Source organism: Amblyraja radiata, chromosome 1, assembly GCF_010909765.2.
Source record: "Amblyraja radiata isolate CabotCenter1 chromosome 1, sAmbRad1.1.pri, whole genome shotgun sequence".
Classification (NCBI taxonomy): domain Eukaryota; kingdom Metazoa; phylum Chordata; class Chondrichthyes; order Rajiformes; family Rajidae; genus Amblyraja; species Amblyraja radiata.
In genome coordinates this window covers 16,492,950-16,614,845 of record NC_045956.1, presented here as the reverse complement: position 1 = coordinate 16,614,845, position 121,896 = coordinate 16,492,950, and the positions used below count along the sequence as shown (strand labels likewise).

Here is a 121,896-nt window from a genome sequence, read left to right as displayed (position 1 = left end):
GAATGAAGCGAAAAATAAGGAAGAAGATGAAAATAGAATGGCACCTGGAGGAACTCCATGTGGGCACAGGGAGAATGTGCAAGGACCACATTCAACATCCGAGATCAGGATCAAACCCACGTCTCTGGTGCTATGAGGCAGCAGTTCTACCAGCTGGTCTGTAAATAGTTAGTGGTAATTATGAGGTTGAGTAAAATCTACTTAGAGCAAAGAAGATGATGTATGCTGAAAAGTAAATGCAGGGTTAGAAAACTCAATGAGTATGTATTATTGGTGTCTACCGAAGAACACAATGGTGATAAAAGTCAGTAGAGATAATAGATGGGCTACACAAGTTACTTACTGTTTGTGCTGACTATGGCAGAGTGGATAAATCAGCTGGTCCAGAAGACTTTCAGTCCTAGGTTGCCAAGTTAAATGTGATGGAGTTGATGATGGATTACCATAATGTAGCAAGAGTCAGTGGATTGGAAATAGCAACTTGACACTTGTTCAAGTAACATTTCTAATGTCTCTGTTTGAAACCTGGGGCTTTTTATGACTCTGGTCTGTACTCGATCAAATCTAGATGGATGAGGGGAGATCTCATTAAAATATACCGGATAATGGAATTCTAGATAGAGTAGAAGTGGAGAGGATGTTTCCAGTATTGTGAAAGTCTGGGACCAGAGGGCACAACATCAGAATAAAACAACATACCTATAGAAAGGAAATGAGGAGGAAATTCTTCAGCCAGAATGTTGTGAATCTTGTGAAATTCATTGCCACAGGTGCCAAGTCATTAAATATTTTTATTAATATCTTGATTGGAAAGGGAGACAAATGTTATAGGGAGAAGGCAGGAGAATAGGGTTGGGAGGGGAAAATAGATCCGCCATGATTGAATGGCAGAGCAGACTCGATGGGCCGAATGGCCCAATTCTTCTCCTATATCTTAAGATCTTATGAAATGCCAGACACAGAAAGGCAAGCTGAATTAATAAACATTGGCAGTTAGGGAAATGCCTGCTGAGGGTTCATCTGCATGGATCTCTGAGGATGGCAGGACATCTTGAGAAAGTACTTAGAAAATCAAATGCTATTCTGAGCTTTATCTGTACAGATATTGAGGACATACACTGAGAAAATGCTGAGCTTTGATAAAGTTTTGAGTTGGCTGCAATTAGAATACCATATCCAGTTTTGGTTTCCTCACATTCGGAAAGATACAAAAGTCCTTGAGATGGTGCCGAGAAGATTTATCAGAATGATTTCAAGGATGAGGAAGATTAGGTTAAGATGTGAGAGGGAAGGAAATTGAGCCGTGATAAGGTATAGAGGCGTAGAAGGGGGATTATGATAGTTGAGACAAGGTAGATGGAGACTTTTTCTTTATCTGATGATAAGGCAATGAGTGGAAAGATGGATTTAAAGTTCAGGGGAAACATGCAGGGCAGACGTGAGGAGGAGTTTTCTTATATAATGAATGGTAACTGACTACCTATGAAAGTGATGTGAAGCCAAGTTATGATTTCAAATAAAAATTGGAAAATGATTTGCGGGAAATAAATTCACAGCACTACTAGAATAGTTGGGCTTATCGTGCTGACTTGAATACTATATGTAATTTATTGGTTGAGTGGGCTCCACGGACATTATCTGCCTGTAATAAAATATACACAGAGATGTGTACGTGTGTCAGACGTTTTCTGCCTCTCATAATTATTACATGCCACTGTGCCATGGTCGAGCTGTGTATATATATATATGGATAGATATATGTATATCTATCCATGGCGCAGTGACGCAGTTAGATCTGCTGCTTCACAGTGCCAGTGACCTGGTTTCGATCCTGACTACGGATGCTGTCTGTGCAGAATTTACACGTTCTCCCTGTGACCATGTACGTTTTCTCCAGTTGCTCCAATTTCCTCCCACTTTCCAAAGACATGTAGGTTTGTAGGTTAATTGGTTTATTTAAATTGGCCCTCGTGTGTAGGAGGCGAAAGTGGGATGATATAAAATTATTGTATGGGTGACCGATGGTCGGTGTGGACTCGGTGAGCCGAAGGGCCTGTCAATTTGTGCTCCTCTATTTGTCTCTCCTTCCCTTGGCTTTGTTGTCCTTTGTTCCCCCATTATAAAGGTAATCTTTCATTCAGTTGTTGAATAGTTTCAACCTAATATGAAATGTTCTGAACATTTTTAGAACACTGATGCATTATGTGCATGTTAAGTGACAACATATCCTTTAAGGCTGTTAGAGCTGGTGCCTCACAACGCCAGGCCGTGTTCGATCCTGACTGGATGCTGTCTGTGTGGAGTTTGCATGTTCTCTCACTGACCATGTGGGTTTACTCTGGGTGCTCCGGCGTTCTCCCACATCCCAAACATGTGCAGGTTTATAGGTTAATTGCCCTCCGTAAATTGCCCCGAATATGTCAGGAATGGATGAGAAAGTGTGATAACATAGAACGAGTGTGAATGGGTGGCATGGACTTGGTTGGTAAAAGGGTCTGTTTCCATGATTTATCTTGAGACTAAACTTTCCCAGCAATTTTTAAAGGGGTTATTCAAGTCATATATTCTTCCATTAGGGCACCATATTTATCACTCTCCCTCTTTAGTATTGCAACCAAATCAGATAATCAACCTTTGGATTAAAAGCACCAAACTGTATCCATCGTATTTACTGAAATGGACAAAGTAATATTGTTACAACTCTCACCAAAGTATTGATATTCATCAAATATCATCAAAGACATCAGGCGAAGTGTTGTTGTGGATTATTATTATCAACAAAGTACAAAAGCAACGTGTGCAGTTTTGCTTCCCGAATAATTTTGGCACTCAGCAGAGATAATTACTTTTGCCTGCTTCAAGGTAATCACATTGTGAAACTCACTGAATTTTGTCTGTAAATTGAATTTTGTCTGTCCTCTTAATATTTATTTGTGCAACTATGTGCAAATTGTTTCCTTTGATAAATTGCAATAGAAATTGATTTTTGTTTTGCATGGACATCAATTGCAAAATTCATCTTTGTAAAACCTTCTGCATATACAACTCAGTTTATGTACAGACACAGAAAACATAATTTCATTTATTTTATTTGTATGATGACATGTGAAGGTCAACACTTCATCTTTCTTGTAAATAATGAACATCCCATTAATAACAAATATTTTGATACAAACTGCACAAATATATCCTTTTACCGAACAGTTGGACATTCAATGGTGATTTTGTACCAATCTTGAAGTTTTTGTTTTGCACTGCACCTTTTCAAATCTTTTGAATTCATGAGTTCAAAAATATATGATGCTGGTAAAGGTATACATTCCACAAAATACATCAGCTTACATAGCTCATAAATACACATTTCTTTGCAGATTAATATCTTGCTCAAGCGCAAAAATACCACAATGTACAATTGTTTTAATTCTGAAATAAAATAATTGAACAACTGTTGAAAGAATGACAAGAGAAAATAAAATCCTTTCAAGCTTGTTGATTATTTAAGAAAGATATTTAAATTCAGATTATTCATTTCAACGTGACTCTTCCGTCGATCAAAAAGAAAGCCAAGAAATACGTGTAGGTAATTTGGTTTCTCAAACCTGCTCCATCATTCAATATTTCAATTTAATAATTGAGAACTGGTGTTGCCAACGTGTCTCTAAACAACTGGGGATATAACTCCAATTATGTCACCTGCGAATGTGGCATTGGACCACAAGCAATGGAACACCTGCTGAGATGCCCTCAACTGGAAATCCAATGCACAGCTGCCGATTTCGCCGCCTACAATGAAGATGCCGAGAAGTGTGTTCAGCTCTGGCTGAACAATATCTAATCTTCTGATGTGGACTTGATAAGATAAGATAAGATTCAATAAGATCATGACTCATCTGAAATTGTTCTCCAATTTCCTGTCCCATAGTCCCTGACTTAAAATCGAAGACTTAAAATCTGTCTTGGCATTAAAATATATTTAACGACAGCCTTCAAAGCTAAAGATTCCCAGATATTCACCGCCATCTGAAAAAAGTAATACTTCAACCCTATTTTGACTAGGCAGTGTCATCATCTGAAACTGTGCAATTTGTTCGAGGTTTCTCCATCATTGGAAACATCCTCTCAGTAGCTACCTTGTCTAGCCACCTCGTACCTAACAAGAAACCCTCTTTCTGAATGCCATGCGGTGTAGGTGTGACCTATTCAGTCTTGCATCTTTAATCAACTCGTTCAACCCAGGAATCAACCTTGCATTCCCCTGCTTACTGTAAGTAAGGAGACCCGAATCATGCACAAAATGCCAGGTGTGCTCTCACCAATGTTCAGTACAGTTGTTGCAAAATTGTTTCACGTTCATGCTCAGTCCCCTTTGCCATAAAAGGCAATATTCCATTTGTCCTGTTCATTATTTGATGCATTTGCATAAACTATTATTTTCATAAACAAAGTACCTACAGTAAATCTTCACATGCAGCAGTGTTCAGTTGTCTCTCTCCATTAAAGCAATATTGGTCTTTCTATTCTACTATACCGAAGTGGATAACCTCACAGTTACCCCACAGTTATCCCACATTATACTTCATCTACTATTATTTGAACATTTGCTTAAACCTTTTATATCCCATTGCAGACTCTGCATCCTCCTCCCAACTTGCATTTCCACCTGGTTTGCGTCTTCAGCAAATTTGGCTTTAGCTGGCCCCTTCATCGAATTCATAAGTAAAGATCAATCTCCATGACACTACACCAGTTAAGGGCCTGTCCCACAAGCATGCAGCCTGCATGCGGCAAGCGCGACCAAACCGGAAGCGGGGGCCGCGCGGAGGTCGACTGATCCCCTTACAGGGCTGGTCCCACCAGCATGCAACTGCATGCGGCGAGTTCGACCAAACCGGAAGCGGGGGCCGCGCGGAGGTCGACTGATCCCCTTACAGGGCCTGTCCCACAAGCATGCGGCCTGCATGCGGCAAGCGCGACCAAACCGGAAGCAGGGGCCGCGCGGAGGTCGACTGATCCCCTTACAGGGCCGGTCCCACCAGCATGCAACTGCATGCGGCCAGCGCGACCAAACCGGAAGCAGGGGCCGCGCGGAGGTCGAGTGAGTGACGTGAAGTTCGAGCGAAGTCCGCGCGTGACGTACGGCGTCAAGACGCTGTGTCCGGTGTCGGGACGCTGCGTATGCCCGTCGAGGCGGTGCGTACAGTGTCGAGGCAGCTGCGGACCGGCATGCTGTTGCCGCATGGAATTTTAGAACACTGTCAGTTTTTCGGAGCCCCGCGCGATGTCGGGACCAGCTCCGCACAACTCCATACGGCTCCGGCGATCGAAGTGGGACCAGCCCCGCGAGGCCGTACGGCTCAAGCGACCATGTTAGGTCGCGCTTGCCGCATGGAGTCGCATGCTCGTGGGACAGGCCCTTTACAGCCAAGAAAACTGAAAATGATTCATTGAGTCCAATTCTGTTTTCTGGTGGTCAGTTCTCCAACCATGCTACTAAGTTAACCCCATGGCAACAAACATTTACCTGTGTGATAAACCTATTTCAGCCTCTCTATTTTCTAGTTTCACCTATAGTTTTATAATGCACTGCTACGGTTCCAAAATGTAGGAAATTTTGATAGATCTTAATCTGCGAATAGTATATTTACAGCCACATCTTTTAAAGCCGCAGTGTACAGAGTATCAGGTCCAGCCTTTAGTCCCAGTAATTCACCATGTAACATATTACCAGTCTTACAGTGATTAGTCTAAAATTTCTCCCTTCCTTTTGCTATTGTTTTTTTCTACTATGATTGGGAATGTTGCTGTGTCTTCTATTGTGAATATATTTATTTAAAAACTTTGATTTTTCTCTGATTCCTATTATTAATTCCCCATTACGATCCTCCAAGAAACATAATGTTTGCCTTATTTACCCTTTACCTGCGCATTGGCTTAGAATTGGTTTTATTTCACTAGCTACCTTACCCTCATAAATTCCTTTCATAAATCTTGATTAGTGCTGGTGTCAGGGATTATGGGGAGAAGGCAGGAAAATGGGGTTAGGAGGGAAATATAGATCAGTAATGATTGAATGGTGGGGATTAGACTTGATGGACCGGATCTCTTTGTTTTCTTCTAGTCATCCCTTGCTGATTTCTTCATTATTTTTGGCCAGCCACTAATGTTGCCATATTGTATGCCTTTTCTTGTAATTTGGTGTCATTCGTTAGTTCAGAATAGAATAATATAGTTTATGAAAGTAATTATTTACTATTGAGTATTTATTATGGATGGCTTGTAATCTACACAGTAAATTATCACTTCCAATTCTATAGGATTACTTTTAGAATTTCACATATAGGTAAGATATGAGAATATTAATCAGTATTATGGAAACAGTACAAATCCTTGTTCAGAAGAGAAAGTAAATCGCATAATGTGTTTTTTTTTTTAAACTAGAACTTTAAATTATCATTTTTGCAAAAACAAAGATCATATGTCTGAAAAAAAAGTTTGTTATTTCTTGTAGTGAATTAATGAAAGAGGGCCCAGGGAAAGATAGCTGTTGAGTTGAATGTTCAAATTTAATGACAAAGACATCTATTCTTTATGTTAGGCTGTTATATTGCAAACGGCTCTTAGAAAATCTGTTATTTTGAGCATACTGTACCTTTATTTCCTTTCAATTATTTTGCTTTGCTTTATATGTGTAATAGTTCAGAAGTCATTGGAGGTATCATCTGATGTATTCGTGAATTAACAAAAGTAAAATTCCATTTTGTACATTGTTTCACCTGGAGTATCATTCATGCATCATCTTAAAGGCCACAATTACACATGGCTTGTGGGTATCAAAATGCCACCATACATTGGCATGTTCGGGTATAAGAGGTGTGTTTTGTTCCAATATGTGTCCAATATGTAACTACAAATGTGTATTTGTAGCTTGACAACACAACGAATGAGAAATATGCACAATGCTGTTACCTGCTGGATGTCTGCAGAGCATGTATCAATGAACAAGGCAGATTACAGCCATTACTATAAAGCAGGAGCTCAGCAAAGCAAACAACCTACTATGTTAACATTGGACAGCAGCAGAAAGGATTTCCCCCTTTCACAACCAATGCTAATTGAAGGAATTATCTACTGCCCGGAGTTTATTTGCTGATGAACATCCACTGAATGTCACTTCAATTCAATTAGTGTTGAGTTTTTAGTTTGCTTTGAAATTCCGAATGTGTTCAGGAAGCAGCGGTACTGAAGGACTGTGCTTTGACTTCAAGGTCTCTGGAATGGCCAGTTGCTCCGTGACATGAGTCTTTTGGTATTTATTTTTTGCTGTGACTGCAGGGAGCATGACGAGCGGTGTTACAAATCCAGACGCTATGTTAGAAGAGGGAGGGGAATGAGATGGGCCCTCAACAAGAGGATAGGATAATTCATCCAGTGCTTTCAGGGAGTAGTTCCTATACCAGAAGTTCAGTGAGGAGTAATGCATGAGACCAGGAGGGATGTCTGCGCAGAGATGTTGCACAAACTCAGATGCAGTTCCAACAGCCAGCATCATCAAGGATCCACGCCACCCTGGTGACTCTTTCTTTTTACTCGTGCCATTGGGAAGAAGGTATAGGAGTCTGAAAACTCTAATGTTCAGGTTCAGGAATAGCTTCTTTCGAAAAACCATTGGCCTATTGAACACGATGAACGGCAACTAAACCCAGAACTACGAACTGCCTGAGTCGTAGTAGGGAATTTGAACTTTGTTTTTGCACTATATTTCTTTCTTTAATTGCACATCTTACTGTTTATTATGGTATCTATTGAGTACTGCGCTTACACACCAGTTGTGCTGCTGCAAGTAAGAATTTCATTGTTCCATTTTGGGAAATAAGACAACAAACTATTCTTGGCTCGTGACCTTTTTGACTTCTCTGCCATTATTTTTGATGGTGGGACTAGAAATGGAAAATGATGCATTACTCCTCTTCAGTAGTAAATATCCCATTTTGCCACAAACAGCTATGCCTGGGAAGTCACATTCACACTCTGTTCTGAGACAATTGAACATGTTTCATTCTCTTTATCACAGAACAGTGGATGAACTTAGTAAGCAGTCATGCCCACAGTGCTGGATATTATTGACTGCATATGATGCATTGAAAGCACTACCTGTTAACTCAGTGATGTCTCTAACCTGAATTGAATCCAACCGCTTAATGTCCACTTGTGCCTTGCCACATGCACGATGCATCAAACAGGATCCCAATGCAAAATACTGCAAATGCTGGAAATCTGCAGTGCAATGCAATGCAGTGCAATGACCAGAGATGTTAATTTTCAGCCGATTTCCATCTCAGTTCCTCCAGTTCAACCTAAAGCTCATTTGTTGTTGCAGCATCTGTTTTCATCATTTCCATTCACCTCCACCCACTTGCTGCAGCCACGATGCACCTCTATTTTAAAAATCGCAGTTTGGCTTCAAGTAACATAGGCTAGGCTGCACTGGTGTTTGCTGCCCATCAAATTCAGCCCACTGCTTGTGCAATAGGTGATCAGTGAATTCAGTGAACAGTGCTGAAATCATTACCCTGGGCTGGTAACATGAATTTCAGCCATTGACACCATTGTGTTGAATAGACTGGGCTAATTGCACACGACATTCCCTGCCCTTGCTTTAAGGTGTTACTTTTTTTTCAAATCTGTATTTGTTGATGAGCATCCTCAGCAAGGCATTTAAAAACTCCGCTGTCAGTTACATCACCCCCTTGAAAAGTTAGTGATCAAGATGTTCTGCAAAAACGTGTTCATGCAACAATATAGCTCTGCTTTTCATTCAGCTCTTTTTAAGGCAGGGAAGTACACAGCTTTACCTCAATTCCAATTTGGCATGGCGACCTCAATATTCAAGAGTTGGATCACTAATCCATGTCCAAACACTCATTTTTTGTGAAAATGTGAGTGCAAATATATTTGAACAACGATTCTCAGTGTCTGACAGAGAAGGGAAGAACTCACTCCAACATTTGGCTGTGTATATTGGTATTTACTATTAGATGTGCATGTTTCTTTAAAGAAGGGATTCTTCCTCAGCCAACACCACAGATGATGTGAGGTTCAATTATTCACATTCCCAATTATCTATTAGAAATCTACTGAACAGAGTCTTATGTCAGACATTGGTTAATTGCATAGCTCACTACACTGATCTTCATCGAGCTGAATTAAATCAACCTTACAGTCCAAGTAATTTGTTACTCAATTGATGTTTAGCTGTATTGTCCTTGCCATCCTTCCGTTAATTAAAACAGCTTGTGAAATTGTAATGTAGAGCTCTTGCTAATTAATACTCTTCGTCATTATGATGGATAAAGGAGTTTCTAATGTAAAACGTTACTTCAATCCAATGTGCATTCAATTACTGAAAAATAACATGTAAAACTACTGGTTCCTATTAATTTTACCTGTTTCAGAGATCCCTATTGATATTTTGTTGAATGCCTCGAAGAAAAAATTATTTATTCCTGTTATACATTGTCAGTTCTCGAAAGGGTTTACATTTATTTGATGTTTGATCACATTCTGAAAAGCACTCAAGTATTAAACATCAAGTTTCAAATTATAGTTTACATCACGGTGGCAATCATTTGGCACAGAGCTTGGCTGAGGAAGGATTTTAGGTCTCGATGCTCTCATGACCCTTTGACATTCTTCAATGGTGTTGAAATCTTGGACTAAATGCCCTTGTTTCACATTCAAAGAGCATCTACCTCAATGCAGATTCCCATCAGTATTGCACTGAAGTTGGTTATATCCTCACATCAAGGAGTGAGTATTATTGAGATCACAAAATGTTGCCTCATATTTCCAGCGTTGTCAACTGAGCCAAGTTAACATACCAACAGAGATTTTAGATCAGGCTCGCATCTGTTTTATTTTATTACACCAAGGAAATAGCAAAGCTAGTAGTTTTTTTTTTAAAGCGAAAACTGTTACATTTATTTCTGTTCGGTGTTATTCTGTTCTTCCCCCGTTTAGATTTCTTCCTCACAACTTTGTGGATCTCAACAAGGAAGTCAACAGTTTTGAGGAATCTGTACACATGCACACCCACCCACAAGCATACACACATAGACACACGCACATGTGTGCACAGACACAGACACACATGCATACATAACACCACACAAATCACAAACTGTTATTTACAACTATAACTAAACTATTGCAGAGACAGGCAATATCAAGGCACCACATATAGACTGATTCACTGGAGCATTTCCACTCCGATACCATAATAGCCACTATTCACCATTCAGACACAGCGAGTTTAATTAAGTTACACCACAGTGGATATCAAATATGAATGTGATCCACTTCTTACTGGAATAAAACAGATACAGACTTCCAGCACAGGAAGTGGAAAGACAGAAAGATTTACATTCATATGATGCAGTTTGCAACCCAAGGGTATTTCAAACAAAGTATTCTTTGAAATCTGTATGATTTTCCCATCTTTGACCCAAGGTGTTTTTTACCTGTGCTCTGAATGAGATACGCTAACGCAGTACGGATAGATGGAGACACAAGGAACGGCAGGTGCTGTAAAACTAAAAGAAACACAAAGTGCTCTATAACTCAGCAAGTTAGGCAGCATCTGGGGACGGAGTGGACAGATGATGTTTCGGGTTGGGACCCTTCTTCAGAAACAGTTCAGTACCGTACTTCAATGCAGATAAAGAATTAGATTGAGGCTATCGTGATCTGTTTAGGTCCAATGGCAGTAAATGTTTTCTCTGTGATCTTTTTGAAGATAATTATTCATTTCTTAAACAGAATATTAAATACTCTGTTGTTATTTGCACCCTCAGACAAAGCTAATTCCTGCACAAAGCATGCACAGGCTAAATGCATCAAGTCCTTTTCATCAAGCTGAGATTGTAAAGTAACCCATTCACAAGTCAAGTAAGTACATAAATCTAAATTAATAAACTTAACCTGTGTAATAATTTGGCAACATTTCACTATCAAAAACTGGTATTGGTCATTTTTCTTTTGCTTCAGTTTGAGTGTTAATGACTTGTTTGTTCTGGCGATGGTAGACATTTCTTATTAAGTACCTCATTCTGAAAAATATGCTTGTTAGTGCTGATAAGAGCTATTCGCACCAAACATTGTCATGCATTAAATATACAACAATTGAACAATACTGGTATTATAATTGTACACTTTATCAGGATAACCCAAAGATTGTTATCACACCAATTTTTTTTTGGTTCATGGTATCTGCTGCAGATTTTACTTGGTGCAGAATGGGAGTGAACTTGTAGAATCAAACCTGCGAGAAAAAATACATTTTTTTGTGAAACAAAATGGTTTCTCAAAATCAATGACTTTCTTATTTACACGTCCTTCTATCATTGACCATTGTCTGCCCAAGAAAAACAATACCACTCATCCATTACTGTTGCTGGGAGGTAATGAAGTAGATGGTTCTTTCATTTTCCTTTCAACTTGGGAAAAAAGCCAACACCTTCCACTTCACTTCTCCTTGACAGGAATCACTATAGACAATTATTTTTTGTTAATATGTTCAGAAGATTTTGAAAAAAAAAGTGCATGCTAACAGAATATAATTTGAATATAGTGCAGGTAGCTAATAAAATGCTGTTGCGAAAAAAAACACATGAAGAAAAGATATAAGTTTCATGTTGTAAATTTTCTGATCTCTAGCTATTGTAGCAAAGTGTTCTTCAAAATAAGGTAAGATTTATCCATTATGGAGTACAGGTTGTAAGGAACAAGTTGTAAAAACAAGTTGCAAGGAATCTCCTGTTTAACAGATAAAGTACAAAGTTCATGAAGGTAGATAGAAAGATCCCTTGTGACATTCAGTGGCATAGGTCAAGGGATTAATTACTGTTCATACTGCTCAAACAAGATTTTTAAATCAACAAAACTCAAGCAATTTGTGTTGTCTGTTTCAGAGAGCTCTTGGAGATCTCAGTTTGCATGGTTGACATGGCAATGGCCTCATAGTCCTCCTCTCTGGGGCTGCATTTGCAGTAATGGAGAATTGATCGCAAATCCCTCTGAAAATTCTTATTGAGGAACCCATAAAAAATGGGGTTTGTGCAGGTTGAGAGCATCGCTGCCAGATGGCAAATGGAGAAAACCAGGTTGTGGTGGCAATTATTAATGGCCTCATAGTTCCAATCAAAAACAGCATTGAAGATGTTGAGAGGTAGCCAGCAGACTGCAAACGCAACTACGATAGAGATGAGCATAATGTTGATTCTTCTGTTCTCATCTGCCCTGTATTTATTCTCTCTCATCTTGTCCATCATGTTGTTTCTCCTCCTCAGGCGCACATATATCTTTTAAAGACAAAACAAGATTACTTTTAACAGGTTTGTAGGAAAGAACTGCAGATGCTGGTTTAAATCGATGGTGGACACAACATGCTGGAGTAACTCAGCGGTGTCGGAGGGAAGGAGGAACCACAGAGGGGGTCAGCCTGAAGAAGGGTCTCGACCCGAAACGTCACCCGTTCTTTCTCTCCAGAGATGCAGCCTGTCCCGCTGAATTACTCCAGCATTTTGTGTCTACCCATTATTTTTAACATGTTATATTTAGTCATTCAAGCATTAAATTTATAGGATACTAGACGAAGTGCAGACCCGTTGGGTCTGCTCCCCCAACGCAGCCGTTCCCTACCCGTAGCCCCCACGGGAGACGTGGTCCACCAACTCAGGCGGCTCAGGAATCAGCAGTGCAGCTGTTTTTAAATGGCGTCTTTGAGGCGGGATGCGGGCGGCAGCAGCCGTTATGGTCGCTGGCCAGCAGGAGGCGACAAAATGAGTGAGTGGGGGGAAGGATTTTATTAAAAATGTGTACATAAACACGACGAAATTTAATGAGGAGTGGATACTTGGAATGAAAAGTGAAATCTCTACCGAAATGGAAAAAAACTCGGCATTTCTGGGTCGGGTGTTGGTGTAGCAACGAATCAAAGGCTGGCAGCCACAAGTCAGAAACACACACAGCCACACACAGAGTTTTAAATATAGATAGATATTATTTTCTAGAATTATTATTTCTCTAAGGTGACAGCTCCCTAGTCAGTAAATGGACTAATGAACCACCAGCTACGTCTTACAGTCCAGGAAATGCTCAGTCCTCCAGTAGTTTCTGCTGAGTTGGCTCATCTCTGCCTGCATGATAGAAGGAATGCTCAGTTGGCTACACTATCCTGACTTAAGGAACAAATCCAAGGTTTTGGCACCGAATTCCTAACCAGTGACCCTTGTGGAAGGTTCTTCCTACTAGAAGATTAGAGGGTCAGGCTCGGCAGTGCAACCTTCTCTTTGAATTGCCTGAATAGGGTCAATGCCTATGCCAACGCATCAAGAACCAGGAGCAGAAATAGGCTACTTAGCTCCTCACGCCTGCTCCATCTTTCAATAAGATCGTGGTTGATCAGACTGTAACGTCAAATCTGCATTTCCATGGTAACTTTTCACCCCTTTGCTTTTCAAGTATTTAACTATTTCCACCTTAATAATAGTCAAGAACTCTGCTTCCTTCACCATTTGAAGTAGACAAGTATAAAGATCTACATTGGTACTGGTTCAGCTATAAAATGAGGTCACCATGGACAAGTTGGGCCGAAGGGCCTGTTTTCATCCTCAATGGCTCTGGGAGGAAAAAAAAACCTTATGTTAAGTTTTTTTAATAGTGATCCCTAGTTCCCACAACAGGGAGAACCCCCTACACACCCACACTGTTAAGACCCCTCTTACATTCTTCAAACAAATCACCTCTGACTCTTTGAAAATCCAGCAGATACAAGCCTAGTCTGTCCAAACGTTCCTCATAGGATGAACTGTACATGGTGTATTAATCCACTAAGTACTCGCTGAACTACTTTGAACATACATTAACATTCTTTCTTAATAAGGAAACTGATGTGATACACAGCAGTCCACATAAAATGATGGTGTCACTCAGCGGGACAGGCAGCATCTCTGGATAGAAGGAATGTGAGACATTTCGGATCAAGACCATTCTTCAGATTGAAGAAGGGTCTCGACAAGAAACGTCACCCATTCCTTCTATCCAGAGATGCTGCCTGTCCCGCTGAGTTACTCCAGCATTTTGTGTCTATAACCATATAACCATATAACAATTACAGCACGGAAACAGGCCATCTCGACCCTTCTAGTCCGTGCCGAACACGTATTCTCCCCTAGTCCCATATACCTGCGCTCAGACCATAACCCTCCATTCCTTTCCCGTCCATATAACTATCCAATTTATTTTCAAATGATAAAAACGAACCTGCCTCCACCACCTTCACTGGAAGCTCATTCCACACAGCCACCACTCTCTGAGTAAAGAAGTTCCCCCTCATGTTACCCCTAAACTTCTGTCCCTTAATTCTCGAGTCATGTCCCCTTGTTTGAATCTTCCCTACTCTCAGTGGGAAAAGCTTATCCACATCAACTCTGTCTATCCCTCTCATCATTTTAAAGACCTCTATCAAGTCCCCCCCTTAACCTTCTGCGCTCCAAAGAATAAAGCCCTAACTTGTTCAACCTTTCTCTGTAACTTAGTTGCTGAAACCCAGGCAACATTCTAGTAAATCTCCTCTGTACTCTCTCTATTTTGTTGACATCCTTCCTATAATTAGGCGACCAAAATTGTACCCCATACTCCAGAATTGGCCTCACCAATGCCTTGTACAATTTTAACATTACATCCCAACTTCTATACTCAATGCTCTGATTTATAAAGACCAGCACACCAAAAGCTTTCTTTACCACCCTATCTACATGAGATTCCACTTTCAGGGAACTGTGCACAGTTATTCCCTGATCCCTCTGTTCACCTGTCTATCTTTGGTTTAAAACAGCATCTGCAGTTCTTTCCTACAACAACAGTCCACATGTTGTCTCACCAGTCACCTGACTGAACTGGAATATTTGCCTTCCTTCCTTTGCATTCTGTTCGTTTTCCTAATTATTTGTAACATTGCACACTAGAATACACACTTGGCAAGATGTCAACTATAACTTGATTCCTCTGAGAGCATATTCATAAAGGTATCGTCTTGCACAGGGAATGCAGAGGAAATGCAGAGGAAAATACAAGTAGTTAAAAAGACACAAACTTCTAGTATTAGCTATTCTTTAAGGCAACCAAAGTACACAATGAGTTACTAACAATTATATCCTTAACTGTGTTCTCTAAAATGCATTAACTTAAGAAGGAGTGAGGCTCATGTAAATCATTGCACAACGCCATAGAGAAACTATTAATGCAATATAAAATAGAATATCTTCATACATCATCTCAAAGCTACAATCTACTTGAAATTATAATAATTCTCACTGTTCAATAAATCAGTCTTTGAATTATTAATCGGTAATTGAATTAGTCTATCTTGGAAACATCCCCTAAATCCTGTTAATTGTAATATTTTAAAATATACAGAAAATGTTTTCTGAAAAAAAATCAGTTAAAATTAGTGACCAGTGTGTAAATTGGATAGGTGCCAAGCCGTCCCCTTCCCTGTGTACATTTTAAACTTTTTTTTTTATGGTTCAAATTCAGGCTAATGTGACTATTCCAATATTTCAACTTGGTCGGCATGGACAAGGTCATAAGGTCATAAGTGATAGGAGTAGGATTAGGCCATTCGGCCCATCAAGTCCACTCTGCCGTTCAATCATGGCTGATCTACCTCTCCCTCCTAACCCTATTCTCCTGCCCTCTCCCCATAACCTCTGACACAAAGTGGACAGAAGGATCTGAGTCCGTGCGTACAGCTCAATAACTCTATGTATTCCTATGTGGGATAAGATCCCTGCAAGGAGCAACATTTATATTATTTATTTATTTATTAATTATTTATTTATTTATTCAGTAGTTCTAGTGAAACGCTGAATATAATTCTTAAACCTGCACTTAGTGTATCACCACAAATGACAGGCAAAGAAAAGCTTCAAAAGCACTGTTATGAATTTGCTAACAGTGAGTAGGAGAATTCTTATTCCTTTTTCTCTCTTGCTGTGACTGACTTCAAAATGTTCATCCATTTTTGCTATTCATACTGTATTTGTGTTACCAATGGAAACTCCATTGTTGCTATCAAACAGTCTAGAAAACGGGAACTGGGAACAAAATAAAAGACAAGACTGCACTGCTTAAGGTCTCTGTGGACTCATCGCATCTGAATGGGTTGAATTTGTAACTTGTTTCAAGCCAATGTGCCAAAACGTCACACTGCTGTCACTGTTCATGGCTATCATTTCTCATTCAGTATTCCCCTGTTCCCTTTTTTCTTTCCTCTCCCCCTTCAATGCTGTGAGACTCAAGAACACTAATTGTCAGGAGATTTAATGATTTGAGTTTTCCAATTCTCAACAGTTGTTTTGTTCTGCTTTTCACACTTCCTACACTCATCAATGTCTGAAATATAAACAATGGAATTTATACTTTAACCTATTAAACATGATTTATTTTAATTCAGTGTGATATTTTGGGAAAAATTTCGCAATGAGCGTTTGTCGGCACTGGGCCAGTACTCACTGGAGTTTAGAAGAATGAGGGGGGTCCTCATTGAAACATACAGAATAGTGAAAGGCTTGGATAGAGTGGACAGGAAGAGGATGTTTCCACTCGGGGGAGAGTCTAGGACTAGAGGTCATAGCTTCATAATTGAAGGACGTTATTATAGGAAGGAGATGAGGAGGAATTTCTTTAGTTAAAGGGTAGTGAATCTGTGGAATTCTTTGCTCCAGAAGGCTGCGGAGGCCGTCAATGATATAGTTAAGGCAGAGTTAGATAGATTCTTGATTAGTCCAGGTGTCAGAGGCAGGCGTGAGAATGGGGTTGGGAGGGAGAGAGAGATCAGCCATGATTGAATGGCGTAGACTTGATGGGCCGAATGGCGTAATTCTACTCCTATCACTTATGTCCTTATGATCTTATTGCAAAAATATCATAGCTTAACACTGCTATGTTCCTATCAGAAATAGTTTTCTCATCATTTAGCAATCCAAAATGTTACTCATTACAGAGTTGTAGTGGACTTAACTATTGGGATGGATGTTAAAGCTAATCCAGAAAACAGTAAATATATATTTTGAATATTGATTTCTATCAGTGCAACATATGATGAAAGTGATGGGTTTCACGGCTGCTGTCCATATCGATTTTGTACGTTCTCCCCGTGACCTGCGTGGGTTTTCCACGGGCGCTCCGGTTTCCTCCCACACTCCAAAGACGTACAGATTTGTAGGCCAATTGGCTTTCGTAAAATTATAAATTGTCTCTAGTGTGTGTGTGGGATAGTGTTAGTGTGCGGTGGTCAGCACGGAATCGGTGGCCCAAAGGGCCTATTTCCGCGCTGTATTTCTAAACTAAACTAAAGTAAACTAAACAAAACATGATGTAAAGGTCTTCAGAGAAAGGGGAAAGAAATCCTGCAATCTTGATGGATATCTTTGTACGTGGCTACATGAAGTTGTGCAAGGGCCTGGCAAAGGCGAGCTAACACCAAGTGTCACCAAGGTGCCAAGGTTCTACTGGACCTGGTATTACAGCAGGTGAGCCTGACCAATGTACTATTTAGTTGGACCTTCCTGACCATCTATCCCTTGCACAACAAAAAACACCTTTGACCACAATACCACCTGGCAGTAGTCAGCACGGAATGTTCTTCGAACCACCAGGGTTAACGAGAGGGTTGATTCTGTGGGATTGTTTCCTCCTGCTGACTGTCAAAAGTCATTTGGCAAAATGCTTCACCACTGGAACTCTAAAAAAAACCAGGAAGACCTTGTGTGTAGAAAAGAACTGCAGATGCTGGTTTATTCCGAAGATGGGCACAAAGTGCTGGAGTAACTCAGCAGGTCAGGCAGCATCCCTGGAGGAAAAGGACAGGTGACGTTTCGGGTCGGGTCCTTTCTTCGGACCTTGGTTGGCCGGCGGTGAGAATAGCACTCCTCGACAGATCCTTCATCCCCAGTCGGAATCAAAAAGTCACTGCATGCCGCACATAGGACAATCATCCTTTAGTTTTACTTGCAAAGTAAAACAACCAATTGATTTCTTTATTCTTTTTACTGTTAATTTAGAAGTCATTCTGCTTCTTGAGTAGATTTCCTATTAGGCACTACTAGTGCTGCAGCTAACAGAGCAGCTGCCTCAAAGCTCCAGTGATTTGAGTCCAATTCTGACCCCAAGGCCACTACACGTGTGCCATTCACACATTCTCCCTGTGACCTTGTGGGTTTCCTTGGGATGCTCCAGTTTCCTCCCACATTCCCAAAGGCATGCAGCTTGGTAGGTTAATTGGCTGTTGTAAATTGCCCCAAGTGCGTTGGCGATTGGTAGAGTCTGGAGAGAGTTCATGGGGAAGTGGGGAGAGGAGGGCAGCACGGTTGCACAGTGTTGCTGCCTTACTGCACTTGCAGCGCCAGAGACACGGGTTCGATCCCGACTACAGGTGCTGTCTGTACGGAGTTTGTACGTTCTCCCCATGACCACGTGGGTTTTCTCCGAGATCTTCGGTATCCTCCCACACTCCAAAGACGTACAGGTTTGTAAGTGAATTGGCTTGGCATAAGTGCAAATTTCCCTAATGTGTATGTAAGATAGTGTTAATGTGCGGGGATTGCTGGTCGGTGCGGACTTGGTGGGCCAAAGGGCCTGTTTCCGCGCTGTATCTCTAAACTAAAAAAAGTAAAGTAAAATGAGACTGGAGTGGAATAAAGTAAACGGGTGCTTGATGGTTGACGTGGATTCATTAGGACGAAAGTCCTGTTTCCGTGCTCTATGACTCGGAAAATTTTCCTAAGCAATCGCATCAAACCAATTGAGAAATGCACAGCAATTCATGAAATGAATAGTAATGAAGTTTTGTTAAAAAGAAAGTTGAAGCCTATTTCTGCTAAGTTCAATGGTACCACATTTGTCATTTTGACAATCTGTTGGCTCTACAGCTCTCCATGGTTTCTGAACTTGTGAATTGTAAACACCAGGAATAGGGGGTTTCCTTTGTGAGACTGAAGTCAAATTTTTAACGTGTTTCTCTCCAGTGCTGCTCAGTCAAGTCAAGTCATGAGTCAAGAGTGTTTTATTATCATATGTCTCAGATAGAACAATGACATTCTTACTTGCTGCAGCACAACAGAATATGTAATCATAATAAATAATATAACAAAAACTCAGAAAAAAGAACGATAACAGTGTAATAATAATAATAATAATAATAATAATAATAATAATAGTCTATTGTAGTTCATAGCTTATGAGGTTGTAGTGTTTAATAGCCTGGTGGCTGTAGGGAAGAAGCTGTACGTTACAGTTCTCAGGCTCCTGTACCTTCTTCCCGATGGCAGTGGTGAGATGAGTGTGTGGCCAGGATGGTGTGGGTCTTTGATGATGTTGGCTGCCATTTGAGGTAACAACTGCGATAGATCCCTTCGATGGTGGGGAGGTCAGAGCCGGTGATGGACTGGGCAGTGTTTACAACTTTTACAGTCGTTTGCGCTCCAGGACGTTCAAGTTGCCGAACCAGGCCACGATGCAACCAGTCAGTATGCTCTCTACTGTGCACCTGCAGAAGTTCAAGAGAAACCTCTTTGACATACCGAATCTCTGTAATCTTCTCAGGAAGTAGAGGCACTGATGTGCTTTCTTTATGATTGCATCAGTCCAGGAAAGATCGTCAAAAATGTGCACGCCCAGGAATTTGAAGTTTTTGATTCTCTCCACCATCGTCCCATTGATGTAAACAGAATTGTGGGTTCTCATCCTTCCTCTTCCAAAGTCCACAATCAGTTCATTGGTTTTACTGATATTGAGAGCCAGGTTGTTGTGCTGGCACCATTTGGTCCATTCGATCTTACTTCTATACTCTGACTCATCATCATCTGTAATTCGTCCCACCACGGCGGTGTCGTCAGCGAACTTGAAAATGGTGTTCGCATTATGTCCGGCTACACAGTCATGATTATAGAGTGTAGACAAAAATGCTGGAGAAACTCAACGGGTGAGGCAGCATCTGTGGGATGAAGCAATAGGTGACTTTTCGGATCGAGCCCCTTCTTCAGACTGATGTGGAGGTGGGGGGGAGGAAGAAGAAGGAAAGAGGTGGAGATAGTAGGCTGTGGGAGAGCTGGGGAGGGGAAGGAGGGAGAAAGCAAGGACTACCTGAAATTGGAGAAGTCAATGTTCATGCCGCTGGGGTGTTCCCCCTCCCCCTCCCAGCTCTCCTACAGCCCACTGTCTCTGCCTCTTCTTTTCTTCTTTCCGCCCCTCCACCCCCACATCAATCTGAAGAAGGGTCTCGACCCGAAACGTCACCTATTCCTTCGCTCCATAGTTGCTGCCTCACCCGCTGAGTTTCTCCAGCATTTTTGTCCACATTTGATTTTTCAGGCATCTGCAGTTCTTTCTTAAACATTGAGTATAGAGTGAGTAGAGTAGGGGGTGAAGTGTTTCTGCCAATTCTAACAGACTGTGATCTGTGGATGAGGGAGTCGAGGATCCAATTGCAGAGGGAAGCGCAGAGACCCAGTTCCGTGAGTTTCGTAACCAGCTTGAAGGGGATGGTATTGAACACCGAGCTGTAGTTGATAAACAAGTGCCTGACGTAAGTATTTTTATTTTCCAAGTGGTTCAGTGCGGAGTGGAGAGCCAGTGAGATCGCATCCTCCGTGGACCTATTGTGACGGTGGGCGAACTGTAGTTGGTCGAGGTTCTTGTCGAGGTAGGAGTTGATTTGCCCCATAACCAACCTCTCAAAGCACTTCATCACCACTGACGTTAGTGCCACTGGTCGAGGCACGTCACCTTACTCTTCTTGGGCACCGGTATTATTGATGCCCTCTTAAAGCAGGTGGGAACCTCAGACCTCAGAAGTGAGAGGTTGAAAATGTCCGCAAAAACCCCAGCCAGTTGGTCTGCACAGGTTTTGAGAATCGACCAGTATACACCATCAGGTCCAGGCGCTTTCCGAGGGTTCACCCCCCTGAAGGATCTTCTGACGTCGACCTCTGTGACTGTGACTGAAATACCATTGGGGCGAATGGGGGCTCGGGAAGGCACGTCAATGTTCTCCCTATCAAAGCTTGTGTAGAACGCATTGAACTCATCAGGGAGTGATGCTTTGCTGTCGCTTGAACTGCCTCCTGATTTCGCCTTGTAAGAGGTAATAGCATTCAAGCCCCGCCACAGTTGCCGAACATCGGCCCCATCCTCCAGCTTTGAGCGGAAGGCCCTTTTGGCCTTTTTGATGGCCATGTCAATGTCGTATCTGGATTTCTTATAGACCTCTGCGTCACCAGACCTGAATGCCGGGGATCTGGTCTAGATATTTGTCAGAATGCGATCACTTCGTGTTATTCAATTCCAAAGTCACAATAAATTACAATAAGTTACATTAAACAAATCAATCTAATTGCTCATTCACCACAATATAAAGCGTTGCAGTCAGGGATTGTTGTAAGATTAAAACATAACATTTGATCATATTGTTAAAGAGATTGTAAAGATTGAGGATCTTCAAGAGATAACTCTGAGACCCAAATAATGCATATAATAATCTCTCTGCAGTAATTCTACAATATAATGGTATTAATACAACTGTATGGTTAGATAAGCAGTAGTTCTTTGCTAACCATTTCCACTCCTCAATATCTTCATCATATGGACAGACCTTGACAATTGTTAATCAAATCTTTGACGTGATTATTTCAAAGATGATTGGACCCTATTCATTGGTGAAAGAAATAGCTCCAAAGGTAGCCTTGTCTGACAATAAAACAAAGATTTCATGCTGATTTGTGTGCCCCGTGCAAAGCTGGGAGAATGCTGGGAGATAACATTAAGAATTTGCACAATAAGGCCAACGTATGATGCAAATTTGATTTACTTCTTCACTTCAGCGTCCACCAGGCATCCAAAGCATGGACCCCATGGTTTGTAACAACCTGAAAAATCTACGTTTTGCTGTATGGAATATCACCATTGATTGTATCATTGTTGAAAACGTCTCTAAAAATCTGAAATTATATTGACAGATACTCATATAGCTGACAAAAGTTTAGATCAGATATTTATATATCTTATATAGTCTGTATCATATCGCACGGAAACAGGATCTGTTTCACTTGGGTACACAGACAATTCCAGTATCTGTGGTTTTAAGATATTTGCAGCCTTTTTTCTTTATAATTAATTCGATTTAAATAAATGCATATCTCTGCTATGAAAACAGAAATGTCTATACTTCTGTAATTTCTTGACTGTCATATATTGATAGAATGGAGCGACTGGGCTTGTATACACTGGAATTTAGAAGGATGAGGGGGTATCTTATTGAAACATATAAGATTTTAAAGGATTTGACATGCTAGAGGCAGGAAACATGTTCCCAATGCTGGGGGAATCCAGAACCAGGGGCCACAGTTTAAGAATAAGGGGTAGGCCATTTAGAATGGAGATGAGGAAAAACGTTTTCACCCAGAGAGTTGTGAATCTGTGGAATTCACTGCCTCAGTAGGCAGAGGAGGCCAATTCTCTGGATGCTTTCAAGAGAGTGTTAGATAGAGCTCTTAAAGATAGCGGAGTCAAGGGATATGGGGAGAAGGCAGGAACGGGGTACTGATTGGGGATGATCAGCCATGATCACATTGAATGGCGGTGCTGGCTCGAAGGGTCGAATGGCTTACTCCTGCACCTATTGTCTATTGTCTTTTGTCTATTGTCTAAATTTGATTTTGAGCTCTGTTTAGATCTAATAAAAAGCTGTAATTGCAAGATTGTCTGTGGGCGGTACATAAAAATGCTTTAGTGAAGAGTAATTGCTATCCTGTTAAAAGGTTGAGATAATAGGAGAATATTTATTTTATTTTATGTGATTAAGTGATTTTGTTCATCAAGACAAGATTTATGATTGTGAAAGAAATAGTGACATGTAAACATTTTTTATTACATGTAGTGTACTTGTGGTTAAGCCTTATTGGGAAATTTGAGAGAGTATTTGGAATATCAGTGAAATATAGCAGATAATTATTTAGATACAGTATGTGAATAACTAATTAATGGTCAACTTAATAGCTCACGGTCATTATTTTCTCTGAGAATATGAAGCGTTTTCTTTAAAGTAGCTAGGAAGGTTACAACCATTAATTTAACTTAATGTATTTTTCCATTTCCATTTGCAACCTTCCCCCAATTCTCCAAGCATCTTTATGTTGCTGAACAGAGTAATAATAATAATAATGCATTTTATTTGCTGGCACCTTTCTGGACACCCAAGGACACCTTACAGGACAAAATCACAATACATTTATCAATATTAAAATCAAGTTGATTAAAAACAAAAAACAAAAAAAACACAAAACATTTTAAGTCATTAAAATCAGGGTGAACATGGTGGAAGTTATGTCGGGTATGCTAATCTAAACAGGTGTGTTTTGAGTTGTGATTTGAATTGATCGATAGTGTTCAGGTGACGGATGGGAGGTGGGAGAGTGTTCCAGAGACGTGGGGCAGAGCAGCTGAAGGCTCTGGCACCCATGATGCTGAGTCTAAATGTGGGGACAGTTAAAATTGCAGCTGAGGAGGAACAAAGTGACCGGGAAGGAGTGTATGGTAGCAGCAGGTCAGAGAGGTATTGGGGAGCAAGGTGGTGTAGGGCTTTGAAGGTCAGCAGTAAAATCTTGTAGTTAATCCGGTGGTGCACAGGGAGCCAGTGGAGCTGAGTGAGGATGGGTGTGATGTGGTCCGATGATCTGGTGCGGGTGATGATCCGGGCTGCAGAGTTCTGAATGCATTGGAGGCGATGAAGAAGTTTATTGGAGGTGCAAGTGAGGAGGGCGTTGCAGTAATCGATGGGGGATGTGACCAGAGCGTGGATGAGGACTTTTGTATTGTCTTTGGAGAGGGAGGGGCGGAGTCTGGAGATGTTGCGGAGATGAAAGTATGCAGAGCGTGTGACATTGCTGATGTGGGGGCCAAAGGAAAGTGTACTGTCCAGAATGACGCCGAGACTTTTGACATGGGAGGAGGTGGGTATGGGTGAGTCATCAACTGAAATGGTGAACGGGTGGGTTTTGGAGAGTATGGACTTTGAGCCAATTAGCATGATTTCTGTTTTATTTCCATTGAGTTTTAGAAGGTTGAGTGACATCCAGTTGCTGATAGCTTGAAGACAGGTGGTGAGGGCAGTTGCGGGGAAGGGAGGTGTTTGGTTTTGTGGAGAGGTAAAGTTGTGTATCATCGGCGTAGCAGTGAAAATTGATTCCAAAATGACGGAGAATATTGCGAAGAGGTTGAATATAGATGATAAAAAGCAGTGGCCCCAGCACCGATCCCTGAGGAACACCATGGGTGACTGTGGCAGTTGTGGATGTGACTTTATTTCCCTGGATGAACTGTTTTCTGTAATCTTGTCAGGAAGTCTGTGACAAAGATTGCTTTGATCTCAGCAATTATATTACTCATGTTCCCCAGTCAACCCATCAGAAAGCTTAAATTTGTGAAAAGCAGAACAAACTGCTAATGGTGGAAATCTTAAAGCAAGATATGCAAGAAGCATTCATCAAATCCACAGACAAGTGAACATTTCTTTCAAAGGGACACCATATATTATGTTGTCCCTTCACTGACGCTGATTGTCCTGCATTAGTGAAAAAAAAAAAGAAAAGAAAAAAAACTGTGACATTACAGTCGTATCAATTTGGTCCATTTGGACAATTTTGATGGTTTACTCTGAACTAAAGTAGTCGTTGTTACATTTAACTACTGACAATGTTGCAATCTTATAGCATAATTGGGAAGTAGAGAAATAATCAGCATAATTTTCTCTCACTCTTGTTATCTTTATAGACTTTTAAATGTCTGCTAAAGTTGTGATTTGAATTCAGATTTTGGAAAATGTGATATCATATAGTTAATATCCAGATATCTCTTAAATAAACTACAAATATTGTATTGTTACAATGATTTTAAAATCATATTCATGTGACAAAGATTTCAGGTATCCCAAATAGATTTGTACAGACTTATAACATGCACACTAGGTTTTCCAAATGCATTCGTATTTGTAAGAACCATTTAGACAGGTACATGAATAGGACAGGTTTAGAGGGATATGGGCCAAATGCAGGTAGATGGGACTAGTGTAGATGGGACATGTTGGCCGGTGTGGGCAAGTTGGGCCGAAGGGCCTTTTTCCATGTTGTAAGACTATGACTATGACTCTAATTCATATATAACCTTCATTTTCAGTGTAATCACCTTAATACATTTAAACAATACAGTGCTCACAAAGATGCATATTGCCAAATTTTTGATTGTTTATATTGAGTGCAAGCTAACATTTCTGTCTGGCACCACTCATGACAATTACAAATAGTTCTGCTATAATACAGTAGACAATAGACAATAGGTGCAGGAGTAGGCCATTCAGCCCTTCGAGCCAGCACTGCCATTCACTGTGATCATGGCTGATCATCCACAATCAGTACCCTGTTCCTGCCCTCCCAATATCCTTTCACTCCTCTATCTTTAAGAGTTCTATCTAACTCTCTCTTGACAGCCTCCAGAGAATTGGCCTCCACTGCCTTCTGAGGCAGAGAATTCCACAGATTCACAACTCTCTGTGAGAAAAAGTTTTTCCTCATCTCCGTTCTAAATGGCCTACCCCTTATTCTCAAACTGTGACCTCTGGTTCTGGATTCTCCCAACATCGGGAACATGTTTCCTGACTCTAGCGTGTCCAAACCCATAATAATCTTATGTTTCAATAAGATTCCCTCTCATCCTTCTAAATTCCAGAGTATACAAGTCCAGCCACTTCATTCTATCAACATATGACAGTCCCGCTACCCCGGGAATTAACCTCGTGAACCTACTCTGCACTCTGTCAATAGCATGAATAACCTTCCTCAAATTTGGAGACCAAAACTGCCTACTCCAGGTGTAGTCTCACAAGGGCCCTGTACAACTGTTAAAGGACCTCTTTGCTCATGTACTCAACTCCTCTTGTTATGAAGGCCAACATGCCATTCGCTTTCTTCACTGCCTGCTGTACCTGCAAGCTTATTGAACAAGAATTCCCCAGATCTCGCTGTACTTCCCCTTTTCCCAACTTGACACCATTCAGATAATAAACTGCCTTCCTGTTTTTGCCACCAAAGTGTATAATCTCACATTTATCCACATTAAACTGCATCTGCCATGCTTCTGCCCACTCACCCAAACTGTCCAAGTCACCCTGCATTCTCATAGCACCATCCACACAGTTCACCCTGCTACCCAGCAATATGATATGATATGATGTAACTTTATCCCACGAGGGAAATTGTTCTGCCAACAGTTAAAGAGCACAATGATACATGAAACAATAAATAAAAATCGTGAGTGGAAAGGTTGGGGATGTGCAAAGGTGGGGGGAGGGGGGGGGGGGGGGGGTCAGTCTACCCCATGGCAGAAGGGGGGGGGGGGGGGGTTGTACAGTTTGATAACAACAGGGAAAAGGTATCTCCTGTGGTGTTTTGTGCTGCATCTCGGTGGAACCAATCTGTTGCTATAATGTGATGGTTGCAATTACAGAAATCATGTTATGCAGCCAATAAGACAATAGCGTCAATGGAGAAAAGTGAGATATGGGGCCTGGAGAGTTTCTGGCAATAATAAAGTTATTTTTGTTGCAGGGTTTATCAAAAATAAAGGTCTTTTTGCAGTGATGTTTTTTATTGTTACTTCATGCTAAAAAAAAGGTGCAGACAACACAAGTATGAATAGAAGGGATTTTTTGTCATTTTCATTGACATGCATTGCTAAAGTAGGAGCTGTGTTACTATGAGACAATGGTGGCTGATTACTGCAGGGAAACAATTTCCCCCCCCCCTAAGCTGTTTAAATCCAAGACAGCTTTTTTTTGTCAATTTCCAAAGTAACTCTGAAGTGGTTTTCTAAATCCCAATTGAAATCACTTTGTAATCAATTTACTCTGTGTGAAGCACAAAGTAATTCCTACTTCGCCTGCATTATATTGACTTCATGTTAAGGGGACATGTTTTATTGCAAACTATCCATATCTGCCGTTGTCTTGAACGATTCGTTTCAGCATTGTTTTGAAACTGCTTCACTGTGACATTATGTTGAAATACATCAGCTGCTCCGGATAGCTTGAAAACCAAAACATCGGATTGAAAAACCAAATCAACTATGATCACGTAAACCAGGCAGATCATCATAAAATCCAGACACTTCTTACTTACTGACTTACTTTAAAATAACAGATGAATATAAAGCAGAGCGGTGCGAAGTACTGCAATACCAGGAGACACGTGGTGTAGGCCAGCCTCTGGTTTTCCGATGGCCACTGGTCAAAACACAAATACTTCCCAGCAAATTCATCTGAGTATTTCGGGTCATACTGGAATTGCACATTCGTTAGGATGTGGAACAGTGGGAAAGGCAATGCTGTCAGCATGGCCACTATCCACATGATGGCAATGCTAAGGTAGGCATGCTTGTTGCTTGGTCTCCAACCACGGGGGTTGATTATCAGCTGGTGCCGCTCAATCGCAATCAAGACCAAGGAGAAGATGGAGACGGTGATGCAAATGCACTGGATCATGGAATTCATCTTGCACATGGCCTCACCAAAAATCCAATGGTCCATGAACGTATAGACGAATGTGAAAGGCAAGCACATGATGCTGATGAGTAGGTCGGAGACTGACAGGTTGACTATCAGAATGTTTGTGACATTGTGCATTTCTTTCTGTTTCATTATGATAATGATTAGAAGCAGATTGCCAGAAACTCCAAGGATGATGATGGCACTGTACACCAGAGCTAATGTGAAAATCATGGCAGGTGGCGTATAACACTGGTCAAAATGATCAAAGGTAAAATTTCTCTCAGATAAGTTAAAACGAATGGAATGATTTTCAGCGTAAACAGGAGTTGTCCCATCCATTCTGGTTCCAAACAGTGTTTACTGAAGTGCAAAGTGAATTATAAAAAGTTTGGCAAAGTTGTCTTCTGAGAAGAACGTTCTGTTCACATTTCACACTGGTTCCACGTTTCTTTATATGCACGAATCTTCCTATAATTGAAAATAAATATTACCACAAATACAGTAACTAAAAGCAAATCTCAAATAATATTAACTGGGAATGATTAAATAAACCTATTACAAATATCTAACTTTGGAATATGGAGAAAATATGGTCATTCTGTCACTTAAATACTTTATCAGGATCAAGCATTCAAATAAATGGGAGTAAAATCTAAGCAGCATGTGTTTGGTCTTGAACGTCTGAATATTATCAGATAACATGATTCTCATAATCTAATACTGTAGTTTAAATGTTAACTGGCATTAAAGGGTTTGCAAACTGAGATTCTGGGAACACTTAGATAAATTATACTTCTGAACATATCTCCTGAAAAATAAAATGTTAAAGTTTAATTTCCCCATGATGTCTTTGTGAAAATAGAATGCATGCAAATATTATTTCTCTGAAACCTATCCTACATTGTATAGCTAAGGAAAAGGAAGAAGAAGAGTATGTGGGAAAAATAGCAGCATAAATGTGGAGCAACGATTGAGTTGGTGCCTTACAGTGCCAGAGACCTGGATTTGATCCTGACTACGGGTGCTTGTCTGTATGGAGTTTGTACGTTCTCCCCGTGTCCTGCGTGGGTTTTCCCCAGGAATTTCAGTTTCCTCCCACACTCCAAAGATGTACATGTTTAGAAACATAGAAAAAAGGTGCAGGAGTAGGCCATTCGGCCCTTCGAGCCTGCACCGCCCTTCAATATGATCATGGCTGATCATCCAACTCAGTATCCTGTACCTGCCTTCTCTCCATACCCCCTGATCCCTTTAGCCACAAGAGCCACATCTAACTCCCCCTTAAATATAGCCAATGAACTGGCCTCAACTACCTTATGTGGCAGAGAATTCCAGAGATTCACCACTCTCTGTGTTTCTCATCTCGGTCCTAAAAGACTTCCCCCTTATCCTTAAACTGTGACCCCTTGTTCTGGACTTCCCCAACATCGGGAATAATCTTCCTGCATCTAGCCTGTCCAACCCCTTAAGAATTTTGTACGTTTCTATAAGATCCCCCCACAATCTTCTAAATTCTAGCGAGTACAAGCCAAGTCTATCCAGTCTTTCTTCATATGAAAGTCCTGCCATCCCAGGAATCAGTCTGGTGAACCTTCTCTGTACTCTGGCAAGAATGTCTTTCCTAAGATTAGGAGATGTAGGTTAATTGGTTGGTAAAAATTGTAAATTGTCCCTAGTGTGTGTAGAATACTGTTAATGTGCAGGTCGGCGCAGTCTCGGTGGGCCGAATGGCCTGTTTCCGCGCTGTCCCTCTAAAATAAAAACTACCTGCCTCGATTCTTCACTTAACTATTCAATCATTGCAAGCATCCCACTTGGAATGACTTTGCTTCAGTTCTGCCACATTATTACCCCAAGATTCCCACAAGGATCAAATTTAATATAAAATAATAACTACTTATCTAAATTAAACATCTTTTTATGAGATTTTGTTTTGTTACAAGCCCCTCATGCACCCTTTCATTGTATCCTGGTGTACATGGCAATAAACTACAGATCTGCTACAGTATGAACTTCTTCCTTTGATACGTGAATTCCTATCAGAGTCATATCAAAGACATGGGGTTAGTTTCCACGCACATGCTGATGACGCATAACTCTGCTGTTCCACCAACTCCCCTGGTTTTTCAAATCCCTCCATTGTAAGACTGCTTGTCATGAGATGAATCATTGCCTATGGGCGCAATAGCAATCTGCATTCCTGCCACTAATTCTATCTGTCAGATCAAGACACCAGCTTGGAGTTAAACAGGATTGCTGGCAATACCAGGAGCTATTTGCTTTCTGGACTTCATAGACTTGATGTTCCGTTGCATAGCAGAATGATGTAAATACCAAAGATTTTCAGAGTGGCACAGCTGATAGAGCTACTGACTCACAGCATCAGAGGGCTGGGTTCGATCCTGATCTAGGGGGCTATCTGTGTGGAATATGCACGTTCTCCCTGTGACCACGTGGGATTCCTTTGGGTGCTACATCCCAATGATGTGCAGGTTTGTAGCTTAATTGGTTTCTGTAAATTGTCCCTCGTAAATGGGAGTGGATGCAAAAGTGGGATAACTTTAGTCTCTTTAGTCAGACAGTCTGTGGAATTCTTTGCCACAGAAGGCTGTGGAGGCCGTCAGTTAAAGGCAGAGATAGATAGATTCTTGATTAGTACGGGTGTCAAGAGGTTATGGGGAGAAGGCAGGAGAATGGGGTTAAGAGGGAGAGATAGATCAGCCATGATTAAATGGCGGAGTAGACTTGATGGGCTGAATGGCCCAATTCTGCTCCTATTCCTTATGACTTTATGGTTACATAGAACTAATGTGAAAGAATAATCAATGGTCGGCGCGGACTTGGTGGGGCATAGACCCTGTTTCCAGGTTGTATCTATCAATCGATTAGAAGCGATTAGATGCCTTGTGCATGGGCACTGTGCTAGCAGGTTTTTGACTGGTCCCCTTATGCTCATGCCACAAATATGCACAGGAGATTTATAGTGAGGTTAAACAGACTACAATAGTCACCTTTCCATCACAAGCTAAATTTTCTTCCACATCCAAAGTCAAAACAATGAAGTATGTCCAAGATTTTTGAGAGCTGTCGTCAATAACTCAAGTGCCTGTACTCACTTGCCCCACTGCCAGGGAATCTCAGACACAAATCAATTGTCATTGTCATTGATCCCCACCCACAAAGTATCTTTGTGCCTCCCATGATTAATTCCCTGTCACCACACCGATTTCTGATTAATCTCTTCAATTCCTTAATCACACCGCCAACTCGCTCGATATCTCCCTCCACCCCCCACCCATTCTGTCTAATTAGCGCCCGAAACAGTAAACACAACATCTCCATCCACATATTGTGGGTAGGGTACTGACATGGATAGAAAATTGGTTGGCGGACAGGAAACAAAGAGTAGGGATAAACGGGTCCCTTTCAGAATGGCAGGCAGTGACTAGTGAATTACCGCAAGGCTCGGTGCTGGGACCACAGCTAATTACAATATACATTAATGATTTAGATGAAGAGATTAAAAGTAACATTAGCAAATTTGCAGATGACACAAAGCTGGGTGGCAGTGTGAACTGTGAGGAGGATACTATGAGGATGCAGGGTGACTTGGACAGGTTGGGTGAGTGGGCAGATGCACGGCAGATGAAGTTTAATACGGATAAATGTGAGGTTATCTGACAAAACTGACAACCCAAATCCATCCCTTAGTCGGGATCATCTTTCTGCTCCCTACTTTCCATCATTGTCTGCCCCCTGAACCTTCTCTTAAGGACTCCTCTCACCACACCCCAAATCAGTGCCCCCTTATCATCTCTCCCCCCCCCAATCCCAAACCCAGATTTCCTCCCTGGTCATCACTCTTCATGGTGCTGGGATATCCTGGGCTGTGTGTCTTTGCCTGTGCAAACCTTGTTTTCCTGCTCGTTGCACTGGGCCTCATGCATTCATTCATCATTGTTGAAAACATTAGCGACGCAGTGGTGTGGGTTTCCGACGGGCACGGTGACGGACGCACCACACGTCTCTGTCCTCCATGCAGCTGGCGAGGATTTTGAAGGCTTACGGTATCCCTGCTCATCTCCTTAGAGTCATTGAGGACATGTACTTGGGCACCACGGCCAATGTTGTCACCCTGGATGGTGAGAGCAAATAGACAATAGACAATAGGTGCAGGAGTAGGCCATTTGGCCCTTCGAGCTAGCACCACCATTCAATGTGATCATGGCTGATCATCCCCAATCAGTACCCCGTTCCTGCCTTCACCCCATATCCTCTGACTCTGCTATTTTTAAGAGCCCTCTCTAGCTCTCTCTTGAAAGCATCCAGAGAACCTGCCTCCACCGCCCTCTGAGGCAGAGAATTCCACAGATCACCACTCTCTGTGAGAAAAAGTGTTTCCTCGTCTCCGTTCTAAATGGCTTACCCCTTATTCTTAAACTGTGGCCCCTGGTTCTGGACTCACCCAACATCGGGAACATGTTTCCTGCCTCTAGTGTGTCCAAGCCCTTAACAATCTTATATGTTTCAATGAGATACCCTCTCATCCTTCTAAAATCCAGAGTGTACAAGCCCAGCTGCTCCATTCTCTCAGCATATGACAGTCCCGCCATCCCGGGAATTAACCTTGTAAACCTACGCTGCACTCCCTCAATAGCAAGAATGTCCTTCCTCAAATTAGGGGACCAAAACTGCACACAATACTCCAGGTGTGGTCTCACTAGGGCTCTGTACAACTGCAGAAGGACCTCTTTGCTCCTATATTCGATTCCTCTTGTTAAAAAGGCCAACATGCCATTCGCTTTCTTCACTGCCTGCTGTACCTGCATGCTTACTTTCATAGATTGATGTACAAGGACCCCCAGATCCCTTTGTACTTCCCCTTTACCCAACTTGATGCCATTTAGATAGTAATTCAAATAAAGTGTTCAAATTCCTCACGGGGTTCTTACAGGGAGGCACGCTGGCTCCTTTTCTCTTCATCATTGTCCATGATTATGCCTTGAGGCAGGCGCTCAAGGAACATGAGGACCTCGGCTTCACAATCACCCTGAGGCATTCAAGAAGAATCAGGCCAGTCAACTTGTCAGACCTCGACTTCTCTGATGACATCGTCCTGCTGTCAGACCAGGTTCGGGAGGCACAAGATCTGCTCGGCAGGGTCGAGACGGAATGTGAGAAAGTGGGCCTCCACCTCAATGCCAAGAAGACGGAGTACATGGAGTACAACGTTGGTGACCTTGAGCCTCTCAAGACCAGTGGCCGTGCATCTCTCAAGAAAGTGGAGAACTTCAAGTACCTGGGATCGAGGATGCAGAGCTCGGAGAATGACATCAAGGTCCGGAAAACGCTCGCATGGAAAGCCCTCAATAACATGGGGGAAATCTGGATGTCTCGGATGTCTAAGGGTCTCAAACTGAGATTCTTCCATGTAACTTTAGAGACCATATTATTGTACGGGTGTGAGGCATGGACTCTCACTCGAGCACTGTCCAAGCCTCTCTATGGTACATACACCCGAATGCTCAGTAAAGTTCACAATGTCAGTTGGAGGGACCACATCACCAGCGCCCAGCTCTGTGGGGAGATCCACCTCTGACCGAGAAGACCAGGTGGAGAAGGATGAGGCTCGCTGGTCACTGCCACCGCCACCCAGAGATGCCAGCAAACAGGGTTGTGCTGTGGGAACCCACCCATGGAAGACGTGACCCTGGACGGCCACTCAAGACGATGCTGAAGACGTTGATGGAAGACGCATGTGTAGAGACAAAAGAGGAAGCTTGCCAGCTGCATGGAGGCCTCATGCAGGATGGAAAATTACCGCGGTGGCTCTCCGAGAACTATCATAGACTTCCTCAATGTGGTTTTATGTCCATATTCGTCATGGCTGGACCCATCTTCTCCTTTACTAAGAATTCCTCATTCCACTTCCATCTTAGCTATACATTCACTAACATTTCAAAGTACCTTCATCTTTAGTCATCCAGGCCGTTCTTGTTGTCCAACTGGCCTCCTGCCCAACATCCTTATTTAATCATATCCAAATACCTTCTGTTCCTATACTATCCCACACAGCCTCACTCGTCCATTATTCAAGCTCAAGTTCACATTTATTGTCACATGCACCAATTGGTTATTCTGGTTGAATTCTATCACTTCTGGTGCCTAATCCATTCCATGTTTGTTTGTTTAAATATTTTCCTGGTGTATGGTCTTATCTCTTTAAATTTGTCATCTCTGGTAGCCCAGAACCCTTAATACATGCATTTGCCATCTCTGGTAGCCCAGAACCCTTAATACATGCATTTTTATTTTGCCTAGAATTTGCTGAACCTGCAGCTATATCAGCCCGTACTATGGTTTAAATAAAATTTATCTAATTGATCAGATTCAGTTTAATATCAGAATCAGGTCAATCTCCTTTCCCGACTTATATTTATTTGAATTTAATTATGTTTCGTTGAAGTGCTTTGCAGTATTTTTCTGTTTTAAAATTGCTATATACTGCAAATGAAAGTTGTTATTGTTTTATGAATTAACTATCAGCTGGTACAGGATACTTGATTTATCAGCGTAAATGGAGGATATTTCTTTCCAGTAAAGTTTGCGTCTTAAATTTTGATATCCTAAATTTTATCGTTTGCACATTCTTTGACATTCAAGCCGCTGGTTTAAAAGCCAGAGTACAGCCTTTTTGATGCTGTCTCTTATATTATTTGCGAGTTGCAGCCAAGGATGTACAGTTTTCTGTCATGGCATAGCCTTTCAGCTTAACAAACCAACAAATATTGATTCTGATAATTTCTCTTGCTATTCCCTGATGCTGTGTAATATTCAGCAACTATATTATCACTAGAACTGTCAACTATTCTACATCCTAAAATGCCTTAATCATGGGGTGTTTCAATGAATCTGATTTTGTTATGAACTATGGCTGCTAAATCAGTTTTATAAACTCTGAATTGTTCATTATAAATATCTCCAGGACATTAGGTCATATGTATAATGGGCTGTGCATGTCATCTGCCACTGCTTATTCCAGTTCTAAAGGAATAGGAGCTTCCTTGTTCATGCACCCAGTGCAAGAAGCATGGTGTCAATTAGTCTACCACGGTGGCTCTCCAAGAACTTCATGTTGATAATCAAGAACTTGATAATTAAATTCTAAAACAATAATAACATTCACATATGTAGCCGTCTTAGAGCAGAAAAAAATATTGCAAGGTACTTCACAGATACACAATTAAATTCAGAAAGGAGATAATCCATGAATCTGAATTTAATTGTGTATCTGTGAAGTACCTTGCAATATTTTTTTCTGCTCTAAGACGGCTACATATGTGAATGTTATTATTGTTTTAGAATTTAATTATCAAGTTCCATTAAAAACTGGATCTACAAAGCAAAGCAAGATTAGGTTCTATAAATGTAAATGGAGGGCATTTCTTTCCTAAATGTGATGGAAGTTGGCAAGGGATCATAATGAAGCCACATGCTCCATATAAAGGTTGGCACCTGTAAACACCATGCGGCGATGTCAAATATTAGAAGGAATTTTTCTGAGCCATTCATTCCTTTTTTCCCTATATTTTATCGGATGTGAATTTATGATGAGAAGTCTTTTGGTTGCTCCCTTTTTCTGAGATTGTTATTTCATTGAAATAAACTATTGCAAATATTTAATAGTGGGATCTCAAGACAAATATTTTAGATATTTTAATCATTTATCATTAGCATGCTTGGAACTCAAATTCTTAGTTTTTTAACTGAAAACATCACTGTATTTGGATATTCTATTCTGCTTCCTCGAAGGAAGATTAAAAACTACAAACTGTTTGTACGATGTCAGATTTTATTTTAAATCAGCCTCCAGCCACAAAAACTGTCACATTCGGCAGGAAATATTAGTTATGAGAAAACCTCAGATTCGATTAAATTGAGCAAAACAATTCTAGAATAAAATACTTCAGAATGGATTCCTTATTGATTACTTTAATGAATAGAGAATGTATTGAAGTTAATTTTCCGATCTGAATATCTAATCATCCTCCTAAGTAAATGAAGCGACACAAAATGCTGGAGTAACTCAGCGCGACAGGCAGCATCTCTGGAGAGAAGGAATGGGTGACGTTTCGGGTCGAGACCCTTCTTCGCACAGGCCTGATATTTATATTGATTGATATGCTATGCTAAGTGAAGCATGATATTTAAAATATATCAATTAAAGTGCTTAGTGTGGCTTCTTCACAAAAGATAATGCTAAAAGATAACTTTGTATAATATTAACCTCTTATTTTAACATAAACTTGTTTAAACTATCAGTGCACAACAAGAGAATGTTTCTAGACTTATAAATTGACATTTGTCATGTTTAATTCCATTTGAAGAACAAACTTATGAGAACAAATGGAAACTATATTTGTTTAAACAATTCTTCAGGAGAATTCTTCCTCCAAACAATTCTTCCTCCAAACCCCTTTCTACCCTCCCCATCCCCTTCCCTGTGCCCCATTTGGACGCACCTATTTCTCCACTCCTTCTCCTCCTGCACTATTTCCTCTGGCTTCACAAATGCGGTTTCAATCTTTCTGTTTCACACCTTTGGCGTTAATCTATGGCCTTTTGTTGCAGCCACCTGCCTATCAAACTGCCCCTACCCTCACCTCTGTCCACCTGTTACCTGCCACGCTCTTTCCTGTCTCTCCCCTCCCAGCACTCGCCCCTTCCCCTCCCCCCTCCCCCCCCCCCCCCCCCCCACACCAGAATCATGCCATAGAGGGAGTACAGAGAAGGTTCACCAGACTGATTCCTGGGATGTCAGGAATTTCATTTGAAGAAGGACTGGATAGACTCGGCTTGTACTCGCTAGAATTTAGAAGATTGAGGGGGGATCTTATAGAAACTTACAAAATTCTTAAGGGGTTGGACAGGCTAGATGCAGGAAGATTGTTCCCGATGTTGGGGAAGCCCTGAACAAGCGGTCACAGTTTAAGGATAAAGGGGAAGTCTTTCAGGACAGAGATGAGAAAAACATTTTTCACACAGAGAGTGGTGAATCTCTGGAATTCTCTGCCACAAAAGGTAGTTGAGGCTATATTTAAGAGGGAGTTAGACGTGGCCCTTGTGGCTAAAGGGATCAGGGGGTATGGAGAGAAGGCAGGTACAGGATACTGAGTTGGATGATCAGCCATGATCATATTGAATGGCGGTGCAGGCTTGAAGGGCCGAATGGCCTGCTCCTGCACCTATTTTCTATGTTTCTATCAGAAGAAGGGTCTCGACCCAAAACGTCACCTATCCATGTTCTCCAGAGATGCTGCCTGACCCGGTGAGTTACTCCAACATTTGGTGTCCTTTTGGGTTCTACAGTCCCTTTAAACATGTAAAATAAGTGTCAGAACCATCAGACATCTACAGGGTTGCGAAGACTTGAAGCAGGGGGATGCCAGTCATGGAGGTGAAATGTTAAACCCTGATAGAGTGCAAATTCAAAACCAATCTGAGCGGGTGGGGGTGAGACAGAGGATGGGCGGAGCAAAGGATTAAATGTGCGAAACATGAGGGTGCCTGAGAAGCTCGTCTCCAACACAACGTCTACATTCAGGCAACGTACTGGAAAATCTCCTTGCAATAGACCCCAGACAACTTCAATATGGCAATTGCTTATGAAGGATGATGGTAACACGGAGTTTTGACCGATTACAGTTTCCATGAGTTTTGTGAGCTTCCAGGAACTAAACAGATGACTGGTGCAGGCCAGTCAGTCAATGGATACTGCCAGGTACACAAAAATGCTGGAGAAACTCAGCGGGTGCAACAGCATTATTGGAGCATCTAAGGATACTGCCACTTCACTGGTGCCTACAAGAGTGACCATGTGAGAGGCAATCTTCCTGCTGAGAGCTGGTTCAGCACCATTTGCTTGGTCTTTTATTGGTGGTCGAGTTACATTTCTAAAGGTTGTTATTAGCTTTGCAAATTTTGGGGCATCAAACTTTTCAAATGATTTGTGAGTGTCGCTTATTTGGTTATTCTGTGGCACAAAGGGTCATGATGAACAACCCTGGATCATGGAACTGTATCAAAGATTGTTACAACACAGCACAAGAATATCTCCCATCCCCAAGTCTCTCATTTTCTCGTTACTTCTGCACTTTCCACTCCCCCCCCCGTCTCCTTCCACCCATATCCCTCCCTCTTGGTTTACATTCCATTCCTCCTCTTCTCTCCTTATCTGACAACCTTTGTCTCCTTTTTACTTCTGGCCTTTGTCATTTACTCAAGCCCTCTCCCTCCAACACCCCTGCCCGCCCTTTTTATCCACCTATCACTTATCAGACATTGATCTGCCCCCTATTCCCCATTCTAATTGCTCCCTCTACTGCCATCAGTCTCAAGAAGGGACACTACTCAGATTGTAGGTTGCCCATTTCCTCCACTGATGTTGCCTGATCTGCTGAGTTCTTCCAGCACTTTGTGTTTTGCACAAGGCCATTCCTATTGGTTTCCTTTCCTGATTGTTCCTAACTGAACTGCAAAATTGTACTTATCCGCTGCCTGTTTGGCTCCTTTCTAAAGGCACTGATTGATTTAGTTTCCATCAGCAGTAAAAAACAGGTCAAAGCTACAATGAGTCAAACAGTCTTTCTCATGTCTTTCTTTGCCTCAAATTTTTAATCCATGTCCTCTTGTTCGACGGATGGCACAATGGGCTAAGTGTTCGGCTGGCAACCGGAAGGTAGCTGGTTCGAATCCCGCTTGGAGTGCATACTGTCGTTGTGTCCTTGGGCAAGACACTTCACCCACCTTTGCCTGTGTGTGTGGATGTAATTATGTGAAGCACTTTGGGGTCAATGCAAGTTGACTAAAAATGTGCTATATAAATAAAGAAATTTAATTTTAATTTAATTTTGTTCTGGAAATGAAAAGAACTTCCCTCTACTTGCACTTTCTAAACCAGTGACTGTATTCTATACCTAGAGTCATATGTTATGGAAAAAGACCCTTCGACCTAACTTGCCCACACCGACCATCATGTCCCATCTACACTAGTCCCATCTGCCTGCATTTGGCCCACATCCTCTCATGATTTTGTACACCTCTATAAGGTCTGCCCTCATCGTCCTGTGCTCCAAGGAATAGAGACCTAGCCTGCTCAACCTCTCCCTATAGCTCAAACCTCTAGTCCTGTTAACATCTTTGTAAATCTTCCTTGCATCCTTTCCAGCTTGGCAACATCTTTCCTATAAAATGGTGCCCGGAATTTAACACAATACTCTAAATGTGGCCTCACTGACGTCTTATACAACTGCAACATGACGTCCCAACTTCTATACTCAATACTTTGACTGATGAAAGCCAGTGATGAAGACCTCTATTTATCCACCTCACCTCAAGGAGAACAACCACAGGTTCTCCAGGCTAACCTCATTGTTGAATCCCTCATCCATCATCCCTGGGACCATTCCAGCAAATTTGTTCTACATCCTCTCTGGACCCTTCAAGCAAGCAAGCAAGTTTATTTATATCACACATTTCAGCAACAAGACCATTCAAAGTGCTTTACACAAAGCATTAAAGAGCAATCAAAAGCAATTAAAAACAGTCACTAAAAAAGAATATAAAATAAAACAAGTTAAAATAGAATAAGACAAGTATAGAATACAAGAATATAAGTTACAGTGCAGTGCAAGAAATGAATAATTATTTAATTTAATTAAAGGCAGTGTCAAACAGAAAAGTCTTCATCCCTGATTTAAAGGAACTGAGAGTTGGAGCGGACCTGCATTTTTCTGGAAGTTTCTTCCATATATGTGGTGCATAAAAACTAAACGCTGCTTCTCCATGTTTAGTTCTGACTCTGGGGACAGAAAGCAGACGTGTCCCAGACAACCTCAGAGGTCTGGATGGTTCATAATGTAGCAGATGATCAGAAATGTATATTGGCACTGGACCATTCAGTGTTTTATAAACCAACAGCAATATTTTGAAATCAATTCTTTGACACACTGGAAGCCAGTGTAAAGACCTCAAAACTGGAGTGATGTGATCCACTTTCTTGGTCTTAGAGAGGATTCGAGCAGCAACGTTCTGAATCAGCTGCAGCTGTGTAATCGATTTTTTAGGGACACTGGTAAAGACAGCATTACAGTAGTCAAGTCTACTGAAGATAAATGCATGGACATGTTTTTTCCAAATCCTGCTGAACCATGTCCTTTAACTTTTGATATATTTTTAAGGTGATTGTCGGCTGATTTTGTGATTGTCTTAAAGTAGCTGTTGAAGTTCAGGTCTGAGTCCATGACATTGTTCACATCGTTATAAGGCTGTGGCAACAAAGGTGCTGGATTGTGATCATAATTGATCTTTTGTTCAAGATCAGCATAACGTTTGTACCCTCTTCCTCAAAATATACCTCTAAATATAGAGCTGGTCGATCTACTGTCTCTCAGCACCAGAAACCCAGGTTTGATCCAGGTGAGGGGATGAGGGGAACCCCTTGCCCATGGACAAGTAATCCTGTGTGATCTGAGGTTATCTTGATCATTACATGCGTGTAGTCAATGATTTCCTATGACTGCAATTAATTCCACAGATTCACCACCTTTGACTTAAAAAAATCATCCCCATCTCCTTTCTAAAGGTATGTCCTTTGATTCTGAATCAAAGGTACATCCTTTTATTCTGAGATAGGAGTAAACTTCTACACACTACTGTGCAACAGCAAGAAGCAACTGTACGTCACATCTCCTTGTCAATCCTTTCCTCCTGGAAAGGATTGACAAGGAGGAAAGGATTATAACGATATTCCCCAAAATACTTGCAGGATTGTGGGGAATAGTTTGCTGCTTTTCTTCTTGAAAGTCCTGCTTTACCAAGGATGAAGTTGTCGGGAAGGTTTTAGGATAAGGATAAGGGTAAGTATCGATGAGAAGGAGCTGTTAGGATACTGGCTATATTCACTGGTCCAGATGGGTTGCATATTAGGTTGAAGAGGGAGGATAGCATTGGAGATTGTAGAAGAGCTTGCCACAATCTTCTCATCTTCCCAAGAAGATATTATAGATCTTATAGAAACACATAAAATTATAAAAGGACTGGGCAAGCTAGATGCAGGAAATTTTTTCCCAATGTTGGGCGAGTCCTGAACCAGGGGCCACAATCTTAGAATAAAGGGGAGGTCATTTAAGATTGAGGTGAGAAAAAACATTTTCACCCAGAGAGTTGTGAATTTATGGAATTCCCTGTAACAGAGGGCAGTGGAGGCCAAGTCACTGGATGGATTTAAGAGAGAGTTAGATAGAGCTCTAGGGGCTAGTGGAGTCAAGGGATATGGGGAGAAGGCAGGCACGGGTTATTGATAGGGGACGATCTGCCATGATCACAATGAATGGCAGTGCTGGCTCGAAGGGCCGAGTGGCCTCCTCCTGCACCTATTTTCTATGTTTCTATGTAAGAACTGTAAGGAAGGCAATTTCAGGCTAGAAAGTTAAACCATGGTATGGATAACACTTTTGGCTGGCAGGAAACCTATTTCTGCAGCACAGAAGCAGGACAATAGCAGTCATTTCATATTGGGAACTCTCAATGAAAAAAATAGTGGCTAGTTGGGTTGAATTGTCGGATATCGCAAAATAATACACAGAGGCTAAGTACAAGGCAGAGACACAAGAGACAGCAGTTGCTGGAATCCTGCGTACAACACAAAACTCAGTGGGCCAGGCAGCATCTCCAGCAACAAAGACAGTGAGATGATGCCTGACCCACAGAGTTTACTCCAGCACTTTGTGTTGTAAGTTTAAGGCACTCTGACTGTACTGAGTCGAATGGCCTACCCCACTCCAATGTAAGAACCTTATGGTTAAGTCCAGCGGCCCAGGAAAGTGATGTGCGATATAGAACAAAGAGAGAAGTTCAACTACAAGTGCTAGACACAAAGAGCTGGAGTAACTCAGCGGGTTAGGATCTCTGGAGCAAAAGGATGGGTGACATTTCAGGTCGGGACCCATCTTCAGAGTCTGCTCCCCTCTGTGATTATTCTTTGTATTACTAAAAGCGTTAGAGTTATAACAGAATGTATTTATGCTGACAGTAACTTGGGAAACATTAAGGATTGAGCAGGACAAGGGGAAAGATTGGGGACCTGGGCAATGGTGATAAAGACACAGCTTTATCTTCAAGCTCCTTATTAAAAATATATATTTTAAACTTCATGATGTTATCTTCTTAATTTATTTTGCCTAATGTGTTTTGAACGTTATTTAATTTAAGAACTCTGATACAAGAGGGCATTTCTGCTTCCCATCAGTGTGGGAGAGCTAAACAAAAATATTCAAACTATTATTTTCAACAGCAAAATAACATGTCAAGCTTTATTAGTTTAAGACAGGTGACATGGTTGGATTAATAATAGACGCCAATGTTTGACCTGAATTTCTGCTTGTGGGTTCAGTTTAATTTTGACATTAATTAATTCTCAAACTGGTGTACATATAAAACATACGCACCACATAAATCTCCGCCATTAATAATACATCAGATGAAATGAAAGAGTCATGGACGCACTGATAGACTGACAGTCGGCGGGAGTGTAGTTCAGTGCCGCTAAGTTGTTATTCTCCCACGCCAGGATAACTGAGATGATAAACTTGTATTGTTTCTCCCACGAATCACATCCTTCCTACTCACCCCATAGAAATGACCTTTTACTGCTCTCCTTCCACAATCTCCATCTCTCAGGCACACTTCACCTATTTCACTCCACTTTCTCCCTCCCACTCGCCCACCTTTTTCTGCAGTTTGACTGAGCTACCTCTGCTCACTCTTCCCCGTTACCCTGGTTCAGCTCTGCTCTTTATTCACTCCGCGGACTCTTTCGCTCCTTGCCTCGTTTCAGAATGTGCTCCATCACATTGACACGAACCTCTTTCACAGCCATCTCCATCTCCCGCGGTTTCATCTTTTTTTTAAATCTAAAACAGGGCACTCGCTTGAACGAAACAACGGGGAGATAGAGAGGTGGCAGAGAGATAACACAAGCCCCAGGACACAAGATATAAGGCACAAAGCTTTGCATCAATGATATAATACTGTGCAGCGCATAAAGCCAATCTGTTAGGGCACTGAGTTTTGAGAGCACATCTTTAAGATTCCTCCATAATGTAAAATCATAAAAACACGCAGCATGTTTTCTTTTACTTAAATAGAGCGATCGCTGGCTTTAAACATCGTGTCAACGTGCATATAAACACAACCATTTCAATAACTTGCTTGGGCAGATTCGCACCAGAGATCACCGCTTGCAAAATACTTTAACCGCACATTCCAATCACTCGTGAAGAAACTCAGAAAGTACCAGCTCAGTCAGTGCGGTCTAAAAGTTTCCCTGAAATGCCATCAAACTGAGGGCGTTTCGCGCAGTGGGCAGTCTACGTTACCACTGCCGGGAGAACGGACTGCTTTTCTGTAGATTATATATATTTTTAAAGAACCAGGTCTCTCTCCTGTCGGTGGCAGGGCAAAGCAAAATACCTGTAACATTTCTGACCCACTTCGCCCAGAAACAATCGGCTATCGCGTCTGCATAATGCGAACCTGTGCTTTGAACGCTTCCTGATAACACATTCAGAGTCGACATTTCTTGTTTTAAATATATAAATGTATACATTTCAATATCTATTGATAATTCTGAACGGCGAGGCAATAAGACCGGTTTTCAAAGGGGATAACACATCAAACTAAACCCACCTGTACACAGACGAACTTGCCTTTTACTGCTGCACCCAGCTCTTTAGTGAATAATTCATCAATGCGAGTTGCTCCCTTTTTACTTGCAGAGGAGGCGGGTCTCGGAGCCCAACTCCTGTCAAATCACACTGGCAGTCCAGGCAGTTTAGTGTCGGCCGCTGGGGGTTGTCTCTGCGGACTGGTCGAGGAATAGATGTCCATTATCCACGCAAAGAATCCTCGCAGAACTACCAGAGCTAGTCCCAAGTCGAGAACAATTCACCCATGTACCAGACTACTCCTACAACGTCCCATCTTTTACCTCCTCCCCTCTCCCCTGCTGTTAGGCGAGACTGTGTTGACTTCTGGCTTGCTGCTGCTGCCGCCTACAGGAAAGAAGGAGCTCTCTCTCCGTCTGGGAGACTTGGAGACCACTGTCTCTGGCGAGTGCCATCATAATAAGTTGTCAAAAATGAAACTTGAGCGATGCTACCATTCGGCGGCTTTGCAGCCATAGACGGATGGCGAGCATATATCAGCTGGTAGAGCTCAGTGTGCATGGCTTCTCATCTCTCGCCCCCTGCATCTACCCCCTCACCTGGACAACAAATGTCTCGTTAAACGAGCAGGGTGCTTGTCCGACCGGGTAATAACGAGGATTCTTGCATCGCATTTGCAGAACAGCAAATGAGAGCAGTGAATCGCAAGAGCCGTCAGTAGTAGCTCCGAGCCAGCCAGCCAGCCAGCAGGACTGCACAGGAAAGATTGCAAAGTCCAGCGGCTTCTGTCTGTGTGGACGGAGGCGGGGGTCCCAGTGGGAGGCGAGTGGAGGGGGAAAGAGTCGGGATGTGTGAGCTTATGAAATCGTGGAAAGGGATAACAGATTGAAGCAACCGTGCCGTGCCCACTAGCGGCACAATCCCACCAGCCGCTTGCACACACATCCGTCTCACACTGGGCAGCGGAGCCACCACGTGAGAAATCTTCAGAGGATCGCCGAGTCCCTCGCTAAAATCGTTGGCTGGGATCGCTGGGCTGGGGATGCTTGCAAGAGGCAACTGCCCGTGGCTCTGCGGATCACAGGTATTCGGGCTCTTCTTTGGGGCATCTGAAAGATATGCATGTGGGTTTCAAACTCGGGAAAGACATTGTATCGATGCTGCACGGTGATGTTCGCTTCTAGTTTCGTTCATTTGGAAACCCTCCTGTTGTGCCCACTTTGTAATGCATAGAATGTATAATTATATATCTATATAATTATATCAAAACAATATATATATCTATATCTATATAATTATATCAAAACAATATATATATCTATATAATTATATCAAAACAATATATATATATATATAATTGTTTTGTTAACTCGCCCTGATGAATTATTCACAATAGAGCCGGATGCGACAGGAAAAGGCAGGTTCGGCCGTGCAATAGGTGGGTTTAGTTTGTTTTTGATATATGATGTTTAGATATATAAATATTTATGATCATCTTTTACGGTAAATGTAAACAATTATTATATATACATATAATTTTTGACATTTACCATAAAAGGGTGATCATAAAAGTCTGGCAAATTGCACAAGGAAAAAAAAAGCATTGTTTCTGGTGGATAATGCATTTTTAGTAAACAATTGTATTCACAATCCCAGGACTATCAACGTCGCCCACACAGCGGGTTTATATCGGCGACTGCCTCAAAAACACACTAATTAATATCGCAGCGTTTATTTCATTCATGTCCCACCAGTACGTGCATTATTAGACGTTTGCTTTTACCGCTTAAAAAAAAAATCAAAATTGGGTAATGGAAATGATCGATGTTTGGAGGAAGATGCCAAAACATTGCATATTCCACTACTATTTCTGTTGAAGTTGTGAGTTTTACTAACATTCATGTTTTATTAACGTAAAATATTCGTCCAACGATTAGATTTACTTCTAATCGTAAATGTATGTGGAGGTTCTGATAATAGGATTGAGTGCCAGAATGTGAGATTAACAGATGAATACAATATTACACAAATAACACATACACGATAAATGCTCCTTATCACGGATATCCCTTAACGATAGTTATATGTACTCATTACTCATTAGGAGCAGATATGCCTTTGCTGCTTTCAATGGTCAAGTGACATAACAATTTGTCTTTGGCCTTGATGAATAACCAGTGATAATCAGAAATGTGTAGCTCGCCCTCTTTAAAGCAACAAAATAAATAAACTATAAGTATTCAGACAGAATTTCCTATGGGAGATATCTGGATCCCAAGATTCTTCACAGGTGGTTTCCAAACATCAATGAGCTGTCAAAGTGAAAACCCCAGTGCAAGTGAACAGCATCTATTCAGTAAAATAAAATCAAACTGTGGAGGTCACTGCCTGAGTCTCTCCAGCAGTTCGTTTTTTTGCTCAAGATTACAACATCTGTGGACTATTGCGTCAACATCTATTCAGTGCTGGAAGGAAGCCCAGGAATCTGACAAGGAGCACCTGAAGGTCTTCATATTGAAACATGGTGTGGCATCACCAGAGATACACAGACTGATATCTTGTTTACACTTTTTGATGGAAAATAGGTTAAGGGGATTATAAAAGGATGAAGCATTGAAAAGAGAAGATCAAATGAACTAATAGAATATCCTTTTCATCTCACCTTGTAAAAATGTATTTGTTTCAAAGACTTAATTAAAATAATTTATTAAAATCATATAAAATCTTACTATTTATGACATAAGAACAGGAGAATTAATAGCTTATGAAAAGAATAATCCATTCCAAATATTGCTTCTCCAAGCAGTGAGGAATTTGAGCTGGGTTTTTATTGAGGATTAAAGTTTACTAGACCAAGGGGGACCCGTTGGGTCCTGTCCCCTCAACGTGCGGTTGCGGAGGGGGGGGGGGGGGGCTGCGGCAACACGCACTGACCAACCCCCACACATACACACTAACCAGCCCCCCCACACGCACTAACATACTACCCCACCCCCTTGATATTATATTAATATTATTCACTCGCTCCTTTTACTCCATCCCCCGCCCTATCCACTCACGCATAGTCCCCAATTGTGCAGGCAAGGCTAGGGAGAGGGATGGGGGTAGAGAGAGAGGGCAGAGAGAAAGAGGGCAGAGAGAGAGAGGGCAGAGAGAGAGCGGGCAGAGAGAGAGAGGGCACATAAAGAGAGAGAGGGAAGAGACAGGGAGAGAGGGCAGAGACAGGAAGAGAGGTCAGATACAGGAAGAGAGGGCAGAGACAGGGAGAGAGGGCAGAGACAGGGAGAGAGGGCAGAGACAGGGAGAGAGAACAGAGGGAGAGAAAGAGGGCAGAGGTGGAGAGAGAGGGCAGACAGTGAGAGGGGGTAGAGACAGAGAGAGGGGCAGAGACAGAGAGAGGGGGCAGAGATAGAGAGAGGGGGCAGAGACAGAGAGAGGGGGCAGAGACAGAGAGAGGGGGCAGAGACAGGGAGAGAGGGGGGGGGGGGGGGTGACGTCACTCGAAGTGCGTAGAGGATTTTGTGTGTGAAACGCCGCCGAGTAGACCCATTGTGACGTCATCAGCGAAAACGCGTCGTTTAAATTCAAAGTCTTTTGATATTTTTAAACATTTTCAGTAATGTCGACAAATAAAGCATGAAATGTTCAGATAAGGTGATTTTGGACTCAACGGGAAAAATGTCAACCGGAATATGTAAAAATGTTATTATTACCGCATAGTTTTTTCACGAAGATGTAAACACACACACATATACAAGGTCAGAGTTTTAGAGTTATATAGATATTTTGCTTTTCAATGTGTTACTTCACTCAGTCTTTTGGACATCTTGATAAACAAGCTGGAGTAAGGAAGGTTCATGAGCATGGGTAATTGGAGCAGGATTTGACCATATGGCCCCTCAAGCTGTCTTCACCATACAATAAGTTCACGGCTGGTCTCATCGTTTCCTACGCAGAAAGACCTAGGGCAAATATTGCGGCAGGAAGCAGATGAAGGTATAAGATATGATGTAAGAAAATGTAAAAGGGATAGATAAAGATATGTAGATACATACATCCATAGTTAAGTAGAGAAACACAAGGATTCAACACTAACTAGATAGTGTAGGATTGATGAAGAAGGAAAGAGAATAACAGGAAAAGGTCTTGACCCACAATGTCACCCATTCCTTCTCTCCAGAGATGCTGCCTGTCCCACTGAGTTATTCCAGCATTTTGTGTCTATTAATGGAAAAATAAAGCAGGGGAGTAATGTCTGCTATAAGTGATAGATTAGGTACGTTTAAAAGATGGCTCCAAGCTAATTATTCTTAATCAATAACAATGGAAAGATTTTACGGCAAATTCCGCCCGTCATTTTTTTGCCACATAGATTTACTAGATTTGCAGGTTTATCCAATGACAGCTATAGAATTGAGGACAGTCCATGTATGTTGTTGATCCTTAATTAGCTGAGGTCATCTATCAAATGGACAGTTAGAAGTTGCTGCTTTGCCAAGGATAAAGAAGGACAAATCACCTCCTTCGTCGATCTATCATCGATCAGCCATGATCACAATGAATGGCGGTGCTGGCTCGAAGGGCCGAATGGCCTCCTCCTGCACCTATTTTCTATGTTTCTATGTTTCATGAATATCCAATGTTATATGGTGTTGCAGATCCAATGATCATAGCAAGAAGCTCTGTAACCAGGCAAGGTGTACAACTGGCAAAGGTTGCACAATTTAAACTCATTTACGGAATGCTTCGCAGCTTAAGCAGTGATTCACTTGCATTATTTCAGCCATATCTTTGTTGCAATGAATCCAACAGTACAGAAAATTTATTGCAGAATTATACAAGGGTACCAACAACAGACTAAAATCGTTATTTGTTTGCAGGCTTTAAACCAAAATGATTTTCTAAATAGCACCATATAAAAGTCAATCTGCAAACATAATAGTGCTGTGTGATAAAATGCACCAGTATCACAACAGGGGGCTGTTGAAAGCAATGGATCTCATGTAGCAGACTTAACTGTGTGTCAATTTAAAGGGTGTTTGTTATTTCCTAGCCAAAAGAATGACTGTTAGTCCAGCATTATTGGTCCAGTATAGGGGGCAGAGTTGGATTCATGGGAGGTGGTCTTGGAGAGGAGGGTGCTCCTCAAACTGCAGAGCATCCTGGACAATACAGCTCACCCCCTCCATGACACACTGGTCAACCTGAGGAGTATCTTCAGCAACAGACTGGTTCCACCAAGATGCAGGACAGAACACCACAGGAGATCCTTCTTCTCTGTGGCTATGTAACTGTACAACTCCTCCCCCTTCTGTCATGGGGTAGACTGAGACTGACTCCAACTGGAAGGTGGGCAGCACTGTATTTAATGAGTTCAGTTTTACATGGGTTAGCCTGTGGGCAACTGGCCTGAAGAAGGGTTTCGACCCGAAACATTACCATTCCTTCTCTCCAGAGATGCTGCCTGTCCCGCTGAGTAACTCCAGCATTTGTGCCTATCTTGGGCATAGGATAAGCCAAGGTTGTGGATTTCAACAGTGTATGAGCTCAGGTGGAATGGAAATGGCCGGAGTTATTACATCCTCCCAATATCTCAAATGCATTCCCATTTCTGAACGATTGAATGAATGAATTGGCCTAGTATTCACATACAAGGAATTTGCCTTGTTGCTCCACCCACGTGACAACATGACATACAATGATGGTTAAGAATGATACATAAAACATTAATAAGAAAACATTATTGATTAAACATGCGAATTAAATAAAATGCCAGAGCAACACAGTCCTTTTTCAACAGTCCTTATCACGTTTCCTGCTCTCAAATTCCCAAACCCGACATTTCTGTGTTGTTGCATCTTTCATATTACCACCCGCTGATTGTGCGTGACAAGATTCTTTTGAACGTATACATATTGATATTAGTCGGAAGAAGGATCTCGACCCGAAACGTCACCCATTCCTTCTCTCCAAAGATGCTGCCTGTCCCGCTGAGTTACTCTAGCGTTTTGTATATTGATCTAGCCTTTGCCAATGTTCTGAAAGATAATTCATGCCAACTTAACGCTGTCTGAGAGACTGGATTATAATTATGAAGCACAAATTGCAGGACTGCATACAATTATAAACAAAACATGGAGTGCTCAGTTTCTCACTAAATTGAATATAATTTCTCTCACATTAGTTTGTAAGTTAACAGTGATTGTGGTTATTTCCCACTATGCAAATTTCTCTTTGTTTAAATGGCACATTCCACAAAATACTATTGCTCTATTATTCATGCTGGCCATGCATATATGCAATAATTTCTGATGAAACTATGCTGATTTGTTACATCATTACTCTTGCGCTTTACATATTAATGCGTAAAACCCACATCCATTGAGCCAGTGTTGCAATAACTAATATTGGACCAGTATTGACCACAAATGAAACATATTATTAATGACAGACACTATGATTAATTTCAAGAGCATTCCTAAGCCTCATTGTTATTTCTGTAGCTTAGCCCATGTCACCACTGCCTAAGTTAAAGTGGCATTAGCCTTTTAGTCTTTATTCTTTAGTCTTTAGAGATACAGCATGGAAACAGGCGATTTGGCCCAACGAGTCTGCACTGACCACCCTGTACAGTAACCTACACACACGAGGGACAATTTTACAACTTACCAAAGCCAATTAATCTAGAAACCTATGTAATGTGGGAGAAAACTGGCGCACTCGAGGAAAACACACGTTGTCAGGGGGAGAACATACAAACTCCGTACAGACAGCACCTGTAGTCAGGGTCGAACCCAAGTATCAAGCGTTGTAAGGCAGCAACTCTACCACTGCGCCACTGTGCCACCCCATTGGTGAGTGTTACCCAGGCAATCTAGAACCTTTTTCAGAGTCCCCATACAAACCTACTCCCATAATAAAATTAAACATTCATTTATTACAGTTTGTGAATTAATTTGCATTTTTGATGGATCACTGAATGTAGTTTGTACTGGAGCAAGTTATAGCATGAAATACACATTTGTATATGACCATTGCTTGAAAGAGTACAGAAAAGATTTACGAGGATGTTGTGAGGACTAGATGGTGTGAGCTGTAGGGAGAGCGGTTAAGTAGGCTGGGTTTCTATTCCATGGAGCGTAGAAAGATGAGGAGTGATCTTATAGAGGTATACAAAATCATGAGAGGAATAGATCGTGTAGATGTACAGTCTTTTACCCAGAGTTGGAGAATCGAGGACCAGAGGACATAGGTTCAAGGTGAAGGGGAAAAGATTTAATAGGAATCTGAGGGGTACGTTTTTCACACAGAGGGTGGTGGGTGTATGGAACAAGCTGCCAGAGGAGGTAGTTGAGGCTGGGGCTATCCCATCGTTTAAGAAACAGTTGGACAGGTACATGGATAGGACAGGCTTAGAGGGTTATGGACCAAGCGCAGGCAAGTGGGACTAGGGTAGCTGGGACATTGTTGGCTGGTGTGGACGTTGGGCCGAAGGACCTGTTTCCACACTGTATTACTCTATGACTCAATGGCCATTGGGCAACTTTAAAAAAAAACACAATTTCCGTGACTTTCCTACATGGTTTTGCTGAGCAAACAATCATAAGAAAATATACCAAAATAAATCACTTCTGTTGGTGAAAGGGTTGGTAACCGAAGGATCAGGATTTGTAAAAAAACATTGGGGGAGATGAATATAATTGTTTACATATTGTTATGAAGTGTCAACTACTGACTGAAAAGATGGACGAGGCAAATTTGATTTAAACATTTTTTTCAAAAAACTTAGAAAATTAGAGGACAGCAGGGAGAGATATGGTATGAAATTAATTTGGATAGCTCTCACAAATTTAAGACATACATTCATTCTGAATATCTCCTTCTGTGCAGAAAGTTTTTGCACGGTCATGTTACATCTATATAATGTAACTAGACTAAGTGGAACCCGTTGGGTCCCAGCATCACACGGGGGGGCAGGTCACCAACGCAATATTCCACCTCTCCACCAATTCCAATACTGCTCGCCAGTGGGGGGGGGGGGGGGGCTGTCTGTTGCGCTAGTATGGGTGTTGCGGGCTGAAGGTACTGGTTTCCAGAGGGCTAGTATAGACATTATGGGCCGTATGGATGCTTGGGCAGGCATCCAACTGTTGCAACAATTTTAAAAGCCAAGCCTAAGCAAACAATTGGGCTGCAGCTACCCGACAACCAAAATTTATTTTGTATACACAAATTTGTTAAAAAGGCGAGGCAAACAATTGGGCTGCAGACACCCGACAACCAAAATTCATTTTGTGAACACAAATTTGTTAAAAAAAAAGGCGAGGCAAACAATTGGGCGGCAGACACCCGACAACCAAAATTCATTTTGTGAACACAAATTTTTTTAAAAGGGCTACAGCCACTTTACCGCCGCATCGAGGGGACTCACCGTGGAGTAGACGTGCGTTCAGTGTTATTCGCAGCTCAAAGAGCCGTGACCTTCTCGCTTCCTGGTCTGGTAGAGACTGAGTGAGGCACGACACTTCCTGGTTTTATAGTCCCTTCCCCTGCCGCCAGCGGGAGCAGCAGAGAGAATGGGGAATTTTGTAAAAACATTAATATCTCTGTCATTTCTCATCGACGGGAAAAATCCTCCGCACTCATACGGCGGAAGGGGCTCTGAGCGAGGTGGCCAAAAATGACGGCGGTAGGTCGCGGCGTTCTCTCGGAAATCGAAGCACAGTCGGCCAAAAGCGGTCAAGATCAGAGATTTAGTAATATAGATGTAAGGATTTTCCTTTCTGAATGTTTCTCAGGATACTTCTGCATTCGATTGAGATACAGCCACTGGTGCAGGCATATGTGGGGTAGTGTTGATAAATGAATCCCACACACATTTGACATGCCAATTCCATTACTGTTGCTATGAGAAAGCGAATGTTAACAGCTACATAATGGAAAATTCACAGATGGAGGTAATCCGATCATGTACATACAGGTGAAAGAGCATCATAGAAGGGGAAGGGTCATAGGCCACAATCTCACTCACTACCATTTCATGGCATAGAGATTGGGGGTACAAGTAACTTGTGAACGACATTTTGAGGATCCATAAATCCTTTTATGCTGGATTGTATGACAGAAAGGCACAAGGCACATTGCCTCCCAGCCCTTCTTGTCTTATATCACGGAGGTCTTAGATTACAGTGAATGAGGAATATTTATTGTTAATTGCAAATCTGTGCTAAATCTTTGAACAATTTTATTTATGAGCTGGATACAAGCCTCAATCTATTGACAACTCTAAAATGATTACAGAGATAATATTTCCTAAACCTGATTACTAATCCTTCACATATTGCAGAAAGCTTCTCAGTTAATTGAGGTTGACTCTTCCAATAATAGGTTATTTGTACTACTGTACCTTGAAACGGATCCTGGATTTTCCAAAATGAAATCTGATGTAGGCACTGATGTAGGCATTGATATACTATTAGTTATTGAATAGAGAATTACTCAATACAGTAATGCAAACATAGCTTTGGAAGCACCTGTGCCCTGTACAGTGCTTAAATTATTTAAAACATTCTATACAATAAAATACCTTCTTAATTGTCTCTGGGATTGCTTAGTAAAGCACAAAATCTTAATAATTTGTGTATCATAAATATACTTTTTCTATCTCTGCAATCTGTTGCTTCCAACTTATAATTACAGTTGCAGAGACTCAATTCACTCGTGAGAAATATTAGTTTTGATTCTCTTATGATATAATTTTTTTTTTTTAAACCAATATCAAATTAACTAAGAAAACACCATAGGAGTATTCTGAAATTTTGACTGATAAGAATGCTCTATTTTGTTGTTTGTTAACAGCATTTACTTTTAATTATATTTTAATATTTGCTTAAAACCTGCCCTTGCAGAATATAGAAATATCAATGTATCTAAAATAGTGTGCCCTTTTTAAGATTCTCATCATAATCAGATTCTGATCAGATTGAAATTGTTTCTTTCTAACACATCCTGGGCAGAATTTCTAATTTTCTAATGTAATGTTATCACCTTTAATCATTGTTTGTTTCTTTTTACTATGGATGCCTCCTGACTTGCTGAATATTTCCAGCATTTTCTGTTTTTATCTCAGAATTTAGCAAGGTTTTGCAAAAATGGATGCAAACTGTTTTTGAATTAAAATGGAAGAATAGCACCTACATATTAAACTGCAGAAAATTAACCACATCCGTCAGTGTTGAATAGAGGATACAACCCATCTAGGCAGGTCCACTTTAGGTTGGAACATCCTGCTACTAGAATCAGGGACCGAAAACCCGGGGGGGTTGCTTTTGTCAGATGGCCCCCTCATGTTTTGAGAGGTGGGGGACATCTCCCCCAAGTTTTTGTGAGGATAGAGCGCGGCGATTGGAGGAGGGAGACGTGGCACAGATCTGCGCTTCATCCGCAGGCAGGGTCGATCCCGGCCGGGTCTCCAGCGCTGTCCCGAGTGCCCCCCCCCCTTCCATTTGTTGAATCAATGTTTTAAGATTACCTCCGGCTTTCATATCTTCTAAACAATACGTTCCTACTTACTTTGCTTTCCTTTTTATGATGGGCCACGAGTTACCACATAAAAAATACCATACTGTAAAACATTACTCAAAACCAAGTTATTCTTTACCTCAAAGATTGGCGATAATGTGTTTAGCAATCACACCCCATACAATCCCGATTTTATAAGGAATGTCTTTGCTAACCATTTGCTGATATGATCTCCATGTGATGGAAAGATATTGACATGAGGTATAAAATGTACGAGTAAATCCAATATAAAGTGCATATATAACGTGCAATATAAAGTCTCCTCATTGGAGGCCCTTGGGACCTCTGACTACCTTTGTTCAGATTTTATTGGACTTTATCTTGCATTAAACTTTATTCACATTATTCCCTTTATTGTGTATCTGTACACTGAGGGTGGCTCAATTGTAATCATATATTGTCTTTCCCCTGCTGGTTAGCAAGCAACAAAAGCTTTTCACTGTACTTCGGTACAAGTGACAATAAACTAAACTCAGACCAATAATAAGGTATATCAAAAAATGTATATATATGAGACTTTAACAAGTTCTCATCCTTTAAAGACTTCAAGGATCATTCTAAAAATGGTTTCCGAAATTAATTTCCACATCCAGTTATACGAAAGCAATATAAAAAATAATATTTTGTTTTTGAACAAAAATACTGTATCAAGAAGCTATAATATAATGACTAAGGAAGGGCTCAAATTGAATCTCGCAATCGGCCTTAAAATTGCATGAGGGGTGTGGACAGGGAGCAGATTGAGTTCACAATCAGCTCTCCAAGGCCACAGCAGAAGCAAGCATTGTATGGAGATGTATTACAATATGAATCCACCATGAAGCAAACCATGTATAATGCCAGATTACAAAATCTTCCTCATGCCTTATTTAGAATACTTAGTACACATTTTACCCATCAAATTACTGTGCAATAAATCATTGTTCATTTGCATTCCTGAATTCTATGCATAAGTAATCCTAAATTGCTTCATTCTTTCCACTTTCAGAGGACTCATGGTTCGAAAACAGCATTATTATGTTTAGGTCAAAAGGTCGTGGGTTCAAACCCCACTCTATATTAGAGCATATCATTTTAGTTGAATTTCAGCAGAGTTCTGAGGAGGTTGTGCATTTTCAAAGTTGTACCCTTTTAACCTGAGATACTAAAATGAGATCCAATTTCATGCAAGATGGAGGCAACACAAAGAATTCAGTGGCGTAATCTGAAAGAGAACTAAAACGTTATTTTGTTCAAGAAAAGAACTGCAGATGCTGGAAAAATCAAAGGTAGACGAAAATGCTGGAGAAACTCAGCGGGTGAGGCAGCATCTATAGAATGAAGGAATAGGTGAATTTTCGGGTTGAGACCCTTCTTCAGAAAGTTATTTTGATATCTGGCTAACATTTACTGCTTAACTGACCCAACAAACATGTATTAAACAGTCTTTAAACTTCTTTAGTATAGTTGCTGGTGTATTGAAGTATCAGTGGGTGTGAAGAATTTTGGGAAGTCCTTGGAATATAAAAGTTGCTATATAATCATGTTATTTATTTCCTTCGGAAGGTGCCTCAATCCCATTTTATAAAATTCTGATCAGCAAATCCAACTCTCTTTCCTGTCCTTTGTGTGTGCCCAGTCTTCCTTTCTTAAGGTCATGTGATGAGAGCAGGATTAGGCCATTCGGCCCATCAAGTCTACTCCGCCATTCAATCATGGCTGATCTATCTCTCACTCCTAACCCCATTCTCCTGCCGTCTCCCCATAATCCCTAACACCCGTACTAATCAAGAATCTACCTATCTCCACTTAAAAATATCCACTGACTTGGCCTCCACAACCTTCAGTGTCAAAGAATTCCACAGATTCACCACTCACTGACTAACAAAATTCCTCCTCATCTCCTTCCTAAAGGAACATCCTTTAATTCTGAGCCTATGACCATTTGTCTTTGACTCTCCCACTAGTGGAAACATCCTCTCCACATCCACTCTATCCAAGCTTTTCCCTATCCGGTACCATTCAATGGGGTTCTCCCTCATTCTTCTTCTAAACTCTAGTGAGTACAGGCCCAGTGCTGTCAAACGCATCCATCTTGTGATTGCTCTTAGGATATTTCATATAATATATAATATCACAATGCATGTGAATGTATAAATCCTAATGCTCCTGTCCCACTTAGGAAACCTGAACGGAAACCTCTGGAGACTTTGTGCCCCACCCAAGGTTTCCGAACGGTTCCCGGGGGTTCCCGGGTTTTTTTGTCAGTCTCCCTACCTGCTTCCACTACCTCCAACCTCCGGCAACCACCTGCAACCTCCGGGAACCGCACGGAAACCTTGGGTGGGGCGCAAAGTCTCCAGAGGTTTCCGTTCAGGTTTCCTAAGTGGGACAGGGGCATTAGGTTCTAATCTAATTCTATTATTATTATTAGTTTCTAATCTAATCTGTTTATCAAAAAAACCCATGGCCTGTGTTCATCTCTTACTGGCCCTGCTCTGTCCTGCCCCATCTCTTTTCCAGCATTCTGTCACAGCCCCCTGCAATCAGTCTGATAAGGATCCCGACCAAGAGCGTCACCTATCCATGTTCTCCAGAGAAGCTGCCTAACTCACTGATTTACTCCAACATTTTGTGTCTTTCCTTAGATTCTAGCGTTTATGCTTGAGGCAAGGCCCAGTTTCTTTTCTTTCTTTATTGTTAAATTATTTAATGAGAAAAACAAGTCCGGGGAGAATTCTGTTTGAAATTCCACCCCAGTGACAGAGACATTTTTAATGAAAAACAAGGCATGAATTCATATGTGTGTTACATAAATTAAACTTTCTGTCTGCCAATGGCAACAGTAATGTCAGTGACGAGAGGCAGCCACTTGAGTTATGGAGCAACCCCATTCATTTCATTTCATTTAGTTCTGTAACCTTCGACTGCACTGGGAAATAATAATACCCTGTCAGAAATAATCATAACAGCCATTTAGAAATTTAGTTTACATTTCCTTCCCCTTGCACTAATCATGCATAGCTGACCGAAGGAATAATTCATTTGGAGTAATCTGAAAGGATCAGCAGTTTTATATATATTTAATCTACCAGGTTGTGTTATGGTTGCATCATTTGTTTTCAAGCAAAGGTTAGCTCAAAGATAGCCACTAAAAGCTGGAGTAACTCAGTGGGTCAGAGAGCATCTCTGGAGAAAAGGAATAGGTGATGTTTCGGGTCGAGACCCTTCTTCAGACAAAGTCACCATTTCCTCTTTTCCAGAGATGCTGGCTGACCCGTTGAATTACTCCAAATGTTGTGTCTATCTTCAGTTCCTTCCTACTCAAGGTTTGCTCAACTGTTCTTTATTAAGCAAATACATGGATACAAAAAAGCAGAAGCAAATGCAGGGGAACTGCTCCCTCAAGCCTCCCCCCCCCCCGTCATTTAATATGATCATGGCTAATTCATGTTGTCCTCAACTCCTGCTTGTTGCCTATAACCCTCCATCTTTCCAAATTTTATCTATCTGTACATCAAATGATCTGGCCTTCATCAGCCCTGGAGACAGATAATTCCACAGATTCACTACCCTCTGGGGGAAGAAAGTTCAACGCACCATTTAAAAAAAATGATTGACCTCTTTTTTTGCAGCAAATTTACCTTGTTCCTGTTTCTTCCACAAGTAAAAACATGTCACTATTTATCCTGACATGACCCCTTGTGATGTTATATGGTTGAATAAGAACATCCCTCATTTTTCCAAGCTCTGAGGAAATCAGATCTAAACTCTCTTGATAGAACAATTCCTCACGCCAGGAATTAGCCCAGTGAATCTCCATTGAACTATCTCCTACATACTAAATCCTTTAATAGTTAAGGGAACCAAAACTGTGCAGAGTATTCCTAGAGTGGCCAGTACAGCTGTAACATCACCTTATTCTTAAAACAAACCCCTTTGCAATAAAAAGTTGCCTTTTATCTCTAAGATCATGGAGAAAGTAGTTTATGCTCAGCTGAAACTCTTCCTGGATGAGCACAATATTCGGGAGGTTTTCCAGTCTGGATTCAAGGCTATGCGTAGCACAGAGTCGGCTCTGCTAAGGGTCTTCAACGACATCTTCCTGGCAAACGACTCTGGTAATTATGTGGTTCTTGTCTTGCTGGACCTATCTGCCGCCTTCGATACAGTGGACCATGGAATTTTAATTTCCCGATTACAGCACCAAGTGGGCATTTGTGGCAGTGCCCTGGGATGGTTCAGGTCCTATCTGGCAGACAGAACCATGCGTGTAAGCCTTGCTGGCTTTGAATCCTCCTCCACTCCCTTGGTATATGGGGTTCCACAGGGCTCAATTTTAGGGCCCCTGCTCTTCTCTTTATACCTACTTCCTCTCGGGTCAATTTTAAGAAGGCATGGCATCTCCTTTCACTTTTACGCAGATGATAGCCAGTTATATATGCCACTCAGGAAAGAAGATGACTATTCTCTAAAATCACTTCTGTCTTGTCTTGAGGACATTAAGTCCTGGATGGCCTTAAACTTTCTGGGACTTAATGAAGAGAAGACAGAGGTGATTTTGTTTGGCCCCAATGGCTGCCGTGAACCTCCCTTTGTTGACTTGGGTCCACTGGCATTGTCTGTAAAGCCAACCGTTTTGAACCTGGGTTTTAGGATGGACGGTGATTTTAAACTAGATAAACAAATAGGCGCGGTGGTTAAGTCCAGCTTCTTTCACCGAAGGAAGCTGGCAAAGGTGAAGCCCATTCTCGAGCGGCAGCATTTTGAAACAGTAATCCATGCCTTTATTACATCTAGGCTGGATTACTGTAACGCACTCTACTCTGGAGTCGCACGAGCTTCATTGGCTCGTCTCCAGCTTGTTCAAAATGCTGCCGCTCGCCTTTTGACCGGAACTCGAAAGAGGGAGCACATTACGCCAATTTTGGCCTCCCTTCACTGGCTCCCAGTGCACTTTCGAGTTCATTTCAAAATTATTTTATTTGTTTTTAAATCGTTGAATGGGCTCGCCCCGCCTTACCTCTCTGAGCTGCTCCACCTATATGCTCCTGCCCGGTGCCTCAGGTCAGCTGATCAGCTGCTCCTTGAGGTACCAAGGTCTAAGCGGAAGCTCAGAGGGGATAGAGCCTTTTCTGTTGCTGCTCCGGCACTCTGGAACACCTTGCCGTTGCACATCAGACAGGCCCCCTCACTGTCCATATTCAAATCCTCCCTAAAAACACATTTTTATTCTTTGGCTTTCGACACTGGCTGAGACATTGCTCCTGTTCTTAGTGCTTTTAATGTCTTTTAATTTTTAGTGTGTTTTTTATAGTCCTTCGTTTTACAGTTTTTAATGGTTTGTAATAGCTTTTTGTCCATGAGTTCTCATGTACAGCACTTTGTGGCAACTGCAGTTGTTTAAAGTGCTTTATAAATAAAGTTAATAATAATAATAATAATAATAAAAAAACAAATATCACTTTCTCAGCTCCATCTCCACTGTATCTGCTCCCAAGATATCCCCTTTCTTCAGTAAACATTTCTTTCCCCTGCTGATGTGGATGGAACCTTCACCCATGTCTCCTTTGTGTCCTGCAGTTCGGCTGTCACTTCAGATGGAACAAGGATAATGTTCCCTAAGTCTTCATATTTAATCCTACCTGCCTCCAAATCGACCACGTCATTTCCCAATATTCCCACCACCTTCAAGGTGATCCTACCACCAGTCACACCTTCCCGTACTCCCCTCCCCCCCCCTTCTGCTTTCCATAGGGACCACTCTTTACGCATATCCTCAGTTCACTCATTCCTTCTGACCCAACCCGCCACCTCTGCAAGTACTTCCCGCATGCAACCACAGTAGATGAAACACCTGTCCCCACATCCCATTTCTCACTTCCTTTCAGATATCCCAGCAGCCATTCCAGGTGAGACAGAAGTTCACATGCACCTTTTCAAACCACGTCTACTTCATTCAGTGCTCACTATGTGGCCTCCTTTACATTGGCGAGGACAAGCATAGACTAGGCGACCATTTCCTTGAACACTTATGCTCTGTCCACCATGCGCTAGATCCCTTCATTGCAAACTATTTCAACTCCCCTTCCTATTCCCATATCATTGTTTCTGTCTTTAGCCTCCTCCATTGCCAGGGTGGCCACACGCAAACTGAAGGGACAGAACCTCATATTCCACTTGGATAGTTTACAACAAAAAAGTACAAACATTGAATTGTCCAACTTCATGCAATACCTCGCCTAACCCTCTTTCTTTGCCATCTCACACCCCCACCCTGGTGCACTCCCACTTCTCCCAGCATCTCCCACCCTCCTCCCACAATCACCCAACTAATCCCCCCTTCTTTGTATACTCACCTCCTATCCGCGAGTACTCTATTTCATTTTCTCAATCCCTGTCCCCCTCCACCCATATACCCTCACCCTCCTTCAGGCCTTAAGCTTCACTGCTCCCCTTCTCCTTATCTGACACCCTTTTTACTCTTTTTCATTTTTAGTTTAGTTTAGTTTAGAAATATACAGTGGAAACAGGCCCTGTGGCCCACTGGGTCCGCACCGACCAGCGATCCCGCACATTAACACCATCCTACAAACACTAGGGACAATTTACACATACACCAAGCCAACTAACCTAAATATCTGTACGTCTTTGGAGTGTGGGAGGAAACCGAGGATCTCGGCGGAAACCCATGCGTTTACGGGGAGAACGTACAGAACTCTGTATAGTCAGCACCCGTCGCCTGGATCGAACTCGGGTCTCTGGCCCTGCAAGCGCTGTAAGACAGCAACTCTACCGCTGCACCACCGTGGCCGTCCACAAATGTCCAGCTTTGGTTGCTTACTCCTCCCTTCACCCAAGTAAACATTCTTCACCAATATCCTCCAATCACTTGCCAGGCTATGTTCCAACCCCACCTCTGACCCGAAACACAGCCTGTGATGCTGCCCGACCTGCTGGCTATTTTGTTCTTTGCTCCAGCACTTTTTGTTTTACCCCATTAACATTTATCTTCTTAACTCTCTGTTGTACCTGCCTGCGAACGTGTTGTGATTCATGCACTGCAAACACACTTTGAACCACACTCATTTGCTGTCTCTATTCATTTACATAATAGCTGCCTTTTAATTGCAGTGTTACCTCTAATTGACTTTAATTTATTCAGATGATGCTGTCCATTGGAGTTCAAAATACAAAGAGGTTTCACAGATAAATTCTGAAACTGCAAGAATTTATGCAGAATATGTCTTTGTGCTTATTATACTGAACATAATACACATTGAGGGTTTCAGGCAAACATCTATTGAGTACCTTTAATTACAGTGAAAATATAACTGCCACAGATGTTGGGATTGTATTCATCATACTAACAAAATCATCCTTTAATTTTTGCTATTGCTGAACTTGTCTTTTCACGTATCATTCGGAGATTTACCCAATGCAAGGCGTACGAACGGCACCAACTTGACAGGATTGTGAAGACCGCCAGCAGGATTATTGGTGCTCCACTCCCTTTCTTGCTGGACATATACAGGAAGAGATGTATCAACAGAGCCATCTCCATCATCAAAGACCCCTACCACCCATCGCATCACATATTCTCCATCCTGCCATCTGGGAAGAGGTACAGGAGCATTAGCTGCAAAACCAGCAGGATGCTCCTCAGCTTCTTCCCGCAGGCTATAAGACTGATAAACGGACTTAGCCCCCTGCCAAAGTATCGCGCACCAACCACCAACCTGGACAGAGCCACTGTCGTGCCGCTGCCGATCGTAACGCCTGGAGAATTTCCACTGTAAAATTTCCAAATTTTATCGATCTGTACATCAAATGATCTGGCCTTCATCAGCCCTGGAGACAGATAATTCCACAGATTCACTACCCTCTGGGGGAAGAAAGTTCAACGCACCATTTAAAAAAAATGATTGACCTCTTTTTTTGCAGCAAATTTACCTTGTTCCTGTTTCTTCCACAAGTAAAAACATGTCACTATTTATCCTGACATGACCCCTTGTGATGTTATATGGTTCAATAAGAACATCCCTCATTTTACCAAGCTCTGAGGAAATCAGATCTAAACTCTCTTGATAGAACAATTCCTCACGCCAGGAATTAGCCCAGTGAATCTCCATTGAACTATCTCCTACATACTAAATCCTTTAATAGTTAAGGGAACCAAAACTGTGCAAAGTATTCCTAGAGTGGCCAGTACAGCTGTAACATCACCACCTTATTCTTAAAACAAACCCCTTTGCAATAAAAAACAAATATCACTTTCTCAGCTCCATCTCCACTGTATCTGCTCCCAAGATATCCCCTTTCTTCAGTAAACATTTCTTTCCCCTGCTGGTGTGGATGGAACCCTCACCCATGTCTCCTTTGTGTCCTGCAGTTCGGCTGTCACTTCAGATGGAACAAGGATAATGTTCCCTAAGTCTTCATATTTCACCCTACCTGCCTCCAAATCGACCACATCATTTTCCAATATTCCCACCACCTTCAAGGTGATCCTACCACCAGTCACACCTTCCCGTACTACCCTCCCCCCCCCTTCTGCTTTCCATAGGGACCACTCTTTACGCATATCCTCAGTTCACTCATTCCTTCTGACCCAACCCGCCACCTCTGCAAGTACTTCCCGCATGCAACCATAGTAGATGAAACACCTGTCCCCACATCCCATCTCTCACTTCCTTTCAGATATCCCAGCAGCCATTCCAGGTGAGACAGAAGTTCACATGCACCTTTTCAAACCATGTCTACTTCATTCAGTGCTCACTATGTGGCCTCCTTTACATTGGCGAGGACAAGCATAGACTAGGCGACCATTTCCTTGAACACTTATGCTCTGTCCTCCATGCGCTAGATCCCTTCATTGCGAACTATTTCAACTCCCCTTCCTATTCCCATATCGTTGTTTCTGTCTTTGGCCTCCTCCATTGCCAGTGAGGCCACACGCAAACTGAAGGAACAGAACCTCATATTCCACTTGGATAGTTTACAACAACAAAGTACAAACATTGAATTGTCCAACTTCATGCAATACCTCGCCTAACCCTCTTTCTTTGCCATCTCACACCCCCACCCTGGTGCACTCCCACTTCTCCCAGCATCTCCCACCCTCCTCCCACAATCACCCAACTAATCCCCCCTTCTTTGTATACTCACCTCCTATCCGCGAGTACTCTATTTCATTTTCTCAATCCCTGTCCCCCTCCACCCATATACCCTCACCCTCCTTCAGGCCTTAAGCTTCACTGCTCCCCTTCTCCTTATCTGACACCCTTTTTACTCTTTTTCATTTTTAGTTTAGTTTAGTTTAGAAATGTACAGTGGAAACAGGCCCTGTGGCCCACTGGGTCGGCACCGACCAGCGATCCCGCACATTAACACCATCCTACAAACACTAGGGACAATTTACACATACACCAAGCCAATTAACCTAAATATCTGTACGTCTTTGGAGTGTGGGAGAAAACCGAGGATCTCGGCGGAAACCCATGCTTTTACGGGGAGAACGTACAGAACTCTGTATAGTCAGCACCCGTCGCCTGGATCGAACTCGGGTCTCTGGCCCTGCAAGCGCTGTAAGACAGCAACTCTACCGCTGCACCACCGTGGCCGTCCACAAATGTCCAGCTTTGGTTGCTTACTCCTCCCTTCACCCAAGTAAACATTCTTCACCAATATCCTCCAATCACTTGCCAGGCTATGTTCCAACCCCACCTCTGACCCGAAACACAGCCTGTGGTGCTGCCCGACCTGCTGGGTATTTTGTTCTTTGCTCCAGCACTTTTTGTTTTACCCCTTTAACATTTATCTTCTTAACTCTCTGTTGTACCTGCCTGCTAATGTTTTGTGATTCATGCACTGCAAACACACTTTGAACCACACTCATTTGCTGTCTCTATTCATTTACATAATAGCTGCCTTTTAATTGCAGTGTTACCTCTAATTGACTTTAATTTATTCAGATGATGCTGTCCATTGGAGTTCAAAATACAAAGAGGTTTCACAGATAAATTCTGAAACTGCAAGAATTTATGCAGAATATGTCTTTGTGCTTATTATACTGAACATAATACACGTTGAGGGTTTCAGGCAAACATCTATTGAGTACCTTTAATTACAGTGAAAATATAACTGCCACAGATGTTGGGATTGTATTCATCATACTAACAAAATCATCCTTTAATTTTTGCTATTGCTGAACTTGTCTTTTCACATATCATTCGGAGATTTACCCAATAAAGGAAAGACATTCTGAACACCTAGAACTAGTTTCCAATTCAACTCTATTACATTGTATGTGTTGGAAGGAACTGCTGAAGCTGGTTTGTACTAAAGATAGATACAGTGTGAAGAAGGGTCTTGGCTCGAAATGTCACCTATTCCTTTTCTCTAAAGATGTTGCCTGACCCGTTGAGTTACTGCAGTATTTGTGTCTATCTTCTATTACATGGTACTTGGGCGACCATGTTAAAAATAGATATACTTTTACATAGGTACACAAAAATGCTGGAGAAACTCAGCGGGTGCAGCAGCATTTATGGAGCGAAGGAAATAGGCAACGTTTCGGGCCGAAACCCTTCCTCAGACATAATATACATTTACTCTGAAGAAGGGTTTCGGCCCGAAACGTCGCCTATTTCCTTCGCTCCATAGATGCTGCTGCACCCGCTGAGTTTCCCCAGCAATTTTGTGTACCTTCGATATTCCAGCATCTGCAGTTCCCTTTTGAACATATACATTTACATACTCTGTTTGTCATTATTTTAGGATTTCAACATGATTTATATAAAATGAATTAATTTGTAGCACAATTACCATCATTTTGTAGTTAAATGCTGTATCCATATTGCACACAAAATGAGTAGTGTGTTTCATAATCAATTAATCTCCCCTTGGTGATGTTTTGAGTGATATTGACCTTTTAAAAGATCCTGCTCGCTTTTGAAATTAACGCATTGCTTCAGTGTTGTGGCTAACTAACATTTCAAAAACAAGGTTATTTGTCTCAAATTATTCACAGTCAGCTGTTGGTATGTAGGACATTTGCCTTTCTATAAAAATATATGATTTAGATAAAACAAATATTAAAATGAGATAAAAATTACAAGCAGTTAATTAACAAAATCGGTTTAATCTCTGCTATTTCACTGCATTCTTTTAAAATCTCTACTGCTAATGCAACATTTCTTATCTGTGCACTGTAATTGGCTCGACTGTAATCATGCATTGTCTTTCCGCTGACTGGTTAGCAACAAAAGCTTTTCACTGTACTTCGGTACCCTGACAATAAACTGAACTGAGCTACTGTTAAAAATATTTTAGCATATCAAGTGCAACAGGGAAGGTGCAACGCGTAGACTGCGAAGTGAAATGGAATGGTAATGAAGGAAGAAACTAAAGATATGCTGGAGGCAATTTATCTTGACTCGTCCTTGTTTAACAGATATATTTTCTTTATAGTGGATTGTTATGGTAGAACTTGGATCAGTCGAAGTTCAAGTCCAAGTCCAGTCCAAGTTGGATCCTGATATTCTGTTGAATTGTTTGATTTTTCCAATCAGGAGCTGACTATCATGTTGCTACTTTCCTAACATTTTTATTTACTAGCAGCATCTTTTATTTTAAGCAATGTTTAAGAAAGAACTGCAGATGCTGGAAAAATCGTAGGTAGACAAAAAAGCTGGAGAAACTCAGCAGGTGAGGCTGAAATGTCGCCTATTTCCTTCACTCCATAGATGCTGCCTCACCCGCTGAGTTTCCCCAGCTTTTTTGTCTACCTTTTATTTTAAGCAGGTTATTTAAGAGCCAATTAACGCTCTAATAATTGTTAGATATGATGTTATTTGAAGTCACTAATTTCATTTGATATTCTTTTTTAGGAATACTGTGAAAGGAAGACACACCTGGGTCTGAACAGTTGTGGATCAGCACCTGAAAGCAGCATTTCTTGCCAGTTGGGTAGACCCGCCACTATTCAGCAGGAAATCCTTTCCTTTCTTCAACTCTCACATATCTGCTTGAAAGATCCTGAACCATTGCAACAATAGAGAGATTCCGCATCAGAGCATCATTGCAGAATTGCGAATGTGAACAAAGTTATTTACATTTCTGAATAATTCTTTTGATAGCTTGAAATTAAATTAGATATCTATCGCAAATGTCCTCACTGACTCTTATGTGACTGTGATAGTTAACCTTCTAATGCACATTGATGGTGATTTTCTGCTGATACAACATGAAGGATTGCTGATACACATTTAATTATATTCACAATATGTTATGCGGTGATAACGTGCATTGTGTGTAATCTTACATTACAAATGTAATCGGCCAATTACTGATTGGTACAGGAGCGATGGCAATCTATAGCTTGCATCATTTACATTTCCTTGGTTGGCACATGATTAGTCATTGAACTGATTCTTGTTTTATTACACATCATGTGCAATTTGGTTCTCTGAATATATATAAACCATCCGCCCAAAATGGATATTGAGGAAAAAAATAAAAGTAATATCACTGTTATGTCCGATAATGCTAACAGCACATCCTTATATGGACAAGGTCCCCCATCATGGGATGATTATAATGGAAGCATACATGATATCAGATATATACTGGTTGGAATTTACACATTGATAACAGTTCTGGGGCTTCTTGGTAACTTTTGTGTTGTGGTTGCTTTGTGCAAAAACTTAAAGCAGAAATCAATGATTAATTTTCTGATTGGAAATTTAGCGTTATCTGACATTTTAATTCTGTTATTTTGTTCTCCATTTACATTGACTTATGTACTTCTGGATCAATGGATCTTTGGGGAAATCATGTGCTATATAGTACCATTTGTTCAGTGTGTAAGTGTTATGGTTTCTATACTAATGCTGATGTCAATTGCTATGGTTAGATATCAGATGATCAACAATCCATTATCCAATAATTTCACCATAAATACAGGTTACGTGTTAATGGGAACTGTGTGGATTATTGGATTCACGATTTGCTCACCATTACCCATCTTTCATAAAATAATAGACCTAAGTGAAACTGTTCACTTGGTGTCCTTAAAAAATAAATTCTTATGTATTGAGGCATGGCCTTCTGATTCTTACAGATTCGCCTATACCTTGTCCTTGTTATTCATTCAGTATATTTTGCCTATAGTTTGCCTAACAATCAGCCACGCCAGCGTGTGCAGGAAGATTAGTGCCACGGTGCCAAGCACACAAAGTAGATCTGATGAGAATGAAATGATAAACTTAACGATACACCAGCCAGCTAACAAGCTTTCGGCCACGCAGCACTCAAAGATACAAGGATGGAACTATTCCCTTCTGAGGAAACACAAGAAGAGGTACAGTAGGAAGTGCGCCACTGTCGTGCCTGCCATGGTCAAAGTCCACAAGAATGACCTGGCACACAATGGTTCGAACAGTGCGCAACCTCTGCCCGCTTCCTTTCTACCAGGTGTGCCCATTTGCTTTGAAGTGAAACCAATGGAATCAGAGGGGGCCACTGACCCACATATTATTCCTGTGACATCCAAATCCATCACCAGATTGAGGAAGCGATCACGCAGTGTTTTCTACAAGCTGACCATCGTGATCGTTGCTTTTACTGTCAGCTGGATGCCTCTACATATCTTTCATCTATTAACCGACTTCAATGACAATCTGATTTCCAACAGACACTTCAAGCTGGTTTATTGCATTTGTCACTTGTTGGGATTGCTGTCCTGTTGTCTGAATCCTATACTATATGGATTCTTGAATAATGGTATCAAATCCAGTCTACAATCCTTGGTCAAATGCTTTTGGGTAAAATAATACCCAGAGAGGACAGAAGTTGGGGTTTGTCATATCCAGCTTACTCAGTCATATGAACAGTGAATTAATACCAGGTCACTGAATTCAATTTGACAGTATGGCTCTGATCAATACATGGTCCTAAATCAATCGAACTCATTCCCTGATGTACTATACTAAAGGTTTTGTTAAAATAACTCGCTATCTTACTGAAATCATGATGGGAAATTTAATATAGATTTTTACTGAGTTTTACAGTGGTATATAAACAAGAAGTAACCGTTATATTGTGATGTTATTCATTTTGTCAATTTGATAACAATTAGAGGTTCCAGAAATATTCATAAAATGAGCTAATGTAAAAAAGGGAATTTTTTGCTTGTTGATTTAATATTTATTGACTCAATGAACCAATTACACAATGTGGTCTTGTACTTTTTTAAAGTTCAGTGATATTTTTAGGCTTCAGATATTATCAAAGGAAACATTGAAAACCAAGATTTTGATGTCAAGCTGTTTTGAACCAAAGAGAAATCACTATTCCAGTCATCTTCACACCTTTCATTCTGACTTAATGTGAAAGGAGGTCACAAATGCAGACAATACGAAATATATATTCCATGCCACTATCAAAAGCAACCCCTCAATCATACGCTAAAACCAATGACTCTAAAATATCTTATTTTACCAGTCTGTCATAGTGTTTCATGTTCTGTGCACTGCTTGCAATTTACAAGTTTAAAACAGTTTTGAAAGCAGAACTGTATTAAAAGTCATTCGGTAAAGCATATTTGTGTGTGCAGAAACAGAATATTGTTACTTTAAACCGTGTCATTGCATCACTTTGATGCCGTGTCCTTTGATTTTGATGATTCTTTTGAGAATGATTCATTGTTGATATAATACACCTTCAACAATTTTTTCTCTCACAATAACACCGATGCCATCACTGATTGCTGAATTCATTTGCCATTAAATGTCAGACAAAAAGAAGTGTTTGATAAGGTTTCATTTAAAAAATATATAATTTACTTTAAGCAACTTATATTTTAAAATGATCTGAACTGGTAGTTTAATTAGTTATTTTTTATTATAACCTGTTAGATTGTCATGATATTCTGACCAATTGAAAATTGTACACTTACTCTGCAGAACATTGTTTCTGGTTGAAACATTATAGAAGAAAATTACAAATTGATCCTAACTACAATAAATGTTAATTATTAAAGACTAAAAAATAGTAAATAAAATTAGAAGAGAGTGATGCATTTAGATTATTATATCTTTTCATATTTACATATGGCTGTATGGTAATTCGCACATCACTGTATGTTAATTGGTACATGTGACAACAAAAGACCTTTGAAACCTTTGAAATTTACACCTGCATGCATTAGTTAAATGGTTGTGGAAGTAATGACTTAACTCAGTTTCATTTAGTTAGTATGAATTTGATTGATTTTGGTGAGATCTAATTTCACTTTGCATCGAATGTCGTTGCTTGCTGATATGCTGATAATAGCAGTTTACAATGGCGCATTTTTGGCTGTGGGCACTGATACGGACAAATGATGCCTGGAATGCTGAAATATAAACTTTTGTGTTGTCTGAGTATGTAAACACTTAAACCCTTATTTGTCATTATGCTCTGGCCTGTTTTATAAGTACATTCCTATGCTTCAATGCTCCAGTATGTTCTGCTAAAGAGAATGCAGAATTAAAACAAAGAACTTCCAAGTAAGAATTTGTTTTGCAAATGAAATGAATCAAAGTTGAAATGGATGCTTATTTGGGAAAAAAACGTGTTTTCTTATTTGAATATTGTATTTATAACGAATCGTGCACATTATTTCCATTTGGTAATGAAATAATATTATGTAAAGCTTGAAATTGAACATTTCTTCATCATAGTATAAGAATAAACAATAAAATGACTTCTGTTTCTGAATTTTGTTGTCAAATTCATTGACAGCATTGCATCCTCATTCTAAATGGAGCTGTGAAGAGAGGCTGACCAATGTTGGTGTGGAAGAAGACTACCGAATCACCTTCAAACTGAGAGAAACTTAAATAAAGGGCGGCACAGTGGCACAGCTGTAGAGTAGCTGCCTTACAGCGCTTGCAGCGCCAGAATCCCAGGTTCAATCCTGACTACAGGTGCTGTCTGTAGGGAGTTTGTACGTTCTCTCCATGACCTGTGTGGATTTGCTCAGCGATTTTCGGTTTCCTCCCACATTCCAAAGATGTACAGGTTTGTAGGGTTAAATGGCTTGGTAGACGTGTAAATTGTCCCTGGTGTGTGTTAATGTGCAGGGATCGTTGGTCAGTGCGGACTAGGTGGGCCGAAGGGCCTGTTTCTGCGCTATATCTCTAAGCTAAACTAAACTATCTCCCATTCCTGAAATCCAATTTTAACTAGTAAAATTTAGTAAGTTAAAATTATCTCGTCAATAATTGTGAGATGATGAAAAGGCATTGCTTAACAAGACTGTCATTCACTTTGATGCCCAAATGAACTGTCAGATTAGATGGTGAAAAACAAGTGTACACTGTGTGTAGCCCTTCAACTGGTGTAACAGTGCAATAATCTTGAATGTGACAAATCTCTCATTGGGAAGATGGAAATTAGTTTAACATTGTCTAATTTATTGAATACTTTCAATCAATTCTCCAAACCAGTCGTTTGTATCACTTCACTCTTTTTATTTCTCTGAATTTTTGGATACAATGTTTATTTTTAGTGCAATCTGCTTGAGCTTGTTCGTAGTTTTCCAACTTTGATGTAGCTCTGATGAAATCTTTAAATGTACTCTATTCTGGCTTATTTATCAATCTCACAGGTCTGGATCTACAGACTAGCAGTCAGTGTGATCTGACAAAAGCTATTTTTTACACATTTTCTTAATATAGATTTTTTTTTTCAAAATGCTCTATTATGTATTCTGTGCCTATGTTTGACATATTTATTTCTTATCATATGAAGAATTGCATATGATAAGAGCTAATATGATATGGGACAAACACGGGACTAGCATAGATGGAGAATCGTGGTCAGCATGGGCAAGTTGGGCCGAAGGGCATGTTTCCATGCTGTATGACTATGATGCTATGACAAATTGTGTGGAATTTCTGTTAACAGCGATGCTATTCATTGTTAACTTTGAAGGAAGTTGTCCTCAAAGATCTTGCATACTCTGTAACATGAGCTTCCCATTTTCTGATATAAAACGCTGTCAAGCATCAGCTCTCTAGGATCAGTGGTGTCCAGCTGTTCTCACCTAATGGTGCTAGCTGAGCAACCAATCCCCCTGACGTCAATTCAGAACCCAGTCAGCTGGCTATCTCTGGATTCCTGCGATCTAACTTTCCAGAGCAACCTACATTGTGGAACTTTATCAAAGACCTTGCTGAAGTACATATAGACAATGCCTATGGTCCAATCCCCTTCAAACTTCTTGGATTCTTCTTCAAAATATTAAATCAAATTCATGACACGTGATCTGCCATGCTGACTATCCCCAATCAACCCCTGACTTTCAAAAGCCATGTACTTATTATCCCACAGAGCCCTCTCCACTAACTCTCCAACACTGAAGGAAACTGAAGGTCTACAGGTCCCAACCTTTTGTTTGCAGCCAGTCTTCCACAATTTCCTCTTTGGCCAATAGTTGCATTGACAATTACATCGGAGCCAGTGTTCCCGAGGTCCAATTCAAGGGAAGGGTTGCGTTACTCTGTAGGTAAGAGTAATATAGTGATCCATAATCATTATAGTCAGTGATCTATTCTAAGGAAATTCAGTTTTCATTAGATACTTATTTTCTTAAGATTAGAGTGGAGAAGGTTATTCAAGCTATTCTTTGTCATGTCTAGACTGGCTGAGGTTGCACGGACATCTAATTCCAAGAAGATGGGTGGGGATACCAGGGGCAGGACCAACAACAGAAAATGCTGCCAACACTCAATAAGTTGGCAGCATCTGTGGAAGTAGGAACAGCCAACATTTTCAGTCTGCGACCCAATGTCAGAATTGGAAAAGAGAGATTCTCAGCAGGAGGGAATGAGGAGTGGAACAAATGGATTGTCTGTGATCGACTGAAATGAAACGGTATATAATGGGGAGCAGTTATCAACAGGTCATGCTACTGAAAGGGCAAGAAACCTTTGATTTGGTGTCTCTCAGCCGCCTCAGCTCCCAGTCTGGGGGTGAAGTGATGGTAGTACAGTGCAGTGCCAGCAGATAGGTGCATCCTTGCCAACCTAAAGATGCAATGTCTCCCCTCTCTCACCCTCAGTGGACATTGTCAAATCTCACATTGACCTCTCAATCAGTAGGTTCACCCATGCCCTGTAGGAAGCCATCTTGGACCGGTTGAGAAGAAACCTGAGCGAAGTATTTAAAAATGATGATAGGCATAGGTAGGATAGACAGTCAGCATCTTTTCCCCAAGGGTGGAAGTGTCCAATACTAAAGGGCACAGTTTTATGGTAATAAGGGCAAGGTATAAAGGAGATAATAGAGGCTGGGTTTTTTACACAGAGGGCCGCAGGTGCCTGGTATTTGCTGCCAGGGATGGTTGTGGAAGTAAATATGACAGTGGTGTTCAAAAGGCTTTTAGAAAAACACTTAGATATGCAGGGAATGGAGGGAAATGGATCGTGTGCAAGCAGATGTGATTAGTTTATCTTGGCATCGTGTTCGGCACAGACATTGTGGGCCGAAGGGCCTGTTCCTGTGCTGTACAGTTCTAAATGACCCTATGCAGCAATCTGAAGTCAGCTCATCCATCTTCACTCAATTAGCTGCTCACTTCTGAATATGCCTGGTGCTGTCCCTGGCCTAACTTTCTCTATTCCTGATTCAGAGTTTGTTCTCCTAGCTTGTTTGTCACAGAAGAATGGACAGAATGCTGGGGCCGTCAGGTTACATTTTGTGGTGGAATGTAATTCTGTCTTTGCTGATGGTTCACAGTTCCTCACAAATACCCAGCTTTGGACTGCAGGATAATGGGGCTGTCCCACTGTACGAGCTACTTCAAGATCAATCCCGAGTTTAAAAAAAATCAAACTCATGGTAAGCATGTAGAATGTACGTAGCGGGTACGTCAGAGCTCAGGACGTCTCTTAGTGGCTCGTAACGCTAACGGCATGTACTTGGGAAACGCTGTAAGCTCGGGAAGACTCGTGAAGATTTTTCAAAATGTTGAAAAATGTCCACGAGAGCCCTGAGTACCTACGAGCGGCTATTACCGTAATTCTCCGAGTTTGAATCAGGGGAAACTCGGGAGAACTCTTGAATTAGCTCATACAGTGGGACAGCCCCATAAGTCTGAGTCTGTCCCATGGTGCCATGCAACACAGCAGAGGGTGTCCTCTGTGTGAAGACACATCTTTGTTTCCACAGGACTATGCTCTGGTCACTCCTACCAATGCTGCATTGGATAGATGCATCTGCCACGTCGACTGTTAAAGAAGAGGTCACATCTGTTTAGCTTTATGTATTGTGTATACTTATTAATCGTCTGATAGACACTAAATGCTGGAGTAACTCAGCGGGTCAGAGGACATCTCTTTAGAAAAGGAATCGGTGATGTTTTGGGTTGAGAGCCTGCTTCAGACAGCAAGCCAGGGGGTCTGCCAGGGACCAAATTAGCTATATCATTCAGGGCTTGACTAACTGTCAGTTGGTGCCACCTGGCCCCCAACCTGTGGAAGACCTTTACATCTGTGCCATTCAGCACTTCCCTCGGGGCCAAGGAAAGAGCGTTCACGTCGCGGCCCTGTTTCAACCAATCTTTCCACCACCACGCACAAGAAGCACAAGAAGCGACAAGACAGACACCATTGTATGCAGATGCCGAGAAGTGTGTTCAGCTCTGGCTGAACAATTTCTAATCTTGTGTGTGGACTCGATAAGAAGAAGAAGAAGAAGCACTTCCCTCGGGGACTTGTTAAACACAGAGGAGCTCTGGTTCATCGGCTGAGGGAGGACAGTAAGTGGCAATCTGAAAGAGATTTTATTGACCTAATGCCTTAAGTCTTCATGGGATCTTGAGGACTCTCAGGGTTACTCCTAGTGTCTATACGCCACTGTGTCTCCCCCTCTGGTAGCTATGCCCCGCCAGAGGGCCAGGATGTACCAGGGCATTGCCACAGAGAGGTCTGGCACATCTATATTATTAAATCTCTAATCTTGACCGCTTTTGGCCGACTGTGCTGCAATTTCCGAGAGAACGCCGCCACCTACGGCTGTCATTTTTGGCCACCTCGCTCAGAGCCCCCCTCCGCCATATGAGTGCGGGGGATTTTTTCCGTCGATGAAAAATGACAGAGATATTAATGTTTTTACAAAATTCCCCATTCTCTCTGCTGCCCCCACTGGCGGCAGAGGGAGGGACTATAAAACAAGGAAGTGTTTTGCCTCACTTAGTCTCTGCCAGACCCAGGAAGCAAGAGGATCACAGCTCTCTGAGCTGCGAATAACACAGAACGCACGTCTACTCCACGGTGAGTCCCCTTGATGCGGCTGTAAAGAGGCTACAGCCCTTTTTAAAAAGTTTGTGTTCACAAAATGAATTTTGGTTGTCGGGTGTCTGCAGCCCAATTGTTTGCCTTGCCTTTTTTAACGAGTTTGTGTTCACAAAATGAATTTTGGTTGTCGGGTGGCTGCAGCCCAATTGTTTGCCTTGGCTTTTAAAATCGTTGCAACAGTTGGATGCCTGCCTAAGCATCCATACAGCCCACTATGTCTATACTAGCCCTCTGGAAACCAGTACCTTCGGCCCGCAACACCCAAACTAGCGCAACAGACAGCCCCCCCCCCCCCCACTGGCGAGCAGTATTGGAATTGGTGGAGAGGTGGAATATTGCGTTGGTGACTAGCCCTCCCATGTGATGCTGGGACCCAACGGGTCCCACTTAGTCTAGTTATATATAAAGCACAAGGAACAGTAGAATTTTTAAACTGGGCACATATCAAACTCACGATCTCAGAATTTCAGACCATGGACACTGCTTTCATTTTTATCAGAGATAGGAATGCAGGTACTTGTTTTGTTGGTGTTGCACTCTCTATGGTAGCTGGAAAGGGTACAGAGAAGATTTACGAGGATGTTGCCAGGATTAGAGGGTCTGAGCTATCGGGAGAGGTTGAGTAAGCTGGGAATCTATTCCTTGCAGCACAGGAGGATCAAGGGTGAACATAGAGGTGTATAAAATCATGAGAGGAATAGACCGGGTAGATGCACAGTCTCTTGCCGAGAGTAGGTGAATCGAGGACCAGAGGACATTTGTTTAAGGTGAAGGGGAAAAGATTTAATAGGAATCTGAGGGGGTAACTTTTTCCACACAAAGGGTGGTGGGTGTTTGGAACAAGCTACAAGAAGATGTAGTTGAGACTGGGACTATCGCATCGTTTAAGAAACAGTTAGGTACATGGATAGGACAGGTTTGGACGGATATGGGCCAAATGTGGGCAGTTGGGACTAGTGTAGCTGGGACATGTTGGCAGGTGTGGGCAAGTTGGGCTAAGGGGCCTGTTTCCATGCTGTATCTCTCTATGATTCTATTTATTCCTATGTCCCATTATCATCTACTTTCACCCTGCACTAACAAATGATTCATGATTTAGTCTCTATCCGTTTCCATTCATAGAGTCTTACTGTATGGAAACAGGCCCTTTGGCCCAACTTGTTCATGTTAACCCAAGATGCCCCATCTAAACTAATCCAATGTACTTACATTTAGTGCAGATCCATCTAAACCTTTCCTACGCATGTATGTCCAAATGCATAGTCATAGAGACATACAGCACGAAAACACGTCCTTCGGCCCAAAATGCCTTTTTCTTTCTTCAGTCCCATTTTTCCCCTACTTCTGTCTTTGTTATTAACTGCTCCTTTGTAAATATTTTCCCCTTCTGACAGGCAATGTTAATTGTTTACCGAGTGTGCCGTGCGGCAGGAGCTCCCAGCAGGCCACAGGAGAGAAACTCCCAGCGGGCGCCGGTCTGTTGGCGTGAAGCCGACCGCTGCTCGTACCCCAAGACCAAAGACTGGGAGGATTGAGCCTGTGACGACGATGGTCGCAATGTGCGAGGAGTGAGGCCGGTAGGAGAGGGAACCGGGGTCAGGCCTACCGCATCCTCAAGGTCAACAGCAGGGGGCGCCACTGGGCACAAAGATGGATGGATGAGGAGAGGGACATTGGTTCGCTGGTCAATCCACACATCCAAGGAAGAAGAAGGCTGGAGGTTCTGTAGCAGCTTGGGGCTCGTCTGTATCGGGCACTGCTCATAAGAACTGGAGCGCGACTGGACTTTGAAAATTGTGCCAAAACCTGTTGCCTCTTGAATACAATACAATTACAATACAATACAATTTATTTGTTATCATTTGAACCTCTTGAGGTTCAAACGAAATTTGGTTTCTGCAGTCATACACACAAGAAAAAAGAACCAAGACACAACACAATTTACACAAACATCCATCACAGTGAATCTCCTCCTCACTGTGATGGAAGGCAAAGTCTTGTCTCTCCCCTGCACTCCTCATTCTCCTCCCGATGTCAGAGTCAAAGTCCCCGGCGGGCGATGGTAAGTGTCCCACGGCCGTTAAAGTCGCGCCGGGCGATGTAAGGTCCCGCTCCAGGTACTCTTCAACCCCGCAACTCGGGTGGGAAAGTCGCCGTTGCGGAAGCCCCAAAAAGCTGTCTCCCACCAGGGACCCGTGGGCTCCCGGTGTCACTGTCCACCAGACCTGCGGTTGGAGCCTCCGAATCTCCGGGGTCGGGCCGCAGCAGCGCGCCACCACCGCTCCTCCCGCTCCGAACTCGGCCAGCTCCACGATGGTGGGCTGGTAGGTCCACAGCTCCGCGACTGGAGCCCCAGGCCATTCCAGTTGGAGGCCGCCCAAGGTGCTAGGCCCCAACGACAACGGAGACCCGACAGAGAAAAGGTTGGGTTCTCCGTGCAGGGGAAAGATTTAAAAGTTTCCACCACAACCCCCCCCGCCCCCAACACACATACTCAGTTTAAAAAAACCCCACTATAACTACATTTAAACAAGACAAAAAATAAAAAATGACAGACGGACTGCAGAGGCCGCTGCGACGTGAGTCGCGCCGCCCACCCTGAATGTTGGTTCAGTGAACTATTTCTGTACACGTTGCTAATTGGGAATTTCTGCAGTCAGGGAATAGGAAAAAGGATTAAATGAATAAAACCTAAATAAACACAAAGTATGCTTGCAGAGTAATTAGTAGCAAGTGCAGTGACAGACGGACCGTGAAATTAATGTTGATTCACCTTAGAATGACTCAAGATATTGCCTAAAGTGTATTAAACATCGTAAAGGCCAAGAACTAATTTGGGCAACGTTGATAACACAAACTTCTGGATCTTTATTTGTAAATTGCATAATGATGATTAAAATAACATGATTGTGTGTCTTGCCATCAACGGCAAATGAAGGCATTCAGACTGAAAGATATATTTAAAATATATTAGTGAAATCTTATGAGAGAAAAAAAAATCACTTTATTAGTTTTAGCAACAGCATAAAGCTACATGTGGATAACATAATTATTAAGTATCCTCATGACGATCATGTACAATTCATTCCGTTGATAATGTTGGACTCAGTGCATCCAGTAATGTCTATTTATTACCTACATTAAATTACCACTTCACACCATTTTCAGAACCTGTTTATTAAAGCGACTTATTAAAAGTTAAACTTGAGATATAAATCCTCTCTGCAACCTCTGGGATAATTGAAGATAATGCAGGGCACTAAACTAGCATCTATTTATAATATTTAAAAGTATTGGATTCTGTGTGAACTGAAGCTTCATGGAGTCCCCAGAGTGGATCAAACTCCAGAACAAGGAATCAATAAGTGCAAAGAAACATATACTCAGGGGCAATTAAATTGCAGAACGATCTTGGTGTTGTCATTTATGATCAATTAAGGCACAACATAGATCTTTATATTTCTATGCAAGAAATGAACAGCTGCTATAATTTGCTCTTACCCAAGCTACATATGGCAAGTGATGAAAGGTTATCAAGTGGAAATGTTAACTCTGTTAACTTAAACTCTGTTGACCCTAATGTCAGTGTCAAGGATGCCACTGCTCAGCAGCAGAGCATTCTGAACAGGGAGGGTCATTATCCAGGTCATCTGCCACGAAAAGCCACAAAATGGGGTTAGGAGGGAGAGATAGATCAGCCCATGATTGAATGGCGGAGCAGACGATGGGCCGAATGGCCTAATTCTACTCCAATCACTTATGAGCTTAAGTCATGGTCCAATTACTTCAGTGGAAGGATGTGTGGTCAGTGTTTGGGGAGCTGCGGACTCCGGCTGCGGGAGGTGGCTGATCAGGAGGTCCGGGCCGCTGAGGAGGAGGAAGTTCACCGTCGGGGATCAGCGTCGGCGTTCCACCAGCCCGGCGTGAGGGCCTGAACATCGGGCTGCCCGGTGCGGCGACTGCGGGTGCTTGGAAGGCCCAGACCACGGATGAACATCTGGGAAGATCGGAGGGGAAGCTGGCTGGACTATGGTGCCTTCCTCACCTTGGTGCCACTGTGTTATGTTGTGTCGTGGACTTTCTGTGTTTGTGCTTTTCTTTTTTGAATTCAAATTTATTTTTAATATGTTTTATTATTTATTATTTATCTATTTTTATGATACTGCCTGTAAGGAAAATTCATTTCGTTGTCTCTAATTGAGACAATGACAATAAATTTGAATACAATGCAATACAATACAAGACGACATTTTGGTTCAGACCTTCATCGGTCTGAAGAAGGATCCCGAACTGGAACGTCGCCTGTCCATTCCCTCCCCAGATGTTGCCCAACCCATTGAGTTCTTTCGTCACTTGATTGTAAGATTGCAGCTTTAGGAATAACTGCCAGTGCCATCTGCTAACATGTACAAAAATAGATAGACAGATCAGATGAAAGTGTGGCTGGAGAGATGCAGTGAGACCACAAAGTTACAGTACAAAGTGACCTTATACACGAAAAACAAAAAAATAAGCTTTGCAGTTCAGCATATGATTAGGTAGTCTAATGGCAAAGAGTGTGGAGTACAAAAATAAGACAGACTGGCACCACACATGGAGGTCTACATACAGTTCTGTTCTCCACATTTAATGAAGGACGTGCTTACATTAGAAGCAGTTCAGCAAAGGCCCATTAGCTGATTCCTTCATGGAAGAGCAGATGTCAGTTGCCGATACTACTTTATTGTTATAGGTACATAGGTACAGTGAAATTCCTTTTTTTGAATATAATTCAGTGAAAAACTTACTTTGCACAAGCATGATCATCAGTGGCGGACTGGGTCTATAAATATTGGTTGCCAGGAAACAAAGAGGGCCCACTTCATCAGGGGCCCACTTGATATAGGGGACCCACTTCATCAGGGGCCCACTTGCCATCGGGCTAGCTGACACCCTGGCCAGTCCGCCACTGATGATCATACTATGTACACGAGAGTAAGAATAGTCAAATACTCTGAGGCAGTATACAGGAGTCGCCATGTTTCTGATGCTATTTTATATCCTTGAAGTTTCAAAGTTCTTAAAAATGTAGAGTCTTAACTTGGCCTTGACGGCAGGTTAAGACTTGCTGTCAGGGCCACTTGCTGGCGGCACTGGGTCAGAGTTGCTGGGATTGGCCTGACCAGACGGTGATGTCTGTGTCTGTCCATTCCCTCCCTAGATGTTGCCTGACCTGCACTTTCGCTCCAGCACTTGTGGGGCAGCGGTAGAGTTGTTGTCTTACAGCACCAGAGAACCGGTTTTGATCCTGATGCTGTAGCTCCGCCTCTCCATGTTGCTGCAGGCCACGTCCGTTCCGAGCACTTGTCTGACCTCTGAGGGGTCTCCAGCCATGCCTGATCCAACTGGACGCCCGGCTGCTGCAGTGCCTCGAGCGGCCCACTGCCTCGACACATTGACCCAGGCGCGCGAACCACGAGCGCGCCATTCCACGCCTGACGCGGCCAGCGCTCCGACTCCGAGCACCGGGGTGCCTCCCTCAGCTCACCTCAGAACACCCAGTGCCTCTGAGGGTACGAGAGATAAACCCCCAACCTGCTGAATGGCACCATTCCTCTCCTCCGTCTGTCGCCACTGCCTCCATCTTCAACAGCTTTGAGCTGAGCATTTAGTTTTAAGTTAAGAGATACATCATGCAACCAGGCCCTTCAACCCATCGTGTCCGCCCTGACCAGCGAATACCCATATACTAGTTCTATCCAACACACTAGGGACAATCTACAGAAGCCAAACAACTTACAAACATGTATGTCTTTGTAGTGTGGGAGGAAACCGGAGCACCCGGAGAAAAACCACGTAGACACGGGGAGAATGTATATACAGGCACCACCCGTAGTCAGTATAATACCCGGATCCCTGGCGCAGTAAAGCAGCAACCCTACCACTTGGGCCAAATTTGTTTGGCGTATAGAAGAATGAAATGTAATCTTAAAGGCCCTGTCCCACTTTCCCGAGTTAGTCACGAGCTCTCCCGAGTTTTCCCTTTGATTCGAACTCGGAGAATTACGGTAATAGCCGTTCGTAGGTACTCGGGGCTATTTTTTTTAACTCATGGACATTTTTCAACATGTTGAAAAACGTCCCGACTTACCTGATGCCCCGAGTTCCTACGGCTGGCATTACGAGCCGCTACGAAACATCTACGGACTCCTACGAGCTCGCTACCGACATTCCCCGACATTCCCCGAATTCGAATCAAGGGGAAAACTCGGGAGAGTTCGTGAGTAACTCGGGAGAGTGGGACAGGGCCTTAAAGAAAGATAGATTCTGAGGGGAGATTGATGGGATGAATGCTGAGTAAATGTCTCCCCTAGTGGGTTTATCAAGAAATAGGTAACATTGTTCATCATGTTCGGCACTGTGCCAAACATGATGCCAAGATGAAATAATCTCATCTCTCTGCACATGATTCAAATCTCTCCATTCCCTGCACTTCCATGTGCCTATATAAAAGCCTCTTACACACCACCATCATATCTGCCTCCACCACCACCCTTGCCAGCACATCCCAGGCACCCACCAACCTTTCTGCAAAAAAACTTGCCACACCATTCAGTCTTTGACATTTCCACCCTGGGAAAAACTATCTATATTTTCAACATCTCCCGCCAACCAAATTCCAGCATTCCAGGGAAAACAATCCATGTTTGTCCAACCTCTCCATGTAGCTAATACCTTCTAATCAAGGCAGCATCCTGGTAAACCCGTAACCCTCTCCAAAGCCTCCACATCCTTCTTGGAACGGGGCACAGGGGTCGTGACACAGCCACATTCCCCATTTTGGGTCTGGATCATGTATACGAGTGATGGTTTACAGGATCATGGTCCCTAAAAGAGTCCTGGCTAAACTCGCCAGGAGCTGCCTCTTTACCAGGGGACTCAAAGGGAAGGGGAGTGAATCTTCCTGAAGACTTCAGTTTGTTGTTCGTCTTTCAGCCAGAGGGAACTATATATATCAAGCATAAATGTAATTCAAAATAAGATAAATAGAAGCAGAATATGCACTCCCTCCTCAGAGGCATCAGATTAATGCTGACCATGATGACAGTAATTTCTATCTCACCAGAATGTAATGATGGGATGCTTTTTACAGCTGTCTTCTGTCTATGGAAATGTTCCTGAGGAGTACATTTCTCGCCCACAATTTGTATTTTCAAATGTGCCAGCACTTCAATTGCAGTTGCTCTATTCGCCTCTTTCCCAAGTATTCTATTTTATGTTTACATGCTGTTTTTTTGTGACTTACACACGATTTGGCACAGAGCAAGGAAGTAAAACATTTAAAATAGCGGCTAAATCCATCTGACCACTTGGTGACCAAAACACTTTGGCCATCTGATGGCGGAGGTATCAGTGCGTACCACAACTCCAGTGGAAACCACCAGGTGTTTAAGTGTGGCAATGAAACTTCAGACCAGTCGTGCATGTTCAGCAAGCTGAGAACCTGGGTCACATCCATCATGGCGATGCGGAATATATGGGACTATGGTGGCTCTCCAGTAATCTATCCCCCATTACTTGTATTACCAAAACATCGTGTGGAGGGAAGTGGTGGTGGTACTGTGTTGGAAGGAACTGCAGATGCTGAAAATAGACACAAAAAGCTGGAGTAACTCAGCGGGTCAGACCACATCTCTGGAGAAACGGAATAGGTGACATTTCAGGTTGTTACCCTTCTTCAGACTGGTGTTACTGTGTTTGGTTTAGTTTAGTTTAGTTTATTGTCACGTGTACCGATGAACAGTGAAAAGTTTTTGTCGCGTGCTAACCAGTCAGCGGAAAGACAATACCAATACATTATTACAATCGAGCCGCCCACCGTGTGCAGATGCATGACAAAGGAAAGAAGAGCATAGTTATAGTAAGAAATGCTGCTGTAGGAGTAGAGATATGAAAGAGTGGTGCAATTGTAATGCGTGATTGCAGATCCACTTCATGTGACCAGCACACAAAGTGTCGCCTGGTTTGGGTGCATTCTGTACAAGGTTCGCTTTCTCAGATATTTCCGAGGACATTGTGGGAGGCTGTAGAAGAAATTGCAGGAGCCCTGGCTGAGATGCATGAACCATCATTAGGCAGGTTCTGGAAGAGCAGAGGATGGCTAGTGTAGTGCCTCCATTTAAAAAGGGCTGCAAGGAAAGCTTGGGAACCATGGAACAGTGAGTCTCACTTCTGTGGTGGGCAAGTTACTGGAGAGGATCCTGAAGGATATGATAAGATATGCATTTGGATAGAGTGGGGCAGATTAGCGAGAGTCAGCATAGTTTTGTATGTGGGAGATCACGTCATATGAATCTGATTGAGTTTATTGAAGGTAACCAAAACCTAAATGGACTTCAGCGAGACATTTGATTAGGTTCCGCATGGTAGGTTGCTCTGGAAGAGAAGATCGCACGGGATCCAGGGAGACCTAACCAACTGGATGGAGATTTAGTTGAATGGAAGGAAGCAGAGGCTGATGCTGTTTATCAGACTGGAGGCCTGTGACTAATGATGTGCCTCAGGGATTGGTGCGGGGTGAGAGATTGCAACCTTCACGTGGTCCGCCCTGTTTCAATGAATGCAATCAACCTGGCATGCACAATCAACTGAGATCAAATAGAACAAGTTGTCCTTCAACTTTAGGCTGTGCATGCCATATGCAAGAAGAAGAAGGGATTGGTGCTAGGCCCATTGCTGCTTGTGGTTTATATCAATGAATTGGATGAGAATGTGCAAGGCATTAATAGTAAGTTGCAACTTACATTAAAGTGGGTGGTATTGTAGATAGCAAAGATGGTTATAAGATATTACAGCTGGATCTTGATCAGCCGGGTAAGCGGGTGACAGAATAGTTAATGGAGTTTAATGAAGATAAGTGTGAGGCATTGCATTTTGGGCAGTATCTTCACAGTGATGGGTAGGGCCTTGGGGAATGCTGCAGAATAGAGGGATCGTGGAGTGCTGGTACTGTATATAGTTCCCTGAAAGTGACATCACAGGTAATAACGGTGGTCAAGAAGTCTTTGGTGCATTGGCTTTCATTAGTCAGGATATTGATGCTTTAGTCAGGCATTAGTCAGGCTTGGGAGGCCCTGACCACAGATGAACATCAGGAACATCAGAGGAAGATGACTGACTTTGGTGCCTTCCCTCACAGTGGGAACCTTTGATTCTGCTGTGTGGAGATGTTTTATGTTGAACTCTATCGTGTGTTGTGTTCTTTATTTTATTGTATGGCTGTTTGGTTATCACATTTCACTGTGCCATCTGGCACATGTGACAAATAAATGTATCTTGTGTCTTGAGAAAAAGTTGGAATGTTATGTTACGGTTGTACAAGACGTTGTGGGGCCAGATTTGAAGTATTGAATGCATTTTTGGTCACCTTGCAGTGGGAAGGATGTCGTCAAGCAGGAAACAGCGCAGAGAAGATTTATGAGGATGTTGTCAGGACTTGAACTTGAGGAGAAGTTGGGCAGGCTTGGACGTAATTTCATGGAGTGCAGGAGGCTGAGAGGTGATGTTATAGAGGTATATAAAATGATCAGGGGGATAGATAGGGTGAATGCACAACCTTTTACCCAGAGTACGGGACTCAGGAACCAGAGGACATAAGTTAAATGTGAGAGGGAAAAGATTTAATAGGAATCTGAAAAGCAACTTTTTCACACAAAGGGTAGTGGGCATATGGAACGAGCTGCCAGAGGAGGTAGTTGAGGCAAGTACTATAACAACATTTAAAAGACATTTGGACAGGTACGTGGATGGGAATGGTTTAGAGGGATATGTGCCAAAAGCATGCAGGTGGGACAAGCATAGAAGGGGCATCTTGGTCAGCATGGGCAAGTTGGGCCAAGGGTCCTGTTTCTGTACAGTATAATTCTATGACTCTGAAGATAGCACTGTAATGCTAGGACTGGGATCAGATAATTGCCAGATTATGTAGCATAGTTTTGAGATTGAGTCTTTTAAATAACATGTCACTTTCAAAGCAGTTCAGATAAAGGAGCATAATTTGTGTACAGCCGTGACCAGCTTCATCAGGTTTCAGGTCTGTTCCACATTTGCAATGTGGGTATTACTGGAACGAGCAGCTAATACTGTCCATCCTTGACCTGGTGATGGTGAGCCTCTTCCTTGTGCAGGTGCTGGAAGTTCTCCTACAATGTGCCTTCCCATACCGCAAATTGGATAATACATGATTGACTAATTAGGGAGCATGGGCTGAATTTGTTCTAATGTCTATCGACCAGTGGCACTAATATCTGTGGTGATGAAGTGCTTTGAGAGGTTGATCATGGCACGTATCAACTCCTACCTCGACAAGAAACTGGACCCACTGCAGTTCGCTTACTGCCACAACAGATCAACGGTGGATGCTATCTCACTGGCTCTCCACTCGGCTCTGACCACTTGGACAACAAAAACCCATATGTCAGGCTGTTATTCATTAACTACAGTTCGGCATTTAATACCATCATCCCCGCCAAGCTGGGTACCAAGCTCTCAGATCTAGGTCTCTACGCATCCCTCTGCAATTGGATCCTCGATTTCCTCATTCACAGACCACAGTCTGTCCGCATTGGTGGAAATGTGTCATCCTCGATAACAATCAGCACGGGAGCACCTCAAGTCTGCGTTCTTAGTCCCCTGCTTTACTCACTCTATACTCATGACTGCGTAGCCGGACATAGCGCGAACTCCATCATCAAGTTCGCTGACGACACCACTGTTGTAGGACGTATCACTGATGGGGACGAGTCAGTGTATAGAAGTGAGATCGACCAATTGACCAAATGGTGCCAGCACAATAACCTGACTCTCAATATCAGTAAAACCAAGGAACTGATTGTGGACTTTGGAAGGGGTAGGATAGGGACCCACAATCCCATTTATATCAACGGGTCGATGGTGGAAAGGGTCAAGGACTTCAAATTCCTGGGCATGCATATTTCCGAAGATCTATCCTGGTCCCAGCACACTGATGCAATTATAAAGAAAGCACATCAGCGCCTCTACTTCCTTTTTTTAAATTTTTTAAAAAAATTTATTTATTTATTAGAAGTAGACATATTATAAAATGTAGTTACATATTATAGTAAAAAAAAAACTTTTCATATACATCAGTCATACATTATTAAATTTTTCCATTATCAATTACTTCTGCTTCTAGTATTTTTATTTTTTATAGAAAGCGAGAAAAAGAGAGGGTAGAAAGTTACAAATAAAAAAGAAAGCAAAAAAAAAAAACACAACAGAAAAACAAGGGAGGTGGAATGGGTTACCTGTAATACATCAATGGAGATAGGTTCGTAGGTTATAAAGTATAGCTTTTCATCTGTTCCTGAGTTCAAGTTTCAGCTGGGTCCTCGTGCTGTGCCAATCTATCCCTTCAGATAGTTAATGAATGGAGCCCAAATTTTATGGAAAAGATCTTGTTTGTCCATTAAGACAAGTCTAATTCTTTCTAAGTATAGGGTCTCCGACATTTCCGTAATCCACATTTTAATTGTGGGGGTTGTAGGGCCTTTCCAAAATTTTAATATTATTTTTTTTCCGGTTATTATACTGTAATTGAGGAAGTTTCTTTGGTTTGTTGTGAGTGTTAAGCTTTGTTCTGATATTCCAAGTATTATTAATTTTGTGTCTGGGTCCAGTTTTGTATTAATAACTTCTGAAGTTATTTCAAAAATATCTGTCCAGAAATGTTTAAGTTTTATACAGTTTGCAAACGTATGTGTTAAATTAGCCTCTAAATGTAGACATTTATCACAAATAGGAGAGATTTGTGGGAAGATTCTATTTAGTTTTATTTTAGAGAAGTGTAGTCTATGTAAGACCTTGAATTGTATTAAAGTATGTCTGGCATTTAATGAACATTGATGTATTTGTTGTAAACTTTCGTCCCACATATCGTTCGTGATAGGATGACCTATTTCATTTTCCCAATTGTATCTATATGGTTCGGTCGGTGGTACCTCGTTATTTAGTAGGGTGTTATAAATATAAGCTATTAGTTTTTCAGTATTAGGATGCTTGTTCAGACATTCATCAAGAATTTCTGATTCCCTATTCCTGTAAACTTGTGTATTAGATTTAACATAATCTCTAATTTGTAGATATCTGAAGAAATTATTTGAGTGCAGTCCATAATTCAGTTGTAACTCTTGAAATGAAAGAAAAGTACCTTTCCCATAAAGATGTCCTATATTTTTGATTCCATGATTTTTCCATTGTGTGAAACCTTTGTCCATAAAGGATGATTTGAATAAAGGATTATTTACAATGGGAAGGCAGAGTGGTATATTATTCAATTTTACTTGTCAATTACTAAGTAATTCTTATTTTTTATAGCATTAATTCTCCCAAGCATTGAAATGGGGAGCGTTTTCCAGTATTGAATATTCTTATGTAGTTTATTCAGTAAGGTTGGGAAATTTAGTTTAAATAAAGAGGTATATGTCTTAGTTACATAGATTCCTAAGTATTTAAATTTATCTTTAACTATTTTAAAAGGGGATTGTTGTATTGTATGTAAATTGAATTTTGTTATTGGCATGATTTCGCTTTTATTCCAATTGATTCTATATCCCGAAAACTGACCAAATTGAGTTATTAGATTTAATAGGTTTGGAATACTAGTTTCTAATTTTGTAATATATATTAGTATATCATCTGCATATAAGGAGATTTTATTCCTTGTGTCTCTAGTATTGTATCCAAATATTCCTGGATGGTTTCTAACGCTTTCTGCTAGGGGTTCGATTGCAAGAGCAAATAATAGTGGGGATAGTGAGCATCCTTGTCTACAGCCTCTAGAGAGATTAAATTTAGTTGATAACATTTTGTTTGTTAATATTCTAGCTGTTGGATTAGAATATAACAATTTAACCCATGTACAGTACTTCTCTCCTAGTTGAAATTTTTCCATCACCGAAAATAAATATGGCCATTCTACCTGGTCAAATGCTTTTTCAGCATCTAACGAGATAATTGCTAGCTCTGCGTTAGGGATTCTATTGGAGTATATAATATTAAATAATCTTCTCAGATTAAAAAATGAATACCGTTTGGGGATAAACCCTGTTTGGTCGGGATGTATTAATTTGCTGATCACTAAGCTCAATCTATTAGATAGAATCTTAGTTAATATTTTCTGATCAGTATTTAAGAGGGCTATAGCTCTGTATGAACCTGGGTCTTCAAGATCCTTGTCCGTTTTTGGTATAAGTATGATTGTAGATTCATTTAGAGTTTCTGGGAGTTTCTGTTGAGTATAGGCGTATTTGTACATTGTCTGTAGGCGTGGGGAAAGCAAATCATAATTTTTTTTATAAAATTCCGAATTTAGACCATCGGGTCCTGCCGACTTTCCGTTTTTTAAGGACTTTATTGATTCTTCAATGTCTTTTATCGTAATTTCAGCCCCTAGCAATTCTCTCTCTTTCTGATCTAGACCCGCAAACTTACAATTCTGTAAAAATGTTTCCATTCCCGTTGATTGTTCTGTTATTTTAGATGAATACAATTTTTGGTAGTATTGTAGAAATCTATCATTAATATCTTTCGGCAGTGTTAATGTTTCTCCCTTATCTGTTCTAATTTTGTATATTGTTTTTTCCCCATCCAATTTGCGAAGTTGACGCGCTAATAGTTTTTGTGGTTTGTCACCAAATTCAAAATTTAATTGTTTTGTATGTTGATAAAGTTTTATAACTTGGTCTGAATAAATCTTGTTTAATTTATATTTCAAGACTGCAATTTTATTGTGTTTTATCGTGGATGGTGCTGCTGCATTTTCTGTGTCTAATTGCTTTATTTCCATTTCCAGTTTCTGTTGTTTGGCCCTATTCTCTTTATTAAAAAATGATTGGGAAGAAATTAATGCTCCTCGTACAAATGCTTTAAATGTTTCCCAAAGAAGGGAGGCAGAGATTTCAGGGCTATCGTTAGCCTCAAAAAACATTTTAATCTGTTTACTAGATATTCATTACATGACTTATCTTTTAAGATTTGGGGATTAAATCTCCATTGTGACTGTGTCTCTGCCATTCCGTTTACTTTGATCATAAATGTTAATGGGGCGTGGTCTGAGATTATGATGTTATGATATTGTGAGTTATAGGTGAATGGGATAAGTTTTGAATCTACCAAAAAATAGTCTATCCTTGAGTAAGTTTTATGTACTGGTGAGTAAAATGAATATTCTCGGCCCGATGGATTTTCAATTCTCCAAACGTCCTTAATATTAGTAGTATTAATGTATGAATTTAAAAATTCACTTGATCGAGATTTTAGTTTTCTTTGAGTTGATGATCTATCCAAACAAGCATCCAATGTACAATTTAAATCTCCACCGATTATTAAGTTTTGTTGTGTACCTTCCGGGATATTGTTAAGAATTCTCTTAAAAAACAGAGGGCTATCAAAATTTGGTCCATACACATTGAGGAGAGTCACCTTTTTTAAGTATAACTCCCCTATTATTATAATATATCTGCCTTCAATGTCTTCTATCGTTGATATATGTTTAAAGGGTATACCTTTACGAATTAATATTGCAACACCTCTTGATTTATGTGAGAATGAAGAATGGTACGCTTTAGCAATCCATTTTGCTTTCAGTCTGTGTTGTGCTTCCTTTTTAAGATGTGTCTCCTGGAGAAATATTATATCTGTTTTCAATGATTTTAAATGAGCTAACACTTTGCCTCTCTTGATAGGTTCATTAATTCCCTTAACATTCCAACTACAGAATTTAATTCCCTCACCCCCAATTTTTATATTCATGTCTTGCATCTTGTGATTAAGTGGTAGAGCAGATGATTCAGCACACTCAACCCTACCATATACTTGAACTTCAGGTAGATTAATTTTAGGTCACGTCTGTTTTCCATTCGAATGTATCTCCTTAAATAAAATATGCAATTCCATTCCAAATACAAAATATAATGTGATATAAGATAAAAAAGGTGATAGCTAATAGGGTTAGTAAAGTGTGGAAAGTAAAAAAGAAAAGCAACTACAACTACAATTAGTGCAGTTAGTGATAGCCACCCTAATGTGGCTAAGCATCTATGGACTTCCGTAGCTTTTGGTTTATAAAAATACTAGCTCCGTGCTTTCCTTGAAAGGAAAGTTTCCAATTCGATGCATACAATTTGTGGGGGGGAAAGAAATATTGATTATATTCCATTAATGGTATAATTAGCAGTCTCAAATTGAAATATTAGTTTTGTATAATATAAACATTTATCAAAGAATAATCAAAAACGAAAACACCAGAGAGAGGGCCATCAAACATTTCTCATTATAAAATGCCTGAATCATACTTTACTTATATTTCATACTTTTAATTAATTCTTAAATAATCTAAATAATCTTATTATCATTAGTTAGTGTTAGTTAATATTCTTGATTATTAATAGTTGTTAGAGGTTAGTACTAGAATGTTAGTATTATATATCCGTTGCAGGAAATATACCCAATTCTTATTGCGAATTTTAGGCAACTCTTAAATATAATAGTTTAAAGTTTAAAGTTCCATATCTTCTCTGCGAGATAGCAGTGTCCGAGTAGGTGTTAAGAGTTGAATATTTTTCAATCTTTGATCTTGTCCTCGACGTTCTTGGCAAATTCAAATGCTTCCGTGTGCTTGATGAAGAAGTATTCCTTCTTCTCGTAACTGACTCTCAGTGTTGCGGGGTATAACAGTCCATATCTCAGATTCTTTATGTTCTTCAGTATTCTTCTTGTTTCTGTGAACAACGCTCTTTTCTTAGCAACTTCCACGGGGTAATCTCTGAATACGCTAATCTTGTCTCCTTCATATACAAGATTTCTGCTTTTGCCAATTTTCCTCATCATGTCATCCAATACATGGTCATATTGGACCTTTACTATCATTATTCTTGGTCGGTCGCCCACCTTTGGGCGACCCACTCTGTGCGCTCGGGCAAGTAATGGCGCCTGATCCAGGTTCAAAATTGTTTTCAGTACTTCTGCAGCAAATTCACGGGGGTCACGAGTCCCCTCTCTGCCTTCCTGGATGCCCACGATTCTTAAGTTCTGACGCCTCTGTCGTCCCTCCAAGTCTGTACATTTTTCAGTTATTTGATACAATAACTTTGATAGGCGTTGGTTCTCAGTGATGAGTTGTTTTGTAGTTGCGATGCTTGTCTCAGCAAGTTCCTCAAGTTCTTTTACAATCTTGTAGTGTTGGTCTAATGTCAGGAGAATAGGTTCAAGTTTAGAATCAAATCTGGATTCCATCTTATTCAGTTTTCCATTTACTTCTTCAACATTTTGAGTCATATTTCTTTCCATTTCTAATTTCCAGTCTTCAAGGACTTAGTGTACAATCTCTGTGACATCTTCTTTAATTTGTTCTAACATTTCTTTTTTTAAAGATGCTAGCTCCTCTTTAACCTCTTGAAAGTTCTGTCTAAGATTTTTAAGTTCCTCCTTAAGGAACATTTTTAATTCTTCCATCTCAGTCTTTTTCTTCTTCTTTGAGATGTCTTCTCGGGATGCTGTTAAACCTGAGGCCGAGGCTTCAGTTGGGCCTACCTCTTTAGTCTTGCCGTTTTTTGCCTTGTGGGGGGGAGTATGTTGAGTCGACATACTGCCGGTGTACCGCGCCTGATGACGTCACGGGCTTAGTACAAAACAATCGGTCCCGTTTTCTGCAGGTAGGATCTGTCTTTTCCTCCCGTTTTTTCATTTTTTTCACGGAGCTAGTTGGCGCGAGTCTCTCCTACTCCATAGCGCCACCGGAAGAGCGCCTCTACTTCCTGAGAAGATTATGGAGAGTCGGTTTGTCAAGGAGGACTCTCTCGAACTTCTACAGTAGAGAGCATGCTGACCGGTTGCATCATGGCTTGGCTCTGCAACTTGAGTGCCCAGGAGCTGAAAGGGCTGCAAAAAGTTGTAAACACTGCCCAGTCCATCGCTGGCTCTGACCTCCCTACCATCGAGAGGATCTATCGTAGTCGCTGCCTCAAAAAGGCTGCCAACATTATCAAGGACCCACACCATCCTGGCCACACACTCATCTCTCCGCTGCCTTCAGGTAGAAGGTACAGGAGCCTGAAATCTGCAACATCCAGGTTCAGGAACAGCTGCTTCCCCACAGCCATCAGACTATTAAACACAACTTCAAACAAACTCTGAACTATAACAGCCTATTGCACTTTATCTGCTTATTTATGTGTATAAATATGGTCTATGGTATATAGACACACTGATCTGTATTTATGCCTACAATATTCTGTTGTGTTGCAGCAAGCAAGAATTTCACTGTCCTATCTGGGACACATGACAATAAACTTGACTTGACACAATTTTGTTTGGGAACTAGAGAATTACTTAGTAATTGACAAGTAAAATAAAGCTCTCTTGCAAAAAAACAAAATACCATTTCCATGCAACCCCCCCCCCCCCAAATCATCAGACACCATTGTTTCTTAAGAAGACAGACTGTCAGTTTCCCCATAGGTGGCAAATGAAATTGGCAAGCAATTTTTTCCATTGACACTTCAAAGGTTTCAAAGGTATTTTATTGTCACCTGTATCAATTAAGGTACAGTGATATTTGTATTACCATACAGCCACACTTATGCAACAATACTCTGTAAATGTAATATACAACCTTTAGTATCTTTAGCTTGCTGTGGCAAAAGTAATCATAAAGTTATTCAAAATATCTTTATTTTTGAAAATCCTGCAGGAAACATAACTCACTTGGAAGAATTTCCTTCACACAATCCAGCCACTGTCATAGTCTCCTCAAGCAACCAGACTAGCCTTGTGGGAAAAGAAACACAGTGAATATCGTAAAGATGCCAATCCCAACCAAGGAACAGCTACCACCTAGTCACAGGTGTGACTGGAAGACGTGGAAGTCCCTCAATAGACTTTGCACGGGGATGGGCCGATGCAAGACCAATATGAGCAAATGGGGCAATGCAGATGCGGCAGACACAGAATGTGAATGTGGAACATCTGTACAATCCGTGCTACACCTACTAAGATGCCCATTTCTTGGTGAACAATGCTGCCTGGAAGATCTAGTGGTGGCAAACGAGAAGGCTGTCCACTGTGCAAGAGCCTGGCCAAACATTTGAAACATAGATGATGGACACCGGGGAAGAAGCCCCAACCCCCTTGCCCCCTTGACAGTTATATTTCTAATGTTAATTTCAATATCATGAAGTTTTTTACAAACACAACTATTATATTATAGCAGAACTACCTGTATGCTGGTGAAGATACTCTCACAATGCCTTTAGATAAGGAGCTCTAAATTTTAGACCCAGCAAGGATGAGAAAATGATGATATGTTTCCAAATCAAAGGATGAATGTTTACAGCAGATAGGATGCCGAATAGAAAGTAATAACAAGGAACTACGGATGCTGGTTTACCAAAGAAAGACACAAAATGCTGGAGTAACTCAATGGGTCAGGCAGCATCACTGAAGAACATGGGAAGGTGAGGTTTCGGGTCGCGACTCTTCTTTAGTCTATCCTGGTTCTCCAGAGATATTGCTTGACCCACTCAGTTACTCCAGAATTTTGTATCTACCTTTACCATTTCAAAAAGATTGTTTTTGTCCAGAATGGTATGTCCAGTAAACTATAGTGTTGGTGGAATAACATCTGTTGCATGTTTAAGGAGAAACTGCAGATGCTGGTTTAAACCGAAGATATACACAAAAAGCTGGAGTAACACAGCGGGACAGGCAGCGTCTCTGAAGAGAAGGAATGGATGATGTTTTGGGTCGAGACCCTTCTTTAGTCTGAAGAAGGGTCTCGACACAAAACGTCACCCCTTCCCTCTCTCCAGAGATGCTGCCTGTCCCGCTGAGTTACACCAGCTTTTTGTGTCCAACATCTGTTGCATTCCTGACTTGTACCTTGCAGGTCATGGAAATATGTGAGGTGTTTGGAGATCAGTCACTGACGAGAGGATAAGCCAGTGGAGAATGAAGCAAATGTGGTTTTGCCTGACGAGATGGAATTGCTGCACTATGATGTCAATGAGGTACACTTGCTTCCGTTTGTTGTGGAAGGTCATGCTATAGCTATACGCTGCACTAACTAAACCACAGCAAACATCTTCTGTACAGATCTGGTCACTGCAACACAGGAAAGATTTGATTGCACTGCAGATGGTACAGAGGAGGTTTATGAAAATGTTGCCAAGACATGAAAATTGTGATTGAACAAAGACTGTTTTCGTTGGGTCAAGAGTTCTATAAGATACTAGACCAAGTGCAGACCCGTTGGGTCTGTTTCCCCAACGGCGTTTTGCGGGGGGGGGGGGGGGGGGGGAGGGAGTTCAGACGAGTTTGCCCTCGACTCATACTCGCAGCATGGTTGACATGAGGTCCTGGGAGGTCTTTGTAACTCTCCTTAATGCTCGAGAGTAGTCCCCGCGTACTCGAGGCCTCAGCTACGTTGCGGCGTATTTTTCAACATGCTGAAAAATGCCTGCCATGGAACAAAATCGATACTTTTTTTACTCATAGGTTTAGTCGAAGTAAGTCGTAGTGGGTCGGTATATTATTCGTAGGTAATCAAGAGTAGTCTAAGGTAGTCGAAGGTAGTCGAAGGCAGTCGTAGATAGTCTTCAATATAGTCGAAGGGAGGTCAAAGGGAGGTCGAAGGAGATCGCGCCGGTGAGATGGCAGCCTGTCTCGTGCAGCTGTGTGTAGTGTGTATATTTATTTAGTATTTTACTAGACTACGTATAAGTGTTATAGCTACAGCTATTGTGTGTTGTTGAGTTCTTAACCAAGTATTAACCATACTATCTGGGGGAACGGGAGTGGAAATATGTGCCTGATATCGGCCAGACGGACGGAGCAAACTGCCGTGGTATACACCCGTCAGGAACGGCTAAGCCTGGTACATGGCTCAATATTCGGGATTCGACATGACATACCAAAGGAACTCTTACAGAGGAGACATCGGGGAACGCGTGCAGGGGTGAAGAGAAACAAGAGGAGGTTGGCGAGAACATGGAGAGAGACTTTTAAACCAGCCCTACCATCTATCACCATGAGAAATGTTCGCTGCCTAACGAACAAATTAGACGAATTAGAAACCCTGGTCAGGTACCAGAAATTGTACCGGGAGAGCAGCGTCGTTAGCCTGACAGAGACGTGGTTGACGGAAAACACGTCCGATTCTCTGATCAGTTTCACCGGCTTCAGGACGATACGAGCGGACAGGGACACCGGAGCGAGCGGTAAGCAGAAAGGTGGGGGGCTTTTACTGCTCGTCAACAACAAGTGGTGTAACCCTAATCACGCTACTATCAAAGAACAGATATGCAACAAGGACATTGAACTTTTAGCGGTTAGTTTAAGACCATATTACCTACCCAGGGAGTTCACTGTGGTGGTAGCCATTGTTGTTTACATTCCTCCATCTGCCAAGGCGGAAGTCGCGTGTGACGTGCTGCACATCACTATCGCGAGACTTCAGTCCAAGTACCCAGAGGCGTTCATTGTTGTGTCTGGAGATTACAACCATGTCTGTCTCTCTAAGACTTTGCCCACTTTTAAACAGTTTATTGACTGTACAACTAGAGGTGATAAAACTCTGGATCTCTTGTATGCAAATGTAAAAATGCATACAAATGTACTGCACTGCCCCCTCTTGGTCGATCAGACCACGACATGCTACATCTCTCTCCCTCCTACACACCAGCTGCCAAGAGGCTGCCTGTCACCACCAGAACATCAAGAGACTGGTATCCTGAGGCTGATGAAGCCCTGAGGTACTGTTTTGAGACAACAGATTGGGATGCGTTCTGTGAGGAGTATGGGGAAGACATTGACGGCCTAACAGAATGCATTACCCATTACATCAATTTCTGTTATGATGACATCATGCCATCCAGGGTAATTCGTTGCTACCCTAATAACAAACCTTGGATTACCAGCAGCCTGAAGGCCTTACTAAATGAGAAGAAAAAGGCTTTCAGGGAGGGCGACAGGAATAAAATCAAAGAACTTCAAAAGGAACTGAAGGTGAGGATTAAGGAGGGGAAAGAAGCCTATAGGCTCAAACTAGAACGACAGCTGCAGCAAGATGGAGTGAAGCAGGTATGGGCTGGAATGGGAAAGATCACGGGCATGAAGCAGAAGGGCGGTACACTGCCTGATGGTGAACAGAGTCTGGCTGATGATCTGAACAGATTTTTCAACAGATTTGACTGCCCCACACCACCCCAGCCTCCCCCACCTGGTCTGCTAACCATTGCTGCTTCCTCTCCACATCCCCTCCCTCTCTCCAACACTCCTGAGATGTCACCTGTACGGAGTCCCCTCTTTCCACCTCCCACTCCACCAGCAGCCCCACCTATGACTCTTCATACTGCTCAGGTCAAGATGATGCTGGACAGACTGAAGCCAGGGAAAGCAGTGGGGCCCGATGACACCAGCCCAAGGCTACTGAAGACCTGCTCTTCAGAGCTGTGTGGTATTCTAACACACCTGTTCAACCTGAGCTTGCGTCTACAGAAGGTCCCAAGGCTGTGGAAAACATCTTGCCTGGTACCTGTCCCAAAGAAGACCCATCCCACTCACCACAATGACTACAGACCAGTAGCGCTCACTTCACATATTATGAAGACATTTGAGAGACTTGTCCTCTTCTACATCAGGACTAGTGTGTCAACTCAAATGGATCCTTTACAGTTTGTATATCAGCCTAACATCAGTGTCGATGATGCCATCATTTACATGCTGCAGAGGGCGTACACACATCTGGACATCCCTGATGCATCTGTAAGGATTACATTCTTTGACTTCTCAAGCGCCTTTAACACAATTCAGCCCCGACTGCTAGGGGAGAAGATGGAGAAGATGAAGGTGGAACCATTACTGGTACTGTGGTGTTTGGATTACCTTTTCCTCAGACCACAGTACGTGCGCCTACAGAACAATGTCTCAAGCACCATCCTGAGCAGCACAGGGGCTCCACAAGGAACTGTGCTGGCTCCATTCCTGTTCACCATCTACACAGCGGATTTCCAATACAACACCAACAGCTGCTTTTTGCAGAAATTTTCAGATGACACAGCTGTTGTCGGCCTCATCAAAGGGGGCAATGAGGAGGAGTATAGACACATAATAAGCAACTTTGTGGAGTGGAGTGCACACAATAACCTCCATCTTAACACCACAAAAACGAAGGACATAGTTGTGGATTTCAGGAGGGGGAGGAGGAGGACTCAACCAACACCAATCACCATCAGGGGCACTGAGGTGGAGGTGGTCGCCAACCACAGGTACCTTGGGGTGCAGCTTGACAGTGAGCTGGACTGGAAGAGTCATATGGAGGCGGTGTACAGGAAGGGACAAAGTCGACTGTATTTCTTAAGGAGGCTAAGGTCATTCAACATCTGCCAACCCCTGCTGTGCAGTGTCTACCATTCAGTGGTGGCCAGTGCTCTGTTTTTTGCTGTGGCCTGTTGGGGAGAAGGCGCCCGCATAGCGGACAAAAACAGACTGGACAAGCTGATCAGGAAGGCCGGCTCAGTGGTCGGGGCTGAGCAACGAACGGTCCAGCAGGTGGCAGAGGCCAGAACTCTGAACAAACTGGGTTCAATAATGACCAACCCCACTCACCCACTCCACGCCCTGAAGGTGATGAAGAGCAGCACCTTCAGTCAGAGACTGATTGCACCAATGTGCAAAACTGAAAGATATAGGAAGTCTTGTATACCAGCTGCTATAAGGTTTTACAATGCACAAAAATAACTTTGCACTTTTTTAGTATTCATTCATTGTATTTTAACTTATTAAGTATGGAAGTTATCTGAGGAATGTGTGGTGTTATGTCTGTCTTGAAGCTGTTGTGGCACTGTAATTTCCTGTAAAGGATTATTAAAGGATCTATCTATTTATCTATCTATCTATCGAAGGAGGACGTCTTCACTCTCCACTATTCGGTGTCCAATTTTCTCGAAGCTAGTAGAAGCTAGTCTTCAACATAGTCGAAGGAGGTCGAAGGAGGTCTTCTACATAGTCGAAGGAGGTCTTCAACATGTCATTTTTTCAAACTCTCCTAAACTCTTCTAAACTCGCCAATTAGGTCGCCACAGTGGGACAGCCCCTTTATTCTCTTGGCAGAATGGTCAAAAACTAGGGTCATGTATTTAAAGGTGAATAGAGGGGAGATGAGAGAAACTTCTGCACCCACAAAGTGGTTTAGGTTTGGAACTCACTGTTTGATAGGGTGGTCAAGGCAGAAACATCACATTGGGGTGGCACTGTGGCACAGTGGTGGAGTTCCAGCCTTACAGCACAAGAGTCCTGGATTCGATCTTGACTACGGGTGCTGTCTGTACGGAGATCATTGATTTAGATGAAGGGATTTAAAGTAACATTAGCAAATTTGCAGATGACACAAAGCTGGGTGACAGTGTGAACTGTGAGGAGGATTCTATGAGAATGCAGGGTGACTTGGACAGGTTGAGTGAGTGGGCAGATGCATGGCAGATGCAGATAAATGTGGATAAATGTGAGGTTTATCCACTTCCACTTTAGTAGCAAAAACAGGAAGGCAGATTATTATCTAAATGGTGTAGTTGGAAAATGGGGATGTACAACGGATTCTGCGGGTCCTTGTTCATCAGTAAGCATGCAGGTAAAGCAGGCAGTGAAGAAAGCGAATGGCATGTTGGCCTTCATAACAAGAGAAGTTGAGTATAGGAGCAAAGAAGTCCTTCTGCAATTGTACAGGGCCCTAGTGAGACCACACCTGGAGTATTGTGTGCAGTTATGGTCTCCAAATTTGAGGAAGGACATTCTTGCTATTGAGGGAGTGCAGCATAGGTTCACAATGTTAATTCCCTGGATGGTGGGACTGTCATATGCTGAGAGAATGGAGCGGCTGGGCTTGTATAATCTGAAATTTAGAAGGATGAGAGGGTATCTTAGTGAAACATATAAGATTATTAAGGGTTTGGACACGCTAGAGGCAGGAAACATGTTCCCAATGTTGGGGGAGTCCAGAACTAGGGGCCACAGTTTAAGAATAAGGGGTAAGCCGTTTAGAACAGAGATGAGGAAACACTTTTTCACACAGAGAGTTGGGAGTCTGTGGAATTCTCTGCCTCAGAGGGCGGTGGAGACCAGTTCTCTGGATACTTTCAAGAGAGAGCTGGATAGGGCTCTTAAAGATAGCGGAGTCAGGGGATATGGGGAGAAGGCAGGAACGGGGTACTGATTGTGGATGATAAGCCATGATCACATTGAATGGTGGTGCTGGCTCGAAGGGCAGAATGGCCTACTCCTGCACCTATTGTCTATTGTTTGTATGTTCTCCCTGTGACTGTGTGGTTTTCTCCTGGTGATCCTGTTTCCTCCCACACTCCAAAGGTGATATGTTTGTAGGTTAATCGGCTTTGGTAAGTTGTAAAATTGTTCTTAGTGTGTAGGATAGTGTTAGTGTATGGGTGATCACTAGTCAGCATGGACTCAGTGGGCTGAAGGGCCTGTTTCCACATTGCAGAGTATCTCTAAAGGCTCTGAAATGTAAAGTCTAATGTCATTTAAAAAGACTCTTGAATGTGTACTTGATGAATCATGACCACAGGACTATGAACCTAGTTCTGGAAGATAGGGTGTCTCCGGTTTCTCCCATATCCCAGGTGAAAAACATCAATGCATATGACGGATACCTTAACTTGGACCACAAACATCACATCTCTGGTAAAACGGGCACAGCAGCGTTTGTACTTCCTCCGCAGGATGAGAAGATCACACCTCCACCCTCCCATCCTCACCACACTCTACAGAAGCACCATTGAATCAGTCATGACCAGCTGCATCTCTACGTGGTGCGGTGGCTGTACAGCTGCGGACTGGAAGTGCCTTCAGAGAGTGGTGAGGACAGCGGAAAAAATCATTGGGACTTCTCTTCCCTCCATCATGGACATTGGTTACAAACGCTGCCAGACAAGAGCTAAGGGCATTACCAGAGCCCCCACACACCCACAATATGGACTGTTTACACTGCTGAACTCTGGGAGGAGGTACCGCAGCATGAAGAGCGGGACAACCAGGTTCTGCAACAGCTTCATCCCCCAGGCCATAAGACTATTGAACTCAAAATTAAACCGAGGCTAGAACTTTCTTATACATTGCCACTTTTAAAAACTTTCCTACATATCTATTTTACAGAACTATGCACATGAAGTACTTTTTATGGACACACTAAGCACTTTTACTGATCGTCTGATATAAAGGTTATATTCTGCTGCTACTTTGAAGAGTCAATGCAACGAAATTTCGTTCAATGTGCACTGTGTCTATGTGTATATCTGAATGACAATTAAAGTTAATCTAATCTATCATTTATCCCAAAGCCGTATGGGTTTGTAGTTTAATTAATGTAGCGGGTGGATGGGAAAGTGGAAGAACATAGAACTATTATGAATGCGTAATCGATGGTTGGCATGGAATCAGTAGGCCATAGGGCCTGCTTTCATGCTGTATCTCTAAACACTAAACACATTAACAGTTGGAAAAATTGCCTCCTACGCGGTCAATTTTATCTGATATCTATGAGTCATTTGAGGAGAAAGAACTTGCTCATGTTGTAAGCATCACAACTAGTTCTGATTGTTTGGGCAGCAAACTGACACAGCTTGTGGCCTGGGTTCAATCCTGATCTCTGATTAGTTTAGTTTAGTTTAGTTTGGTATATAATTCAGTTGAGGGATACAGTGCAGAAACAGGCCCTTCGCCCCAGCGAGTCCGGGCTGACCAGCGATCCCTGCACATTTCCACTACTCTACACACACCAGGGACAATTTACAATTATACCAAGCCAATCAACCTACAGACCTGTATGTTTTTGGAGCGTGGGAGGAAACCGAAGATCTCAGAGAAAACCTACACGGTCACAGGGAGAATGTACAAACTCCGTACAGACAGCACCCGTAGTCGGGATCGAACCTGGGTCTCCAATGCTATAAACACGGTAAGGCAGCAACTGTACCACTGCACGACCATGGCATTTATTATTATTACCTATACCGAGGTACAGCAAAAAGCTTTTATGTGGCCTACCATCCAGTCAGCGAAAGGACTATACACAATTCCAATCAAGCTGATCGCAGTGTACAGTTACAGGATAAAGCGTATAATGTTTAGTGCAAGATAAAATCCAGTAGAGCGCGATTAAAGATAGACTGAGGTTCTCCAATTGATTATGCTGCTGGCTTTTCCGAGGCAGCGACAAGTGCAGCTGGAGTCAATGGAAGGGAGGGTGGATTGCGAGATGGTCTGGGCTGCGTCTACAACTCTGCAATTTCATGCGGCCTTGGATGGAGCTGTTCCCAAACCATGCTGTGATGCATCTTGATTAAATGCTTTCTGTGGCGCATCTGTAGAAGTTGTGGAGAGTTGTTGGGGACATGCTGGTGTCTGTGTGGGGTTTTCATGTACACCCTGTGACTGTTTTCTCTGGTTACTCCAGTTTCCTCACACATTCTAAATAAATGGGTAGGATAATTGGCTATCGTAAATTAACCCTGGAGAGGGTGAGCAGTAGAATCCAGTGGGCAGTTAAGTTTAGTTTAGTTTAATTTAATTTAATATAGTTTAGTTTAGTTTAGTTTAGTTTAGTTTGATAATACAGTGAGGAAACAGGCCCTTCGTTCCACCAGGTCCGCGCCGACCAGTGATCCCTGCACATTAACACTATCCAACACGCACTAGGGACAATTTACAATTTTACCAAGCCAATTAACCTACAAACAGGACGTCTTTGGTGTGTGGGAGGAAACTGAAGCACACGGAGAAAGCCCACACAGGTCACTGGGAGAAGGTACAAACTCCATACAGATAGCACCCATAGTCAGAATCAAACTCGGTTCTCTCGCGCTGTAAGGCAGCAAATCTACCGTCGCACCATCGTGCTGCCCCAGTTGATGGAGACGTGGGGAGAATAAAATGCAATCAGTGTAGGAGTGATGTAAACACAAGCTTAAAGTATTACATGGTAGGCCCGGATGTGGGGGCTGAAGGGTTTGTTCTCGTTCTGTATGACGATATGTAGTCAATTAAACACAATTAGCATTTTCCTGTGTGCATTCCCACTTTTAAAATGTATTTCCACTTGTCATAGTTCTTGCATGAAGCAAAGGAGCAAGTCTGCTTTGGGGCACTAACAATATAATTCTGGCAGTCCATGTGGGAGCTGTCTATGGGCGATATTCTTCCACATTCTATCTCACTCTACATGGCTTTGGGCTTGCCATTTCCTAAACCTCATAATTGGCTTTGGGATCTGAGTGTTAAAAAAATAAACACATTTGCAAGCTCTCAGCAGATCAGGGGCATTCCAGCTTAAACAATGCCAGTTAGATCACAGCACTGCATACTGTTCTGGTCACCACATTGCAGGGACATTGACGGGCGGCTTGCGGCGGTTCTACGGCAGTTTCTGCCTTATGGTGCCAGAGACCCGAGTTCAATCCTGACTACGGGTGCTGTCGGTACGGAGTTTGTACGTTCTCCCTACGACTGCGTGGGTTTTCTCTGCGTTCTCCGGTTTCCTCCCGCACTCCAAAGACATACTGTACATGTCTGTAGGCTAATTGGCTTGGTATAATAGTAAATTGTCCCTAGTGTGTTGGATAGTGTCACTGGTCAGCGCGGGCTCGGTGGGATGAAGGGCTGGTTCCCACGCTGTTTCTCTAAAGTGCACTACAGCTAAACTAATTATCTGCTCTAATGCAATTAAAATTTATTTTAGGATTCCAACATAATGAAATTTAGTTTTTGTATTTACTGGTGTCTCATCTTCAGAATCTACTTAAAAGGGCATGTGAAATGCCAGAACAACGTAAAACATTACTTTTATAGCATTCAAATGGAATAGAAGTTGGCAAATTAAAAGGACATGAAATAAAATTAGCTGAACTACCTAAATTGTGATCGATTGGCTCTCATGGTGCTGAGGAATCGTTGAAAGGCAGGAACAAAGGAGAATGTAACAACTTGACACGCATCAGTGAAATCTCAACGCAAGTTCACATTTTATTACCATGATGTTAATATAAAATGCCAAGATTACGGATGGCTTTGGTATTTAAGACAAGTATCCCATTAATAATATTTCTGTAATTACACATTGAACATCAAGAGAAGCAATTGCAATGCGAAATCACATTGTCAAACAGCTGCCGACAGGTTTTCAGGCTGCCACTAACATTTAGTAAGTTTGTTTTCTTGCAAAGGGCTATTATACACATCTTGCAGTGAGAGAATGGTACTAATGTCATTGACAACACACAGCGCTTGATGTGTGTCACAGAATGACAAGACTCCACAAATGAGTAGGATAGAAATAAGTCCTGTAGCTGCTTCTGTGTTGTTACATTCGTTCTCTATAGAATATGGTTACATAATGGAATGATTCACAAACTGATGAACCATCATAGAAGCATATTAAGTCTTCATATCAAATGATAGGATGGATGATCCTATACCATGAGAGCATTCCATGAGGTCCCGCAGGCCATAAGATAATGGATGTAATAATGACTCACATATATCCAATAGACACAAGCATCCCCTCAAATAACATGCTAGCTTGCCCTCCACAAAAATTCACAGCCAAACTTTGTTCTTCATTTGCGGTGTCAAACTGGAGTTGGCTTAAACCCTGCACTATGTGATGCCGAGTTGGGAGTGCTTCAACTGAGACATAGACTCACACTAGTCCATGCTGTCACACTGCGAGCAGTTATGGGCCCCATATCTGAAGATGGATGCGCTGGCGTTGGAGAGGGTCCAGAGGAGGTTTACGAGAATGATCCCAGGAATGATTTAAAGGCACTGGGTCTGTACTCGCTGGAGTTTAGAAGGATGAGGAGGAACCTCTGAAACTTATCGAATAGTGAAAAGCCTGGATAGAGTGAATGTGGAGAAGATGTTTCCACTAGTGGGAGAGTCTAGGACCATAGTTTCAGAATAAAAGGAGCTAACATAGAGAAAGGAGATGAGGAGGAATTTCTTTAGTCAGAGGGTGGTGAATTTGTGGAATTCATTGCAGTGAATCTGAACCATGTTAAAAGATGTTTAACAAGGCTATTAGTGCTGGGAGTACAAACATTACCACATTAAGCATAATTGACATTTTTTTCTTTCAAAAGCTTTTAATTAAAAAGTTGTTCATGGAAAGTTAGTTATATGGAAGTGCTTCTGTTCCACCAAGATTTATGCCTACTGATGTACCTACTAAAAACCAAGCATAGGAACCAATGTTTATTTTTCCCAAATTATTCGCTGTGTGGAAACACTTTCGCGGTATTGGGACGAGAAAACAGGATATGAATGCAAATGCAATGCATTCTTTTTCAGTAATAACAAATCAACTTGTCCGCTACAACATTTACTGCCCTCTGTTTTTCTTAATTTCCAGGCAAGATGTATAATATGACAATTAGGTCTTCGTAGTTTAAAGTTTGATGCTTATTAAGGGATTTTAATGGGAAATTGTGCAATGCAGAGGGAGGCACTCAGCAGACTGTCTCAATCAGAATTCTCCAGCAGCTTGTAAATCTATCAGTCTCGAGCATTATAAAAGAAAGGTTTTCAAAATAGCTGCCTGGCCTCTCAGCAGTCTTAAGAACTATTAATGGTCCATTAAGTTACAGTATTTCTTCATCGTTCATGCTTTGTTGATTCTCCGCTCTGCTTGACACATGCACCTCTCGTGTATATGAAAGAGGAAAGGTTCAAGAGCTTGGTCGTGTTGAGGGAAAGACGGTGCATGCAAATGCCATCAGCAGCTTATGCTTCAAGGCTGACAGCTTAATGTTCCAGGGTACAGGTGCTACAGGGAGGACAGAGGTCTAAGAGGAGGGGGTGCTGCTTTATTGATTAAGGAGAATGTCATGGCAGTAGTCCGATATGACATTACCAATGGTCCATCCAGTGATGGTGGGGCTGAGAAATAAATAAAGGGGATGATCACATTGGGGGCATACTATATGCCCCCAAATAGTCAATGCGAATTAGAAGAACAAATATGCCAGGAGATTGCGGGCAGCTGCAAGACTAATAAGGTTAACATAGTAGTGGATTTTAACTCTATAAATTAACAATACATGTTGGGACCGTCTAATGCCAATGGCTTAGATGGGGTGGAATTTGTCAAATATGTTCAGGAAATTTTCCTCAGGCTATGTGTAGAAGGTGCTACAAGGGAGAGGGCAAAGCTTTAGCAATGTCACAAAATTTTGAGATTTAAAAAATCAAGTCAGCAATTTATCCCATCAGATAAAGCATAAAAATAAGTTTAATTTGACACCTAATTGACTTTCATATCTTCAGTAGGTTATGGTCATTTTCATCCTCGGAAATTAACATCTTGTTCCCTATTGTTTTTCCATTGACTTAACACAAAAGCTGTGATCAAGTCAGTCAAAAGCCCATAACTTTCTTAAAAATTAAGGGATCTGAATGAAATTTTCAGTTATTATAGATTGAAGCATTCTGAAACAAATATAAAACATCTTACTTGGATGACCTGAAATTAAAGCCTATAATTAGTTAATTACCTAATTGCAGCTAATTACAAAATTAACCGTTGTGAAAGAAATAGTAATAAACACCCAGACTGCCTTGAAAATTCAAAAATGTGATATTCTCAAGATCAGAACTTTAATATTATTGTATAATATGCTGTAAGTCTGTAACAGATTGGTAAATAAATTACAATTTCTAGCAATAGACCAAGTCTTTATGGAGAAGATCAGTTGCTAGCTGTTACGTTGGCATATCATAATCAGTAGCATAATTATACTCCTCAGATTGTAACCAATAAGCAACTCTGTACACCATGTTTTTCCTCAACTTTTTAATTTTGGCATTGTAAACTACAAGTTTTTGCTCTTCAAAACACGCATGACATGCCTTTCTGTCCACTACTTTCCCATTAAGAATGTCCTGTAGATTCCATTTCTTAAGAATAGGATCATTTTTTTAAACAGCCTAAGAATCCAAATAATAAACTAATCCCATTCACACAAGAATTCACAATATAACATGCTTTTTAAATCTCACTGTCATGAATTTATATGCCAGATGGAAGGAATTAAATGTTTAATTCCCATAAATTAATCTAGAAACATCCACTTTCAATATAATCAAAATTATTATTTTTTGCACAATAAATGTGGCTAAAACTGTTGTGTATATTTAGTATAAAAATATTAATTATGGATGGACAATTACACAAAATATAGACGATTTAGATGCTCTTATGACATGATTGTCCAAAAAAAAGACCATTTAAATCATCTTGCGAGTGGGTGTTTCTGGAATGCGATCGATTGGAACGTTGCATTTGCAGTGAATTTGGCAGGAGAATATCGGCAGGAAAGACACTGCCGGTTCGTATGGGGCCCAAATCACATTTTTGCAAAGTAAAATTAGATTAAAGCCACCCCAAGAAGCAAGATTATATGTAAAATACACGACTTACCCTTTCTTTTGTCCTCATATTGCGATCCGTCACGTTGTTGGCGTTGAGGGTGTTCGAAGTCGCTTTTTATTTTAATCAAACTATTAGATTGTCTAGCGATTTAAAAAAAAAATGGGAACGGAAGTCCGATCCATTTTTCTTCACCGACTCGCAGCCTGAAGAAATATTTAAGTTTAAAGACAGGGTGAGGCATGTTAAAATTCTAAATTGAGGCAAGGCCAACATTGATGGCATTAGGCAGGAACTTGCTAAAATTGATTGGAATAGGTTGTGGGAAAAGGGATCATCCAGGATGCTTCTAAAAGTGTGATGACAAAGGTTCAGGGGGGAGTAAGGAAGTCTGGATGACGAGAGAAATTGAGGCTGTGGTCAGAAAAAAGGAAACATGGGTCGGGTAGAAGGAACTGAGATGAAGTGTATCCCTGGAGGAGTTTCAGGAACCGAGGAGCATAATTAAGAAAAAATCAGGAGTACAAAAAGAGGGCAGGAGATAACTCTGATAGATAAATTTCAGGAGAATGGAAATAGATTGTATGTACATTAAGGGGAAAGTGTAAAAAAGGAGAATAATGCCCTTCAGAAACCAATGCAGTCATCTTTGTGTGTAGTTGCAGGAGATGTGGCATATAAGTATTTCTCCTCTGTTTTCACCAGAGAGAGACATGAAGACTGGGGAACTTGTAACAGTTAAAGGGCTTTCTCACTTTGCGACCTGAAGCAAGACTTAACAAGATTTAACATCGTGGGAACCTTCTGCGATAGCAGTACGGCATTCGTGGACCACCGAGGACCTCCGTGGCGCTAACGGCAGGTAGTCGTGTGACTTGGTAAGGTCAGGAGAAAATTCAAACATTTTTGAATTTCTCCAAGAGTGCCTTGAGCACTTTTTGGTGAGCGTTGCAACATTGTATGAACGCAGTGGCCCGTGCGATATCCGTAATAACTCTTGCGGGTACCGTGGGAACTCCTGCGAACGGTGAGTAACTGAGCAGTTTGATTGTCAGTGCTTGTTTTACCTCATTGTTAAATAAATATATTTTTTACTATCAGATTGATGTCTGCAATTCTTCATTAACACATCACTACAAGATGAATGTCTCTAATGTTATAATCCCTCTCATGCTGAAACACAAAATAGTTGAAGGGAGGTGAAATAATCACATTTTCATTCTTTTTCATTTTTGAGTGTTCAGGTACCTCACTTGCTGAGCTATTTTACTCCAGCAGTTTGTGTCTCTTTTTGTCTAAAGCAGTTTCTAAGACTGGAGGAACTCCGCGGGCCAGGCAGCATCTACGGAGGGAAATGGACATGCGACCCTTTCTTCATGCTGCCTTATCTCTCCCCCCCCCCCCCCCCCTCCCCCCAACTCCCACCCACACACAAATGTTGGAGAAACTCAGCGGGTGCAGCAGCATCTATGGAACGAAGGAAATAGGCAACGTTTCGGGTCGAAACGTTGCCTATTTCCTTCGTTCCATAGATGCTGCTGCACCCGCTGAGTTTCTCCAGCATTATTGAGTACCTTCGATTTTCCAGCATCTGCAGTTCCTTCTTAAACACAAATGCACCGAGTTCCTCCAGCACTTCGTGTTTTGCTCAGTATTCCAGCATCCGATGTCTCCCGCGTCTCCAATAAAACAAAACTACTGTCAAAAGGGTGAAGAATAGGGGCAGAGATAGATACATTCCTGATTAGTGCGGCTGTCAGGAGATTATGGGGAGAAGGCAAGAGAATGTGGTTGAGAGGGAGTGCCCATCTGTTACTATTAATTGGACAGTTCGGTCTGTGAAACGCAACACGCCAGCCCCGACATCCAGCCCGGTGGTCAGTCCTTTGAAGATAGACACCAGTTGCTTGGAGCAACTCAGCGGGACAGGCAGCATCTCTGGAGAGAAGGAACGGGTGGCGTTTCGGGTCGAGAGCCTTCTTCAGACTGAAAGTTTCGCCTCTCAGTAGATAATAAAATAAGACAACCATCACGGTCAATGTGAGACACAGTCTTTATTCCTATTTGACAAAATAAAAAGACGACTTCTTGCACATATTGAGAGAAGGTGCATCACACCAAACAACATTTGTCTAAAAAAAACAGATTATTCTTCAGCTCATTAAAGAGCTCGGGTGAAAAAAAACAATATAGTGTGTGAAAAAAGTAACATCATTTGTGCCACGTGATTAACAACACTAGAGTCCACGATGTTCATTCAAGATTAACGGGAAAGATCGGGAGACGGACAAGTCACTCGCACAAATAACAGAAATGCCGAGTACCGTGGGAACTCTTTATCTACCCCCCGTTATATCGTGCGGAATTCGTGCTGGACCACGACCACTTCACTCTGGTGACATCTTTCGTCAGGTCGCACCGTGAGAACTGGCCATTAATGGTGATGTCTTGAGGAAAGTCCATATTAATGTGCTGGATATCCTCAGGTGTATGAGGGTAGATAATTCTCTCAGGTCTGATCAGATATATCTGAGGACACAGTGGGAAGCTAGAGAAGATATTACAAGAGCCCTGGCTGAGATAAAGGATCCATTATTAGGTAAGGGTGACGTGTTGGAAGACTGGACATTCAAAACTAAAGGTCTTTTCAATATCAATAAGTTTATTTTTTATTACTGCAAGCTTAAAGTACTACAGATTATAGCTTACATTGTTCCACAGAGTATTGTTGCACACAAGTCAATAGACTTTTTATCAGTTCCCTTGGCCACCTGCAGTTAAAAATAACAGCTATGTTTTCAAGAGACAATTGCTTCTGATTGCTGCGGGAGGTCACATGGAAACAGTTTTCCTATACTGTTTAAATCAAAGATTGCTTTTTTTCTGCTTGTCAAATACCAAAGTAATTATTAAGTGGTTTACTAGTTCCAGAATGAAATCGTTTTATAGTCAATTCAGTCTAGTTTTGTTTAGTTTTGTTTAGAGGTACAGCATGGAAACAGGCCCTTCGCCCCACCGAGTCTGGACCGATCTGCAATCCCCACACATTAACACAATCCTACACACACTAGGGCCAATTCACAATTATATCAAGCCATTTAACCTACAAACCTATACGTCTTTGGAGTGTGGGAGGAAACTGGAGATATCGGAGAAAACACACTCGGGTTACGTGGAGAATGTATAGAAACATAGAAAATGGGTGCAGGAGGAGGCCATTCGGCCCTTCGAGCCAGCACCACCATTCATTGTGATCATGGCTGATCATCCCCTATCAATAATCCGTGCCTGCCTTCTCCCCATATCCCTTGACTCCACTAACCCCTAGAGCTCTATCTAACTCTCTCTTAAATCCATTCAGTGACTTGGCCCCTACTGCCCTCTGTTCACAACTCTCTGGGTGAAAAAGTTTTTTCTCACCTCAGTCTTAAATGACTTCCCCTTTATTCTAAGACTGTGGCCCCTGGTTCTGGACTCGCCCAACATTGGGAAAATTTTTCCTGCATCTAGCTTGTCCAGTCCTTTTATAATTTTATATGTTTCTATAAGATTGCCCCTCATCCTTCTAAATCCCAGTGAATACAAGCCTAGTCTTTTCAATCTTTCCTCATATGACAGTCCCGCCATCCCAGGAATCTATCTCGTGAACCTACGCTGCACTGCCTCAATCACAATGTATAAACAAGTACCTGTAGTCAGGATCGAACCCGGGTCTCTGGCGCCATACACGTTACCAGCTCTATCGCAGCACCACCGTGTATAATGAAAAGTGTTCCTTAATTCATTACTCGCATTATATCAATTATTTTAATTTATTGAACTTTTTAAAATGTTTATTTATTATTTTATCGATCGAGTAATGTGTTTACAAACTTATTGTGCCGCTGCAAGCAAGGGTTTCATTGTCCCATGTTCTCCCTTTGACTGCGTGGGTTTTCTCTGGGTGCTCTGCTTTCCTCCCACTTTCCAAAGATGTGCAGGTTTGTAGGATAATTGGCTTCTGTAAATTGCCCCCTCATGTGCAGGATGCAAAAGTAGGATAACATAGAACATGTGTGCAGGTTGACGCCCAATTACAGTTTTATCAAGAGATAGTCGGCGTGGACTTAGTGGGCCGAAGGGCCTGTTTCCTTTCCTGCATCTCTAAACCAAACCAGTTCAAACTAATTAGCAAAGAGTGAAACCGTATTTGTAGCCTATAGGAACATTGTGAGTGGAAAAGCGGGAAGAACTCATTCAATACGCCTTTGAGTATTGCTGAAAACCATGGTCAAACCAAGAGGCATAAGTGAGCATAAGGTCATAAATGACAGGAGCAGAAATACACCATTCAGCCCATCAAGTCTATTCAATCATGGCTGATCCATCTCTCCCTTCTAACCCCATTCCCCTGCCTTCTCCCCATAACCCTTGACACCCGTACTAATCAAGAATCTACTGTATCTATCTCTGCCTTAACAATATCCATTGATTGATCCATTGAGCAGCTGAAGCATTCTAACCTGCCCAGTCCAGGAGGCTTCAATAGGTTAGATAACTAGCAAGGGAGATGCCACCCGTACATAAAGGGCCTCCAGGCAAATGCTATTTCTAGAACTACAAGCAGAGGGAGCTGTGGCCAGAGGCATAGATCTGACCATGACGAATGATGAAGGTAGACAAAAAATGGTGGAGAAACTCAGCGTATGAGGCAGCATCTGTGGGGAAAAGGAGTAGGCGACGTTTCGGATCGAGACCCTTCTTCAGACTGATGTTGGGGGAGGGGGCGGGAAAAAGAAAGGAAGAGGCAGAGACAGTAGTCTGTGGGAGAGCTGGGAAGGGGGAGGGGAAGGAGGGAGAAAGCAAGGACTATCTGAAATTAGAGAAGTCGATGTTCATATCGCTAGGGTGTAAGCTATCCAAGCAAAATATGAGGTGTTGTTCCTCCAATTTGCGCTGGGATTCACTCTGGCCATGGAGAAGGCCCAGGACAGAAGGGTCAGATTGGGAATGGGAGGGGTAGTTGAAGTACTGGGCAACCGCGAGATCAGGTAGGTTAGTACGGACTGAGCGGAGCTGTAGGGCGAAGCGGTGGCTTGGTCTCGCCGATGTAGAGAAGGTGACACCTACGACAGTGGATGCAGTAGATGAGGTTGGAGAAGGTGCAGGTGAACCTGTGCCTCACCTGGAAAGACTGTTGGGGTGCTAAGAATGAAGATGTATTTGCGAGTTTCTCTTTCTTGTATCCTTCATCCTCTAACATCTTCTGATTTACTAAACAGGGATGGTACAAGCATTCCCTGTCTCCATTCCACAAAACGGGGTGGGGAAAATAGGGTGGGGAGAAGAGGGTGGCGGGAAGGGGGAAGTGGGGTGGGGGGGGGGAGGGGGGTAAAGGGGAAAAGCATGGTGGGAAAGGAAGAAGGATGAGTTTCTGGGGGAAATAAGCTCATAAGTGATAGGAGTAGCATTAGGCCATTTGGCCCATCAAGTCCACTCTGCTATTCAATCATGACTGATCTATCTATCTTTCCTAATCCCATTCTCCTGCCTTCTTCCCATAGCCTCTGACACAAAGTGGACAGAAGGACATGAATCCATGCTTACAGCTCAATAACTCTATGTATTCCTATGTGGGATAAGGCCCCTGCAAGGAGCAACATTTATATTATTTATTTATCTATTTATTATTTATTATTTATTTATTTATTTCTTCAGTAGTTCTAGTGAAACGCTGAATATAATTCTTAAACCTGCATTTAGTGTATCACCACAAATGACAGACAAAGAAAAGCTTCAAAAGCACTGTTATGAATTTGCTAACAGTGAGTAGGAGAATTCTTATTCCTTTTTCTCTCTTGCTGTGACTGACTTCAAAGTGATTATCCCTTTCGCTATTCATACTGTATTTGTGTTACTAATGGAAACTGCATTGTTGCTATCAAACAGTCTAGAAAGCGGGAACTGGGAACAAAATAAAAGACAAGACTGCACTGCTTAAGGTCTCTGTGGACTCGCAGCATCTGAATGATCTATATCTCCCTCCTAACCCCATTCTCCTGCCTTCTCCCCATAACCTCTGACACCCGTACTAATCAAGCATCTGTCTATCTCTGTTTTAAAAATATCCACTGACTACGTTTTTGGAACTATTACAAGCATGAGGTGCAATAGTAATTTAAAAAATAAATAAATAAATAGATAAATAAATGGTACCAGGATCTGGCAACGGGGGGTAAAACAACAAAAACAGACTTGGTTGGTAGTCCCCTTTCTGCGGAGTTTAATGTTATAATAGAGCGATTGTTTCTCCTTTCTGTTTCCTTCTTTTCTAGGGCCTACTTTCTTTCTTTACTTCCTTCTCTAACTTCTTTTCTAAGGGGCTTCCTTTTCTCAACACTCTCCTGCACCTTCACGACTCTTGCGCACTTTGCTTACTTCCTTTACTTCTATCTTTTTCTTAAAGCTCAAAAAATGAAGAGGTACAAAAAAATGTATTAAGATGTATGTGTTGTGTATTATTGTAACTTACCGTACTTCTAATAAAAATAATTTTTTTTTAAATTTAAAAAAAATATCCACTGACTTGGTCTCTGCAGCCTTCTGTAGCAAAGAATTCCATAGATTCACCTCCCTCTGACTAAAGGGACAAGGAGAGGCAGAGTTAGGGAAGTGGGGAAGGAGGGGGGCAGCAGGTGGTGGAAGTGGCTTCCTTCTTTTCAGATAGCCACGTTCTCCAACCAGACCATGTTGTGTTGGCTCAACGCTAAGGGTGTACGTCAGAAGGCACATTTTCACTCATGGCTCGGCTGCCACTAAATAAAGTAGAAATCATTCTGGCACGGCTGGCAAACTGGTGGGAAACGGGAAAGGGGAGCAAATTAGGACTTTGACGGGACAAGTAGATTGATGGATGTGCACAATGGCGTGTTTGGCACACTGACAGTTTTATCAAGGGACCCAGGAGAATCCAGCCCTAATTAAAATACGAGCAGACATAAAAAAAAATGGACAACGGGCAGTGAGCAATGTGTAGGGAGGAACTGCAGACGCTCGTTTACATCGAGGATCGACACATAATGCTGGAGTAACTCAGCGGGACAGGCAGAATCTCTGGAGAAGGTCTCGACCCGAAATGTCACCCGTTCCTTCTCTCCAGAGATGCTGCCTGTCCCGCTGAGTTACTCCAGCATCTTGTGCTTATCTTTTTGCAGTGAGCAATGATGGCTAATCATTGAAAGTGCGTAATTATGCAATCAATATGCTCAATGTTAAGAGCTGGAAATGTCAATTGGTTTTAAAATGTTTTAAAGTATTATTTCTTATGCCACTTAATTAGACATGAAAGAATTTGGGAGAATCATTATATATGACCCTTTTATTATATTCCAATCAATAATAAACTAACCCTGATATTCTGCTGGGAACAGGCAAGCTGACTCCCTGACTCCTCAAACATTAATTCTGCAAAGGTTAATGCAGCATTTATTTTGATTAAGGTTCAAATAAAACTAGCAGTACAATTGGACAAGACAAGGCAAGTTTATTTGTATAGCACCTTTCAACAACAAGGTAATTTAAAGTGCTTTACATAAAACATTAAAAGCATTGGAAAGAAACACATATAAAATGACATTTAGATGTAAAACGATTATTAGATTATTCAGATAAAATAATTACAAAATTAAAAGCAATCAAATAAAATATTTAAAATAGAATAAAACCAGGAATAGAAGTTACAGTGCAGTATAGGTAATTAATAAATTGTATTAATTGTTGGGAAGAGCCGATCCTGGACTCACCTTGACTTTGACTTTGTCCCTTACCATCTGGACGCCCGCAGCAACGGCTGTGGAGGGTGGAGGTCCCGACCACGGGGGAAAATGGAGGAGGACTGGCCAAGCTCTGTGACTTCCACCACAGTGATGAATGCTGTGGTGGATGTTTGTGTAAATTTTTTATTGTGGTTGTGTTCTTTATTATTGTACCGCTGCTGGCAACCCAAATACCACCAACCTTGGTTGTGTGGCAATTAAATTATTTCTATTCAATTATTTCTATTGTTTACTGAAAGGCAGCGGCAAACAGAAAAGTCTTCAGTCTAGATTTAAAAGAGCTGAGAGTAACAGCAGACCTGCAGTTTTCTGGGAGTTTGTTCCAGATATGTGGTGCATAAAAACTAAATGCTGCCTCTCCATGTTTAGCTCTGACTCTGGGGACACAGAGCAGACCTGTCCCGGGCGATCTGAGAGGTCTGGGTGGTTCGTAGCTAAGCAGAAGATCAGAAATGTATTTTGGCCCTAAACCATTCAGTGCTTTGTAAATCAACAGTAGTATTTTGAAATCAATTCTTTGACAGACAGGAAGCCAGTGTAAAGACCTCAGAACTGGAGTAATGTGATCTACTTTTTTGGTCTTAGTGAGGACTCGAGCAGCAGCATTCTGAATTAACTGCAGCTGTCTGATCGACTTTTTAGGGAGACCTGTAAAGACACTGTTACAGTAGTCGAGCCTGCAGAAGATAAATGCGTGGACAAGTTTTTCCAAATCCTGCTGAGACATAAGTCCTTTAATCCTTGATATATTCTTTAGGTGATAGTAGGCTGACTTTGTGACTGTTTTTATGTGGCTGTTGAAGTTCAGGTCTGAGTCCATGACTACTCCTAAGTTTCTGGCTTGGTTTGTTGTTTTTAGCATTACCATTTGAAGCTGGGTGCTAACTTTTAATCGTTCTTCCTTGGCTCCAAAAACAATTATTTCAGTTTTTTCTTTGTTTAATTGGAGAAAATTCTGGTTCATCCAATCGTTGATTTGCTCAATGCCTCTACTCAGTGCTTGTATTGGACTATAGTCTCCTGGTGATATTGTTATATAGATTTGTGTGTCGTCTGAGTAACTATGGTAACATATTTTGATGTTTTTCATGATCTGAGCCAGTGGAAGCATGTAGATGTTAAACAGAAAAGGCCCCAGAATGGAGCCCTGGGGAACTCCACATGTAATTTTTGCACGCTCAGATGTGTAATTACCTATAGACACAAAGTAATAATAATAATACATTTTATTTATGGGCGCCTTTCAAGAGTCTCAAGGGCACCTAAGTAGTCCCTGTCCTTCAAGTAGGATTCAAACCATTTTAATGCTGTGCCCGAAAGTCCCACCCAGTTTTCCAGACGGTCTAGTAATATGTTGTGATCGACTGTGTCGAATGCAGCACTGAGATCTAATAATACTAAGACTGAAATTTTGCCATTGTCTGTGTTTAAGTGAATGTCATTGAAGACCTTAACAAGAGCCGTCTCGGTGCTGTGGTATAGTCTAACAAGACATCTGTTTCAAATTTCTCACCAATCCAGGCAATAACCTCGGATTAACACATTTTAGAGTTTTGCGGGTGTAAATTTTAATATTGATTCATCACATATGTTAATATTTGCTCAAGACTTAGTCACTACAGCATTAGTGGGTGCTTTGAAAAAAGTTGCATTGAGCTTGTTTTAGTTAATAAAATTCCTTTTTAAGTTCAAAACCATAATTGTTTTCAATTTCAACATAATGAGTGTGGCAGCAATGTACTTAAATCATTATTTGGCTCTATTTATAGCAATGAACATCTGAAATGTGAGTTCCTTGTGAGTTTACAGTTACTTAATAACAATGTAGTTGGTGTCATTGCTAAAAGCAATCACAAATATGTTATGCCAAAACTACTGATGTTAACAGAGTGTGTTGCACTTAAATAGCAATGTGCTCCTTGGAAGACGAGTTGTTATCACAATGAACTGTAGAAAAATAAAATTGCAGCTGAACTAATAGTAATTCACTGTGTTCTGTGATTCATCAATACTGCAGTAAGCAGGCAAATTTTTAAATATCTCATTCATCACCCATGCGCATCTATCATGATGCATGTTGTGCATCATTGCTCATAGCATGAAGCAAGATATTTCTTGTGTGGTATGTAAAAACTGACAACGAAGATTTTTCCTCTTGTTATTATGCTACAAAATTAATTGAAACATCCTACTAGTTTATACTATACATTTGGTGATGAAAGTTCATCAATCAGTACTGCACATTTTGAATGTTCGTCTATATAAATATTAATATCAATAAGAAAACCTTTTCAAGAGTGTTATGTGCAGTAGGTCAGTACAACATTACACTTTGTAGAGTGTTTGTTCTCTGTGGGTTGCTGAGACACGACACTCTAACATATGCTAGACATTGTGAGGTCTGAGTGGAATGTGAGCATCAGACTCCAGACACAGGTTTAAGACTTGCTCTAGGAGTGGTTAAAGATTATCTTTCTTATCAGCTCTGATTCTGGGGATTCAAATCATTGATCAGATTCCTTTCTTAACCTCAAAGATAGCCTTTGCCCACAGTCTCCCCTGGCACCTGGCGGCACGGTGGCGCAGTGGCAGCAGAGACCAGGGTTCGATCCTGACCACGGGTGCTGTCTGTATGGAGTTTGTTCATTCCCCTCGTGATCTTCTGGGTGCTCCAGTTTTCTTCTGCACTCTAAAGATATACAGGTTTTTAGGCTAATTGCCTTGGTAAATTTGTAAACTGTCCCTAGTGTGTCAGATAGTATTAGTGTGCGGGGTTCACTGGTTGGCAAGGACTTGGTGGGCCGAAGGGCCTGTTTCTGCGCTGTATCTCTAAACTAAACTAAACCCTCCTGATGTTCTTGAGGTCTCTTCCTATGGCATAGATCATCCCCTTTGCGGTTCATTATTCAATCATCTTTGCATCTCACTATGCCATGCCCTCACTGCCCTACTCTTACCCCACAACCTCTTCAATAAATCCTTATCAATAACTCCTTTTCGCAATAAATGCTGCACATTCTCTTCCTCACTGGAGCTACTTCTCTTAATTAAATTTGGAGGCTTTTCACTTTGTCAGAGAATCATGGCCATAGACTTTTACAGCATAGAAGCATGACCTTTCACCTAACTCATCCATGCCACCCAAAATTCCCCATCTAAGCTAGTTCCATTTGCCCATGTTTGGTCCAAATCCATGTCAACCTTTCCTATAAATGTACCTGTCCAAGTGTCTTATAAATGTTGTTATAGTACATGCCTCCATTATTGTACTTGGACGTAAATGTACGGTAGATGGTTGATAAGTAAGTTTGCAGATAGCACCAAGATTATTGGGTGTTACAGACAGTGAGGAAGGCTGTCAAAGTATACAGTGGGATAGAGATCAGCGACATAAATGGGCAGAGAAAAAGGCAGATGGAGTTTAATCTGAGCAAGTGCGAGGTGTTGCTCTTTGGGAGGTTGAAGGTAAAGGGAAAATATACAATTAATAACAAGACCGTTAACATAATTGATGTACAGAGAGATCTTGAGGTCCAAGTTCATAACTCTCTGACTTGTGGCAATACATGTCGATAGAGTGATAAAGAAGGAATATGGTATGCTTGCCTTCATTGATCAAGGCAAGGAAATCATAATGCAGTTATATAGGACACTCATTAGGTTGCATTTGGAGGATTGCATGCAGTTCTGGTCACCACAATACTTAAAGGATGTGGAGGCTTTGGAACGTTTACCCGAATGATGCTGGATTACAGGTTATTAGTTACAAGGAGAGGTTGAACAGATTCCGATTGTTGTCTCTGGAAAGCCAGAGGTTGGGTAGAAACCTGATGAAAATGTATAAAATTATATATAGCATAGATACGGTAGAGCCTTTGCCCCAGGATGGGAATATCAAATACTAGAAGGCATAGCTTTAAGGTGAGAGGTGTATAGTTTAAAGGGGACACATTCAGATAGGCATATAGCATAGATATGGGCCATTTGACCCAACTAGGCAATGCCGACCAAGATACTAATTTATACTAGTCCCACCTATCCGCGCTTGGTCTATACCATTCTAAACATTTTCCATCTATGAACCTGCTTAAATGTCTTTTAAATATTGTTACAGTACCAGCCTCAACCATCTCCTCTGGCAGCTTGATCCACATACGCACCACACGTCCCCCTCAGATTGCTCCAAAACCCCAAAAGTCACAACACATTTCCTTCATTCCACATACGCGAGGTTTGCCCTTGCTTTAGGTCCATTGATTAGTATAACAGTGCAGCTTCGAAACTCTACATTCAAGGTGAAACTCAGTCAACTTTTTTTTGCAACAAATCATTATGGCAAAAAGAGGCACTATTTGTTTAGGAAACATATATGTGGTGTTTGTGGTTTTTCAGATTCCTTGCTCTCGTTTCACTGGTGGTCTTAAAATAATTCCTGTATTTCTTCAACACGTCAAATTGGTAACCAGTTCTTCTTATCGAGTCAATACAATACAATATTTAATGTCATTTGAACCTCAGTGAGGCTCAAACGAAACTCTGTTTCTACACCCATACAAACAAAAAAAGGATTCCTACAAGACACACAACCAATTAATTCGCACAAACATCCATCTCAGTGAACCTCCTCCTCACTGTGATGGAAGGCAAAGTCTTTTCTCTCCCCTGCTCTCCATTTTTCTCCTGATGTTGAAGCCCGATGTTGAAGCCCTAGGTGGGCGAGGTAAGTCCCACGGCCATTTTAGGCCGCGCCGGGAGATGTACGGCCCCGCTCCAAGTCTAAATGTCACAACGTTGGAGCCCCCCGGTGGGCGCTGGAATGTCCCGCGGCCGTTAAAGCCGCGCCAGGCGATGTACGGCCCCGCTCCGGGTCGTTCCAACCCCGCGACACGGGCTGGAGAAGTCGCGTTGCGGGAGCTCCGGAAAGCGGTCTCCCACCCAGACCCGCGAGCTCCCGATATCACAGTCCACAGAAATTGCGTTGCTGGAGCCTCCGAGCTCCGGAGTCGGGTCACAGCCGCTCGCCACCACCGCTCCCCACGCTCCGAGGCTGGCCAGCAAGTCCGCAACTCCGCAGGCTCCGCAACTGGAGCCCCCAGGTCTTTCCGGCTGGAGGCCGTGCAAGGAAGAGATTTTAAAAGTCCCCCCCGCCCCCCATATAAACACAGTTAAAAACAGTATTAAAAAAACACAACAACTACATTTAACTAGACAAAAATTTTTTTAAAAGACAGACAGGCTGTAGGGGGCGCTGCAACAGTGAGTCGTGCCGCCAACCGGAGTCCACACACAAGATTAGAAGCTGTTCAGCCAGAGCTGAACACACTTCTTGGCATCTGCATACAATGGTGTCTGTCTTGTCGCTCCTTGTGCGTGGTGGTGCAAGGATTGGTGGAAACAGGGCCGTGACGTGAAGGCTCCTTCCTTGACCCCAGTAACCAGATGTAATACATCAATCGACCCGATGTGGAACAGTTCACTCAGGTTATAATCCTTCAATTGCAGCACCTCCATCACAACAGCAATTATCTTCTTACAGTATTTTCCTCCACCCAATTGTACTCTTGCATTACCTACATGGTTTATTGGTGTTTATTTCACGTCAGTCCCAAGAACACTATTCCAACAACAATTGATTAAAAGCCTTCCATTCATATTGGCAGGCAGCATTTTTGCTTTTTAAAACAGTGAACCCTCATCGGGTCAATAACAACCCATCATAAATGGACCTTTAAGTGCTTTTGATCTTCTGGGTCCACTATGTTGCATTAGACACATTGATTATTTCATTGATTTTATTCTTTAGTCTGTAAAACCTATTATTTCCACACTGATAAACCCTATTTTTAGTCCTTCACATAAGGTCATTGGTTCGTGTGTCGAGGTCTTTCAGCAGCTCCTTCTGTTTGTACATTGCTTCATCTTGCTCTATCATCATTCAATGCTGATTAAGATTGACTCTATATTTACTTGGACAGGTCCAGCTCCTTGCTATTTACCCAAATCTGTTATTTGATTAGGTGTTCAAAATTAGAGACATTGGTTTTCGCAAATGCTGATTTGCAATTTTAAAAATGAATCATGGACATAATTTCCCACATCACCGTAGAATAATAATTTGTGGTTTGCTTTACATTAGTTTTTTTTGGCATAGTTGCAGTTGCATTACGACGCGGAATGCCATATACTGTATATACATATAAAATATATTGCAAATAATAGAACATAAAACAAAACAGTATGCACAGGAACGGCATAGTGGCGCAGCGGTAGAGTTGCTGCCTTAACCTTAACCCTAACTCTAACCCTAACCCCAACCCTAACCGGGCATCACCCGCAGGACAGCATACGCCAGCGTGTATGTCGTCAACTTGATGGTTTTACAGGCGTCAGTCACTGACGCTCATTGTCGCCGAAAAAAATCGCAAAGTGGGACAAGCCCTTTACAGCCCCAGAGACCCGGGTTCGATCCTGACGATGGGAATTGTCAGTACGGAGTCGGTACGTTCTCCCTGTGACCTGTGTAGGTTTTCTCTGGGGTGCTTTGGTTTCCTCCCACACTCCAAAGTTTTGTCGGCAAATTGGCTTTAAAATTGTAAATTGTAAAATGTCCCTAGTGTGTGTCGGCTGGTCGGCATGGACTCAGTGGACCGAAGGGTCTGTTCCCGTGCTGTAACTCTAAACTAAACTAAAGGAGCAGGCCCTTCAGCCCTCATCTGTGCTGAACATGATGCCAAATTAAACTATCCTCATCTGCCTGCACATGATCCATATCCTCTATTCCCCGCACAGTCATGTGCCTGTCTAAATGCCTTTTAAATATTACCATTGCATCTACTTCAACCACTCTCCCAGCAGTGTGGTCTAGGCACCCCCCACTCACTGTAAAACAAATTTGCCCTGCACATTTCCTTATAACTTTTCTCCTCTCACCTTAAAGGTATTCCCTCTAGTATTATAGATTTACATGCTGAAAAAAACCTCTGAATATACACCTCTCATAACCTTGTAAACTTCTGAAAAAGAGTTCCAACCCGAAATGTCGCCTGACCATTCCCCCCGAACATGCTGCCTGAACTGCTGAGTTACTCCGGTACTTTGTAGCTAATTTAAGATCCCAGCATCTACAATTTCTTGTGCCTCCAAGCTTTTATCTGGTCTCCATTCAGCCTCTGACTCTCCAATCCCAGTTTATCCTGCCTCTCTTTATAATATGTAGGACGGACTGCAGATGCTGGTTTAAACCGAAGATAGACACAGAAAGCTGGAGTAACCCAGCGGGACAGGCAGCATCTCGGGAGAGAAGGAACGGGTGACGTGTCGGGCTGAGACCCTTCTTCAGACGGCTTTACAATATGTTTACAATGCAGAAGTGGGCCCATCAGACCAAACACTACAGGCTGATTTATACATACCTTTGAAGCCTCCTTCTAACCTTCTCTCCTTACTCTGCCAAGCTTATCTACAGTATCTGCCGAATAGAGACCAATCACCTCGGCCACGCCACATGTGAGTCAGTTCCACAAAAGAATTCTAATGAAATCACTGTTTGAATTCTGGGTGACGATCTTCTATTGATGACCTTTAGTCTTGCTCATCTTCACAAGTTAAAATATTCTCATTATCTCAACTCCATCAATATATTCCATAACATATTTAGACCTGAGCCTTCCATTTACCAGAAGGCGTAAATCCAAATGATTAATCTCTTCCTGATAGATGTAACCTCACAATTTTCTTTTACATGCTTGTAAATCTTTTTGATGCCATTGTGTCCCTGTCCACATTGAAACACAGTTCCCAAATGTAGTATAAAAAATGGTTAATTCATTTTTAATTATGATCAATTATTAATGAATTTATTCATTCATGATTAATACGGATTAACCACAATATCTTGACTTTTCAATTCTATCCTCCCAGGAATAAACTAAGTTTCTTCATTTTAATCTCCTTTTAAACCCTGTCACTACTTTGAACGATTTATGCGTTACTACCCCAGAAAGCTTTGCTCCCCTACTTAAACCTTGATTTTCAAAACAAACAGATGACATATTAATTCATGTTAACAAAATGTTTTGGATGAATCTTGATGACTGGAATTGTCTGTTGAATTGCTGATGTTCAACTGTTTAAACTTCAGTAAGTCTTGGCCTTCCTCACAGGCACTGCCAACTGTGAATGTCCGAGGGTTCCTGAGGAACAGATGGCAGCGCATCTGTCGTTGTGTTCTGTCACTGAAATCTACACTTGGTTCAGCACAGACCCTTCCATCGGACCATGCTGTGGAATTGCCACTCAGATTCTGCATTAG

At 41.8% G+C, this 121,896-nt stretch overlaps 2 protein-coding genes across 2 annotated transcripts; one reads left to right on the top strand and one right to left on the bottom strand.

Annotated features, from left to right (window-relative positions):
• Positions 1 to 9,894: 9,894 nt before the first annotated feature.
• On the bottom strand, positions 9,895 to 43,680 carry npy1r (neuropeptide Y receptor Y1). Its single transcript, XM_033018238.1, has 3 exons — positions 43,400 to 43,680; positions 27,293 to 28,120; positions 9,895 to 12,356 (listed from the first exon to the last, which is right to left on the bottom strand). The coding sequence occupies exons 2-3, from the start codon at positions 27,989 to 27,991 to the stop codon at positions 11,940 to 11,942; spliced, it is 1,116 nt and encodes a 371-aa protein (XP_032874129.1). The 5' UTR covers positions 27,992 to 28,120; positions 43,400 to 43,680; the 3' UTR covers positions 9,895 to 11,939.
• Positions 43,681 to 44,224: 544 nt separating this feature from the next.
• On the top strand, positions 44,225 to 69,644 carry npy5r (neuropeptide Y receptor Y5). Its single transcript, XM_033018227.1, has 2 exons — positions 44,225 to 44,461; positions 65,829 to 69,644. The coding sequence occupies exon 2, from the start codon at positions 66,435 to 66,437 to the stop codon at positions 67,770 to 67,772; it is 1,338 nt and encodes a 445-aa protein (XP_032874118.1). The 5' UTR covers positions 44,225 to 44,461; positions 65,829 to 66,434; the 3' UTR covers positions 67,773 to 69,644.
• The last annotated feature ends 52,252 nt before the right edge of the window (positions 69,645 to 121,896 follow it).

Coding starts and splice junctions, on each gene's coding strand:
- npy5r (XM_033018227.1), top strand. CDS start 66,435: ATGGATATTGAGGAAAAAAATAAAAGTAATATCACTGTTATGTCCGAT.
- npy1r (XM_033018238.1), bottom strand. CDS start 27,991: ATGGATGGGACAACTCCTGTTTACGCTGAAAATCATTCCATTCGTTTT. Junction 12,357..27,292: donor TATTCATCTGTTATTTTAAA/GTAAGTCAGTAA, acceptor TGTCTTTAAAAG/ATATATGTGCGCCTGAGGAG.